The sequence below is a fragment of the Prionailurus viverrinus genome, chromosome E2 (assembly GCF_022837055.1).
Source record: "Prionailurus viverrinus isolate Anna chromosome E2, UM_Priviv_1.0, whole genome shotgun sequence".
Taxonomy (NCBI): Eukaryota; Metazoa; Chordata; class Mammalia; order Carnivora; family Felidae; genus Prionailurus; species Prionailurus viverrinus.
Window position 1 is genome coordinate 44,301,146 of NC_062575.1, and position 137,617 is coordinate 44,438,762.

General features: G+C 54.0%; 6 protein-coding genes and 1 pseudogene across 22 annotated transcripts in view; 4 read left to right on the forward strand and 3 right to left on the reverse strand.

Annotated features, from left to right (window-relative positions):
- ZNF792 (zinc finger protein 792) overlaps window positions 1-3,351 on the reverse strand; it is an 8,393-nt gene extending 5,042 nt beyond the window's left edge. For 2 of the 3 annotated variants that reach the window (XM_047836793.1, XM_047836792.1), the window contains exon 1: window positions 3,081-3,351. In XM_047836793.1, coding sequence (XP_047692749.1) covers window positions 3,081-3,116 — 36 coding nt within the window. In that variant the 5' untranslated portion in view covers window positions 3,117-3,351. Of the gene's footprint in view, window positions 1-2,822 lie in introns of all 3 variants that reach the window. The other variant, XM_047836794.1, reaches the window with a different exon arrangement.
- A 16,352-nt stretch (window positions 3,352-19,703) lies between these two features.
- On the reverse strand, window positions 19,704-20,649 carry LOC125153595 (tRNA N(3)-methylcytidine methyltransferase METTL2A-like; annotated as a pseudogene).
- Window positions 20,650-44,376: 23,727 nt separating this feature from the next.
- Window positions 44,377-70,371, forward strand: GRAMD1A (GRAM domain containing 1A). 6 transcript variants are annotated; one of them, XM_047836757.1, is made up of 20 exons: window positions 44,377-44,724; window positions 45,547-45,862; window positions 55,785-55,995; window positions 56,084-56,104; window positions 56,578-56,662; window positions 56,801-56,904; window positions 56,982-57,077; window positions 57,825-57,905; window positions 61,336-61,448; window positions 61,619-61,769; window positions 62,320-62,518; window positions 63,391-63,534; window positions 65,148-65,266; window positions 65,348-65,490; window positions 66,193-66,296; window positions 66,382-66,555; window positions 66,653-66,740; window positions 67,895-68,002; window positions 68,086-68,206; window positions 69,914-70,371. In XM_047836757.1, exons 2-20 carry the CDS (start codon window positions 45,597-45,599, stop codon window positions 70,004-70,006), a joined length of 2,421 nt encoding a protein of 806 aa, XP_047692713.1. In that variant the 5' UTR covers window positions 44,377-44,724; window positions 45,547-45,596; the 3' UTR covers window positions 70,007-70,371. The 6 variants fall into 6 exon arrangements, with proteins under 6 accessions (XP_047692713.1, XP_047692718.1, XP_047692715.1 ...); XM_047836759.1 differs by lacking the exons at window positions 44,377-44,724; window positions 45,547-45,862 and adding exons at window positions 49,130-49,296; window positions 55,530-55,631; XM_047836762.1 differs by lacking the exons at window positions 44,377-44,724; window positions 45,547-45,862 and adding an exon at window positions 48,498-48,618.
- Window positions 70,372-73,253: 2,882 nt separating this feature from the next.
- On the forward strand, window positions 73,254-82,209 carry SCN1B (sodium voltage-gated channel beta subunit 1). 3 transcript variants are annotated; one of them, XM_047836958.1, is made up of 6 exons: window positions 73,254-73,651; window positions 75,370-75,536; window positions 76,325-76,565; window positions 80,931-81,072; window positions 81,410-81,481; window positions 81,569-82,209. In XM_047836958.1, exons 1-5 carry the CDS (start codon window positions 73,612-73,614, stop codon window positions 81,474-81,476), a joined length of 657 nt encoding a protein of 218 aa, XP_047692914.1. In that variant the 5' UTR covers window positions 73,254-73,611; the 3' UTR covers window positions 81,477-81,481; window positions 81,569-82,209. The 3 variants fall into 3 exon arrangements, with proteins under 3 accessions (XP_047692914.1, XP_047692913.1, XP_047692912.1); XM_047836957.1 differs by lacking the exon at window positions 73,254-73,651 and having other exon boundaries at window positions 73,917-75,536; window positions 81,410-81,486; XM_047836956.1 differs by lacking the exon at window positions 73,254-73,651 and having other exon boundaries at window positions 73,920-75,536.
- A 1,020-nt stretch (window positions 82,210-83,229) lies between these two features.
- Window positions 83,230-101,131, forward strand: HPN (hepsin). 2 transcript variants are annotated; one of them, XM_047836882.1, is made up of 13 exons: window positions 83,521-83,716; window positions 84,254-84,323; window positions 90,284-90,385; window positions 90,475-90,516; window positions 95,588-95,717; window positions 95,791-95,913; window positions 96,026-96,066; window positions 96,324-96,489; window positions 96,579-96,769; window positions 99,788-99,883; window positions 100,077-100,219; window positions 100,402-100,566; window positions 100,785-101,131. In XM_047836882.1, the coding sequence occupies exons 2-13, from the start codon at window positions 84,308-84,310 to the stop codon at window positions 100,821-100,823; spliced, it is 1,254 nt and encodes a 417-aa protein (XP_047692838.1). In that variant the 5' UTR covers window positions 83,521-83,716; window positions 84,254-84,307; the 3' UTR covers window positions 100,824-101,131. The 2 variants fall into 2 exon arrangements, with proteins under 2 accessions (XP_047692837.1, XP_047692838.1); XM_047836881.1 differs by having other exon boundaries at window positions 83,230-83,716; window positions 100,402-101,131.
- Window positions 101,132-130,088: 28,957 nt separating this feature from the next.
- FXYD3 (FXYD domain containing ion transport regulator 3) lies at window positions 130,089-136,456 on the forward strand. 6 transcript variants are annotated; one of them, XM_047836975.1, is made up of 8 exons: window positions 130,090-130,192; window positions 133,020-133,076; window positions 134,663-134,698; window positions 134,813-134,914; window positions 135,563-135,637; window positions 135,719-135,755; window positions 136,065-136,102; window positions 136,211-136,456. In XM_047836975.1, the coding sequence occupies exons 2-8, from the start codon at window positions 133,037-133,039 to the stop codon at window positions 136,249-136,251; spliced, it is 369 nt and encodes a 122-aa protein (XP_047692931.1). In that variant the 5' UTR covers window positions 130,090-130,192; window positions 133,020-133,036; the 3' UTR covers window positions 136,252-136,456. The 6 variants fall into 6 exon arrangements, with proteins under 6 accessions (XP_047692932.1, XP_047692931.1, XP_047692933.1 ...); XM_047836977.1 differs by having other exon boundaries at window positions 130,092-130,192; window positions 136,232-136,456; XM_047836978.1 differs by having other exon boundaries at window positions 130,092-130,192; window positions 134,813-134,836.
- An 848-nt stretch (window positions 136,457-137,304) lies between these two features.
- The window catches only part of LGI4 (leucine rich repeat LGI family member 4), a 7,199-nt gene continuing 6,886 nt past the window's right edge, over window positions 137,305-137,617 (reverse strand). For both annotated transcript variants that reach the window (XM_047836867.1, XM_047836866.1), the window contains one exon: window positions 137,305-137,617. This exon is cut by the window's right edge and continues 645 nt beyond it. The gene's annotated coding sequence lies outside the window, so the exon portion shown is untranslated.

A 137,617-nucleotide genomic window follows, 5' to 3' on the forward strand; every position in this document is an offset into this window, starting at 1 on the left:
TTCCACGGATGTCAGCTCTTTTCTCATGCCTCACCTGACCCGCGTCAGCCCCCCCACAGGCGGGTGAGCAGCGGGACACCAGCTAAGCTCTGGGCCTGAAGTGCAGGGCCCCACCCTCTTCTGTGGGCCCCCTCCCATGCCACCAACTTCAGGCTTTCCACATACAAACACGGACTCAGTCTTCTCCCTTAATCCCCAGTACCAGGCCCCTGGGGCCAACGGCTCACACTCACTCCTTTTTTTTTCTTTTAATCTTTTTTTAATGTCCATTTATTTTTGAGAGAGAGAGAGAGAGAGAGAGAGAGAGAGAGAGAGAGACGGTGTGAGCGGGGAAGGGGCAGAGAGAGAGGGAGACACAGAATCCAGAATCCAAAGCAGGCTCCAGGCTCTGAGCTGTCAGCACAGAGCCCGACGTGGGGCTCGAACCCACAAACTGTGAGATCATGACCTGAGCCGAAGTCAGACGCTTAACTGACTGAGCCCCCCAGGTGCCCCTCACACTTACTCCCATACACATATCACATCCTGGACTGCACCTTGTATCCCTATTGTCACTGTACCCTCCCCCATCCAAGCCCACATCATAGCCACCTCCAAGGACCCTCACATGTCACTCTGCACATGGCATCCAGAAATTCTCAGCAAATACAACCCAGACCCTTGGGTGGCTCCCACTGCCAAGGGCAACACAGACCATTGATTTGAAGGTCTCCCCACCCGGCCCTTTTCTGGCTTCAATCTAAGCCATGCAAAACCACACAGACATCAGATACCCTTGGGCCTCCTCCACTTCGGTGTGGCACATCCTGTCCCTTCATCAGTCACACTCTGTGACTCTGGTTCTCACCCACTCAGGGTCTAGTGGCTCTCCCAGCTGACCCCACTTGCCCCTGAGCTAATTCCCCAGCCCAACTGAAAACCTCGAGGCCCCATCAAGGGTCACTACAAAGGCCTGCTGGGAACGCAAAGGGGTGAATAAGCACAGCCCAGGGCTCAGTGTAACAACAGCTCCATTGCTACTGAGCCTCCCCATCCCACCCAAATCCACACCACCTGCCAGACTCCTCCCTCCTTACACAGCCCACCAGCTGTCCCCCACCACCACCATGAGCGCTACTCTTCATGTTTGTCTTTTTAAAAAAATATTTATTTTGGGGAGAGCGCAAGTGGGGGAGGGGCAGAGAGAGGGGGACAGAGGACCCCAAGCAGACTCTGTGCCGACAGGCTGACAGAAGCGAACCCCTGTGGGGCTTGAACTCACGAATCACAAGAGCATGACCTGAGCTGAAGCTGGATGCTCAACTGACTGAGCCACCCAGGTGCCCCCATGTCTGTCTTTATAATGCCAAACAAGCCAATCATAGTCCCCTGTTCTCAGTTCTCAGGCCCCACCTTCCTCTTTCCCTCTAGTGTCACTGCCACCATGACCTGAAAGTTCACCCTCCTGAACTGGACACACAACCACACCCTCGTCCACATACCAGATGCCACATTTTAGATATTTTAACTGTGGAAATAAAGAGCAACCAAATAAGAAAAGCAAAGGTATTTAACCAATTTTTTTTTTTAACGTTTATTTATTTTTGGGACAGAGAGAGACAGAGCATGAACGGGGGGAGGGGCAGAGAGAGAGGAAGACACTGAATCGGAAACAGGCTCCAGGCTCCGAGCCATCAGCCCAGAGCCCGACGCGGGGCTCGAACTCACGGACCGCGAGATCGTGACCTGAGCTGAAGTCGGACGCTTAACCGACTGCGCCACCCAGGCGCCCCAAGCAAAGGTATTTATACTGAGCTTGCTATAGCAAGGGAGAGCGCTACCATCACTTACGTTTGGCCACCTCGAAGGCAGGCAGAGGCGTGGGAAAGCTTTATAGAGGAAACGGGAAGGCTTCAGATGTGCCCTGACTGGGGGCTGTGGGCACGGGGAAGCGGCAGGCAGGCTAACTAGAAATGGGTCGTCCTATGTGATGGGTTAGGGGTGCATATTTGGCTTTCTCTCCTTGGTCCCAAGGTGGAAGCGGGGACAAAAATTACCGAAGCTGTCAGTTATTAATCAAGCCCTGGTCATTTGGGGGCAGTTGTTACAGAAGCTATTGTTCCTGGATTGTCACTAGAGATAGCAATCTGGCTTCCTGAACTCTAATTTAAGCAGGCTGCTTCCTGGGTTGTTTATTGTAGATAAAGAGGTTGGTTTCCTGGGCAGGTCCCTGCAGGTTGTGGGTCAGAATTCTATTTTTATGTATGGTCTAGCCTTTGTCCTCTTGTGTATTCGGTCTCTCATAACCTTAACTATACCTCACCAAAACACCAAAATTGGTTGTCTACCTGCCCACTCAACTCCATTCAGGCGTCTCTAGAACATCAGAGCTCAAAAGGGCCAAAGCCTCACTTCTACTTTTATATTGAATATTCCTTCTACACCCAATCTCCCCATCTCCGTTGATGGCAATCCATCCTTCCAGCTGCTGAAGCCAAAAACCACCCCTTTTCCTTCTCACCTTCCACATCAGAAAATCTGGTCAGCCTGACTTAAAAGGCGGATCTAGAACCCAATCATTTCTACCTCCAGCCACCTGCACTACTCATCCGAACTACTGCAATAGCGGACTCCTTGGTCTTCCTGCCTCCACCCTTACCCCAAGTCAATTTTCCACTCTGCATCCACAGGGAGCCTGTCAAGACCCGAGTCAGGTGTTTCCTCTTTTACTCTAACCCATCTATGGCTCCCAACACAGTCAGAATAGAGATCAAGCTCCTCAGCCCGCCATTCCGGGGCTCACTGTCTCCCAACTGCTCTCCGAACACTCAGGTCAATCTCACCTCCAGGCATTTGTGCACGCCGATTCCCGTGCCTAGAAAACCCTTCCTCGCGTCCTAAGATTTCAGAAATGGGAAGCGCTCTGTATAATCGCCGGCCTGGATTCAGCACCCCGGACCGGGCGTGGCTCCCCTCCAGCGCTCCCAGACTCAAAACCCGGAGAGAGGTGGGAGACGACAGAAGACAGACAAGGCCCACCTCCGCGGTCCAGGTGCGGGGTACGCGAACGTAGGGGTCGCGGCATACACCTGGGCACTCACCTGCGCCGGGTCCCTGAGCGCCGCAGCCGCCGCCATCGGGACCCGGTCTCGCAGAGCAGCCGCCAGAGACGAGTGGGCCCCCAGTGCCCCCCTCCCTCGCCTGGCCCCAGGTGCGGCGGGCCCTCGGGCTCCCGGCTAGTGCAGGCGCGCGGGACGCGGGGCACAGCCGGACCGGGCGGACCCGCGTCTCTGGGGCGCGGCACGGAGCAGGGTCCCGGCCCCCGGCTCCGGAAAAGCCACGAGTGACGCCGGCGCGCACACCCGGCCCGGGCTAGGACTGGCTGGCCTGGAACGCAGGAAGTTCCGGCCCGAAGCGGCGCCGAGCTCAAGGGCTGTCATTGGCCCGGCGCCAGGCGCGGACTCCTGGTTCAGCCTCCAAGGACCTGCGTTTCTCGTCCCGCCCACGCTCGGCCCCGCCGGAGGGCTGAGCGAGGGGGCGGCCCCGGGGCGGTGCTGGGGGCGGTGCGAGGAGGTGGAGCTGGGGCGGTGAGAAGGGGCGGAGCTGGGGCGGTGTTGGGGGCGGTGCGAGGAGGCAGAGCTGGGGCGGTGCTGGGGGCGGTGCGAGGAGGTGGCTCTGGGGCGGTGCTGGAGGGCTCAGCGAGGAGGCGGATCTGGGGCGGTGCTGGGGGCGGTGCGAGGAGGTGGAGCTGGGGTGGTGCTGGGGGCGGTGCGAGGGGGCGGAGCTGGGGCGGTGCTGGGAGCGATGAGAGGTGGTGGCACTGGGGAGAGCGCGCGGGTGGGTGATGCTAGGGGGGCGGTGTTGAAGGCGGAGCGAGGAGGGAGTGCTGGGCGGTGGTTCTGCGGACGGTGCTGGGGGCCGCTGCTTGGGAGGGGCGAGGGGGCGGTGCTCGGGGTGTGGTGAGAGGGGGCGGCAATTGGGGAGAGGGCGGCATTGTGGGCGGTGAAGCGAGGGGTGGAGTGCTGGGGGGGATTCTTGGGGGCGGTGCTTGGGAGTGGCGCGGGGGGCACTGCGAGGGGGTGGTGCTTAGGGGCGGTGCGGGGTGGTGGTATGGAACTGGAGGGCGGAGCGCAGGGGCGGTGCTGGGGTGGCACTTGGGGGCGTCTGGGGGGGGGGTAGTGCGAGGGGGTGACTCTGGGTGGGGGTTATCGGTGCGAGGGGGCGGTGCCGGGTGGAGGGGGGGGATGTTGGCACGCGCTCCGTTACCTGCTTCTCGCTGGTTCCTGCTGGTTCTCTGTGACAGCGGAGCGCGAGCTTTTCCTCTTAACGAGGCTGTCTCCAGACTTCTCTTAATGGAACCAAGTCCCAGTCGCCCCCAGGTGTGTATCACGGGATACCCATTTCTGCGTGCGGGGACAGAGGCTGGTCCTGCAATTCTCAGACCTTTCCGGGGGCCCAGGTTCACACTGACAATTGAAGGTAACACCTGATCCGCGGGGTCTGTGTACTAACATGGAATGTAGCTCTAATTCAGTGCTTCTCAGACCTGCATTAGCATCATCTGGGAATTTGTTAAAAATCCTCGTTTGGGGGGCAACAGCCCAAACCTAGGTACTCAGAAATTTTGCGGGTGGGGCCCAGCGTTCTGCATGTGAACAAGCCGTCCAGGGGACTCCAATTTGAGAAAAAGGAGTCTTGGTAAGTAACAGGGCCCAGGGTGTGCTTACTGCTGGATACTTAAGAGTCGTTATGGGGGTGTGTGGATGGTTGAGTAGGTTAAGCGTCTGACTCCTGGTTTTGGCTCAGATCATGTCTCCCTCTCTCTGCCCTTTTCCCAGTCGCTCTCTCTCTCTCTCAAAATAATAATGTTTTTAAAAAGATTCATCATCATCATTGTTATCACAAGTCACAAACCCTGCTGTGAGAGGGCAAATCAGAGACCGTTCTCTGCACGGTAACTTATTTGTCAAAATAATGAGTCTCATTCAGCAAGTAGCAGCAGAGGTAATGATGATAATGCTTACATGAGCGCACACTTTTTACCATTTGGTTATTTTTTTGTATTCTTTGAAATACATTATGCAGGAGAGTTTCATCAACTACAGGCAGGCCTACTGCACAAGGGACAGATTCTTACAGGCCACATGACTCAACATTTGAGAACAGCAGGGTTAGATGCCCTCAGGCCTAAGTGGGCAATGGAACTCACATGGTTTCACGTTTGTTACATAAGATGAGATACCATTACTCATCTCTGGTTCTCAGGCATTAAAGAAAAAGTTATTCAAGACACTTGTTGAGAATGATAAGGCGGACTTTCTTCACGGGCCCTATCGTGTTAAGTATAGGGACCACTGCAGTAGGAGTTTGTAGTGAGAAAGAGTTTGAGAACAAGAGTTTCCTTGTTCTCCAGAGAGAACAAGGAAAAGTAGGAATTTATAGGCGCAGGTGGGAGGGAGGGGATGGGAAATTACTAAGAGGATACATCAGGGGATAAGAGGGGTTCCAACTGAACCGACTTAACAAGATTCTTGCTGAAGGCAGGTCAGGATGATCAGACCTGGGGGGTGTTGGGGAATGAGGGACTGGATCAGATATCACCCGAGATCCGATATGGAGGGTAGTTCTGGTCAAACTGACTTTAGGGTTCTTGCTACAATTAGACAATGCGGAGAGAAACATGGAAGTCTGAAAGCCAGGGCCTAGTTGAGAAGAGAATTCGGAAGTGTCTAAGTAGAGGTTGGTCAAAGAGAATATCACTGTCACAGGAACCAAAACTTGCCCCTCTCCTGACTGTCGTATTCAGAGCAGCCAGATCCAGGTACAAATATATGATCGCAAGACATCCCAGCTTGATGTCCGTTGGCTGGAGGCCCTTGTCCTCATCAAGACAGAATCAGCCCACCACCGCCTGGGCCTGTAGCCCACCAGGCAGCACTAAATCCTGGAGAGGCGAAAACGGAGGTCCAAGGAGGCCATACCAGGAAGGGGCACAAAATGAAGACATAAGGAAGACGCAATTTCACGGTTACATCTGTCCATTTTTCATTGCCCCAAACTAATTTGCAACGGTCCAAATTAAATGTCAGGGAAGCTGGGTGTACAGAAAGAGAAAAAGAGATCGGTGAGCAAATATAACTGGCTTCAAAAACAATCCATCAGTTTGGTAACCAAATACTCATTCTGTATTTCTCCTACGCATGAACACTTGCTGCCCCTCTTTTCTCTGACAACCCAAAACCCCATCCCATCACCACCTCAATCTCAATCTTAGTATTTACACTCCGAACCTAACCTCATACCAGGAGACTACAGCAAAATAGGTTACTTATCACTTCTCACTCCCTCTAGATGGCTGTGGTTCAGGGACACGGTGAAAGGATCTTTTCAAACTGCTGAAGAAATTACCACCAACCTAGATTTCTATACATAGCAAAAGTGTCTCTCAAGAAAAAAGATATCTTAAAAAAGATTACTTCAAGCCAAAAAAGAAAAGGTTAATGGGAAATTAACCCACATAAAACTCAATGCTAATGATTATAATTAAGAACAAGGAGAAGTGATTCCAGGTGAAATCTTCAGGGTGAAAGGAATGAGGATCTGAGAGAGGGGTGTGTTTGTGGGCTCATGCAACTGTTCATTCTCTGTGTAAAACAGAAATACTATCTCCTGTGGGGTTAGAATGATGGCATTGCCATGCATACCATAAAAATCATAGTAATCGAAATGGGACAAAGTGATGGATATTCCGAGTTCCTTATATTGTCTAGAAGGAAGGTAAAGGTATTTATAACTCTGCACTAATGGATGAAAATAAGTATTTGTAATTTTTTGCTTAAATAAAATAAGTAAAATCAAAGAAAATACTTTCCAAAGCAGAAAAATTTGGGGGTTGTAAATGAGTAGACAGTACTTTTAAAGTAGTGGGTAAAGGGGCGCCTGGGTGGCTCAGTTGGTTAAGCGGCCGACTTCGGCTCAGGTCACGATCTTGCACTCTGTGGGTTCGAGCCCCGCGTCGGGCTCTGTGCTGACAGCTCAGAGCCTGGAGCCTGTTTCAGATTCTGTGTCTCCTTCTCTCTGACCCTCCCCCGTTCATGCTCTGTCTCTCCCTGTCTCAAAAATAAATAAACGTTAAAAAAAATAAAAAAAAAAATAAAGTAGTGGGTAAAGAAGAAGGGAGGCAAAGAAAAGCAGAGAACCCAAATGCATCAACTTTTACACTAAGTTGCTATCGAATAAATATTCAGATTGGCAATCAGAGATTTTTTTCTTTTTCTTTTTTTTTTTTCTTAACGTTTATTTATTATTGAGAGACAGAAAGCGACAAAGCATGAGCATGGGAGGGGCAGAGAGAGGAGGAGACCTAGAATCCGAAGCAGGCTCCAGGCTCTGAGCTGTCAGCACAGAGCCCGATGCAAGGCTCGAACCCACAAACTGCGAGATCATAACCTGAGCCAAAGTTGGACGCTCAACTGACTGAGCCACCCAGGCGCCCCAGCAGTCAGAGATTTGTAATGGCTCAATATGTCCCTGAAGGATTCGTCTTAATTATTTTTTTTTTATTTGAGTGTAGCTGACACACACTAGTTTCGGGCGTATAGTGTAGTGATTATACAAGTTTATGCATTGTGCTCACCACAAGGAAGCTACCATCTGTCCCCCATACAATGTGACCACAATATCGACTGTACTTCCCATGCTACAACCCTCATTCCTGTGACCTAATCATTCTATAACTGGAAACCTTTTATCATGTTGCCCATCTCCCTTCCCTATAGCAACCATCAGTTTGTTCTCTGTATTTATAGATCTGATTCTGCTTTTTGTTTATCCATTTGGGATTTTTTTTTTTTTTTAGATTCCACGTATGAATGAAATCGTATGGTATTTGTCTTTCTCAACGTGACTTCTTTCACTTGGCTTAGTACCTTCTAGGTCCATTCGTGTTGTCACAAATGGCACACACTCATCCTTTTTTATGGCTGCATAATATTCCGTCCACATCTTCCTTATCCATTCATCTATCGGTGGACTTCTAGGTTGCTTCCATATGTTGGCTATTGTATATAATGCTGCAATAAACATAGGGGTGCCTATATCTTTTTCAAATTAGTGTTTTCTTTTTCTTTGGGTAAATACCCAGTTAGTGGAATTATTGCATCATACGGTATTTCTGTTTTTGAGGAGCCCGCGTACTGTTTCCACAGTGGCCATGTCAATTTCCACGCCTACCAACAGTGCCCAAGTGTTCCTTGTTCTCCACGTCCTTGCCAACACTTTGTTATTTCCTGTCTTTTTTAATTTAATTTTTTTTTTTTTTTACATTTTATTTATTTTTGAGACAGAGAGAGACAGAGCACACATGGGGGAGGGACAGAGAGAGAGGGAGACACAGAATCCAGAGCAGGCTCCAGGCTCTGAGCTGTCAGCACAGAGCCCGATGTGGGGCTCAAACCCATGAACCATGACATCATGACCTGAGCCCAAGTCAGTTGCTTAACCGACTGAGCCACCCAGGTGCCCCTGTCTTTTTTTATTTTAGACTGTCAAACAGGCATAAGGTAAAGGATTAAATTTTGAAAATTAATAGACAGTATATTTAGAGCAGTTTTAGGTACAGCAAAATTGAACAGAATGTATAGTGTTCCCATATACCTCTTCCCGCACATGTGCACTTAGGTTCTCCTCCCTCAACATCTGCAGAGTGTTGTGCATTTGTTATAATCTATGAACTAACATTGACGCATCGTTATCAAACAAAATTAATCTTCAGTTTACATTTGAGTTCACTGTGTTGTACTTTTGAGACAGGGAAACTGAAAGGACCCTGTTAAAAAACTCCTTTTCCTGCTTCTATTCTTGTGAGGACCACCCGCCACCCCCAGCTTATATATGCCTATTGTATGTCCTCCTTGTAGAGCACAAGGAGTTAATGATTTCTTTGGAGTCTTCTAGCAAATAGCTAACATCTAAAGGGGTGACCAGGTGGGGTTTCATGTAGGTTTCCATGTAGGGTTTCCATGTAGGTTTCATGTAGGGTGTTTGCGGGGTCTCAGCTTGCCTCATGCTCCCTCATCAATATCCTAAAGGTTAAAGGTTCAGTCTCACAAGACTGTCCCCACTTCAGATGCCAATTCCAAGTCCAGATTGTTACCTGTGCCACTGACTGATTGACTATAAATCAGAGGTTCCCACAATCTCCTCCTTGGATTTGATCATTTGTTAGAATGCTCACAAAGCTCAGGGAAACATTGACTTACACTTACCAGTGAGTACTTATTATAAAGGATGTAAGTAAGTACTTATTATAAAGGATATTATAAAGGATACTGACGAACAGCCAGATGAAGAGGTACGTAGGGCCAGGTTTGGTAGAGTCCCACGTGCAGGAGTTTCTGTCCCCATGAAACTGGGGTGCACTACCCTCTGGACATGTGGATGAACTCACCAACCTGGAAGCTCATCAAATCTTGTTGTTCAAGAGTTTTTATAGAATTTAATCTGTGATACTCCGCCTCCCCCCTTTCTTCCCAGAGATCAATGGCTGGAGCTGAAAGTTTCGACCTTAAATCACTTGATCTGTCTGGTGATCAGCCCCAACCCGAGGTTGTCTAGGGATCCCTTCTAAGTCAGCTTACTAGCATAAACTCGGGTGTACTCAAAAGGGGCTCCTTATAAATAACAGAGACACTCTTATCACTCAGGGAATTCCGTGGGTTCTAGGAGTTTTTTCAGTGACCAGAGACAAAGACCAAATATATTTCCTATTACAGCACAGTACCTTTGATATTATGTGGGGAAAATGACACTTTACCTCTATGATCTTCTTACCCAAGTCCTATAACCGCAGTCTAATTATGAGAAAATCATGAGAGAAATTCCCATGGAGGCACGTCCTACAGTACACCTGACCAGTACTACTCAGAACTGCCAAGTTCATCAAAAACAAGGAACGTCTGACAAACTATCACGGGCAAGCAGAGCCTGCAACGGCAGGACAAATGAATGCAGCATCCTGGATGGGAGTCTGATACATGAAAAGGGCATTAGGTTAAGAGCTTGGGAAGTCTGGATAAACTATGGGCTTCATCTAATAATAATGTATCAACATCGATTCATTCATTGTAACAAACGTATCATATAATGTAAGATGTTATGTGCATATGGGAGAGGTATATAGAAGCCTTCTGTACTTACCTGCTCATTTTTTCCCCTGTAAATCTAAAACTATTCTTCAAAAACATAAAGTCTATTATTAAGTTTAAAAACTCTGGGATATTTAGAGCTTACAGGTGTGATTGTGGACAGAGGATATGCCAAGAAACGTGTGGGATCGAGAATCAGAGCTACAGCGCTCTTGGGTGCAGGTAGGAAAACCGAGACTTGCATATATGAACCCTTCGGACGAAGTTCAAGGTTAATCTTTTGATAGTGAGGTTTCCAGAGAGCCAAATCCCCAACTTTTATATGTGGACTAGTTTAGATGGGAAGACTGGAGGAAAAACAGTGTTAACCTGTTGATAAGGCATGGGCATAGTCAGTCAGTCCATTGCAATATTTGGGAAGGTCTGAAATGACCAGACCAGAGTCTTCTGTAGCCCATGCCATGTGTGGAATTCTCACAGATGCTCCAGTAAGTGTCTCATAGAAGAAGAGTTGACGTGGGTGGAGATTCGAAAGTCATCAAAGCCGAAGATAAAACCTCGGATCGTGGAAGGCCAAGTTTCTCTGAGAGTTTTGCAATTTTAGATTTAATAATCCATTCATGCGCTCAGTCAAGACAGGGCAAAAGCAACATCCCAGAGAGAGAAAAATTGTTCCAGCAGCAATGTAGCAACAGTGGTTAAGCAGTAGCCCTCTTACACGGGGAAGCTTTGATCCGCGTAGGCAGAGGAGATTTAACATTCTGTCTGCTGTGGAATGGGGGCAGGTTTCTGAGCTGTTGGCTTTAGCAAGTTCCCCCTTTGCGTGTGGATCTTATCGCCCATATGAGTTTCTGTTTTAAATACGTCCACTTCTTTTGGCGCCGATAAATCCTCGAAGTGATCAGCCACGCATTTCCCGTTTTGAGTTGCTGTGCCACGTGCAGTCATAAATACCGATCAAGTATCGCTAACCTTAAAAGTAAAACTGTTGACTATTTTGCCAGAAAAATGGGCTTGTTCAGGAATAGCAGAGAACTGCAACTCAAGACATGCAAGCTACAGCAAAACCATAGGCGACCCTGTTGGCGGGCAGGGAGAAAATCTTCCTTCCGCCTGCTGGCGTAGTAAAAACAGGCTTCTTCCTGTGGGAAAATGCAAGGAAGGTCTCTTGTGGGGTCTGCAAAGGGCTGTGAGGAGTGGTACAGCGTGAGCGCTCCCCCTTCCGGCCTTATTTATTTATTCATTTATAGGGAACCTTGCTTTTTAGAAATATTTATTTATTTTGAAAGAGAGAGAGAGAGTGTGCATGCTCAAGTGGGGGAGGGGCAGAGGGAGACTCCCAAGGAGGCTCCACAGCGTCAGTGCTCAGAGCCCCGTGTGGGGCTCAGACTCACGAACTGTGAGATCATGACCTGAGCTGAAATCAAGAGTTGGATGCTTAGCCGACTGAGCCACCCAGGGCCCCCTTTTTTTAAATTGAAGTTTTTTTTTTATTTCTTTGTATCCCAGGTGGGACTCCAACCTATGACCCCAAGATTGAGGGTTGCATGTTCTTCCAACTGAGCCAACCAGGTACCCCCTCCCAATTCTATTTTAGTTTAGTTTATTTAAGTTTATTAATTTTTGAGAGAGAGAGAGAGAGACATAGCAGTGGAGGGGCAGAGAGAGAGAGAGAGAGAGAGAGAGGTGAGAGAGAGAATCCCAAGCAGGCTGCATGCTGACGGCATGGAGCCCAAGTCAGGACTCAAACCCATAAACCTTGAGATCTTGACCTGGGCTGAAATCACGAGTGAGCTGCTCAACTGACTGAGCCACCCAGGGACCTCCCAACTCCATTTAAAACGACATTCCCTTTTTTCAGTTCCATAGTTCCAACTCAAAAGGTATCTGCTATCTGTGCAGATACTAATTCTCCTATCTATCCTTAACGAACGTGCAGCCCCGCGTGAGAACCATAAGTTCCGCCAACTGGAATGAATTCTGTTATCTGGGATGATTGGGTGTGAGGCTGACACTCATATTCATGGGGTTCTGGAAACCTACAGATTCAGGCAGATCCTGCCTGAAATGTTCCTTGTGAAGTGAGGAGCTAGTATCCATCAACAGAGAAGGTGAGGTCTGGGTCTGTTAGGGGAAGCTCTGAAAGGCGGGAGTGCAGAAGGGTTAAGTTCAGGTGGCTGCCTTGCAGTCACGTGGGTCCCCTCCAGTCAGGAAAGGAAGAAGACCAGCAACGCTAAGATTTCGAACAACAGGGGTGGTAATGTGAGAAGAAGCGAGCTAAAGGATCTCAAGAGAGGCAAGATGAGAGGTGAAAAAAAAAATGCAGTGTTTCAGTTAGGAGAAGGATTTGGGCACACATGGGGTACATACCTAACACAAGATCCATTGTCGCCTGAACCAACTTTGCTCTTGCCATGACTGCTCTACAACAAGAAATGGCTTCAGCCACGCAGTCCAGCGCCAGACTAAAATACCCAATGGGCCTCTGCTTGAAGAAGCACCTAAAGCATGTCCTTCTCTCTCATGAATGGATGACTAGTGAGAAGGGCAAAGGATGCTTTGGGAGCCTCAAGGTGGAAGCACAGGAAAGGGAAGTTTTGAAGGATTTGAATACATCGCGGAAAGTGAGTCCCATTGTAGAAGGTGAGGCATAGTTTCCTAAATTATGCCATATAAAGGGGACGCTACGTTAGAAAAACTTGGAATCCACTTCCTACAACATCCAGGTAATCCTAGAAAGCCCCAGAGCTGTCTTTTGGTTTCAGGCTGAAGGTAATGAAGGATGGTCTTGCTAGTTCTGAGGACAAGGGTTTTCCCTCAGGGTTAGATACCATGTTCTAAATATTGCGCCTGGACCGCAAAGTTGTATTTTGCCCCTGGAAACCTTATGCTCCTCGTAAATGTGAAACTGAATAAGGAAAATGTCCGTTATCTTTTTTTATAAGTCTCATTTAAAGTGGAGTTGGAAGGCCAGAAGGGGGAGCTCTCACGCTGTACCATTCCTCACAGCCCTTTGCAGAGCAAACAGAGACAGACCTGCGTTCCCAAAGAGAAGCAGCCTGCTTTACAATCCCAGCAGAGGAAGAAAGATTTTCTCCCAGCCCAGCAACAGCCTAGCCAATGAGAGACTGTCACACACAACTCAACCAATGAAAAGCCACTACACTTCCGACTCCCGGTTTACTCCAATGGACTTTTTGTTTACAGCAGCTCCTCCCAAGTCCCCCACCCCCCCCTTTTCTCTATGAAAGAGCCAACTTCTCCTTTGTGCTTTGGACTTGTTTGTGGTTTTGCTGTAGCTTGCGTGGCTTGAATTGTAATTCTCTGCTGCTCCCGAATAAATCAGTTTTTCTGGCAAAATAATTAACAGTTTTATTTTTAAGGTTAACACAAGCCGGAGCTTCGAATAAGTATCAAGCGTCTGTGAGTTACTGAACCTAGTAAAACAAAGAAGCTCATCCGGATATTGACTGAGGCTTGAATTATAGAAGAAGCCTACATTCTTTGGATTTACACTTAATATTCAGGCAAAAATAAGCGGGGACTTTGGAACATCCCTGGAGCACGACGATCCAGGTATGCTGTTGGTTTTCCCATGCGAGGTGAAGAGGTATTTGGGAGTTAGATAAAGGGGTCTGCTGAAGAAAGCAGAGCGTATCAACAATGGCGAAATGAATAGTGTCCGAGGGTATAGGAGCAAAGATAGTGTTGCGATTTGGGAAAAAACAATATGCATTTTACAATTTTATTTATGGCTCACAGTTCTTGGACAAACTGGTAACCCCTTCCGTTAGGTGTCTTTATGGGTAGGATAGATGTGCTGCAGGGGCTCCATGTGGAGATCAGAAGCCCTTTGTCAAGTAATATATGAGTAATAGGTCCGAGACCATAAATTACCTCATTTTTAAGGTATCGTATTGAGTTAATTTAGAGAGAGACATAGCGAGGTCTGCATCCACCTTTAAAGGCTCTACCTCTCAGCGGCGTCCTACACCTGCCATTCCTTTAGGCGAAAGTGAGTCAGGAATGTGAATGAGCGAAAGTGAGTCAGGAAGGTGAATGAGCGTGTCCCTGCATGCAGCCCTTATCAAGGGCTTGGGGAGCTCTGAGGGGTCAAGAAAACCTTGGTAATCTATCAAAGCTGTCAGAGGGCACAGTGCCTGAGGTTGGAGTCTGGAACTTCAAAGGTGAGTCCCTTGGATGAACGTTAAATATTAACATTACAATGAGAAATCAAGTCTCTGCCTCGTAGCTTAAAAGAGGTTGGGGGGCTTAAGAGAAAAGCTTTGTTGGGCATCATGGGGTCCAAGAGACAAAGAAAGGATATTTTTGTTTGTTTATTTGTTTATTTTTTTAAGGGATGGATCATGTGACTGATTATCTAATCATGTGAGGGATTATCTAACCTCACTACAGAGGTGAGTTGTGCACCCTGAGGAATTATAGTAGGGCCATCTGAGGTGTTGAGGGTGGAGTATGTGACCCCACCAGAAAGGTAGGTGGCAGTGTGCCCATTGACTGAGGTGATCATCTCACCCGTGTATTCAAGGGTGTCTGGGGAAAGACAGGAACAGATTCCTTAAAGGGAAGTCATTGGGAGTAACAGTTACAGAGGGGAGGTGAACTCTGAGAGGTTACATGGCCTCAGGTAAGGTACAAAGAGACTGTTGAATGACCTGATGAGGGTTGTACTAAAAAGGCCATTTTTCTTTTCTTTTAAAAAATTTTTAATGTTTATTTTGGAGAGAGGGAGAGAGAGAGCGTGAGCAGGGTAGGACACAGAATGTGAAGCAGGCTCCAGGCTCTGAGCTGTCAGCACAGAGCCCGATGTGGGGCTCAAATCCATAAACCGCGAGATCATGACCTGAGCTGAAGTTGGACGCTTAATCAACGGAGCCACCCAGGTGCCCCTAAAATGGCCATTTTTCAATTTCATACTAGGAGAAACTAGCAGACCACTTTTAAAAAAACGTTTATTTATTTTTGAGAGAGAGGGAGAGAGACAGAAAGAAACAGAATCCCAAGCAGGCCCCATGCTATCAGTGCAGGGCCCGACGTGGGGCTTGAACTCATGAACCATAAGATCATGCCCTGAGCCAAAATCAAGAGTTGGACACTTAACCAACTGAGCCACACAGGCGCCCCAGAGGACCATTTTCTAGAGGGGATTTGGGATCCTGAGGATTCAAGGTCCCCTGGAGATAAACCAATTTGGGGAGACCCCAAGAACTCCAGAGCGATGATTGTAGTTCCAAATTATCCTTAGTGAAATTCTACCTTTTTCTGGGATGTCGGACTGCATTAGTGCTATCGAGGCAGAGCGTGTAATCAAGAACAGAGGAGGAAAGGGGGGGATCCAAGGGAACGAGAATTTCCCATGGGATTAGACATGTATTCAAATAAACAAAAGAGGTTTCCCCCAAGAGCTGGGAAGATTCTCACCCGTCCCCAAACTTGCAAGATTCCTGTTCAACGGGCAGATCGGATGCCCACTCAAGAGCCCAAGGAAAAAGTTTTCATTCAAAGAGAATCAAAGTAACTCCTTGCTTGTGCTACAACGGCACATGTCTGGAGCACTGGATTAGGGGTTGTGATTGGCAGTGTGGAGCCAGATCTCCCCAATGTGGAAAGGACACAAGGGGTACGAGAGGCTGACATGAACACCTGGGTGACCCGAGAGGGACCCGAGCCAGCACTCCCTCCGAGTCATGGCACCAGAACACTGTCAAAAAAAAAAAAAAAAAAAAAAAAATCCAAACTTGCCTAGAGAAAGACTATCCAGAAGTCTGGACAGACCATCAGATCTGTAAGCACCTGAGGAGGCTGTGGGGAAATGGCATTTCTTTTACAGGGAGGCACAGACGAGGCTGGAAAGAGCCAGGTGTGGGGTAGGGAGGTAAGCAAGTGGTGTCGTCAAGCCCCCGAACAGGAACAGGAAATGTCTTTCTCTGCCGTCACCCGATCCTCGATCCTTGGGAGGTGCCGTTGAGGTTGTCCTGCTTTCTAATGCTTGCTTCAGCTCAAGGGTGGGCTGAAGTTCAAGGGCCTGTGGAGAGGAGAGAAGCCTGACCAGTTTGGTCAGAACGAGTTAGCAGGGATTTTGTCCAGATTGGTCATTTGCATTTACGAAAATTGTAGATAGACGGAATCGTACGGTAGGCACGCTGGCTTCTCAGTATAATTGAGATTTGCACCGCCTCGGTGACCCTCTGAACTACCTTCAACTTTTCATATTTTGTCCAGCCTTCCGAGTGTTCTTCTGTGGAAAGGTTGATCTGAAGTGACCCAGTCAACCACCGTGGGAAGTGCAAGTCGACTTGGTTGTTTTGATGGCATTCTATTCATTCTACTTTTAAAATATTTATGGGAACTCTCTGGGACCTATGGTGAAGGCGCCTTCCTCCAGGAGTCATGTGTTTGTTTAGTATTTGAGTTCAGCAGATCCTTTCTGTTTTTTTGTTTTTTTTAAGTTTTACTTATTGATTTTTTTAGTAGTCTCTACGCCCAGCGTGGGGCTCGAACTCATGACCCCTGAGATCAAGAGTCGCACACTCTTCCTACTGAGCCAGCCAGGAGTCAGCAGATGCTTTCAAGCTGAGAATTTGGATCATTGTTCAATCTAGAAAATAGGTTTTTGGAAAAACTTTCCTCTCCTACATACGTTCTTCTTTGTTCCTGGATCTTTAAATTTTTTAATATATTTTATTTTTTTAAGTTTATTTATTTATTTTGAGAGAGACAGAGAGAGACGGCGTGACTGGGGGAGGGGGTGAGAGAGGGAGAGAGAATCCCAAACAGGCTCCTCACTGTGAGCGCAGAGCCTGATGTGGGGCTCGAACCCGAGAACCGTGAGATCATGACCTGAGCGGAAGTCAAGAGTTGGACGCTCAACCGAGTGAGCCCCCCGGGTGCCCCCTTTGTTCCTGGATCTTTAATTAGATGGAATCTCTGCCTGTCTTCCAAAAGTCATCCCTCTCCCCAACCAGAAAATAAATAAATGGATGTTCTTTGGATTTTCTTCTAATACTTGAATGCTTTATTTCTTTGAATTACACATTCATATATAATGCAAGTCCATTCTTTTTAAATTACCATAGCTTCCTAATTTATATGCTAGGAACAGTAAGCACCTCTTCATTACTTTATTATTATTGTTGTTATTATTTTAATTCCAGTGTAGTTCACATATAGTGTTATCTTAGTTTCAGGTGTCCAATATAGTGATTCAACAATTCTGGGCATTCCTTAGCGCTCATCAAGATAAGTGCTCTCCTGGGGCGCCTGGGTGGCCCAGTCGGTTGGGCGTCCCACTTCGGCTCAGGTCATGATCTCGAGGTCCGTGAGTTCAAGCCCCGCGTCGGGCTCTGTGCTGACAGCTCAGAGCCTGGAGCCTGTTTCAGATTCTGTGTGTCTCCCTCTCTCTCTGCCCCTCCCCCGTTCATGCTCTGTCTCTCCCTGTCTCAAAAATAAATAAACGTTAAAAAAAAGATAAGTGCTCTCCTTAATCCCCATCACCTGTTTCACGCATCCCCCCCCCCACCCGCCTTCCCTTTGGGAATCATCAGTTTGTTCTCTATAGTAGAGAGTCTGTTTCTTGGTTTGTCTCTTTTTCATCTTTGTTCATTTGTTTTGTTCCTCAAAATCCATGTACGAGGAGTGGTCCTGGATGTCTCAGTCAGGTAAGCGTCCGACTCTCGGTTTCAGCTCAGGTTATGTCCTCACGGCTCATGGGATTAAGCCCTACATAGGGCTCTGCACTGACAGCCTGGAGCCTGCTTGGGATTCTCTCTCTCTCCCTCTCTCTCTGCCCCTCACCTGATTGCCCTCTCTCTCTCTCTCTCTCTCTCTCAAAATAAATAAACATTAAAAACGATTCCACATATGAATGAAATCATATGGTATTTCTTTCTCTAACTGACTTACTTTGCTTAACATTATACTCTCTAGATCCATCATGTTGTTGCAAATGGCAAGATTTCATTCTTGTATATAAGTACCACATCTTCAGGGTGCCTGGGTGGCTCAGTCGGTTAAGAGTCTGACTTGATTTTGACTGAGGTCGTGATCTCACAGTCGTGAGATCAAGCCCTGAGCCGAGCTCTGTGCTGTTAGCGGAGCCTGCTTAAGATTCTCTCTCCTTCTTCTGCCCCTCCCCTGTTTGTACATGCTCTCTTTCTTTCTCTAAAAAAATTTTTTTTTTTAAATACCACATTTTTTTAGTTGAAAATCCAAAACGTAAGAAGAATTGAAAATTCTTTATTTGGGGGGCACCTGGGTGGCTCAGTCAGTTATGCGTCTGACTTTTGGTTTCAGCTAGGTCATGATCTCACAGTTCGTGGGTTTGAGCCCCGCATCGGGCTCAGTGCTGGCAGTGTGGAGCCTGTTTGGGATGCTCTCTCTCTCCTTCTTTCTCTGCCCCTCCCCTGCACACACACACACACACACACACACACACACACACACACTCTGTCTCAAAATAAATAAACTTAAAAAAAAAAAGAAAGAAAATTCTTTATTTGGTAAAATTAAGAATATATTGTATAACTCATGGACCACCAAGAGGGAAACATGTGAAAGTGGTAACTGAAAAAAAAAAACGACATGAAGTAATACTGATGATGCTCACATTCAGTTGTGCCGTCATGTGGCTAAAATAAAGGTCTTCTGGTTCCTTTTGTGTCAAACACTTAAGGGCACACTAAAAAAAAATAAGGCAATTTTGCTAAAAGGGAAGATCCTTTAAATTCTTTAGGGAGGGGTTACCTAGAGGGGGAAGAGTGCTTAAAATTCTATAGCACTAAGGTTAAGTGGAGGCCATGACCAAATAAATGTGTAACCAAGACATGTTTTATGCTCTTTAAAGCAGTACTTTTGAGTCGGGAAAGTATCCAGAGAAAGATGATTCTTCCTGATGTGCTTTCTCGCTGAACAACACCTTTATTCACCTTTGTATGTATCAACTGTCTAGCGCAAGTACTCGAACTCTGAAATATCTCAATGCAACTCACAAATGACACTTTATCATGCATAATACCTTCACCTGGAAATAAATTCTTCATGCCTTGCGCATTCATGATTCCCAGGAACATTTCAGTTATGGTAAATTACAGGATGGCAAGAAAAGTTCTTGGAGATCTTGAAGTAAGAAAAAACTTGAGGTGGGGCGCCTGGGTGGCTTAGTCGATTAAGCGTCCAACTTCGGCTCAGGTCGTGATCTCGTGGTTCGTGAATCTGAGCCTCGCGTCAGGCTCTGTGCTGACAGCTCGGAGCCTGGAGCCTGCTTCGGATTCTGTGTCTCCTTCTCTCTCTCTACACCTCCCCCACTCATGCTCTGTCTCTCTCTCTCTGTCTCTCTCTCTCTCAAAAATAAATAAAACATTTTAAAAAGTTAAAAAAAAAAAAACTTGAGGAAAGGATATGTTTTAAAGGGCTTCACAAATATGAAGCACAATAAAAGGCAATTTTTCCTAGATCCAAGGCTCAAGTCTGAATCCTTAAACTTCCCACCATCAACACACCATTTGTGAGTGTTCTTTTCGGAAAGCTCCAGTGAGCTCCCGTGTCAGGAACAGGTGCCTCTCAGCCAGCGCTGGACAGAAGAGGCTTGTGATGCTTGCACCGAATCCAAACTCAGTACATTGTTGGCTCTTTCGGTCGGGTCGCTTATAATCGGCAATCCACCATGTTCTGGACCTTCTCCGGTCCAGCAGTAGTGAAAAGTGTATCCAGTTCACCTGGTGTGAAGAACTAAACTCTAGTACCATTGCCTGTCACATGGAAATTTCAGACAGACACTGATCGTTTCTTTTTAATGTTTATTTATTTATTTGCTTATTTTTAATGTTTACTTTTGAGAGAGAGAGACAGAGTGTGAGCAAGGGGAGGGACAGAGAGAGGGAGACAAAGAAGCCGAAGCAGGCTCCAGGCTCTGAGCTGTCAGCACAGAGCCCGACGCGGGGCTTGAACTCACGAGCTGTGAGATCGTGACCTGAGCCGAAGACAGCCGCTTAACCGACCGAGCCACCCAGGTGCCCCGACGCTGACCTTTTTTAAACCCAAGCTAAGCCGTGTCATAGCGGCCATAATCTCGAAGAGGCATCATCCCTCTGGGCTCCAGAAGCCTGCTCAGCCTGTTGAGAGCCTCCTGCATCTTGTCCTGAGGGTGACAATCTCAAGACTAGCCGTGGGCACTGGGTAACTCTGATCTTCATCACATGGATTGTGAACAAAGGGAAAACACCAGCAAGGATCCTGTGCTAAATTTGTCTGAGCCAGTTCTACAGCCGTGGAAGAAAAATCACAGCAGTAAACAGAGTCCTGGATCCCGGTCAGTCTGTAAAATCAGAAAGACTGTGTCTCTCACGCCACAACCGACCTCGAGTGTTCGGGAGCTGGCTGAGGAGCCAGAGAACTCATCAGCACAGATCTGCAGGTGATTGAGTTTCTGAGTTACATTTTCTTCCACGGGAGCCGCCTGTGTTTTATGTCCAAGACTATCTGAATTGTTCCTCTATTTTAAAACCATTCTCGGGGCACCTGGGTGCCTCAGTTAGTTGGGGGACCAACTTCGGCTCAGGTCATGATCTCACGGTTCGGGAGTTCGAGCCCTGCGCCGGAGCCTGCTTTGGATTCTGTGTCTCCCTCTCTCTCGGCCCCTCCCTCCCTCATTCTCTGTCTCAAAAGTAAACGTTAAAAAAAAAATTTTTTTTTTAAATATCGAGGTGTCTGAACTCAGGCACCAGTTGGATTCCTGGCTCAGCTGGTTGTTGGCTTATCTCAGCCTCTGCAAGCCTCTCCCACAAACAGCCTACAGGTGAGCTTTAAGAAGAACATGTATATAAAGCCATCAAGTGACTAGTAATCCAGTTGTCTGTTTTAGGCGAGGAGTGTTTCTGATGTTGGTCCTTCCAAAATCCGGATCCGTCCTTTACAAGTGTTCTCGACCACAACTCCCTCAAATGACAGCCGCATCAGTTCTGACTCTGCACGTATGACAGCTGCCCCAGACTTGAAAACCCCAAGTGACATACAAGCATCGTGTGGCTTCTCGCTGTCCTCTCCAGAAGCTCAGCCAAGCCATCCCACCATCACCAGGACTGATCTTCTGGGTTCCAGCCACCGAGGATTAAATGGAGCCACCAAGCTATTCACCCATATTCTGTATCTTACTCTTCCCTCCAATACAACTCAGCCACAGCACATGCATATCCCCTGAGTCAACTAGCTGTTTTCTTATAACCTCGGAGACGCCTTTCCCTTAACGTGACACCATGCAACGCTGGGGATTCGATTTGTATTGCAATTCAGCCATCCAAAGGATTAGACTGTGGGTTTAGTTTCCAGAAATCTCAACTCGGGAGCTAAGGGAGATAAGGATTTCTCTTAGGATGGTCATTAATGGCTTTCTATCCCTTACCTTGACTTTGAGCTGAGAATTTAAAGCCCTGAGCTCATTTTCTTTCTGCACTTAAAAGCAACCAACCGGGGGCACCTGGGTGGCTCAGTCGGTTAAACATCTCTTTTTTTTAATTGTTTTTTTTTAATGTTTATTTTTGAGAGAGAGAGAGAAAGAGAGAGAGCACGAGTCGGGGAGGGGCAGAGAGAGAGGGAGACACAGAATCCAAAGCAGGCTCCGGGCTCTGAGCCGTCAGCACAGAGCCTGACGCGAGGCTCCAACCCATGAATCTTGAGATCATGACCTGAGCTGAAGTTGGACGCCTAACCCACTGAACCACCCAGGCGCCCCAAGCATCGGACTCTTGATTTCGAAGGTGATACTCCCAGCTGGGAATACCTGAGGCACTCGCCAGACCCATATCGCAGACGTTCCCCCCAGCAGGGCCCGTGTTGTGACTGGACTGGATCTCGTGGCTCCTGTTACGACTGCAGGATGTGCGTCAGTGAAAACCATCGGGGAACTTTGACGAACAAGGCTAATTACTCCCAAGTCCTGGCATGCCGGGGCCACCGAGTGAGGTCACAGGCAGACAGAACGCAGACCTGGGGCTCTGCCTTCATTAGTGTCTGGGAGGGGGGGTTCCTGGGGGCTCATGAGGTCACTCTATATTGACTAATTTGAAGCCTAAGAGTGGGATTCAGGGCATGGGAGACCAAAGGCAGGGCCACTCAAGGCGTGTCCGTTTTCATGGTCATCCAGGGTTTTCTGAGAGGAAAACTTCGTGGGCGTGGGGGTGCCTACTGCCTTATCTGGTTGTGCTGATCTGGAGCAGACGGCTTTTGAAATGGATGCCTTGCCAATCAATGCTTAATTCAGGCATTACACCCCGACACTTCCTTCCACCACGACAGGCGGTCGTTGTTGTCACCATTTTGCTACTGTTGCACGCCGCAGACAACCGGCGTCTCCTTTACCGTCAGAAACGGGGTCATGAATCCGGTTGAGTCCGGCCAGAGAACCCGGTCCAGATTCCTATCCTTGAGTTTCTGTTCCCTGGAACCGCTCACAGCACCATCGCTGTCTACACGTCTGCATTCAGCCAGGGAAGCAGAACTTCTCCGGGGATTCTGGGGTAAGGGATTGCTTGTGAGAACTGGACCTTCCGTGATCTCACGGTTCACGAGATCGAGCCCCACGTTGGGCTCTGTGCTAATGGTGTGGAGCCTGCTTGGGATGCTCTCTCTTTCCCTCTCTCTCTGCCCCCCCCCCCCCCCCCGGTCTCTCTCAAAATAAATAAATAAACATTAAAAAAAAAGAAAAAGAAAAGTAGACCTTATACAACTGCTTCACTTTCACCAACCAAATCTCATAAAAGTGCTTTCCTGGCCAAGGGTAACCCAGAAGCATGCAGGGTAAGGGCTTCTGAGGAAGATGGCTTGAGTGTAATCGGAGCGACATGGTAGAACCCACAACGATATCCAGGCAGTGGATTTTATTTTTTTATTTTTATTTTTTTTTTAACGTTTATTTATTTTTGACAGAGAGAGAGAGTGAGCATGAGCGGGGGAGGGGCAGAGAGAGAGGGAGACACAGAATCGGAAGCAGGCTCCAGGCTCTGAGCCGTCAGCCCAGAGCCCGACGCAGGGCTCGAACTCACGAACCGTGAGATCGTGACCTGAGTCGAAGTCGGACGTTCAACCGACTGAGCCACCCAGGTGCCCCAATTTTATTTATTTTTGAGAGAGAGAGAGAGAGAGTATGTGTGTGTGCAGGGGAGGGGCAGAGAGAGGGGGAGACACAGAATCCAAAGCAGGCTCCAGGCTCTGAGCTGTCAGCACAGAGCCTGAAGCGGGGCTTGTGACCTGAGCTGAAGTCAGATGCTTAACCCACTGAGCCACCCAGGTGCCCCACCCACAATGTATTTTAAAGGATGTTACAGAACTTGATCTTCCCACTCACCTTCAGAATTACGTCCATTTTATAGTCCGAGAGACTAAGTGATAAATTAAGAGAGTTGCCCGATGGTGCTTAGTTCATAGGTGGAATTGGTCTGAGGTCTAGCTCGCCTGCTTCCAAACACTATGTTCTTTTCTGGGCAGTGAGCACTCCTGGCCTCCCTTCCTTATCAGTATAGATGAGTCTCTGAGGACTTTGTCTTAACTCTCTCTTTTACAATTTCAATCTCATCCCTCCCTCCCATCATTTCATAAATATGTCTTGATATTACCTCCCTCTGTACTTACTTTTTCATTCTCTCTCCCATAAAATGTCTACTAACTTATAAGATTCCCCCTTTTCTACAGACCCCCTCACCCCTCTTTTCACACACCTTGCTGATCCCCCAACATCGTTCCCAAACCTTCTGTCTCCTACAGAACCTCTTCCATGGAAACGTGTAACTTTTGTTACAGAAAAGCCTCAAGATTTGAGTTCTAACTCTGGATTCCACTTTCACGCGGGCCATGACTCTTCCCTCCAAGCTTCAGGCTCCTCGTGTTTCGGGTGTGGGTCGACTGGGATCCTATTGGTGAGACCACTTTGCAAATTCTAAAGCACTAGAGAAATGCCGTTAATTGTTATCATCTCTTATGTGATTCTCAAATTAAAAAGTCGATGCCAAGTGATCCACCAAATAAAAAATATTGCTCGAGTTTATTGGCGGGAGCAACAGATTCCTTGAGTGCGATCACCCAGAGCAGACCCAGAGGAAGTTACGCCTACAAAGGATAATGGGCGGACAGCAGGCTGGGTAGAAAGTGGGCGAGAGGAAACACCAGGGAATAATTCTCCCTGGCTGCCCAGTTTAGGCTCCCTGTGTGGGATGGCTTCTGTCCAGGCTTGGGTCCAGCCCTGGGGGTGCATGGATTGTCCAGAGTGAGTCAAGGCCAAATTTTAATCCATTATTGGCAAACACCGAAGAATAAGGGGTTTGGGGGTCTCGTAGGTCTGATTCGAATCCCCATAAAAACTGTGAAATGGCCAGGTCCCCCAATTTCTCTGTGCTCCGGATTGCTAACGACAACATGGGGTGACGGGAAGGTGGAGGGTAACTTACAGCATTCGTGAAAACGTATACTTAAATCTAAAAGTTTTGACTCATGATGGGTGCTCAGTGAATGTATCTGTGGTGAGAAGTATTTCATTATATTAGCTCCTTCAGCATAAGGAACACCTCTTATTCATCGACGTAACCCCAGATCTTGGCTCAAGGACAAGACACCATATGGCCCCAAGAAAAATCTTCTGAGTGAATAAATGAATGGATGCTATAGTAATTAAAGAAGTCACGAGGCTAACTGTGATACTGGAAGGAGACAAAAGTGCAAATGTAATCTGGGTTTGGGTGTGCAGTTGGTGAGCTGCGGTGTCCTGGCTTCTCCAAACCACAAGTTGTTGTGGAAAACATTACATGTGTGTAGGAGGCCATTGGCATTTCTCTCAAGGGAGGCTGAGTGAGTCTTCTTATGTTTAAGGGACCTTAGATTTCCCTTTTTCTTTTCTATGAACTACCTCTTCATATTCTTTGCCCATTTTTAAACTAGATGGTTGCTTTTTTTTCTTATTGATTTTTAGAAGCTCTTTATATATATGTAACCCTTTGTTATGGGAAAAACAAGCATTTTTAGCATTTTTTAAATGTCTGTTTATTTTGAGAGACATAGGGTAGGTGCACGTGTGAGTGGGGGAGGGGCAGAGAGAGAGGGAGAGAGAATCCCAAGCAGGCTCTGTGCAGTCAGTGCAGAACCCAATGTGGGGCTGGATCTCACGAACCTTGAGATCATGACCTGAGCAGAAATCAAGAGTTGGACACTTAACTGACTGAACCACCCAGGAACCCCTATTTTTAGCACTTGTGTTTTATTTATGGCACTTTTAAATGTGGGAGTGTTTTTCTTTATTTTTATTACAAACATTTTTTTAATGTTTATTCATTTTTGAGAGAGAGAGAGAGCGTGAGCGGGGGAGGAGCAGAGAGAGAGAGGGAGACACAGAATCCGAAGCAGGCTCCAGGTTCTGAGCTGTCAGCACAGAGACCGACACGGGGCTTGAACTCACAAACCATGAGATCATGATCTGAGCCGAAGTTGAACCAACTCAGTTGAACCAACCGACTGAGCCACCCAGGCACCGCTTTTTTTTTTTTTTTAATTTTTTTTTTCAACGTTTATTTATTTTTGGGACAGAGCGAGACAGAGCATGAACGGGGGAGGGGCAGAGAGAGAGGGAGACACAGAATCGGAAACAGGCTCCAGGCTCTGAGCCATCAGCCCAGAGCCCGACGCGGGGCTCGAACTCCCGGACCGCGAGATCGTGACCTGGCTGAAGTCGGACGCTTAACCGACTGCGCCACCCAGGCGCCCCAGGCACCGCTTTTTAAAAAATGTTTTAGTGTTTATTTCTGAGAGAGAGAGTGCATGCACGCAAGTGGGGGAGGGGCAGAGAGAGAGGGGAACAGAGGATCCCAAGCGGGCTCTGGGCTGACAGCTTCAGTGCAGACAGCAGTGAGCCTGATGTAGGGCTCGAACTCACAAACCCAGAGATCGTGACCTGAGCCAAAGCCCGATGCTAAACCGACCGAGCCACCCAGGCGTCTCTAATTTTATGACATCATACATAAAAAGACCACGCCAAAGCTGAGATTAATTTTTAAAAATACTTTTCCATGCTTACGTCTGCATTTCGTGGTTTCCATGCCTTATGTTTAGGCAAACTCTGCGTCATTTGGAATGGACCCTGATTTGAGATGATGGTTCTCTGTGTCTTATCTTCCTCGGTGGCACCACTTTCTAAGACGGTGCCTGACACCTAATAGATATTCAATGAATATTTATTTATTTTTTTATTTTTATTTTTCATGTCTCTCTTTCTTAATGTTTAATGTGTTAAATGTTTTTTTATTTTTTGAGAGACAGAGCACGAGTGGGGGAGGGGCAGAGAGAGAAGGAGACGCAGAATCCGGAGCCGGCTCCAGGCTCTGAGCTGCCGGCACAGAGCCCCACGCGGGGCTCGAACCCACGAACAATGAGATCATGACCTGAGCCAAAGTCTGACGCTTGACCGACTGAGCCACCCAGGCGCCCCGACTCAAGGAATATTTATTGAGCGGATGAGCAAATTAACACTCAGGTCTGCCAATCCACCCTCTCCAGAAACCATTATTTTCTGCTGCCTGTGGTGCTTTGTGGCATCTCAGAGACCTTCCACACTGTGTACTCCAACATGGCGGCCTGCGTCATCAAAGTGTGCAAGCCAGGTACTGAGAGAGGCTGCTGGTAAGACAGAAGTCACAATCTCTTGTAACCTAATCACGGAACCGATGTCCCTTCATACTCGCATATTCCATGGGTCAGAAGCAAGTTCCTTCATATTCGCATATTCCATGGGTCAGAAGCAAGTCGTGAAGTCAGGCCCGCATTCGAAAGAAGAAAATTACACAAGGGCACGCCTCGCATTTCTCTTATTTCTCACAGGAGAACTCAGAGCATTTCCTCGCAGAGCAACGTGCATGCACATTTGGAGACTTGTCTGCAGTCTCTCCTCAGGCTCCGATTGTGGCTGTCCACACTACTGCTGTCTCCATGGTGGTTACTTAACCAGCCTGGCTGAATTCCTTTTTGTAATGTGGGGCGGGAGTTAAAATATGCCTGGTTCCAGACACGGAACACCTCTTCTTCTAGGCCTGGCACTGAAAACCATTGAAGATGTGAACCCAAAAGTCCTGGGAAAAGGCTGGTGTTCGAGAACCAGAACAGGTCTTTTTTTTCTCCGTGTGCAGTGTTTGGTTCCTGTTTATAGAACGCAAATTTAAAATGTGATGGGTGGGGGCACCTGGGTGGCTCAGTCGGTTGCGTGTCGGCCTGCGGCTCAGGTCACGATCTCGCGGCCCCGTGCGTTCGAGCCCCGCGTCGGGCTCTGCGCTGACAGCACAGAGCCTGGAGCCTGCTTCGGGTTCTGTGCCTCCCTCTCTCTCTGCCCCTCCCCCACTTTCTCTCGTTCTCAAAAATAGTAAACATTAAGGAAAAAAAAAAAAGAAAACTTTAGAAAAATAAATAAACTGCAACGTGTGAAGACAGAAGGAAATATCAGGGGGACAAAGGCCACCTTTGTGGGGAAAACAGCTTATGTTGTTACATGATATGAGGGGGTGGATGTGGGGGCAGGGAGGGGAGGCAGAGAGGCCAGGCGGAAACACCCAAGTGGCCCCAACTTCCACTGTTCTGCCTTAAAATATTCTTTTTCCAACAAAACTCAGCCCAGAAATCAACTTCCTCTCCTCCTGCCCTCCGGCTGCTCCAATCAATCAGCACGGGGCAAGACTTCTCAGGTTCCAACGCTAAAGAGCATAAACAGCTTCGGATCTGAGGATCCCGGGCCAGAACTGCCAGAGGAGAGGCAGGAGCTCAAATGAAAGAAAGCCCTTGACTTGGAGGAAATGATTCTTCCTGTCACAGGAAGAGCCAGTACATCCTGAGGAAGCCACATATTTGCAGAGTCTGAGCTCAGCCTGGCCCAGGGGGAGAGAACGTGAATTTGCAGTACTCAGGGATGGAACATATATCTGAGGCTCTGCCTGATTCAGACAGGATCCACCCAGGCTCCAGGGGAGAAGATTTACAGGGGTGAGGAAGACGGTCAGTGTTCTAAGACAGGCTCAGCAAACACAGGTACAGACACACAGGAAAGAAGCCACCTGGCCGGGGGGACCTGAAACACTTCCTTCGCTTCGATGCAGGTCAGCACGCTTGGGTGAAAACCCTGGTTGTGTGCGGTGAGTGTAGACACATGTTGTTAGCCTGAGAGTGATTGGGGATTCTGATAAAGAAGTGACGCTCGGCAGCCAGAGGAGGGGTGGTACGTTCGTTATCTGTCGCTGCATAACAAATTCTCCCAAGACTTAGTGGCTTAGAACAACACACATTTATTATCCCCCAGTTTCTGTGGGTCAGGAGTCCGGGCACAGTGTAGCTGGGGTCCCCTCCTCGGGGTCTCTCCTGTTGCTGCCATCGAGATGCCAGCCAGGGCTGATGTCTCATCGCCTGGCTCAGCCAGGAAGGAGCCGCTTTCTAGTTCATTCCTTTCTCACGAGCTCTTGGACCGGGGGCCTCCGTTCCTCACTGGCTGTTGGCCAGAGGCCGCCATCGGGTGCTTTTCCCCAACGTGGAAGCTGTGATGTCAAAGCGTATGAGCCAAGAAGGCAATTGAGGGAGTCGGCTAGCAAGACAGAAGTCACAACGTCTGTCATCTAGTCATGGGAACGACAGCCCATTACCCTTACCATATTCTATCCATTAGAAGCAAGTCACAAGGTCAGGCCCCACACTCAAGGAAGGGAGTTACACAAGGGCACCAATGACAGATGGGGGAGGGGCACCGCAGGCCCTCTTAGAAGTTGGCCTCCCGCAGGTGGGGAAGAATCTGCAGAAAAATACTCCTGAGAAGTATTTAAGGAGACAAACTTTTAAGTGAATTAAATGGCAAAGAAGAAACGTTACACAAAATGCCAGGCTTTCTAACACACGCGAGGGGCTGATTTCCTAGCAGTTTATAAGCACTGAACTTAATTTCTAAGGAGATGGCCTTGTAAAAATAGTAAATAACAAAAAATAGGTAACTCACCTGTAATTAATTGAAACCAGAGTTTCCCCACTGCCACCCCCCACACCTGGCCAAATTCAGAGTCTTGTCCCTGGGAGAGTCTGAGAGGGTTCCAGTTACCTCTTGCCCCATAAAAACAAGCCAAAGTTTAGTAGCTTTAAACAACGTTTATATTGCTCACAGATCTGCAATCTGGACAGGGCTCGGTGCCTGCAGCTCAGGTCTGTTGTACTCAGCATCAGCTGGGGCGGCCTGAAGGCAGGCCTGGAATCTTCTCAAGGCTCTCTCACTCACATGTCTGCAGTTGACGCTGCAGTGGATGGGGGCCTCTGGCCAGGACACTTACAGGTGGCCCTTCTATGTGGCTGCTAGGGTGTCCTCGCAGCATGGGGCCTGGGCTCCAAGGATGAGTGTCCTGAGAGAAACTGAGGCAGGGTATACCACCTTTTACGACTTAGCCTTTAAAGACACCTACTGTCACCCCCACCATGGTCTTGCGTCTGCTGGGCTCAAGGGGACAGAATGCAGATCCCACATCTTTTTTTTTTTTTTTTAAGTAAGCTTCACGTCCGGCGTGGAGCCCAACATGGGGCTTGAACTTGTGACCCTCAGATCCAGACCTGAGCTGACCTCGAGTCCAAAGCTTAACCGACTGAACCACCCAGGAGCCCTCCCCCCCTTTTTAATATAACCCACATCTTGATGGAGGAGTGTCTCCACCGTAAGAAGGTCCTATTGTGAGAAGGGCACATAGGATGGGATTCATCTTTGGAAAATACAATCCGCCACCGAGAGCAGACCAGCTGCCACCCCGTCCTTGAGCTTTCACGAGTGTCAGTGACAACAGACCTCACAGGGTGAAAGGAGGTGTGTGTGGTCATGGGAAATAAGACAGCAGGTGTAATGCTGATAAATAAGAAATACAATCCTTTCTGCCTCTTCTCCCATTGAGTGGGAGGTTGGGAACAGATCCATCAGAGACAATCGTGCAGGGCCACTGAGCCAAGCCTGTGGGCTTGAGAGTTGCACTTGGCCTATTATCGTAAAGCCTGTAAAACTCCCTGTGTTAGTTTTCTGTTGCAGCGTAACACAGTATCACAAATTCAGCAGCTTGAACGATACCCATTTATTACTTCACGGTTTCGTAGGTGAGGAGTCCAGGCAGGTTTGCATTCAGGTTATCGCAACTCTGAGATGAAGATGTCAGTGGCCAGTCTCTGGGGAAGAATCTGCAAACATTCTAGAAATTGAATCTATTGGGGAAGGCGTCTCGCATCATTCTCCGCTGGGTGACGCTAGGGAAATTTTTGACCACCAGAGGGCGCAAGAACCTTAATCCCTGTCGCCTGGGTTCCAGCTCCGGTCTTGGCCCACTTACCGGCAGCGTCAGCAATGCCCAGAAACTTGTTAGAAAAGTGGAATCTCGGGCCCCAAACCCAGAGCTGTTGAGTCAAAATCTAGGTTTTGTCAAGACCCCCAGGCAATTTGTGTGCACATGAAAGCTGGATGGGCACTGCAGCTCAGGAGTTCTCACCCTCGGCTGCATGTTTATTATTTATTTTTTCTTTCTTTCTTTTTTTTTTTTTTTCAACGTTTATTTATTTTTGGGACAGAGAGAGACAGAGCATGAACGGGGGAGGGGCAGAGAGAGAGGGAGACACAGAATCGGAAACAGGCTCCAGGCTCCGAGCCATCAGCCCAGAGCCCGACGCGGGGCTCGAACTCCCGGACCACGAGATCGTGACCTGGCTGAAGTCGGACGCTTAACCGACTGCGCCACCCAGGCGCCCCATCTCGGCTGCATGTTTAGAATCACCTCGGGAGCTTTGAAAATTCCTGGGGGCAAGGGCTCCCTTCCCCCCACAGATTCTGATTTTAACTGCCCTGAGGCCAGATTGTTAAAGGGAGCCCTGAAAATTGTAACGCGCTTCCGAGGATGAGATTCTCTGCAAGTCTGGCTCATTCCTGGCTTTAAGCACCTGGTGTAGGAACCGAGCTGGGCCAGAACCGGGGTTCACCACCTTGGGTGTAGACACAGGAGAAGGACGCAAAGCCCCATGGTCAGGGGTCTCCTGGGATGCAAGACCAAGTCGGGACAAATGTGGAAGTGTGAAACGCTGAGGAAGTGTTCTCTCATACTCAAAGTGCGTCTGAAACCCGGGTCAAACACCAATTCCTCCGTCGGAAACTCCGGTTTCTCTGCCCGGTGCTTGGTGAGAACACTTCTTGATGGGTGCCCTCTGATCATGGTGCTGCCTCCTGGCGGCCGCCTTGAGAACAGGAAATGTTTGCTCCACCAAGCACCCTCCACAGCCCTACCTTGACCTGAGCAGCCACCCCCCCCACCCCCGCCTCGCCCTCCCCGCCCCCCCCCTCACTCCGCTGATGGTGGACCCGGGGAGCTGACTTCAAGAAAGACGGTACCTGGAGGGCGGAGGAGCTCAGCAGTGTTAGGAGGGACTTTTAAAAACCTTTCTCCTCACCATTCATATGGCGTCTCCCAGTCCCAGGGCACTTTTATGCACAGCGCCTCATTTTCACTGTACTCTACCTACACCCACCCAGTTAGCTTAGACCGGGTTAACGGTGCAGATGTGGGAAACGGAGTGACCGAGGGGTGAATGGGTATGTTGAAGTTCGCAGGATGAGACAGGCCGAACTAGGGCAAGAAATCGCCTTACGAAATTTCCTCATTTGCTAAGTGCTATTTCCAGGATGTGGCAATATCCGACTTCTGACGGTCCTTTCCTCACCGTTTGGGGGCATTTCTGGGTATTTTATCATTGTTCTTCCTTCTCCGTTCCCCTCCCCCCAACGGGGGGTTTGTTTTTTTCATTCTGGAATTCTCAATCTCCTATTAAAAATGTCTATTGTCTTCTATGATTTCTTGGGGCGCCTGGGTGGCGCAGTCGGTTAAGCGTCCGACTTCAGCCAGGTCACGATCTCGCGGTCCGTGAGTTCGAGCCCCGCGTCAGGTTCTGGGCTGATGGCTCAGAGCCTGGAGCCTGTTTCTGGTTCTGTGTCTCCCTCTCTCTCTGCCCCTCCCCCGTTCATGCTCTGTCTCTCTCTGTCCCAAAAATAAATAAACGTTGAAAAAAAATTTAAAAAAAAATAAAAATAAAATAAAAATGTCCATTGTCTTCTACGATTTCTCATGCTCGATAGAAGATTTCCTGGGACGGATGGGGGGGGGGGTGGGGGGGGTGGGGAGCGAAGTCTCAATACAGACTAACAACAACGACAACGATTTCATTATCGCTTTCTTGAATGCAAAGGACTGATTTCCTGTTGTGTCTCCAGCACTTTCACAAAATATTTGTGGAATGAATGAATCACGGATGAAGTGGAGGGATTTGCCAAGTGAAATGGGAGGGAGAGAGGAAGCCGATAGAGAAAACCAATCCAGTCGGGGGCGGGCCAACCTCGGACCCCAGAGCCGTGAAGGATGGTGCAGTGTAGACACCGCGGGGAGCGAGCTGGGTTCATCCTCTCCAATCATGGGCGACGCTCTGCATCCTACGCCCTTTTCCTGTTCTGCTCTATGGTGCAGAAAAAGGAAGTTTAGGTCTGGATGGATTTCCTGCTCAAGCGAAATGCTATGAAGTTCTTTGAAGAGTACAGCGAACCTCCAGATGTGGACTCCTACCATGAGGGCCCTCCAGCTCTCCTCTGTCAAGTGCTTTACTCCTCTTGGGTAGAAACCCTTCTCCTTCCCGGGGCTCCAGGCACCCTCTCCACCCCCTGATGTTTGAGGAGGGATGGGGAACGGTGTGCTCTGCCTTCACCCCGTGTTTTTGCCCTGAGGCCCCACCCCGGGCTCCCCCCGCCACACACACACCAGCTACACTCGCCCTTCTCCCACTGCTTCCCTCCCACCATCTCCCACTTTCTTCCTTGAGTCCTCCAAGGGGCTGCAGGGCCTGTCCAGGGCGGTGCTGCGGCCCCCGAGGCATGGCTCGGGCTCAGCCCCACTCGGCCCCTGGCACTGAGACTCAGGGTCCAGCATCCACGGTGCAGGAGGCCTTCTGTTGACTCTTGCTCCGGGCCTCATGAGGGGCGAGTGATGGCAGGTGAAGAGGCTGGCACCGGCCACACCCAGGACTGGCGACGGGAGCCAAGGGAAGCGTGGGGAAGGGCATCCCAGCAGGAGAGAAAAGCTTTGTGTCTCCGTTCACAGATCACAGGGAGGAAGCTTCCGTGAGTGCGTGGATGAAAAGACAGAGTGTTCCGACTGAGGAAGTTGCAAAATGCATAACGATGTTTATTATGTTCATTATTAGTAGTTCTGTCACTTGGATTCTTAGAATTAAAGTTCTTGGGCCTAACAAAGGCGGGCTTCTTAAATTCTCATGCTGATCAGTTATACACACACATAGTAGGAAAGGTAAAATGATTCAACGTGCCTTTGTCTCCTCCACTCCATGCCTTCTCACCCTTGATTCCACTCTCCAGAATCAGCCACTCCCTTTTCGCCGGTGCCTCTGTCGAAATCTTCATGTTTACAAATAGCGAGTTCATACACAGTCTTGATTTTTTCATTGTATATATTACCCACAGATTTTTTACTGGATGACGATAAATTAGCTCTTACACACATATTTACCTATTACACACATCCTTTCCCACACACCTCTTTCCTTCCCTTCTGTCCATCCTCCCAGGGTTGTTCTTTGATGATTTTTATGAAATCAACATTCAGTGATTCTATGATTATGATTAGTAAAATGTTAGTCAGAGCTGAGCTATGTAGTGTGCTGGGATTCACAGCACAGCATCTCCAGTCAAGCTTCTCGTTTCTCTTTACAACTGGAGTTAACATTGCCTTCTCCTCCCCCCACTTAGAATAATTTAACCTCCAACATCACTGTTCTGCTCCAGTCTGGAGATGGATGCTCCTTAACAGAGTGCAGAATTCTCTCCCTAGGACTTTCCTTTGCCATCTTGCTAGGTTGATTCCCCCGTTTTCTCCCTCCTGGTTCACTTCTTTGTTTCTGGTGGAAATATCTTCTAGAAGCTTCTTGAGAAAGAGAGCTTGGGGGCGCCTGGGTGGTGCAGTCGGTTAAGCGTCCGACTTCAGCCAGGTCACGATCTTGCGGTCCGTGAGTTCGAGCCCCGCGTCAGGCTCTGGGCTGATGGCTCAGAGCCTGGAGCCTGTTTCCGATTCTTTGTCTCCCTCTCTCTCTGCCCTACCCCCGTTCATGCTCTGTCTCTCTCTGTCCCAAAAATAAATAAACATTGGGAAAAAAATTAAAAAAAAAAAGAAAGAGCTTGGGAGGCAATTTTTTGAGACATTATGTGTCTGAGAATTTCTAATCCTGTTTCCCGTTGATTGATAGTTAGAGGTCCTTCCCCCTATCATGCTTTAACTGTGATTTTTTTTTTTTTTTCTTTCTGGAAACTTTTAGAACTGATGTTCTGAAGTATCATTATTGTATTTTAATAATTGTGCTCCATACTCTGTAGGCCCCTTCCAATGTTCAGTTGTGGGATTTTTTCTTGTAATATTTCTTTAATACTTTCTTCACTATTGTGTTTTCTGCTTTTTTTTTTTTTGGAATTTCTGGATTTATCCTCTAATTTTCTTATCTTTTCTCTTACTATCCATTTTGTCTTGTATTCTCCTTTCTAGGAGCTTTTCTTTGGGTTCAACACTTTTACTGTATATGCCATTTATCAGTTAAAGGAAGTGCTTTTCTTTTTTTATAAATTTTTTTTTCAACGTTTATTTATTTTTGGGACAGAGAGAGACAGAGCATGAACGGGCGAGGGGCAGAGAGAGAGGGAGACACAGAATCGGAAACAGGCTCCAGGCTCTGAGCCATCAGCCCAGAGCCTGACGCGGGGCTCGAACTCACGGACCGCGAGATCGTGACCTGGCTGAAGTCGGACGCTTAACCAACTGCGCCACCCAGGCGCCCCAAGGAAGTGCTTTTCTATTTCAAGCTTGCTAGGAGTTTTTTTTTTTAAGTTTATTTATTTTGAGAGAGACAGAGACAGTGTGAGTAGGGGAGGGGCAGAGAAAGAGAAAGAGAAAGAGAGAGAGAGAGAGAGAGAGAGAGAATCCCAAGCAGTCTCTGCATCATCAGCACAGAACCCGATATGGGGCTAGAACTCACGAAACCGTGAGATCATGACCTGAGCCGAAAGCGAGAACCGGACGCTTAACCGACTGAGCCACCCAGGCGTCCCCAGCTTGCTAGGGGTTTTTAATTATGAATCGATGTTGAATTTTTTGCAATATGTTTTTTTTGCATCTTTTGATCTCTTAATATGTTAAATTACATTTATTGATTTTCTTTGTTAAATCATCCTTACATTCCTGGCATGAACCCAACTGCAGGATTCTGTTGAGCATTTCCTGCTCAAGCGAAATGCTATGAAGTTCTTTGAAGAGTACAGCGAACCTCCAGATGTGGACTCCTACCATGAGGGCCCTCCAGCTCTCCTCTGTCAAGTGCTTTACTCCTCTTGGGTAGAAACCCTTCTCCTTCCCCGGGGCTCCAGGCACCCTCTCCACCCCCTGATGTTTGAGAAGGGATGGGGAACGGTGTGCTCTGCCTTCACCCCGTGTTTTTGCCCTGAGGCCCCACCCCGGGCTCCCCCCGCCACACACACACCAGCTACACTCGCCCTTCTCCCACTGCTTCCCTCCCACCATCTCCCACTTTCTTCTTGAGTCCTCCAAGGGGGGGACAGAGGGAGACACAGAAACCGAAGCAGGCTCCAGGCTGTGAGCCGTCAGCACAGAGCCCGATGTGGGGCTTGAACTCACAAACCATGAGATCATGACTTGAACTAACATCAGACCCTCAACCAACTGAGCCACCCAGGTGCCCCATTTTTTTTTTTATCTTTTTCAAGAACCAACTTGTGACTTCCAATCTTCTCTATTTTATTTTCTGCTCTTACCTTTATTGTTTCCTTCCTCATGTATTCTTAGGATTTATTCCCCTCTCCCATCTTCCTAATTTGATTGCTCACTTCATTAAATAGCGTTTAAGGCTGTAGTTTTCCTTGTTTTTCAAGTTTTTATACATGGCATTTTCATTATTGTTAGTTCTGTATATTTTCTAATTTCTCTTATGGTTTCTTGTTTGACTTGTGAATTATTGAGAAGTGTCTTTAATTTCCAAACAGGTGAGTTTCCTAGTAATATTTTAGTTATTAATTTCTGACAATTTTATTCTGATCAGAGAATGAATTTGTTTGCCATTAAAAACTTTAACAGTGCATTAGCACTTTTTTTTTTAATGTCAGACTGTGATGAAATTTTGTAAATATTCCATGTGTGCTTTAAAGAATGTATATCCTATGGAAACCAATTTGACAATAAATTTCATATATTGAAAAAAAAAATAAAGAATGTATATCCTAGGGGCGCCTGGGTGGCTCAGTGGGTTATGCATCCGACTTTGGCTCTGGTCATGACCTCGCAGTTCGTGAGTTTCAAGCCCCTACGTCGGGCTCTGTGCTGATAGCTTGGAGCCTGGAGCCTGCTTGGGATTCTGTGTCTCCCTCTCTCTCTGCCCCTCCCCTGCTCATGCTCTGTCTGTCTCTCTCTCAGAAAATAAATAGACATTAAAAAAAAAGAATGTATATTCTTGTCGAATCACTATGTTGTACACCCGAAACTAATTTAATGTGTGTCAAAAATACTTCAAGTTTTAAAAATGTTTATTCTTTCCTTACTGAATACAATTTATTCGTGCACCCAAGCTTAGAACTGTTATATTTTCCTGGTGAGTCGAACTTTTATACTGTTAGGTTGTAGCTGTCTTTACCTTTAAAAGTGTTTTTTGCTTTACATCTTTGTTGTCTGATGTATTACAGCTACACTACCTTTCCTCCAGTTAGTATTTTCCTGATAAATCTTTGTGTGTCCCTTTACTTTCAACCTTTCTTTATCCTTATTTGTCAGTTATTTGTCTTGCAAAGAGCATGTAACTACGTGTTTTTCTTGGTCTAATCGGGCAATGTTCGTGCTTTGACAGGAGTAGTCTTTTAACTTGGATTATAATAATTGATATGCTTGTTAGATTTCAGCCATAGTATTGTGTACACTTTCTCTTTATTCCACTTTTTCCGTGCTTCTTTCACGTTTTGGATCGAAGGTTTTTCTTTTCCATTTTCTTCCTTCTACTAGTTTAGATGGTAGACATTCTCTCTTATTTTAGATGCATGCTTACTGTTTCAAAGTTTCTTATCAGTACCTTTATTCCCCTTGAACAACACAAGGACACCGGGAGAGGCAAGGAGGGATCCTGCCCTGGAGCCTCCGGAATCCCTCGACTTCAGGCTACCAAACTTCAGAACTCTGAGACCATGAATTTCTGTGGTTAGAAGCCCCCAAGTTCATGGGAAGTTGTTCTGGCGGCTCCAGGAAACTCATACAGGTGTCGTTTAAAATTCAGCTTTATTGACACCTATTGACGCTTGTGATGTGTGCAACATTCCAACTGAAATTTTTAAAAATGTTTTGCGTGCAGACTTTCCCAAGCCAGACCGATTTTTTTCTCCCATTTCTGAGAACAGGTAGTGTTTTGCTCAGTGTTCGAAAGAGCTGAGAGTGGCCCTGACAGGCTTGTGGAGTGGATCTGTGAACCTCCTCGGTCTCAGCGGGGCCACTCTGAGAGCCATCCCCACAGTGGCCTGTGCCTCCCTTGTGCAGCCAGTTCCCTCTTCCTATCCTTCCTTTCCGCAGGCTTCCGGGGGCAAAGCCAGTTGTTTCCCATTTAACTAGCTATACTTGGGGCACCTGGGTGGCTCAGTCGGTTACGCATCCAACTTCGGCTCAGGTCATGATCTCCCAGTTCGTGGATTTGAGCCCTGCATCTGACTCTGTGCTGACAGCTCAGAGCCTGGAACCTGCTTCACATTCTGTGTCTCCCTCTCTCTCTCTGCCCCTCCCCTGCTTGCGGTCTCTCTCTCTCTCAAAAATAAATAAACATTAAAAAAATTTAAATTAGCTATACCTAACTTTTAAAAACTATTTTTATTTTTAAATCTTTATTTATTATCTTTTTTTGTTAGAGAGAGAAAGAGAGAGAGACAGAACATGTGAGTGGGGGAGAGGGCCAGAGGGGGAGAGAGAGAGAGAGACTGACCCTTAAGCAGGCTCCATGCTCAGCACAGAGCCCGAAGTGGTGGCTCGATCCCCTGACCCTGGGATCATGACCTGAGCCAAAATGAAGAGTCAGACACTCTACTGACTGAGCTACCCAGGTGCCCCTAAAAAACATTTTTAAATAAAACCAAAAAAGGTTTTATGCATAATTTTATATTTACATATTATACATAATTCCAATACATAAAACAGAAAAAAATAAAAACGAACCATACCAAAGCTGCCATGTTTGGAGGGCTCTCGGCCTCACAGGCCTGACTGTGGAGCGGAATGAAATCTTTCTAGTTCCTCCCTCGGCCTCTGCAAGGGAATGTCAGTTTCTCATTTTAAAAGTTTGCCTAATAAATGATGTGGAAAAACACCCTGAGCTAAACCAAACCGACATGGGGACATGACCAGCGTTCTAGAATTCTTGCATTCCTCCCCGCCCTATTTCCCCCAGCACCTGCTTTCCAGCATCTTGGTAGTGTGGTTGTCGAAATCCTGAACCACAGATGCTCTTTCAAACACCGCCCCCCCCACCCCCGAACATATAATAGCAACTAAAACACTGATTGGGCATTCGCTGTGTGCTCGAGTCCAGCCTAAGCATTTTACTTGCATTATCTCATCAGACTCTCTCAGAACCCCTTGAGGTGGGCATCAGCATTTCCCACACTTCCCAGAGGAAGGCTGGAAACTAACTACAGGGATTGTGTCTCTGTCCGTAGCTTAATCCCCATTTTCCAGGAGAGCAGCCAACAGTGTGTACATCAGCGGGCGGGGGGCAGCCTGGAAATCATTGCAGTTTATCAAAAGACTTCCCATCATCCCTGCTGAAAGGAAGCCCCCAATCTGGATGTTTCCTTGAAGAGTTCCCAGTCCAGGTGAGACAGAGATGGAAGGGCCACCGGGCATAACAGATCCCTCCCGAAGCAGGTATTTTCTACAGAAAATGTTGCATTTGGTCCCGACAAGTCCTTGCGGAAATGAATCCAAATGGTCAGAAAAATGTGATTTTTCAGGCTTTGAGAAGGAGAGCAGGCCACTTTTTCTTAGACCGTGTTTTGGGACCTTCCTTTTGTTTTTTTTTTTGGGTGGGAGTAAAATATACAAAATCAGAAGGCAAAATGGAAAACTAGGTGCTGGGAAGGAAGCTGGGAGAAGGAAGAAACCCTTGGGAGTTTCTGGATGACAAAAATCCACCTTCATCATTCGTTCCTAGTCTTGTCAAGGTGCCCATCCTCGGACAACTCGAGGTACACCAAGCTTTCTCCTCAGAGAGCCCCAAGTTTCAGGGCAGGAAATGGTCTTGGCCTGGGTGTCTTTGCCTGAGAGGAGCAGCAGGACACTTCCATCCAAGATGCTGGAAAGACAAAGCAGAAGTTCATGAGACACAGAGGCCCCAACAGCACTGACTGGGAGGTCAAGGCAGAGGGCGGCGGGCAGGGAACTGTCCAACTTGCCCCCCCCCCCCCCCCCACAGTGGCGGGTCACCACCTGGTGCACATCTGTGTTGTAGAAATGGAACTCAGTCTGGCCCAAAGGGAGAAGTCTCAGGATGCCAACAAGGCATTGAAGGGGAGGACATCAGAGAATTTGGGACTTTCCAGGGTGGAGAGTGTGGGAAGGAATTTGCTAAAATCAGACACACTAGGGAAGAAACCTTACGTATACAGAGAGTGTGGGAGAGATTTGGTAAGAAGTCAAATTTTACCAGGCCCATGTGGGCACAGTCAGAGAGGAAACCAGAAGTCACAGTTCACTGGAAACAGATAGATACAGTCAGGAAATCTTGAAGTGTCTGGGGAGTGCAAACATCACATTATTGCTTATTATTCGTCAGAGATACATAAGCCCACACTCTCTGGAGCACCCACGTAGAAAATGGAACAGTGAGCATAGATTCTATCTGTACACGAAATCTCCATGTGGAAAAATACTACAGAAACAGCACAGAGTCTGGACTCCTCAGCCCAGACTCCTCGTTCCAGTTGGGAAGAGACTCCAGTGGGCAGTGCTCCCCTGGATGAGGGGAAGGCGGAAATAATGGACAAGAAGCAGGTGGTTTTCAGCCACAGAGCTTCTAGGATGGAGAACACATGGGGTGTTCTTCTGTAGCCTTGCTCTGTTTGAGATTTCATTTCCACACACCAGCCCTGCCCATGTTTCCAAGGACATTAGGTTCTAATGAGTTTCCTTCTCTCCACCAGCCATGAACTTGACTGAGAAATCTGTCTGCAAAGGCAGAGGTCAGGAAAGGTAAAAAAACACTGACCACAAGCCCAATTCCCCCCTGTAACCTCAACCCCTAAGAAAGAATCTTATGCTAACCTTGATGTTTCTCGAAGACGATAATCCTGTGCAGGGAGAGAAGGGTGGGTTCTGGAAACAGATGTGCCAGGTGAGGTGAGGCACATTTGACAGCTAGATTTCTTGGGGTGAGTGACCTCCGCCAACACGCTGGGGAACGCCCAGACCAGCGCTGATCTTTATTTGTCCAGCTGCCAACTGAACCTGTCCATCTAGGGGTTCTGTAGGCACATCTCCAACAAGTTTTCCATAGGACTCTTGATGTGTTTCAGCAAACCATTTTCTTATTTCAATCTCCCACTGCGTTTTCAGTTTCACACTACAGGCTGAGCCTCACACCAGGCCCCACTCCTATACATGAACTGATAGGCAAGGATCATGCACAGCTGAGGTAAGCATCGAACATGAAAAGCCAAGAGACTCTTAAAGAAGAGCAAGGTGGGAGGATATCGAGACTACTTATAAAACTGTACATATAATTAGGATAATTAGGCATATATAATTAAGAAAGTGTGAGTTTTGCACAAGGATAGACAAATAGACCAAGGAAGCTCTGAAACACCCAGAGATGGCTGGATGAATGGATGAGAGGATGGATGGATGAATGGATGGACGGACAGGTGAGTAGATGAATGGGTGGATGGATAAATGGATGGATGAATGGGTGGATGGATGGATGGACAGATACATGATGCCTGACAAAGAGGAATGCAATGAGACATGTAAAAGAATGTTCACAGCAGCACTATTTTTAATAGCCCAAACTGGGAAGCCCTCAACTGTCCATCAGTATAATTGATAAGCAAGTAATGGTATTTATCCACAACTTATTTCATTGATACTATATCAATACTATACAATATTAAAAATGAACACATTACAGCTATTCACAATAAGGTGAATAATTTACAAGCATACTGTTAAATAACAAAAGCAAAATACAAAAGAATTCAAAGGGTGTTATTCTATTTGTACAAAGTTCAGAAACTAAACTAGGGTTTTGGGGAATATGTGCTTAAGTGGTAAAACCAAAGAAAAGCAAAGGAAGGAATTTTCAAAGAAGTCAATGTGTGTATAATAAAGATAGTGTGGGTTTTACACAGGGATAGACAAATAGACCAAGGAAGCTCTGAAATACCCAGAGATGGATGGATGGATGGATGGATGGATGGGCGGATGGCTCAATGGGTGGGTGGATGGGTGGACAGATGGATGATGGATGGATGGATGGATGACTGGGTGGAGGGAGAGGGGTTTGGCTGGGAAGGCATTTGTGGCTTCTGGGGATGCTGGCATATTTTTTCTTGGCCTGGGTAGTGGGTCCATGTGTTCTTCCTTCATAATTATATATTAAGCCATACGTTTATATTTTATGCCCTTTCATGTGTGTATTATCTGTCACAAAAGAACTTCTGTAAACATGAAATACCAAAGGAAAAAAAATCTAACAAAAGATACGAAAGTGGGAGGAAGGAGAATTGGAGGAAAGGGCCAAAAGGCACAAAATCCCAGTTATAAGATACTGACCTCCTAGAGATGCAATGTACAACATGACGACCATAGTCAACGCCACTGTGTGACAGACAGGAAGGTTCTCAAGAGAGTAGATCCTAAGCATTCCCACCACCAGGAGAAAATTATTTTTCTTTCTTCTTTTCTTCCTGCTTTTCTTTTTATTGTATTTATATGAGAAGATGATTGTTAGCTGAACTCTACTGTGATCGTTTCACAATATATGTGTCAAACCATCATGCTGTATGTACCTCCTAAGCCATACAGTGAGGTATGTCAACTATTTCTCAATAAAACTGGGGAAAAAAAGATATGAAAGAACTTTAAAAGAACAATTATTTTGCAAAAGTACCTAAACACATGATGATTATGGCTGCATAATGTTGAGTATTGTTGACACTATGGAACTCTACACTTAGAAATGGTTAAGATGGGGGGTGCCTGGGTGGCTCAGTCAGTGGAGTGATCTTTTTACCCTGCGTCGGGCTTGGAGCCTACTTAAAAAAAAAGGTTAAGATGGTAACTTTTATGGGTATTTTGCCACAATTAAGAAAAATTCCTAAACGCCCAGAGAGTGACCTAAGTACTAGGAGAGTGACCCCATGTGGACATTTTGGAGAAGTCAGTAAAGATATCAATTGTTGGTTATAGCATAACCATGGAATTCTTACTGGTTTTTCCCCCTTGGAACTCGACAAGCTGACTCTGGGAGAAGAGGAACAAGATAGGAAGATTCGCTCACCAGACATCAAGACTTACTTTAACACTAAAGTAATAAAGTCAGTGTCTTAAAATAATAAGTAAAGTAATAAAATAAAGTAAAAAATTAAGTAACAAAGGCGGGGTAGAAGATCCACAGAAACACCCTGAGCACTCAGACACGAGCACGCACAGGGGAGGCACGCGGGTGGCCGGACGATCACTGGGATGCTGGTTTACCAGGGAGTTACGCAAGGAACACATGCGGGGAATGCCAGGACGGCGTCATTCATCAGAGCAGAAAACCAGAAACAACCTGCCGTCCATGAGCAGGTAAGATAAAGAAAGTGTGGTATATTCTGACAACGGAAGGTAGCATAGTAGCAAAAACAGGATAAGTGGGGCTACCCCTATGGCTGAATCTTAGAACTCACATTGAGCGAGGAAAGCAAGTCACAGATGACATAAGGTATGGTTCAAGAGCTCAGACGCAAGAAAAACTAAAAAAATACATTGTTTAGGGTTGTATAGCAATGAGATTAAAAAAACTATTAAAGGGGCGCCTGGGTGGCGCAGTCGGTTAAGCGTCCGACTTCAGCCAGGTCACGATCTCGCGGTCCGTGAGTTCGAGCCCCGCGTCGGGCTCTGGGCTGATGGCTCAGAGCCTGGAGCCTGTTTCCGATTCTGTGTCTCCCTCTCTCTCTGCCCCTCCCCCGTTCATGCTCTGTCTCTCTCTGTCCCCAAAATAAATAAAAAACGTTGAAAAAAAAACTTAAAAAAAAAACTATTAAAAAAAAACTATTAAAAGGGTGCCTGGGCGGCTCAGTCAATTAAGCGTCTGACTCTTGATCTCAGTTCAGGTCTTGATCATGAGGGGTCATGAGTTCAAGCCCCACACTGAGCTCTGAGCTGGGCATGAAGGCTACTCAAAAAAATAAATAATAAAATAAAATAAAATAAAATAAAAATAAATAAAATAAAGAAATAAAATAAAGAAATAAATAAATAAAATAAAAAATAAAATAAAATAAATAAAATAAAGAAATAAAATAAAGAAATAAAGAAATAAAATAAAAAATAAAATAAAATAAAATAAAAATAAATAAATAAATAAATAAGTAAAATAATTTTAAACTATTAAAAATGTGAAGGGTTGATGACCGTCCAGCAGGGGTGATGGAGAATTCTGGAAGGGAAGCCGGGTGGGCTGGGGGAGGAGCCTAAGGCAATCACCAGTGATGTGCTGGTTCTCGAATCGGGTGGGGGGGGCTAAAGGGCCCATTTACTGTTATAATTTATAACTCATGTCTATGATGCAGACACTCGTTAGTATGTGTCAATTATTATGCAATAAAAATGGAAAAGCAAGAGAAAAGCGCCTAGACCTGAGCCGTGGGGAATACTAGCTTCTCCAGACAGGGTAGCGGAGAGGGGTGTGCACAAAAGTGTGAGGGGGTGCTGTCAGCGAGGTGGGAGGAGAGGCAGAAACTGCGGCATCTCAGAGGCAAAGAGAAGCTCCCAGAAGGAAGAGGGCTGTCCCAGGTTGTGGCTTCTAAGAGCAGGGCGGGAAGATGAGGACTGGAAAGCGTCCCGGATTTGGTCACCCAGAGGTGACCCCTGGGCTTGGAGGAGCAGCTCTGGGGGAATAATGGGGGACAGGCAGGAGCTACCCTGTGGAGAGAAGGACCAGCAGAGGCCTAGGGAAGACAGCCCCTTCCTCAGTGGGGCAGTCACGAGGGCAAGACAAGGCGGCTGACTTCACCCTCCTCTGTACGGGCGCCCCCACCCCCACTCTGTCCCTTCTCCCAGGAACAGCTGGTCAGAGGGGAACACGACTCCAGCTGGACATGCTATTCTGGCCGCAAGGTTGTGACTCTTCGGTCCAGCCAGGACTCCTGGGGGGAGGGAAGGGCCTGGTCTCCTGTCCTTATCCTGGAAGTCCGAACCCCGTGGGAACAGAAGGAGGAGGAAACCAGAAGGTAAGGGTATTGGGGTGCCTGGGAAGGACCCTGGGGTCCGGGCCTGGCCTGTAAGGGTCAGGGTCTCTTCCCCAAGCCAGGGGCCACCCTCTCTGGGTCCCACAGGTCTCCCTTCCCTACTCCCTGGGCAGCTGGACACCAAGCAGCCCTTGCTGTGTTCTGCCGTGTGGACAGACACTGATTTGATCTCCGCAGACCCAGGTGGCCTGTAATGTCACATCTGCGGTGCAAGAACTGGCCTGGCTTCCTCCCAGCTGAGGAGGCCACAGCCGGCCACCCTCCCTTTGTTTGTCTTGGGAGGGGCAATTGCTGAGCAAACAGGGAAGGGAAATCCTGGATTCTGTCTCCTCAGCTTGATCAGCCGTTACCTAGGCCCGGAGACCTCTGGGGCCCGCTCAGGCCTGGCTCCTTCCTGGCCTGGTGTGTGTGGAAAGGAGCTAGGGTGACTGGTGTATAGAAAACCCAGGGCTTGGCCTTGGTGAATGTTCAGACAAAATAAACCCCAACTCAGGAGCACAAACAGAGGTTCACTGAGCACTTACTGTGTGCCAGGCCCTGGGCTGGGCACCCCACATGTCAGAGCTCTCTGATGCAGCCCAGCCACCATAGGAGGTGGGCATCAGGATCTCCAGTTTCCAGAAGAGGCAACTGAGGCTCAGGGTCAGGAAGAGAGGACAGTGACAGAGGTGGGATTCCCACCCAGACCTCTCTGACCCCTACACTGTGCTCTGAACCTCAGTTCGGCTATGGAGCAGTGCGGGGTGGTGAGAGGCAAGGCTTCAACAGGGGCCCTTCCCTTCACCTCTCTTTTTTCTCCCCCAGAGACTGTGCAGTTATCCAAGGCTCCAGAGCCGGCAGGTGGAGCCCTTCCCATGGCTGAGCTCCTGCCCCAGCTGCCTTGGCCCCCATCGGTGGAGGGTGGTGTCCAGAACTCATCAGTCCCTGCAGCCGAGTGGCAGAACCAGCAGCCACGAGATGGCAGGGCAGAGGGCCCATCCCCTGAGACCTGGAGGCTCCCGGAGGTGCCTTCCATTCACATAACACCATCCAGTGATGGAGAGTCACCCCCTTGCACCCCGACCCCCCAGCGCCTACGGCTGCCGAGGACCCCAGACCTGGAGAGTCTACCCCAGGACAGGTCAGACCCCGGTGTTGGGACAAAAGAGAGGTGCTCTCTCTCTAGGGACTCGTGCTCGAGGGTGGCTGACACCGTCCAGGTGCAGGAGCTGAAGGTCAGTTGGACTGAAGTTGTGAAATAGGTACACAAATAAAACCAGGCAACTGGGACTATGTGTTGAGACAACTGATTCTGAGCTCCCTGCTCTCAGCAGAGCACCGCCTATTAAGGGGACACCCCTTTCGACACACCCAGTGTTTCTCCTTCCTTTTTTTTTTTTCTAATTTTTAAAAATGTTTATTTCTTTTTGAGAGACAGAGAGAGAGAGAGAGAGAGAGGCAGAAAGAGAAGGAGACACAGAATCCCAAGCAGGCTTCCTGCTGACGGTGTGGAGCCGGACACGGGGCTCAAACTCACAAACTGAGATCGTGACCTGAGCCAAAATCAGGAGTCGGAAGCTTAACCAACTAAGCCACCCAGGTGCCCCTCTGGTGTTTTTCAAACTGTGGATCGTGACCATTTAAGGGCCGTGAAACCAAGGTAGTGCGTTGCGAACAGAACTTTTTCCAAACAGAAATAGGGTAGAATTTAAAATACAATGTATGAGGCATAGTGAATTAAGTGGGGTTTCCTGCAACTTTTGTGACATTACATGTATTTATATATATATTATATACATATTACAGGTACTTCTTGTACTGGAGACCAGTGTAAAAGGTATGTCTTGCTGTAGCTCATGGGAAAAAAAGAAAAAAGAAACTTAAACAAAACTTCTGTGAATAAACGCTGCCTCTGGCACAGGGAGACAGGAACTGAAAGTTCAAGGCTGCAAGGGGAAAAGAAGAAAGAACTATATTGGCTCTGAGTAGAAATATCCACTGTGGTTTCTTCTAACAATGGATGCTAGATAAGAGTTAAGGTTTATGAAATAGAGCTCTGTGTATCAGTGTGGAGAAAACTCAGAAACAATGATGATGGAGAAAACAAGTTGCAAAATGATACAGTAGGAGACTAATCGTGTGTATCTTTCAAAAGACACTGAACAATAGGCTATATTGTTGATAGATGCATCCTGATGTCAAAAAAAGGATGAGAAAGGGCACGGGAGGAACACAGCTTCAGGGAGGTGGGTACCTTGGGGGTAAGACCAGAGAACGGAGGGATGGGGAACTGGGCCTTTGGCTGTGCCTGTAACAGTTTATAAAAGAAAATAAGATCTGAAATGAAAATGGCAAAATACCCACATCTACCGTCTATGGATGGTGGGGATGATTGTTTTATTTTTTTTCCAGTTTGAAATAAATATTCCCTAATCAAAAATTTAAAAGTATTTCAAAAGAAGAAACGGGTAAAGAGAAGTCGAGGTGACCTTTGAACGATGGGGGGGTTAGGAGGCACTGGCCCACCATTCAGTCAAAAATCCAAGTGTAACTTTTGACTCCTCAAAAATTTAGCCACTAATAACCTACTGTTGGCCAGAAGGCTTCCCTATAACATAAACAATCAATTAACACGTATTTTGTACGTTACCTGTATTATATACTGTATTCTTACAATAAAGTAAGCTAGAGGAAAGAAAATGTTTCTAAGAAAATCATAAAGCAGACAAAATACAGGTGCAGTACTATACTGTAAAAATATCCATGTGTAAATGGATTCACATAATTCAAACCCATGTTGTTCAAGGATCACCTGTATAGAGAACGGCAGCAATGAAACAGAGGGGGATGGTGGAAGAAGCCCCTAAGTCCGAGAGAAGAACACAGAGGAAACAAACAGCAAGTGCAAAGGCCCGGGTAGGGGTGGGGGTGTCTGGTGAGCTAGAGGAAAAATGGGTGGTGGGAGGGAATGCAAAAAAAGGAGGAGGAGGAGGTGAAGTCAGAATGGTGACAAGGGCCACCAGGTCCTTAGATTCTGGAGAGATTCTGTGGGTGGAGTGGACAGGGATTGCTGAGAGATTGCATGTAGGTGTGAGGGAAACAGAGGGGTCAGGGAAGATGGAAGTTTTGGGCCGGCCATCCACCAAAATGGAGAAGAGGAGTGGCTTTTGGGGCGGGGGGGGGGGGGGGCGGTGCGGGGAGATGCTGCACAGGTGCGGAGAGAGATGGGAATGGAATTTTTTCAAGACTAGGAACAGAATGTCATAGGGAAGGGTGGGGAGTGCTGAGGTGCCTCCGGCCAGGAGCTGTGAGGTGGGACTCACGTTTCCGTGTCTTCCTGCAAGGAGCCCGGGACACCAACAGACTGCCCCACAGGGATGGACGCAGGTTACCGCGTCACAGCAGGGCTGTGGCCAACTCTGCAGCCTACCCGCTGCGTGACCTGGGCCAAGCCACTTCCCGTCTTTGAGGAGGGGCTTCCCCATCTGTGAAAGGGCTGCTGTCCCCCACCCCAGCGTTGCCCCATGGGAAAGCCCCTTACCACACAGTTCGTGGGATCTCCAGGACTGGGGTGACTTGCCCAAGGTCACGACACAGCTAAGAGCCAGGCAGGCTGGATTCTAACTTGGTCTGCTGACGGGGACTGGGATGGAGAGGGGTCCCCAGATGTCGAGGACCTCCTGGGCCAACACTGGGGGGCGGGGGGGGGGGCGGAAACGGATGGGAAGAGGGAGGCGGCCTACAGGCCCCACCCCGTTCCCGCCAGAGGCCGTTCTTCGGTGCTCGCAGCCCCCACCCCTCCGCTTCCCAGAAACTTCGTCCCACCTCTCTGGTTCTGCCCCGGGCGGCCGGCAGCTCCCGGCCGGGGGCAGAAGTGGAGCCGAAGACCCTTTCCGGGTACCAGAGGAGAGGGTCGCAGCCGGTGCCAAGGCACTGCCATGGCGGGGTTTCCTTTGAATCAACTGTTCCCCTTTCTATCCTTCTCTCTCCTCTGTTCGTTTCTCTGCCTCCTCCGATTCTCAGTCTCTATCTTTTCTCTTCCTCTCTCCTGTTTCGGTATCTCCGGCGTCCCAGCTGCTCCTCTCGGTTCCCCGCGTCGCCCTCCCTCCCCCGGTGCACCCCCCTCCCCTCCCCGTCCCAGCATCTCCAACTCTGGCCGCGGGCCTCCCGCTCCGGGCCTGGCGGCGCCCGCCGGGCCTCCCGGGCCTAGGCCAGCCCCCGCCGCGGGGTGCCGGCCCGCGCCCCTCCCCCCACCCCTCCCCCGCCCGGGTCCGAGGGCCCTCCCTCTGGGCCGCACCGCCCCCCTTCCCGCGCAGGCGGGGGCGGCGCGGTGACGCGACGGGGCGGGGGCGGGGGGGGGAGGGGTGAGCTGACGCTGCGGCGGCTCCCGCTGCTCCGGGGCTCCGGCCTTTGTGCGGGCCGCGGGCGGCGGGCGGCGGGCGGCGCGGTCGGGTGGGGGCGGCGGCCGCGGAAGGCGAGGCAGGTGCCCCGCGGGGACGCCCAGCTCAGCCCATCCCCGCTCGGCCGGCCGTGCCCTGCGGCCGGGCGCGCCCGCCGCGCCGCATCCATGTTTGAGTAAGGACCGGGGCGCGGCGGGCGGGCGGGCGGGAGGACCGGGCCGGCCGGCTGGCCGGCGGCTCCGCGCGCTCGGCTTGCGGGTAGCGCGGTCGGAGCCGAGGCTGGGGGTTGGGGCTCGCGGGGTCGGCGAGGTGGGGGGTGGCGGGCGACCGGGTGGGGGCGGGGAGGGGGCCGGGGCCGCCCTGGGGGCAGGGCGCTGAAGGCGGGGAGGCTCCAGGGCTCTCTCGTCACTGACGGGGCGCGACGCGCCGGGGTGGCGGGGCTTTGGTGGGGGTCCCGGGCTCATCCCGCGGGGAGCGTGACCTGCGGGGAGGGCCCCGGCCTAACTGGCCGCGGCCCGGGAGGAGAGGGGTGAGCGCAAGGCCGACCCCGGGCTTTGGGGCTGGGGTGGAGGCTGGGCGGACTCTAGCCCCCGCTGGCCCCCACACAGCCACCGAGCCCCGGGCAGGCCCGTGAGCAGCCCCTCCCGGTCTGGGCCCCCTCCCACCGCCCTTGTCTGTCGCGGGGCTCCGTGAGCCTCGGACTGTCGATGGTGGGGGCCTGGTGCCTGAAATTCTCTGGGATTGCGGGCCCAGAATTGACCTCCTACTCCCTGGGCCCGGTATGTTTTCCAGTATGAATCGTAGGTGTCTTGGAAATGTGTGTACGCGTGCCTGTATCCCTACTGTGCATCATCTTTGACTGTGTGTGTAATTTACGTCAAACTCCATCTGTGGCTCCATGTGTTACTGTAAGTTCCCTGAGGATGTCTGACAATGACTCTAGTGGGGGGGGGGGGGCTCTGCGTGTGTGCCTGTGACCTTCTGTGGTCGTAGTGTGTGAAGTATTATCACATCCCGTCGGACCTGTGCATACCTGGTTGTGACTTTGGAGTGTGTGTACATGTGTCTGGGTCTCCTAGTGTGCAGACAGCTGTGCTCCTCCCTGGTTGAGTGTGTGTGTCTGAAATTTTCCTCTCATTTCATCTGTGGCTCCAGGTGTCACTGCAAGTTGCCTGTGTGTCCAGTTGTGACTCTGTGGTGTGTGTGCGTACGTGTCTGGGACGGTGCTTACAGCTGTCACTTTCTGTCTGGGTGCCTGTAATTCATCTCTGAATGCATTAGCTCTTTGTATAAATGTAAGTTACCTGTGTGTGTCCAGATGTGACATTATGTGTCTGGGGCCTGGCATATGTGGCTGGATCCCCCTGGGGTTGGGGGGTTGTGCCTGTAATTTACCTCTGATTACATCTTTGTGTGAAGGTTCCGGAGTGTATTCATATGTGGCAGTTTTGCGTGTGCCTAGGCTTTGTGTGTCCAGCTGAGACACTCTGGGGCTTTATGTGTGTGAAGAGCAAGAGGAAGAAATCCCTTGTGGCTTTTAGTGGGCCTGGGACCCTCTTTCCTGAGACCTGGGGTGTACCCTTGACTCTCGAGCAGTAAGAACTGGCATTGTTCCCCTGTTGCAGTTGAGAAAGCACATCCCACACGTAATTTCAATACCTGGCCACTGTGCTATTAAGATGTGGCCGTGACCTCCTGGGTCCTTCATGGCTTTGTGAGTGTCTGGGTTCTCTGGCGGTGACATAGCTGGCACTTCCATCCCTTGCCACGTTAGAGCAGGCCTTCCCTTTGTCTTCCCCACCAGTTGGTGAACATCGGGAGAGTCGAGCTGAGCCTGTGACTTAAATTTACTGACGTTGTTCCTCTGCGGCTGTTCTACTTGTATGGCGCTCTCTGTAGAATGTGATTTGCTTTCACCTCTTTGAGACTTTCTCGAGGCTGTATGTGTGCATGTAATTTGTCCGGGACTTTCTATGGTTTCTGTGACCCTCTGCAGCTGCATGTATGCATCACGCACATGCATGTGTGTGTGACGTCTGGGACTTTGTGACTGTAGCGTGCTTGTCACGCTGCAGCTGCGTGTGTCAGTGCTGGCACACTGTGGTCCTGCGTGAGGGTAACACACCCTGATACCGCTGCCATGTGTGGGCTCCAGGTGTCACTGTAAGTTGCCTGTGTGTCCGGTTGTGACTCTGTGGTGTGTGTGCATACGTGTCCGGGATGGTGTGGGGTGGGGGAGACTTCTTGCACCGTGGGGAAGTACGGTTGCCCGTGATGCTGGCTGTGTGGGACCCACACCAGGTTTCCCTTTTATGCACACCTGCGTGTGCGTCTGTTCCTCTGTGACGAGAGCTCAGGGCTGTTTAGGCCCCGGAAGTCCGTATCTGCAGGGGCAAAACCCGGTTCTCTTCCGAGTCCCTGCCCCCTCCCCCCGCCAACGGTCCTTCAGCCACGACGGGCTCTTCCCTTCCCTCTGCTACAGCCTGTCTGGTTGGGCAGCCTCAGGGCTGTGCCTGCCCTCAAGCACTTCCTCTTCCTCCTACAAAGAGCCACATCTGGGGGTGAGAGACCTGCCCCGTCTGTGTGTTATTGGACCTGTTACTGACCTAGTCCTAAGGACCAGCCCCCTAGACCTGGGGCTGTGGGAAGGTAGGACAAGGGGAGAGGGTCTGCATTTTAGGGTAGAGAGGTGAGAAAATGAGACAGGGGAGGAATGTGGTCACCCCCTCCTTCAGAACCCTTGCATAGCTCACCAGTGCCCTCAGGGTGAAGCCCAAGCTCCTGACCAAGGTTCGGGGCCTGCAGGTGGGCCTGTACCCTCCTGTCCTCCTTCCCCAGCTCCGCTGGCCACCTCAGTCCTCCTCAGACCTGCCAGGCTCTGTCCTGTCCCTGAACTCCATGCTTCTGTCCCTAAAACAGCCTTCCCCTGCCAGAGCTGCCCTTTGTCCTCAGGCTCAGCTCAAGTGTGCCCCGCACTCCACCCACCCGCCCACTTAGCCCTCATTTATTTCTGTGGTCCTCAAACCTGAACATGCACCAGTCTCCTGGGCCCCACCTGGAGGTGGGTCCCGGGTCCCCGAATCTGCATTTCTCACAATTTCCTGCTCTGCCGGTGCTGCGAGCTGTGCTGCTTTATAGCACAGACCAGCGTCTGAGATCAGCGTCTTCGTTTACACGTTTTCTTGTCGGTCATCTCTGTTCCCCAACCGAATGTCAGGTCCCTGCAGGCAGGGAAGGTATCCGTTTTGCTCACTTCTGTGTCCCCAGTGCCTGGCACAGGGCACGTGCTCAGTGCATGCTTAGTGAATGGTGGAGCTTGGGGGTCAGTTTGGGCCCTGAGTCCCAGGCTGAGGTGTTTATATGGTGCCTGTCGGGGTCAGCGTTTGCATCTTGGACACAGGTGTGCTGGGGCGATGGCCGGTCCTTGTCCTCATTTTAGCCCTAGTCCCTACTGATCAGAGCGGAGTGCCTTCCACGCGCTGGGCTTCATGTGCGCTTGACCCTTGAACAACACAGAAGTTAGGGAGGGCTGATCTGCCGCGCAGTGGAAAATTGGTGTGTAACTTTTGACTCCCCCAAAACGTAGCTACTTAGTTTCCTGTTGATCTGAAGCCTTACTGATAACCTAAACCATCGATTAACACGTTATTTTGTTTACTGTCTATATTATATACTGTATTATATTATTACGATATTGTATTATTACAATAAAGTAACCTAGAAAAAATTGTATTAAGAAAATCATAAAATGGGGCGCTTGGGTGGCTCAGTCTTAACCGACTCTTGGTCTCAGCTCAGGTCTTGATCTCGGGGTTGTGAGTTCAAGCCCCACCTTGGGCTCCAGGCTGGGCGTGGAGCCTACTTAAAAAGAAAGAAAAAAAAAAAACAAAGAAAATACATGTACAAGAGTGTACTGTATCTGTTGAATGAACTTCCCATAGAAGTGACCCTGTGCAGTTCAAGCCCATGCTGTTCAAGGGTCAACTGTATATTACCTCACTTTCTCCCCCAGACAACCCTGTGAGGTGGACGCTATTATTATTCCCATTGTATTCAGGAAGGAGCTGAAGTACAGGAAGGTGCAGACACTTGCCCAAAGTCACACAGGGAGCAAGTGGCCGGGGGTCGCTGAGGGGTTGGGCAGGTCTCACACTGGCTTGAATCTGGGTTCCCTGAGGGGCGGGAGAGGGTCAGCCATTCATTCAGTCCACAGGGAGCAGATGCTTTTGGAGCACCTACTGTGCCTAGTTCTAGGCCGTAGGGATGTAGCTGGAAACAAACCCCCTTCCCCTGTGGAGCATGGAGAGAGAGATTCCAGAAGTTCAAGTGGGGGAAGGGCTGAGGAGAAAGAGGAAGAGGGAGGAGGATGGAGAGGCGGGGAGTGTGATTTCAATAGAGAGTTGAGACTTGGAGAAGCATCCACTGAGCAGACACCTGAGGAGGCTCAGGAGCCCTCCAGACATCTGGGAGGAAGGGCATTTGGGCAGAGGGAACAGCCAAGGCAGGAGCTGGGGAAGAGTGAGCAAGGGGTTGATGACAAGGTCCAGCCCTGGGCTTTTAGCTGGAGTCAGGTACAGCGGGGAGGTGGGGGGGTTCCCACCTGACTCAGGTGTTCACAGGCCCCCCTCTGGCTGCAGGTGGGGAGCAGAGCATGGGAAGGGGGTAGGGGTCAGGGAGGTCTGGGAGAAGCCAGCTCCAGTAGTCCGGGGGAACGGCAGTCACTTGGGTCACCACCTATCTCATTTATTTACTTACAATTTTCTTCCACAAATTCACAAGTGTGACATGAATGCCTACCCTGGGTCCTGGTCCAAGCAATCCTGGGGACAGAGCAGTGACCGGGACAACAGGCTGGCCACCAGGGAGCTAATGGACCTGTGGAGGAAATGGAGCTGTCACCAGGCAGTGACAGCCCAGGAGTAGTCAGGGCTGGGATGGGGGAAGCAGAGGCAGAGTGGCGGTGGTGCGGTGGTTCGGGAAAGGATGGGAGCTGCCAGGGGTCTGTGGGAATGGGGACGCACAGCAGGGAGGCTCTGTCCAGGAGGGAGGGGTGGTGAGCAAGAATCCTGGAGGATGCACTTGAATTCACTAGGCGAAGAAGGCAAAGGGCAGTCTCCACTGGGAGAACGGCTGTGCGGAGGCTTGGAGGCAAGAGAGGGAAGTCTGAGGAGCCCCGAGTGGTCCAGGGACTTGGGATGGAGTAGATAGAAGCCCCCCAAGGTAGAACCCTGCCCTGACTTAAAGCAACTGTGCAAGGGGCCCCTGGGTGGTTCAGCCGGTTAAGTGTCCGACTCTTGATTTCAGCTCAGGTCATGATCTCCTAGTTCGTGGGGTCGAGCCCCGTATTGGGCTATTGGGCTCTGCACAGACAGTGTGGAGCCTGCTTGGGATTCTCTCTCTCCCTGCCCCGCCCCCCGCCCCCCCCCCTCTCTGCCACTCCCCCCCCCCCCCCCCGCCAAATTTTTTTTTAAAGTAGCAGCCATGTTTCCTTGGACAAGTGGTTTGCTGCTTTATGCCTCAGCTTCTTCCTCTGTAAAGCAGGGATGGTGATAGTGTCACGTGCACAGGGTTGCCGGAGGAATAAGTAATGATACAGAGAGCTTGCCGGAGTCTTGGTACAGAGCCAAGTGTCCCTCTGCTGCTCCCGCTCCAGCCGGTGCACAGATCGTCCGGGTAGTCACCATTGTTTGTTGGGAGTTCACTGCGTGCTGGGTACAGTTTTGGGTGCCAGGGACACAGCGGCAACCAAGACCTCCTTAATCCACACAGTTGGAGGCAACAATAGGCAAACCGAATAAGCCAACAGCAAGAGTTGAGGTAGTGTGAGGTGAGCTTCGGTGGGGCTGGGCCCCCAGGGGAGGAGGAGCATTTGAGCCAAATAAGACAGAGTCTGTTAGGCTGGGCTGTGGAATGATGTTCTGGGCAGAGGGAACGGAAGTGCAGGGGCCTTGATGTGGGAATGCTGTCGGTGATGCTTAGGGAAAAAGGAGGCCGGGGTGGCTGGAGTCGAGGGTGTGACAGGCCACAGCAGGGCCTTGGGTGCCAAGGGGGGGGGGCTCGGCCTTTACAAGGAGGTCCCTGACCTGACTCGGGTTCACCCTCTGCAGGGGGGTGGGGATGGGGACAGGGGGCCCAGGGCGGGGCTGCTGTGGTGTCTGGGAGGGGGAGGGTGGAGGCTGGGCTAGGGTGCTGGAGCAGGGGAAATGGGCATAATAGAAATAACTGAAGTAGATCTTGGAGGTAGAGCAGGTGGGACTTGCTGATAGATGAGAAATGAAGAGTGAACAGGAAAAATTAGACGCTTAGGCTTTTTAGCTGAAGCAATAGACTGGAGAGTGGCTACTCCATAAATGTTCGTACAAATGAATTGATAAGTTAATTTTAAAAATAGACCTCCCTATATGCCAGGCTCTACTAAAAGCACTTTATACGTGTTGATTGACTTGACTGTCCAAACAAGCAGACGAGGACAAGTATTATCTCCCCTGGATCACGGATGAAGTCACCGAGGTGCAGAGTTAGGGAACTGCTCGGTCACCCTGCGAGAAGGGGAGAGAAATTTGTGGGTGGGGATCAGCGGGCTCCTGTGTGGCCTCCTAAAATAAGCCTGTGCCCGCACCTAGCCTGTTTTTCCCCCCTGATGCCCCTCTTTTCCTCCCCCAGCACCACCCCCCACTCCGGCCGGAGCACGCCGAGCAGCTCCCCGTCTCTCCGTAAGCGGCTGCAGCTCTTGCCCTCAAGCCGGCCCCCACCCGAGCCTGAACCAGGCACCATGGTGGAGAAGGGGTCAGACAGCTCCTCAGAGAAGGGTGGCGTGCCTGGGACCCCCAGCACCCAGAGCCTGGGCGGCAGGAACTTCATCCGCAATAGCAAGGTTGGTGCAAGCCCAGGTCGGGTGGGGAGAGAAGTGGAAGGGTGGGGGAGTTAGGGGCTCATTCTGACGCTGCTCCTTTCTCTTACAGAAGATGCAGAGCTGGTACAGTGTAAGTGTTGGGCAGGGGGCTTGCTGGCGGGGAGCGAGGGAGGGGGGCAGGTGCTGGGCCGGGAGCCCCAGGCTGTAGCAGTCAAGGAGTGGGTGCGGGGGCCAGCTGACCTAGGGTCACATTCTGTGCCGCTCCTTACTTCCTGTGTGACCTTGAGTGAGCTGTTTAACTTCTCCGGGCCTGTTTCCTGAGAAACTGTCCCAACCTTTCAAGGCTGGAGGGAACACTCCCTAAGAGTCCGTGGTGCTGGTGGGTACTTGCTGCAGGGCCTGGCTTATGTGGAAATCCACGAATGACAGCTCTCGTCATGGTTAGTTTTGGGTTATGGGCAGTGGAGGCCAGACGTGAGCTAGACTTGAAACCGCAGAGAGCTTGTCTGGGGATGAGGAGACTCAGGGGCTTCTGGGGGCTTTGTGGGGCAGAAGTAGGGGTGTGAACCCACATCCGGGTACTCACCTTCCAAACTCCCCCAGATGCTGAGCCCCACATACAAACAGCGGAATGAGGACTTCCGGAAACTGTTTAGCAAACTCCCTGAGGCTGAACGCCTCATTGTGGGTGAGTCCTGACGCCCAGACCCAGTGCTGGGCCGGGCCCTGGGTTCCCAGCTCTGCCCTCCCGCCTCTCCCCGCCCTCGCTGGCCAGCACAGCGTGTGTGACTCGGGTGTCTGCCGTCTCTCCCCTCGGCCGCCTCAGATTACTCCTGTGCCTTGCAGCGCGAGATCCTCCTCCAGGGCCGCCTCTACCTCTCTGAGAACTGGATCTGCTTCTACAGCAACATCTTCCGCTGGGAAACAACAGTGAGCCGACTCAGGGTCAAGGAGGGGCTCCGGGCGGGCTGGGCCCTGGCCTCTTCTGACTGGCCTTTCGTCTTCAGATTTCCATCCAGCTGAAGGAAGTGACGTGTCTGAAGAAGGAAAAGACAGCTAAGCTGATCCCCAATGCCATCCAGATCTGCACTGAGAGCGAGAAGGTGAGCCTGACCACCTGCTCGGGGGGCTGTGGTCACTGGTCTTAGCCAGCCCCTCCCGCCCCAAGCCCTGCTTATTCTGCAGCCTGAACTCTCGGATCCCTCGCTTTCTCTTTACCCCCTTGCCGTTCCACCGGCCTGGCCTGGGCTCCTATCACCACCGGCCTGGAACCCCCACACCAGCCCCTCGTCTCAGTCCTTATAGTCAGTCTGTCCTTTCACATAGCTGCTCGGACATAATATTATTAGTAAAATTTTTCCCTCGTGAGTTCCCATATCTGTCAACTCAGATGCCCCCTCTCCTTGGAAGCCTCCCCTGACACTCCATTCTGTCCTGATGATTGTTGCCTCGTGGTCCCAAGATGGCTGCCTCCCACTAATGACTCAGAAAGGGAGAAGGGAACGGTGGGAAGACTTCACAGCCGACTCCCCTTTGTGTTTTGTTGGTCAAACATGGATTGGGTGACCACCCCTACTGGCCGAAGGAGACTGGGAAGGTGCCCTGGGCTTCACCCCATCACAGCCCAACCACTTTGGGCCATACCTGTCTCTCGCCCTGGGCTGTGAGTTCCGGGGGCAGGGCCGGGGGCCGTGTCCTCAACACAGTGACTCCAGCATCGTCCACTGCCAGGCTGGGCATAGGATAGACATTCTGTGGAGTGAATGAAGGGCGGAATGAACGGATGCATCAGGATGGAGATCCAGGCCATGTCTGTCCCCCACCCCATCACACCCCTCTCTCTCCTGCAGCATTTCTTCACCTCCTTTGGGGCCCGGGACCGCTGCTTCCTGCTTATCTTCCGCCTCTGGCAGAATGCGCTGCTTGAGAAGGTGGGTCTGGACGGGACCTGGATGGGGGATGAGGGGAAATCATGGAGCCGGGAGGGCCAGAACTTGGGGAATGGGCACAGGCCTGCCGTACCTGCAGCATCTGTGGACTCCACCAGGGGGCCACCACGGGCCCTAGTGCCAGGCCTGTCCACATGTACGTGCGTCCATGGCCTTTTATTCACTGTCCACAAATCAAAACTGCTCTCAGCTGAGGGAGGTATCTTTGTATGTGTGGCTGCAAAACCTCACCTGAGCTAGCATGGTTATTTGTAGTCTGTATCAGCACTGATAGAAGTTTCTGCTAAGATGAAAGTATTCTCGGGGCGCCTGGGTGGCTCAGTTGGCTAAGCGTCCGACTTCGGCTCAGGTCATAATCTCGCGGGCTGTGGGTTCGAGCCCCGCGTCGGGCTCTGTGCTGACAGCTCAGAGCCTGGAGCCTGTTTCAGATTCTGTGTCTCCCTCTTTCTCTGACCCTCCCCTGTTCATGCTCTCTCTCTCTCTGTCTCAAAAATAAATAAATGTTAAAAAAAAAATAAATAAATAAGATGAAAGTATTCTCCATCCATGCTGTCAAAATATGGTAGCCACTGGCCACATGTGCCTATTGAACTCTTGAAAAGTGGATAGTGTAGCTGAATGTCTGCATTTTAAGTTTTAATTCATTTATACTTAAATGGCCGCATGTGCTTCTTGTATAGCTCAGGCCTCCATTTATCTCAGTGTGACTGTTCATGTGTTTCAGGACAAAAAATATCAATGTGCATGACTGAGGTACACCTTAGGTATAATTGGAATTCAATATAAAGTTATAATATCTATCCAGTATAGAATATACCAGTGATTCTCAAACTGTAGGGCTTCAGGAACCTTTCATACTCTTTTAAAATAATTGTGGACGCCAAAGAGCTTTTGTTTAGGTGGGCTATGTCTACCAATATTTACTGTATTAGAAATTGAAACTGGGGAATTCTCAGACACAAGAATACAGGAGCACATATTGCATTGGCCCCTGGAAAAAGGCAGCATCCCATGTCATGTAGCCTCTGGAAAATTCCACCGTGTACCAGTATGAGAATAAAAGTGACAAAAGCGAGTAGCATCTCATATTGCTAGTAGCACTTAACATACTTACGAAAATAATTTTGGTGTCATGGATCTCCTGGAAGGGTTTGGGGACCCCCAGAAATCCTTGGACCACACTTTGAGAACCTTTGGTATATACCGCACTGAATACTAAACATAATACAGTTATCGTTATTGATACCGTATTGCTATATACAGTATAGGCACTGTATTAGCTTTTTTAAACCCCCAAACTGCTTAATTTTGAATTACATCTTGCCCCACAGGTTTTGAGTAAGGGCTTTTAGACTTACCCCATCCCTTTTTTTTTTTAAAGTTTATTTTTGAGAGAGAGAGTGAGCACATAAGAGCGGTGTAGGGGCAGAGAGAGAGGGAGAGAGAGAATCCCAATCTGAGCTATCAGCGCAGAGCCCGATGTGGGGCTCGAATCCACGAACCGTGAGATCATGACCTGAGCCAAAATCAGGAGTCGGACGCCTCACCGACCGAGCCCCCCAGGTGCCCCTGGACTTCCCGCCTTCTGATGGTCTGCTGTGCGCCAGCCTGAGCAGACCCTCCCACAGTGCCCACCGTGGTTGCATGAGCTTACGTAGGATACAGTCGACTGCAAGTAACTGAAAACTCAACCAAACATGCTTTAAGCAAACATACTGAGTTCATAAAGTAATAATAACAGCTAATACTTATGGTGCTACTGGGTGCCAGGCGCTGATCTGAGCATTACATGACTTAATTCACCTTATCTTCACAACCACCCTACGAGGCAGCGTGGTTATTACCTGTTTCACCAGCGAAGCAATAGACCTGCTCATGGCCACAAGGGTTTTTGTGTGGCAGAGCTGGGGTTCTGACCTGTTGCGGTTAGGTTCTACATCCAGCTGACGCTCATGTAACTAGAGGTCTGGAGGCAGGCAGTCCAGGGTGGATTTGAGGGCTCCCCCATGTCATCAGGGACCCAAGCTCTTGTTTGTTCCTCCGTACTATCACCCTCTGCATATTGATGTTTTGTCCACATGCTTTTTGCCTCATGGTTGCAAGATGGCTGCTACAGCTCTAGGCATCATGCCCTCACATGAGTGTCCCAGATGTGAAGGAGAAACAGGTGGATAGAAAGGGGACTTTCCTTTATCAGGGAGGGAAAACCCCCTTTAAAGGAGGGCTCTGCACTTCTTTGGCTAGAACTGGGTGACATGACCACCCTCAGTTGCAAAGGAAAGATGGAAAACTCGATGTAAGCCAGTTATAATTTATCCCTAGGGGTGGGGAAGAGTCTCACCCCAAACACATTGGGGTTCTGCCGGCAGGGAGGGAGGGTGGATAGGTGTCGGGTAGGCTGCTCCTGCTGGCCTGCGGCACCCCAGAAGGCCAAGCCTGCTTCTCTGGCTGCACTCCTGTCCTGTCCCCTTGGGGCGGCTCCAGCCACACCTGTCCTCAGGGGCCAGGGTGCTGGAGTAGGAGCCTGGGGAGGGACAGTGCAGCGGCAGGGTCTCCAGGGAGGGTGGGGGCAGAGGAGGCTTCAAAGCTCAGGGCCTGGAGCCAGCCTGCCAGCGCTGGGATTCCAGCCCCATCCCTGAGGAGCTGAGTGACCAGCAGGTCGCTGAATCCCTTCAGATAGGGACATTCCCTACTCCAGAGCTCCAGGGCTGAGCCCAGAATCCGTGCTCAGTCGGGTCAGCTCTTGACCGGGTCAGCAGACCCGTCCAATGGTGAGCTCCAGGGTGCCAGACCGGCCCCTCCCCAGGACCCATCTCAGCCCCGCCACTTGAGCACCTCTGCGCCTCAGCGTCACTGCCTTAAACTGACGGCGTTAGCGCTTCACAGAATTGTTTTTGAAGATTCAGTGAGTGCGCGGGAGGGGGTTGGAAGAGTGCCTGGCGCCTGGTAACAACTCAGTGGATGGCCGCCCCTGCTGCTGCTGCTCTTAACTTTTTACTACCATTTCGTCGTCGGCCTTGCCGCTCTGGCCAGGAGCACTAAGGAAGATAGGGGCAGGATGGCCTGGCGGAGGGTGCGTTGGCTCTGGGGTCCGGCTGGGTTTGAATCCCTGGGTCGCCCCCAGTCAGCTGTGTGACCTCAGCGCGTGGTTTCCCCTCCCTGGGCCCCCATATTCTCCTCTGTAAGTCTGGGGATGCTAACCTGTAGACGCGGGAGTATCGTGAGGACCCAGGGGGAAAGTCCAGATGGCCCTGGCTCCTGGTGCCGGACCTTTCGGAGCCAGATTGGGTGAGGGCTGCCCCCTTGTGGACGCCGGGGGAGCGCCGCGTCGGAGGGCTGGTGGGGACTGGGCTCAGAACAAGGGTTCTGGGCCCAGGGAAACTCAGGCCAACCCCATGTCCTGCCTGCCCAGACGCTGAGTCCCCGCGAGCTCTGGCACCTGGTGCATCAGTGCTATGGCTCAGAGCTGGGCCTCACCAGCGAGGATGAGGACTATGTCTGCCCCTTGCAGCTGAACGGTCTGGGGTGAGTCAGAGGCTGGTGGCTGGCTCCTGGGGTGGGGGGAGACAGAAGGGGCTGTGTGCAGAGCTCCTGGGAGTCCTGGCTGGACTGAGGTGGGTGTACGGTCTGGGCGACCAGGAGGGTGTGGGGGGTCTCAGAGATACAGCCATCTCACACCCTCCTTTACCCCACAGGAACCCCAAGGAAGTGGGAGATGTGATCGCCCTGAGTGACATCACCCCCTCTGGGGCAGCTGACAATAGCCAGGAGCCGAGCCCGGTGGGTTCGCGCCGTGGCCGCATCACCCCCAACCTTTCCCGGGCCAGCAGCGATGCAGACCACGGGGTGAGCGGAGGATGGGGGACAGAGAGGATGCTGATGGCGAGAGAGGGGAAGGCGGGTGGTGGTGTCAGGGAGAGGGACGGACTGAGGGGGGCGGTGGGGAGGGGATGGATGGAGGGATGGGATGGACCTGAAAAGATAGCAGAGAAAACGGGGAATGAGAGCAATCAGCTCAAGGGCAGACAGACAGGGAAAAGCTAAGAGACAGAAGAAGCAAGGGATGGATGGACGGATGGACAGACAGATGGATATACAGATGGACAGATGAAGTAGGAGACAAGGCATGGACAGGATGGACCAGTGGGCAGGAGGGGCATCAGAAGGCTTATGGCCCAGGCACCCAAGATGGGCCTGGTCGGGACTGAGGGGGGCCCTTACCCGGGCAGCCCCAGGGCCCCTTGTGACATGCTCAGCTGGAAGCTTTACGTGCCCACGTGACCCTCCAGCGTTGGTTTCCCTACAGCGCTGAGTCCTTACGGCCAATGCAGGTACACGGGGGCCCTCGGGCTGGAATGGCGGTGGGACAAAGCTGGATTAAGCCCTTTCTCTGCAGGCAGAGGAGGACAAGGAGGAGCAGACGGACAGCCAGCCCGACGCCTCCTCCAGCCAGACAGTGACGCCGGTGGCTGAACCCCCGAGCGCAGAGCCTACCCCGCCTGATGGGCCCACCTCCCTGGGCCCCTTGGACCTGCTGCCCAGTGAGGAACTGTTGACAGACACGAGTAACTCCTCCTCGTCCACAGGGGAGGAAGGTGAGACAGGTGGCCCGAGTCCTTCTCTTCGGTTATGTGTGATAAACCTTACACAGGCTGGCGTTAGCAAGGGATTTGCTGGCTCGTGGGACTGAAATCCAGGGGGTGGGCAGGCAGGTAAGGCATACAGATGGCGGTGTTAGAAATCTGTGTGTCTTTAGCGGTGCTTTGAAGGCAGCAGAGCAGAGCAGATAAGAACACAGACTCTGAAGCCAGATTGCCGAGGTCCAATTTCTGGCTACACAGCTTCCTAGCTGTGTAACTTGGGCGAATTGTTTAATCTCTTTCAAGACTTATTTTACTTACCTGAAAAGTGGGGTTGGCAATAATCATACCTACTTCATAGGGTTGGTGTTAAGGACGCTAAAATGAGTTAACATCCGCAAAGAGCTCAGGCCCGTTAGTGTTGGCTGCTGTTGTTGTTATTATTATGACTATTTCCATTTTCTCTGTGCCAGCTTCGTTCACAGGTAGCCTCTGTGTTTGTGGGGGCACAGAGAGCCCCAGCCCCGCCCCAGACAAGCCTAGTTGAGAAAAAGCACGCTTTTCCCAGGGGCTGCACCAGAAGCTCTAGGGTTGGCTCTGTTTGGTCCAACTTGGGCAACAAGCCCAGCCCGGAGCCGATCACTGTGGCTGAGAGCCCAGGCCCACCCCTGAACCAATCCTGACTGGCTGACCCTGGGGCACATGCCCACCCTAAAGCCAGCCTGTGGCTGAAAGGGGCCGAGCAGTGGGCGCTCCACTTGCGTTCAGCCCTGGAGGGTGGGTCTGTCCGTCCACCGTACGAGGCCTGGGAGTGGAAGGGGGCAGCCACCCAGAGCCGTTCCGAGGTGGGAGGAATGCGTCATCCACTGCCCTTCTCCGTCACCCAGCTGACCTGGCCGCCCTGCTTCCTGACCTTTCTGGCCGTCTGCTCATCAACTCAGTCTTCCACGTGGGTGCCGAGCGGCTCCAGCAGATGCTCTTCTCGGACTCGCCCTTCCTGCAGGGCTTCCTGCAGCAGTGCAAGTTCACAGGTCAGGGGGCTGAGGCTGCACAGGCACGGGGCGGGGGTGGGGAGGAGGAAGCAGGAGACAGCCGGTGGCTGCTGTGCAGATGTGGCGCCCTTGCGGGCTTAGAAGCAGCATCTGTGAGACCGGACTGGCTCTGCCTCTTAACTAGCTGAGTGGCCTTGCGCCGGGTTTCAAGCCTCTCTGCCTCAGTTTCTTCTTGTGTATGTTGGGGGTGTGATAATAGTACCTGTTGTATCCAGGTCTCCTACGAACTACGTGAGTTAATGCTAGAAAAGTGTCTTAGAATGGTAGTATATAGTGAGCGCTTAATAAATACAAGTTCACGATCACACCTTTAGTGCCCAGTCTGTCAGATTTGTGCAGAGGCCAGGCCAGATGAACTCGAGAATCTCGTGAGAACGAAGGTAAATAGGTACACAAATAAGTCACAGATGTGCCGAGACTGTGAGTGTCAGAGGGGTAGCTGTGATCTGAGGGGTATCCAGAAAAGCAGCTGGAAGGATGTGAAATTGAGACCAAGGCCTGAAGGAGGAACTCTTCTGGGGAAGGGGGAGCAGATGGAGGAGAAACCCAGGAGGCCAGCAAGGCATCTGCAGAGGTCCTGAGACCAGAGGCAGGCGCTGGGAGAGTCCCTTGAGGCCGGGCCTCTGTGGCCAGGTGTGGTGAGGTGGAGCCCCAGCGTCAGGTGATGTGGAAGGGTTGACTGTGGGACCAGTTGAAAGATTCAGGCCGGGGAGGGGCTAGTCAGAAGGTAGTTTTCTACCTGTTTCTTTTTCCTCTGTTTCTTTTTCCTCTGTCCATGGAAATGAACCATGTAAATCCCCTGCAGAATGAGTAAGACTGGGCCTTGAGTTGGGGCCCCACGGTCTTCAAAACTATGCTTATGTCCCGGAGAGACTGACACATCAGACTGACGAACTCCGATTCTGTCCAGAGGCCCTGGAGAGCCAGGGAGTATTCTAGGCAGGTTAGGGGCAGGGCACAAGCTTGGCTTTAAGAAGCTACCCCCTGGACCTCAGAGGTGGAGACTGAGGCCAGAAATTCCCGGGGGCTGCAGTGGGACCCTGGGTGGGCAGGGGTGGGCCGAAGCAGGAGCGATGCTCATGAGGTCAAGTGGATACCCAGGGGAGGGAGTGTCCAGGGCAGGCCCAGGCCTCCGGGGGGAGCCTGGGGGATGGTGGGGCTGCCCCTGCGATGGCACCCCGAGAGGAGGGGAGGTTGAGGGGGATGCGGAAGCCAGCGTGGGACCTGGTGGGTGTGAGGTATCTGGAGAACTTCCAAGAGAAGGTGTTCAGGAGGTCACAGGACCCTAGGTCTGAGGCTCAGGGGAGAAACCTGGACTGGTACAGAGAGGGAAGCTGAGGCTGCAAGAGTGGACAAGAAGGCCCCAGGATGGGTGAGAAGTGTAGGGAGAAGTCCCAGCTCTGAATTACCGACATCTGAAGTTTTAGGTGTCTAGAAGGAAGGTGGGGTAGACACCAAGTGGGGGGCCTGGAGGTGGGGTGGGTTTGGGGGCAAGTCCCGAGAGAACCGGAACTACCCGAAAAGGCTTTCTCCTATGGCCTGTGGGCAGAAACTGGAGAATGGTCTCCTCATCCTGTTCCTGCCTCCCCCAGATGTGACCTTGAGTCCCTGGAGCGGGGACAGCAAGTGCCACCAGCGCCGAGTGCTGACCTACACCATTCCCATCAGCAACCCGCTGGGCCCCAAGAGCGCCTCTGTGGTGGAGACACAGGTGGGCCAGGCAGAGCGGCGGGCTGGGTGGCGTGGCCGGGTGGCGTGCCCCTGACCATTTTCTCCTTCCTCGTCCCCGCAGACGCTATTCCGGCGCGGCCCGCAGGCAGGCGCATGTGTGGTGGACTCCGAGGTGCTGACGCAGGGCATCCCTTACCAGGACTACTTCTACACTGCCCACCGCTACTGCATCCTGGGCCTTGCCCGGAACAAGGCCCGACTCCGGTAAGCGGCAGCCTGGCCCCTCACTGGCCACCCTGCTGCTCCCGGGGTCCCCGCCCTTCTGTCCCCACCCCGAGCCCACAGCACGACGTGGGTTACCACCGCAGAGGAGCAGACGTTCTGAGTCCCTGAGTTCTCTGAACCCTGAATAGTGGAGGGTAGACGAGGGCAGCCCCGGGGACCTCTCCCCCATCCGTGGAAGGGGTTTGAGCCGGAGGCGAGTGACTGAGTGCACGGTGATCGGTTTAGTTGTTTGTTGGCTGTGGGTTATGTGCTCTGTGCCTGGCACTGTTCCAGGCGGTGGGGGTGCAGCAAACCAGACAATCCCTTCTCTTGGGGAGACGTGTCAGGAGCACCTGGGGGTGTCCAGCCTGAGCCAATAGCAGGATGAAGCTGCCATTGACTGCGATGGGGAAGGTGGGGAGGAATAGGTTTCGGGGGAAGATCAGGAGTGGGATGTGCTGAGCTGTCTCAGACTCCGTGTGGAGCTGGGGCACAGCGGCAGGATGGAAGAGTCGGGAAGGAGGTGCGGGGTCAGCTGCCGGCGTGGGTGGGCGCTGCTAAGGTCGGGAGACTTGTCAAGGTGTGTGTCTGTGGGTGACGACGGGCCCTCTCTGAATTGGCGGAAGGAGAGCTCCCCCTGGGGAGTGGGGCTGCGAGGTTGGAGTCAGACCCCGACCCCCTCGCCCTGTTCCCCAACCCCAGAGTGTCCTCTGAGATCCGCTACCGGAAACAGCCCTGGAGCCTTGTGAAGTCACTCATCGAGAAGAACTCGTGGAGTGGCATCGAAGATTACTTCCACCACCTGGGTAGGGGCCGGAGGTTGGCCAGGGCAGGGACGGGCTCGGAGCCTGGCGAGGGGCAGCCGTGCAGAGGCCTCTCCTGTGTCCACAGAGCGAGAGCTTGCCAAAGCCGAGAAGCTGTCCCTGGAGGAAGGCGGGAAGGATGCCCGGGGATTGCTGTCAGGCCTGCGGAGGCGGAAGCGGCCCCTGAGCTGGAGGGGTCACGGCGATGGGCCCCAGCACCCGGACCCTGACCCCTGTGCCCGGGCTGGCATGCACACCTCGGGTGTGTCCCCTCAGGCCTGGGCAGGGCAGGCGGAGGAGCGGGGCTCGGGGGGGTCATGCCGGGATGGGTCTGTCTGACTCTGTGGTGCTCTCCTCAGGCTCCCTCAGCTCGCGCTTCTCGGAACCGTCCGTGGACCAGGGTCCCGGGGCAGGCATCCCCAGCGCCCTTGTTCTCATCAGCGTCGTGTGAGTAAGGGGCCCGGGCTTTGGGGTCACCCAGGCCTGGATCTGTATTCTGGCTGTGTGACGTCGGGCAGGTGCCTGGCCTCTCTGGGCCTCTCCTGAAGCGGGAGCATGGGCACACCTCCTAGCCGGGCAAAGACGAAAGGAGAGGATGTTTGGAAGGTGCCCAGAGCTCCTTACACAGTGTGCTGCTCAGTGGGTCATGGAGAAGCGTGTCCTGCTGGAAGAGGGAAGCCCTGGGGGCTCTGGGAGGTCGGAAGGGCCTGCCCTCACCCAGGGGGCAGGGAGGGCATTCTGGGGGAGCAGGCACCCAAAGGAGGTGGAATGAGGTGCTCCAGGAGAGATACGGAAAAGGAGCATTGTCACTGACACACCTCATTCCTACTTTCTGTACCCAACCCTAACCTTGGTGACACTGGGTTCACGGTAGTGACTAACGGACCTAACACCAGGCCAGAGTGCTGGGGGACAGGGCCGGGACGGGAAAGCTGTGGGAGGCAGGGGAAGGCTTCCTGGGACAGTGGAGGATTCCTGAGCTGAGAACCCAGAGAGCCCAGGTGGGGATGCTAACGTGCACAAAGGCCTGGGGGGCGGTAGGGGACGTGGGGGGCAGGGCACTCCGAGGACCTGGAAGTGAGGTCCGAGCTCCCAGCAGACCCTGGGGAGTGACAGTCAGCTTGGTCACACACTCTGGGCCTCAGTTTCCCAGCACGGGCAGTCCAGAGCGGGGCAGCGCAGCATGCTTCGGAGGGGCGGGGGCGGCTCTCAGGGCTGGGCGGCTCTCACCTCTTTGTCTCCCCCTTGCTGCCGCCTCAGGATCTGTGTGAGGTAGGGCCCCGCATCCCGCATCCCTGGCACCCCTCGCCTCAGTCCCAGCCGCAGCCCCTTCTCCCCACTCAGTGCCCCCAGCTCTCCCAGTGAGGCAGCCTGCTGTGCAAGTTAGGGGGTGTGGGTGTCAGGCCCGGATTTGAACCCTGACTTTGCTGCTTGTGGACTGTGTGACCCTAGGCGTGTGTCTCACCCTCTCTGAACCTTCACTTTCTCCTCTGAGAAGGGGGTAATTGTGGTGCTCCTTCGAGGTGGGGTTGTGTGGGTGCTGACTTATGGGAGTGTCTGCGTGCTGGTTCTGACCTCTGACCTCTGACCCCTGCCCTCAGCCTCATCGTCCTCATCGCCCTCAATGTCCTCCTCTTTTACCGCCTCTGGTCTCTGGAAAGGACGGCCCATACCTTCGAGTCCTGGCACAGTCTGGCCCTGGCCAAGGGGTGAGTGGGTGGCCTGAGGGGGTTGGGAACTTGGGTAGGTTGGGAAAGGCGACCGCCCCACTCAAGCCCTGCATCCCCTACAGCAAATTCCCCCAGACGGCCACGGAGTGGGCGGAGATCCTAGCCCTGCAGAAGCAGTTCCACAGCGTCGAGGTGCACAAGTGGAGGCAGATCCTGAGGGCTTCCGTGGAGCTCCTAGACGAGGTGCGGCTTTGGGGCCGAAGGGCCCTGTGGTCAGATCCCACCATGTGGCAGACACATCTGGGCCTCAGTTTCTTCCTCCGTAAAATGAGGAAGCCATTCATAGTCCCCAGCTCCCGGGGTTGCTGGACAAATCGGAGAAAGAATTGGCCCTCGTCCCAGGAAAAATATCCACGGGTGTCTGACCTCAGGCATGGCTGGATCCAGCCACCCTCATTCCATCTCTTGACTCTGTTCACCCCCAGGGCTGGCTTTGTTTTGGGCATCCTCCTCTCCCACCCTTGACCAGGGTGGTACCTGCAGCTCTAGGCTGACATGTAAAGGAAAGCGTTCATTCTCACTGGCTGCTAGGGTCACAGGCCCGTCCCTGAGCCAGTCAGAGAGGCCGGGGGTAGGCGAGGCTTCATCCTTGAACCCCACGGCCGCTGTGGGGTGATTAGGGTCACGTGAAGGTGGGAAAGAGTTTCTCCAGAGGATGCTGGGGTCAGATCTCCAGAAGGGGTTGCTCCAGACACTGTCTGTAGTGCGGTGGCAGCATCTATTCAGATGTTGAGGTTCAAATTCTGGTGTGTGACCTTGTGCGAGTGACTTCACCGTTGCCAGCCTTGGCTTCCTCCTCTGCGAGCGAGACAATGATTGCTGTTCCCTCAAAGACCGTTGTGAAAATCAAGTGAGTTCACGTACGAACAACGTCAAGCTCAGAGTGAACGCTGTACACGCGTTTGCTGTCATTAGTGTGAACCCAGTGCCTGCACACAGTAGGTGCCCAATTCATGTGGTGGTGGGTCAGCATAAATGTCAGGTCCTGGATTAGTGCCTTAGGTGGGAGGGGGGTGTGTGGGAAGCTGAGAGCTGGCTGGCATTGGCTGGACGCCCAAGGGTATCAGAGCCCAAGTTGGTGGGTAATGGTGAAATCACGTGTGGTCACCGTAGACCGTGATATGGAGTCGCCTCTAGGGGCCTCGTTGCACCCTGAAGTCATACTTGCGGGGAGACGCTCGTGCTAGGAAGGGCCGTGCAGAACAGGGTGGAAAGGCATTGAGGCTGGGGTCACGTCACTCACAGAGAGGGATGGCAGGGCCTCCCCATCCCGAGTTAAAGTCCCATTATTTTCCTCCCTTAACTGCCGAGGGCACAGGGTCAACTTCATAGACTTGTTAGCAGCAGCCACAGATTGATTTGGACTGTTCCATGTGCTGCTGTGACCCACTGATTTGCTCTTCGTGGCCAGCCTATATGAGAGGGATGCTCTTGTTATTCCCCATCTTTTAGATGGGGGTGCTAAGGTCTGGGAAGTTCAGACTTGCTCAAGGTCACACAGCGGGGAACAAGAGTAGCTGATGTGCATCAGGCACTTCCTGTGTGCCAAGTGCCAGGTGTTTGCCCATCGGATCCCTGAAATAATCCTGTGAAGCAGGTTTGTGACTGACCTGTCTTTCAGCTGGGGGACGTTGGGACCGTTAAGAGGCTTGCCCGAGGCTACCCAGTAAGTAGCAGAGCTGCAACTTGAACCTGGGCCACCTGGGCCCCTTCCATCTCCAGCACCTTGGAAGTTAAACTGGGTGCAGTGTGGCTCCGCTATTGTCACAGGGTGACCTTGGCAGGGGATGTGGCCTCTCTGGACCCTGCCCAGTCCCTCAACTGCATGAAGGGGAGGAACGTCACCCCTGCCGGTACTCACCCCCTACCCTGCCCACTTCCTCCTCCCAGATGAAGTTCTCTCTGGAGAAGCTGCATCAAGGCATCACGGTCTCAGACCCGCCCTTCGACTCCCAGCCACGGCCCGACGACAGCTTCTCCTGAGGACACCCAGCCATGTGGCCGACCCCCCTAACGGACAGATGGACACAGAGCCTCGGCGGCCACTGCTGGCACGGTGTGAGCGCCGGGAGCCTCCCGCCCGCCCCTCCCAGTGGCCCAGCCAGGGGCCACACAGACATGGGGACCACAGAACCGAGATGCACTTTAGATCAGCGTGTGCGAGTCCAGCTGCCATCGCCTGCCTAGCCAGGGAGCTGGCCTGGCTTTCGGCAGGCCCCCCGCTAACTTATTTTGCCCAGCTGGGGTTGTGGGGGGTGCCTCTGGGGTGCACGATGCCCTCAGCTCTGGGTTTAATGTATTATATTTATTTGGGGCTGACAGAGCCCCAATAAAGGGTTGGAAATGGCTGTGGCTGTGCCTGTGAGGTCCCTGGGAGCGGGTGGGAGCCTCCCATTGCACTAGAAGGGCGGGGGGCAGGGGTTGGTCCATTTTCTGGGGCCTAAGTCACCGACACGATCTGGGATTCTCTAGCACCTTCCACAAGCCTTGTGTCATCAGAGTCCAGTGCCAGGCTGTGAGGACAGAGTCAGGCGCCTGGAGGCCCGAGTTCAAGTTCTACCCCTGATTTTTAGCAGTCATGTAACATGGAGCGGGGTCAAGCCCTCTGAGCTTTGGTCTCCCCTTTTGTACAACGGGCATAAGAGTGGCACCTGTCTCCCAGCGTTCTTGGAAGTGACTAGTTCTCTAACTTGAGCTGCACCAGAATCTCCTGGAGGCTTATTGAAAGAGTGCCAGAGCCCACGCGCAGAGTTTCTGAGCCTGCAGATCTGGGGTGAGCTGAGGGTCTGCACCGCCAGCGAGTTCCCAGGGATGCTGATGGTGCCCGTTCAGGGACCTTGCTTTGCGAGCCACGACTACTACAACAGTCGAGGAGTTCATAAACGTGGCCGCTTACAACAGGGCCTGGCTCAGGAAGTTTCCAATAATGTTACTCATCGTGGAAGAATTGGGGGGAGAAAAAAGTAAGTCCTGTAGGAAGCACCAAGTGTGCACCAGGCTCCATGCCAGGGTCTGGTGTTCCTTTAAGTCTCCCGGCGACTCCATATGAGACACAGACGGATAGTTACATGACTGAGGCCACTCTGCAGAAGACGAGGGCTGCAGGCCCAGTCCATGGTGTCTCCACATTTAGATGCAAGGTCCTACCCCTGCGGGACCCCACAACAGCCTGTCCAGGTTGAGGCCATCCGGACCTCTAACCTACCAATGAAGAAATGGGCTTAGAGGCAGTCTCTGGTCCAGGTAGAACCCAGGTCTGTCTCACACAGCCCTGTTCTGGTTCCATAGTGAGGGGTAAGGAGAGACCTTTGACATGTCACACACAGCCTGTAAGAAAGTTCTTGATTAAGGGCTTGAGGGAGAGGACTGGAGGAAGGGTTGGATGGAGGCAGGAGGGGCCGTAAGTGGCAAAGGGCAGAGCCAGGCTCTCCTCTAACTATGTGATCGTGGCAGGTTACCCACCCACTGTGGGCCTCAGTTTACCATACCTGTTAATTAGGAATAATGGTAATACCCATCATGTGGGGAGAATTTCAGTTCCTATTAGTAAAGTGCTTAGAATAGCACCAAGCCCATAGTAGGTGCTCAGTGAACACCGGCTTATAGGGCTGTGAGTAGATGCCCCTGCCCAGTGCCTAAGGCCTGTCCTCACTGCCTCTCTGCCTGTCACGGGCTGCCAGAGGGAGGGCTTGGAATGGCAAGAGAGTTATTTTCTGCAGAGGAATCTCACAGCCCAGGAGGTGTTGGCACAGAGGCCCAGACCACAAAGGTGTCCAGTGTCCCTGGCTTCCTGTTCCTCTGCCCTGAGCCTGCCCCACATCCTTGTTCCTCTTCCTCTGCAGGACTGGGTCAGGGGGATTCTGGAACTTCACCCCACCCAAAACCAGAGGCCGGGACCTGAGCAGCCAGCCAAAAGTCTCACTCCCACCTTGGTCCTGACAGCCCAGAGCTCCCACCCCCAACCTCTCCATTTGGCAGAACCTACTAAAAGGACAAGCCACCCACTATTGCTGGGGCAGGATTCCAGATCCTTCCACCTGAGGCTAGCTACATGACCCTAGGCAAGGGTGTGAGCCACTCTCAGCCTCCCTTTCTTCTGTAAAATGGGGATAATAGTAGGACTTACTGCCAATGTTGGGGAGGTAGAAATGGATCCAGCATACGCGAAGGGCTAGAGCTTTGGCATGTATTTATTCATTTGATGAATATTTATTGAGCACCTATAATGTGCCAGGCACAGTTCTGGTGCTGGAAATACAGTGGTGCCCAGGACAGTGTCCTCACCTGGGGGGATCTTGTATCCCAGGGTTGAAGGAACAGGGGGTGAAAGGAAGATCTAAATAAAGGAAGACAAAAATGTCAGGTAGTGACAACTGCGGTCAAGTAAGGGACAGGGGAGGCAGTTTCCTGGGAATGGACAGAAGACCTGAGGAAGGTGACATTGGAGCCAGGACCTGCTGGAGAAGAGGGAGTGAGCCTTTGGTTACCGGGGGAAGAGCAGAGGCAGAGCAGGCAGAGAGGGAAGAGCAAAGAGGGCAAAGGCCCTGAGGCAGGAATAAGTTTGCTGTGTTGGGAACAGCAACAGGGGCCTGGGGTGGGGTGGGGGGGGTACTGAGCCGCGGGAGGCGCAGGTGGGTGAATGACATCAGAGACCAAGTTACCCCCTGAAACAGGTACCCCCAAACCCCCAGAGAAGCCTCTGTGGTGTAGATCCGGCATGGCCCTCTCTCCCTCCCTCCTGCTTGGGTGGAGTCTGAAGTATTCTCGTGGCCCTAGCATGACACCCCCCCACCTCACGCCCACTTGGGTTCCTGCACAGTGACCCCTCAGATCCAGATGCCAGGGATCTGAGAGGGAGGTCACTTGGAGGTCCCAGCCAAGTCCCCCTCCATCCCAGGAGGATGACCTCCATAAATTGAAGTCGGAAGCCTTGCCCCTCAAACGCCCTCTAAGCCCTCCTGGGACTCTGTGGGTGACCTTTTCCAGACTCCGAAGCTGGGGGTCCCCAGCGTCGGGAAGGGTAGGGGACACCCAGGCCATCCGCCCATGCCCAGAAGCCGCGGTCCCTGCGCCACCGGGAGAGGCCGGTGCGGCGGGCGCCTCCCGGGCCGCTGCGGCAAAGGCTGGGCGGCCGCGCCCTCCCCCCGCGGTGATTCATCCCGCCCCCTCCCGCTCCCTCCTCCCTCCCCAGGCCGCCGCCGCCGCCGCCGCCGCCGCCGCCGCCGCTGCAGTGCGCAGGAGACCGCGGCCCGCGCCTCAGCGCGCCCGAGCCGGAGCGGGGCCGGGGTCGGTGCACCTGGCGAATGCGCCCGGCCGCGCGCGCCAGCGCAGGAGCCCGAGGAGCGGCCGCCGCCCGCGCGGCGGGGATGCCCGGACGCCGGGCCCCGGGGCTGGGCCCCCGGCGGTAACCGGAGCGGGGGGGCCGCGCCCCCCCTCCGCCCCCCCCCCCCCCTTGCCGGTCCCAGAGCCGCAGCTGCTGCGCCCGCGCGCTCCCGGGGACATTCTAACCGCCGCCCGGGCCCGCTGCCTCTTGCCCCGCTATTAATATCGGCGGCCCGGGAGGGGGGCGCAGCGCGCGCAGCGCAGCCATGGGGACACTGCTGGCCTTGGTGGTCGGCGCGGCGCTGGGTGAGTGCGCGGTGGCTTGGGCGGGGAGGGGGGGGGGGCGGCGGAGGGCACAGCCCGGGCAGCGGCCCGGCGGCGGTGTTCGCGCGCGGGACCCGGGACGGCGGGGCGAGGGCCGCCCCCGGCCCATTCCCCGGCGCGGCTAAGTCCGCTTCCGAAGTTGTGAGCGCGGAGCGCCGGGCGCGGGGCGGGGGAGGGCGGTGGAGGTGCGGGTGGGCGAGAGAGGGCGGGGGCCGGGCTGGCACAGCTCGGCGGCTGCGGGCGCCCAGCCGGGGGCGAGGAAACGCGGAGTCAGCTGCTCTCGGAGCCCCGCAGGCTGCAATGTGACACCCACAGCCGCGGGAGGGGGTGGGGGAAGGCGGCGCCCGGAGACTGGGACGGGGGAGACCGAGACACAGGGAGAGATGGGGACGAAGGAAAGGCGCGAGAGACACAGCCACTCGGAGTACTCGGGCTTGCTCCGCGGAGACTGGGGATCGGGAGTAAGGGGGGAGACGGAGACCGAGAGGGATGTAGAGGGTGCCAGAGAGAGGCCGAGAAGCGAGTTAGAAATCGGAGCGCTGGAGAGAGAAACTTGAGAGAGGCAGGGCCAGACGGAGACACAGGTAGACACAGGAAGAGACGGGGTGTAAAAGAGGCAGGGAAAGGTGGAGAGACCGACCGGAAGAGGCTGGAAAGAGGACACAAAGCGGTGGGCCCTCCAGAGAGACTCCCTAAGAGATATAAAGTAGGGGAGACAGACACAGAGGTGCGTAAGGAGTTGGAGAGAGACCGAAGAGAAGGAGGACAAGAAGTTCCCAGGATTCCTAGACGAAGACACTCAGGGGAAAAACAAACGAACAAACAGAACACCCAGAGCTAGAGCTGGAGGGGCATAGCATTCTCTGATGAGTGTTGGGCCTTGGGAAGGGGGTGGCAGGTAAGAATGTGGAGGAGGCACCCAAAGGGACTGGAATCCAGTGCGGACGCAAAGTCCCTGAGGCTGCAAAGAGCTGAGTGAGTTTTGAGAAGCTGACAGGAGGTGGGACAGGAGTCGGGAGGTGAGGAGCCTTGGGGGCAGAGGGGCCAGAGGCCGAAGCTGGGTAGGGAGTGGATGACACCAGAACTTGGGGACCTGGGGAACAGGGTTGGAGGGCAGGTCGGCCCTGCTTCCAGTGCCCACCTAGCCCCCCGAGGCCTTGCCTTCTCCTGGCCCACTGTCTGGGGCGGACTGGTTTTGCAGAGCAGTAATGGTAGAAAAGACTCTGCCACCTTGAACTTCTAACCCATCTGGAATTCCAGTCCCACCACCTAAATGCTGCAGCACCCTGGGCAAGTGGATTTCTTAAGAAGGGCTACTTGGGTGGCTACTTGGGTAGAGAGCAAAGACTCGAAGTTCCTGACCATAGTGACAGCCCTATTTTGCTAAGGGGTGGGGGGGAGCTTCCTGTGTGGCAGGCCCCCTGCTGGGGCCTTACCTAACTCACGGAATCTGCCCAGCAACGCCCAGAAGCAGAGACGATGGTTTCCCTCCCCTCACAGAGGGAAACTGAGGCCACGGATTCTGAGAGACTCACCAAGGGGACACGGCAAGTGGCAGGGCCAGGCTTAGTGTCTGGGTCTGTCCATTCATAATGTTATTGAGGGGAAACAGATGGTCTCCGAGAGCCAACAACCAGTGAGCCTGGCACTGCCTAGGGCGATGGGTGGCCCTGCGCGACCTGAGCCTGCTGTCCCCGCAGTGTCCTCAGCCTGGGGGGGCTGTGTGGAGGTGGACTCGGAGACGGAGGCCGTGTACGGGATGACCTTCAAAATCCTGTGCATCTCCTGCAAGCGCCGCAGCGAGACCACCGCCGAGACCTTCACCGAGTGGACCTTCCGCCAGAAGGGCACAGAGGAGTTTGTCAAGGTGTGCGGGCGCACGGCTGCGGGGGGGTGGGCATTTGTGTGGGGGTTGGTGGCGGGCAGGGGCCAGGGGCCAGGAGGGGGTAGCTTGTCTGTTTTCAATAACGTGCCGCTATCGATGGCCTGGGTTCGAACTCCGGCTCCCCCAGTGACCAGCTGGTGACCTTGGGCAAGGTGCTGAGCTTCTCTGAGCCTCAGTTCCCTCCTCTGGAAAGATGGGAGGGTGATGGTCTCTAGCTCCGAGGTGTGTGTGAGGGTCCACGTGGCTGTTGCTCCTGGGACATGGGTGGCACAGAGTGAGTGTTGTTGGAACTATTCAGTGCCAGCAAGAATGTCTCAGGCAGTCATTATGAAAGACAAGCAGAACTTTTTTGGCCTCCTTTGTGTTACACGTATTTTGAATTACAAACGAGGGGGCGCCTGCTGGAGAGCTGGGGTCTGCAGCAGCTGAGATGGGACCCCTCTGTCCCTGCCTGAGGAGTGTGCCTGGTGGCCGGGAAGAACTTTAGAGAATGAAAGCCAGGAAGGAAAGCGGAAGGGGGGGTGGGGGGTACTCCGGAGGACGCCTGAGGAATATGTGTGTGAGTGTGCGTGTGTGTGCGTGTCAGCTCCAGGGACACACTCGGCGTTGGGGGCGGGCTGGGGCCTGATCCTAGCCTCCCCTGTGCCCTCCCTGCCTGAGGTCACGGTGCCCGTGTGTGCGTCCACTGACTGTCTGAGTGTCAGGGCAAGGGACAGAATAGTCTGGGTAGGGGGCCGGGCGCAGGCAGTGACCGGCCCTGCCGCCCCCAGATCCTGCGCTATGAGAACGAGGTGCTGCAGCTGGAAGAGGACGAGCGTTTCGAGGGCCGCGTGGTGTGGAACGGCAGCCGGGGCACCAAGGACCTGCAGGACCTGTCCATCTTCATCACCAACGTCACCTACAACCACTCGGGCGACTACGAGTGCCACGTCTACCGGCTGCTCTTCTTTGAGAACTACGAGCACAACACCAGCGTCGTCAAAAAGATCCACCTTGAGGTGGTGGACAAAGGTGAGTCAGACCCTGCCTCCCCGCCTCACCCCTGTTGCCCACTGGCAGCCAGATGGCGGGACAGATGGCAGGTAGGGGACAGGCTGGCTCCACGCCTGGGCCAGGCAAACGCCCACGGCGGTGGGGGGAGCCGCACCTCCTTCCCCAGCTCTGGCTTCCATTTCCTTTCAACCCCAGGCAAGGGCCACGGCAGGCCTCTCCTCTGGACGTTCTGGGTGCCAAACTCTGCCACCTGTGCTGTGGGGCCTCCGGCAGGTGCCTTCCCCTCTCTGAGGAAGGTTGTCCTGTAGGATGCAGGACGATAATGGTATCCACCTCCCAGGGCGTTGTCTGAACTGTTCTATGGGGAGGTGTGCTGGGTGTCAGCTGCCCCCGTGCCTGGCCCGCAGCGGGGCCTCAGCAGTGGGGATGACGGTTGGAGGTTCTGAGAGCCTCAGCCCCTCCTCCCTTTGTGACCGTGAGGGAAGAGATAAGAGTGTGTCCCTTGGAGCAGAGCTCCTTAAATTCTGCTGTGTGCGTGGACCTGCTGGGAGTCTTGCTAATGTGCAGACTCCGAGCCAGCAGGCCTGGGGCGGGGGCTCAGGCCACATGTCTAACGAGCTCTCAGCAAAGCCGACGCTGCAGGTCTGGGGCCACACTGAACAGCAAGGATGCAAGGTGTTTTTGAACATTTCATCATTTTGGCTCCAGCTGCCTTGGATCCCTTCTCTGAACCATCTTCTGATGGGTGCAAACTGGAATTTTCCAGGGCACAGTGGCCCATTGGCTTAGAGTCAGGAAGATATCCCAGAACTTGAGCCACCCGAGAGCCATGGCAAGTACGCCCCGTGGGGCCCACGGCGCACGCGCATTGTCACGGGGACCGTGCATCGTCCTTCCTTTTCCCCCAGGGGGGTGCCAGCCTCAGAGCCTACGTGCAGTCCCTCATTGAACCCTCCCACCCACCCTCCTGGCTAGGGGCTCTTACTACCCCCCACTTTACAGATGGGAAACCCCGGGCTCAGGGAGGTAAGACTATGTGGCCGAGATCACAGAGCCGGGACCCGGATTTGAACCCAACCAAGCGTGTGTGACTGCCGTTTCTGTTCTTGGCATGATTCACTATACTCTGCTGTCAGCCAGAGCCTGTGGGTTTCTTTTGATAATTAGCATTTTTACGCTTGTTATCAAAGTGATCCCGCAGGATTCAACACAGGAGACGTGTCGGAGCTACTCGCTGGTGTAGGTCACGATGCTGGGTGGGTGGCCACCCACGGATGTAGAAGACGGAGCCCCGCCCGAGGGAGTGGCTGTAGCAAGAACGCCCCCAAACACTGTAGCTGAACAAAATCTGTGTCAGTCTTGTCTCCTGAATCGGCGCCGAGGCCAGGGGTCAGGAGGGAAGGGAGGCTCCATGACACCCGTTCAGGCAGCCGGGTTTCTTCCATCCTGTGGCTTGGCCCTTGCTCGGGATGCTGTCCTCACCTGCGAGGGGGAGGCGGGGGTCAGGCGCGCCCACGTCCCAGCAGAGCCTCTTTTAAACTTTATCTACCATATTCTCCTCCCCACCAGAGCCGGTGTTCTTAACAATTACCATAGGCAGAGCTATGTTGTTTTCCCAGAGTCTGTGGTTTCTTCATTATCCAACATGCTCTAGTGTTTTTTACCCACCGTATTAAAGTATTTTGTGTTACTCTATACTATACTCTTTAACATTACCAAACATACAACAATGTTTTCGTCATAATCCATCGTACAAGAGTATTTTTAACATTACCCACCATGCTGTAGTACTTTAAATTAATCATATTGTATATTTTAAAATTTTATTCGTTATGCTATAATATAGTCAGCGTTACCCAGCATACTGTAGTATTTTTAACATTACTCATCCCACCACAGTATGTCTTTCATTACCCATTATATTGCATTGTTAGTATTGTTGGCCATACCATATTTTTTCTTTTTTTCTTTTTTAATTTTTAAAAAATTTTTAAAGTTTATTTATTGAGAGAGGGAGAGAGAGCAAGTAAGGGAGGGGCAAAGAGAGAGGGAGAGAGAGGATCCCAAGCAGGCTCCACACCATCAGTGCAGAGCCCAATGCAGGGCTCGAACTCACAAACCTCGAGATCATAACCTGAGCTAAAATCAGGAGTCGGAGGCTCAACCGACTGGGCCACCCAGGCACCTACCATATTCTTTTTTTGTTATAATCCACAATCGTACTGCATTCTCAACATGACCCATCAGCCAATACCGCCTCCTGGTAATAACCCCAAGGAGGGTTTTCCAAGGAGTCATTTCCAAAGGAGGGCCCGTGGGTGCTGGTGGTGGGACCTTTGCCGAGCTGGCAGAGCTGCAGGAGACCAGAGAAGCACCCGGGAGTCCCCCACCAGGAGTGGAGCCAGCAAACAGGGACCAGAGGGCTAATTCTATTTTGGATATACCCAGCATGGGTGGAGAATGTCTTGAGGTAGAGCAGCGTCTGAGGCGAGGGAGAAACCCGGCATGCACAGATGTGGGCGGGGGCCTCAGATCTGGGGGCTTCTACTGGGGGCAGGCAGGTGAAGCTTTTAGAAGACTTGGGGGGTTTTGAAGAAATCAGAGTTCTCCCCAGGCAAGGTGCCTATTACCCTCTGCCCCAGTTCCTCATCTGTGAAGTGGGGGAACCACAGTCCTACCTCCTGGGATGTCTATACGGCTTGATGGGAACTGTACTTGATATACAGCAGCCTTTACCAAGTCTTTCTTCGGCTGTAGTAGTTCCCAGGGCAGATAAGAGCCCAGACCCTGCAGCTGCTAACGCTTGGGGTTGAATCCTGGCTCCGAGTCCAATCCTGGCTGTGCCTCCTTGCCTAGCGCCGTCCACTTGCTGAGCCTCAGTGTCCTTGTCTGGAAAATGGGTTACAGAGCCGTGCCTGTCACTGTCCTAATCTGATTGGGAGGGCAGGAGACACCAGATTACCTAAATCCCTTTGGGCACTGAGTTCCAGGAGCAGGGATGAGAACCCGATGGTGTAAGCTTTATCCAACATATATCCAACTCAGTGTGCTTCCTGAGGTCAGCTGACATGGGAAGCCAGAACTCCCTCTATCCTTGGGGTGTTTCAAAGACTCAGAGAGACGCCCAGATAAGGAACTTAGCACACAGCCTGGCTGAAAGTGTGCATTCACCCTATGAGATACACTCGTATCTTTTGAATGAATGAATGAATGAATGAACGAAAGGACCAACGAACGAATGATGTGTGGAACCCTTTCCCCAGCTCCTTCCGGCAGAGAGGCAGGGGAGAAGCACCCGGCCCGCACCCTCCCTCACTCTGGCCCAGAAAGCATCGGTGCCATCTGCACTGGTTGGAGCAGCAGAAAGTGCCCACGGACAGGGGAGGAAAGACCATGTGAGGACAGGGGGGAAATGAGGTGCCGGCCATCAGGAAGGAAAGGCCCAGGGATACGGACTGGACACCCGTGAAATCTGGCCGATGACGCCACAGTGGCCTCATCCCCCTCATAGTTTAAATTTAGGTTCAATGAAAGGAAGCTGGCAATGGCAAGAGGCAGTGCCGTGGAAAGGATAGAAGGTTTCCGGAAAATGTCAGTGAATAGCCAACATTTAGGCAGTGCTGACTGGGAGCACATCCAAGCGTGTGCTTGGATTTTAAGCGTGTGCTTAATACAGATATTAACTTGTTTTCTCTTCCCAGCCACCCTGAGAGAAGGCATGAGTCTCACCATCTCCGTTTCACAGAGGGGGAATTGAGGCCCAGAGAGGCGGAGTCATTTACCTAAGGTCACACAGCTAATAAGAGGCAGAGGCAGGATCTGAACCCTGGCAGTCTGCGCCCAGTGCCCCCACTCTTAACAGTAATAATAGTATTAATAATAGTAAGCATTTATTGAATGCTATCTATAGGTTAAGCACTGTTCTAAGGATTTTTGAAGCGGACTTATTTTTACAGCACTCCCAAGAAGGAGCTATTGTCATTATCAGCTTCTCACAGATGGAGAAACTCACACCCAGAGAGGATGAGTCACTTGCCCAAGGTTACACAGCTGGCAAGTGGCAGAGCCGGGACTTGAACCCGAGCCTTCTGGTTGCAAAGCCACGGCTCTTGGGCACCTACGGTCACCTGAATGAGACAGGTGCCCCCTCAAGCCACACAGGGAGGCAGGGTGAGGGGGACCTCGAGGCCCACCTGAGGCTGGTTATTAAGAATCACGGTAACGATGATGACTCTAGGGAAGCTGCATGGTCCTATTTGCAGACCAGGCCCAGAGAGGCCAAGCCACTTGCTCAGGCTCACACAGCAGGCTTGGGGCGCCTCAGGCTGTCATGCCTCCTGAGCCTAGCCTTGACTGCCACCTAACCCTGCCTGGCACTTGCAGCCAACAGAGACATGGCATCCATCGTGTCGGAGATCATGATGTATGTGCTCATCGTGGTGTTGACCATATGGCTCGTGGCAGAGATGGTTTATTGCTACAAGAAGATCGCCGCGGCCACGGAGGCTGCTGCACAAGAGAATGCGTGAGTGGGGTCGGTAGGGAGGGGGGTCAGGCGACCCAGACCAGGGCTTCCCCGAGAGGGATGTTTGTTGTCAGAGATGGATAAGGTCAGGTCCCAGCCCCTTCCCCTCCCAGGACCCAGGAGTCTGGACCCCCAGACTCCTCCTCCCTCAGACTCAGGACTCCGGGCCCCAGCCTGGACTTCTTGTGGATCCTGGGAGCCCAGCCTGCAGTCTTCTCCTCTCTCTAGCTCCAGAACCCTGTACACTTGGGGCAGAGACCCCAACCCGCCTCAGTTTCCTGGGGGTGGGCCAGGCTGATGATGGCGGTCGCTGTACATCTGGCCTTTGCCCCCACAGCTCCGAATACCTGGCCATCACCTCAGAAAGCAAAGAGAACTGTACGGGCGTCCAGGTGGCCGAATAGCCCTGGTAAGGTAGGTGGGTGGGCAGGGACCGCAGCGCCCGGGAGGGTGTCGCCCACTAGGTCCCTGATACCTGTCTCTCCCTCACCTTTAGGCCCTGGGCTCCACCTCAAGGAAGAGCCAGCCCTAAATGGGGAACATCTGGGCACAGCCTGCCCCCAGTGGGGGTTGGCCATTCCCGGGCCTCCACGAGCCTCAGAGTCCTGCCAACGGAGCCGCCAGGGTGGGAGGGGGCAGGGGGCTTGGCTCACACCCCCGATCCAGCCTACTTCCTCCTGCTCCATTGCCCACCCACGCCATGCATGATGGGTAAAGCAATACTGCCGCTGCCCCCACCCCTGCTTCTGCTGCCTGTTTGGGAGGGGGGGCGGTGAGGTGGGGGCAGCGGCTCCGCACCCCTCCTCCTTGCTGATTTGCACACACTGGCCGCTTCAGATGCACACTACTGGGGCCCAGCCCCTCCCTGCCCCAGCCCCCACCCGGTGGGGGGTCGTGATGGGCTGGCACGGTTTGGGGCAGGGGGTTCTGGGGCCCACCCCGACCCCCAGCAACATTTCCCCTCCTTCCTCTGGCTGGACCTGGGGTCCCCTCTCCCTGTGATGCACTCTTGCCCCCGGCCCAACCCTGCCCTCTCTCACCAGCCTTGGATCGTGGCCACTTAGAAAGGGGCCCGGTCAGCCTCGTCTCTCTTCACACAAGTAGTTTTGTTCATGAAATAAAGATTCTTGGACTTGATTCATAGTCTTTCTCGTGAGCCCCGTCACCCTCTACACCCCGCAAATCCCAACGCCTCAGTTCTCCTGGGGAGCCGCCCTCCCGGGCAGGCAGTGGGACCTCTCTGTGCATGTTCAGGGGTAAGGACGAGGAAGGAGCAGGTGGGTGGGTCTCGCCCTCCCCGGGGACAGCCACTTAGTACTTGACTAGTTGGGGTTGGGGGGTCACTAGCTCAGTGGGGACCGTGAGTGGTATGGGAGGGTGGGGGAGGGCAGAGGGGAGCCATGGGTAGGGCAGGGGGCAGCAGGGCAGGGAAGGTGCTCTGGAGAGAAGAGAGGGAATGCAGCCGTCTCTTCCCAGCAGTGTGGGTCTCTGCTGTGATGGGAGCTGGGGAGAGGGAGAGGGAGATGAGGGGCCGGGCAGCAGCGGGGCCCCGCCAGCACGACCCCCTGTGAGAGGCTGTGGCTCTGAGTGGAGCCGGTGTGTGGGGCGAGCAGCTGTGGTCTGTGTTTGGGTGCATGGCTGTCCACAAGCAGGTGTCTGATGGTGACCCTTGTGTGTCTGGGTGTTTATCTGGCCCTGGGGTCTGACGTGGATCGCTCTTGGCTGCTGGCGGGACAGTGTGTATCTATCTGCCTGTGGACACTTCCGGCCACTTGGCCTGGGCCTCAGCACTCAGTGCTGCCTTTTCCGGGCCAAGCCCCCCATCCCCCCAGTGTAGGACTTCCAGGCTCCAGAGGTCACTGCTGCAGGCAGCAGGGAAGCTGCCAAAGCAAACCAGCCCCCGTGACTTGTAGGAAGGCAGCTGGGGGGAGGGGGCCGGGGCCAGGGCTGGGGCAGGGACCCAGACTGCCTTGTTCAGGAGCTGCACATGGGGGGCAGGAAATGGCAGGGGCAGTGGCAGGCTTGGGGCTGGGCAGGAGGTGCTAGAGGAAGCAGGGGAGGACAGGGAGGGAGTTAAGCCTGAGCTGGGGCAAGGGCGGGGCGGGGGGGGGGGGGCGGGTAGGGAGGGGGCTGGGCCAGAGGCAGGGGCAGAGGCAGGGGCAGGGTGGGCTTGGGGCAGCCGGGGCCCTCTGTCTGGTTGCCTCCAGTTCAAAGGCCCATCCTTCAATCCTTGCGGGCACCCCCTCAGCCCCACCCCCCATCCCCGGCCTGCTCTGTCTGCCCAACCCCCCCCCCCCCTTCCATGTCCCCTCAGACTGGCACACCTGGGCCCCCTCCAGGCCGGAAGGAGGCGATGCGGGGGCAGGCCGGCCAGGTCCAGCCCCTGCAAACCCTGCCCCACCAGCCAGGTGGCCTCCAGCGTTGCCGATCCCTGCGCCCTGCCCCTCCCCGCCCCTTCCCCCGCCTCCGGCCCAGCCCCCCTCCTCCTCAGGTGAGGCAGCCAGGCCTAGCAGGCCCCACGCCGCTGCCTCTGCCTCCGGGCCACCGCTGCTGCTGCGGGGCCACCATGCTCCTGCCCAGGCCTGGAGACTGACCCGACAAGGGCACTATCTCTCAGCTCCGCCCCCACCTGCCGGACCCCAGGGTAAGGACCGGGGCCCTCAGTTCCAGGCCGGGACACGGGTCCCCTCATCCTCACCCTACCTAGCGCCCACCTCCCAGTAGAGGGGCTCCCAGACGTCTCTCCAAGGACCTTGGAGCCCCAGCCCCAGGGATGGGGCCCCAGTCTCCGCCTCCCTCAGACCCGGGAGTCTGGGCTCCTACGCCCCTCCTCCCACATACCCAGCAGTTCAGAGCCCCCAAATGCCTTTTTCCCCAGGACCCAGGAGTTCAGGTCCCCAGCTCTCATCTACTCCCTCTGCCCCAGGAATTCAGACCTTCAGCCCACTCCTCACCAAGGCCCAGGCACGGGGGGCCCCCAACCCTGCAAAGCAGGCGTCCCCTGGCTGCTGGTCAGACACTGACCCCATCCTTGAACCCGGCCCGATCTGCGTCCGTGATCACGGCGTGCTCTGGCCAGGGCCCAGTCCCTCCAGCCTCCCTGGATGGGCGCCTGGGACTGGGGGCACCGGGGCTGGGCTCGGCTCCCCCAGGCCCTGCCTCTCGGTTCATCTCCCCACAGGTCCCTCCCCGGCCCAGGAAGTCAGCCGGGGAATCATTAACAAGAGGCCGTGACATGGCGGAGAAAGAGGGTGAGTCCCCTTTTCCTTGAGTCCCAACCTTGGCTCTGCCTCGCGCCCCTCCCTCTGTGCTCTGTTCCCAGCCCTCCACCCCCTCAGAGCCCCCTTGCTCTGGCACCCCTCCTGGGCCCACCCCCAGCCCCTTAGGAAGTCTCTTCCACCTGATTAACTATTAACCAAATTTTCTGTGGGGCTGTGCCACCACCCGCCTTCCCGCTACCCCATATGACCTGCCTGGCTCCATGCCTCAGTTTCCCCTCACACCCCAGTGATCTCTCAGCGAACCCTGGACCGTCTTCTCCTTGGGGCTAAGGTGGGAAGACCAGCTATCATGGTTAAGGACACAGACTCTGGAGCTAAACACACAGGCCTGTACTTGAACCTGCCACTTTTTTGCTGTGTGGTCTTGTACAACTGACATCCTTTCTCTGGGCTTCATTTTACCCCTGGGTCAAGCATGGATCCTAATACTACCAACCTACCTACCTGCCTATGTACGGGGGTTGTTGGGAGCTCGGAGCACACACAAGGCACCACTGTGGGGCTTAGCATGTGAGACACATGCCATGAACTGGAGCGGTTATGACAGAGGTCGGCCGACTTGGCGTCCCCGGGACCCGAGACCCCCACCGATTCCAGACATTCCTCCCACCTCCCCGCACTGTGGGCAAAAGAGCAGAGAGAGGACTTTGGACTCGGCCAGGATGGATGGAGAGGGGAGAGGTCGCAGAGAAAGCACTCCAGGAACGATGGGGGAAAACACGTGCCCGAGTGGCTGGCACTGAAGGGCTCTTGGCAGGCCCCGGTGGGGGCTCCAAACAGCCCGCCTCTTCCTCAACCTCTTCCACGCTTGGGGGCCAGCTGGAGGGGCCCGATCAGGGGATGGCCTTTCCTGCCTGCCTCTCCAGTGGGGGCCGGCTCTCTCTCTCCCTCCTGCAACCAGGCTAGCAGGGTTTGGTCCCAGGTGGTGGCACTTTCTGGCTGGGATGCCCCGGATTTATCCTCTCTGGTCCTCCAGCTTTCATCTGTAGCATGGAGATGATACGAAGGCACGCCTCACAGGGTAGCATGAGGGTCTGAATGGCACGCTTGGCAGGAAGGGCTGGCTGTGTTGGCTGAAATGATCAGTGTGGACACTGCCCTTGTGGGGTCTCAGCACAGTTGGCAGATCAAGCCCCAAGCTGCACGGCTGTGGCCCAGAGCGAGCCCAGGCTCGCAGTGGCTCAGGAGGGGGCACTTGTCCTGGCTGAGCAGGTGGGTGACAGAGCCTGGAACCTCAGGGATGGCATCTCTCCTGGGGTCCCCGGGCCCGGGGCCCATGTGTGAATGAACCGGGGAGAAAAGCAGGTCATGCCCAGAGGGGTGGCCGGAGATGGTCTGGCTACAGAGAGAAGCAAGGCAGAGTGGGGCTCCAGTGCACCCCCGGGCAGCTCAAGCTGGTCCCGTCGCGGGGTCCTGCTGGCGGGGCTGGAGCCGGTGCTCAAACCTGGATACAGATGCTTAGAGGTTCTGGTGCTGCGCCGACTTGCTGGGTGACCCAGGGTAGGTGGCTGCACCTCTCTGGGCCTCCTTTCCTCATCTGTACACTGGGGACGAGGATAATGATACCGTCCTTATTAACACCTGGTGCAAGGATGTAAGGGAAGTTTAGGACGGGGCTAGGACAGGGCTGAGAGCCATCCCTGCCTTGTGGCTGCTACATCTGTGTTACTTTGAAGTGCGCCCGAGGCAGGCTTCTTGGTGCTCCCTGGGGACTCAGAATTGGAGGAGGCGATACCTGGGCTGACACTCAGGATGAGTAGGGAATAGGTGGGGTGTGCCAGCCAGAGGGAAGAGCGGCTAAAGGCAGGGGCTGACAAGGCGCTGGGTGTGCAGTGGCACATGGGTAATTCGGCTATTTCTGGAGGTAATAGCGGAAGTGGAGCTGGGACAGCAGTGAGGTGAGCAAGCTGGAGCCACGTCTCTTAGGACTATTTCTGCTGAAGGGCTGGCTGATGCCTTGGCAGTGCTGGGTCTCTCCGCAAGATGGCGCTGGTGGTTAGTCTTCGTTTCTCTTATACTGACTTGTGTTTTACAAGTTCTGGGGCTTTGACTGCTCTTTGGAAACTATTGGGTGTCTGATAAAGAAAGCCCCGTAAGACTCTCTGGGAATTTGGGGAAACATGTTCAATCCCCGAATCTCTAACAGCTGCACCACAGGGCTGAAGGTCTAAGACTCTGTCCTGGGGACACTGGGGAGCCATGGACGGTTCTAGGTAAAGAAGGGACAGGATGGATTTTGTGTTTAGGAAGATCTTCGGGCTTCTGTGTGGAGGCTGGACCAGAAGGGAGGCTGAGCCCAGGTGGGGCTGGGAGCAGGGAAGGAGAGGGTGGACAGGAGATGCTCAGGAGGCCTGCAGGCTGTGAGCTGGCAAGCTGTGTGTGTGGCAGGGGGAAGCATTCTGCAGATGAGGGACAGTCCTGAGGATGAGAGCCTCTGACGGAACCTGGGGGTTGGGAGGACATCGAGGCCAGTGTCAGGCCAGGAGGGTCCTGTGGGCGGGGACATCTACGAGGCTGCAGGACAGAAAAGGGAAACTGAGGCTGTGGAGGTGTGTGAGACAGATATGGGAGCAGGGGGCCTCAGTGGGGGGAGGCCATGTGCCACCCTATGGACCCCAGGTTTCAGGGAGTAAGAAGAGGGTCAGGGGATGGGGAAGGCCCCATCGGAAAAATGGAAGGAAAATCGGGCACGTGCCGTATCCCGGAGGCCAAAGGAGGGCCCTCCATTCAGAAAGTGGGAGCTGGGTAGGGTGAGGGCTGAGCTACGAGCCTGAGTTTCAAGCCAAGGAACCAAAGATGTCACTTGTGAGGGTTTGCAGCCAAATGGTGGGGGCAGACGACATGAGGTAGGGCAGCCTTAGTGCCCTTGGGGGACAGAGAGCAGTGCCTGCGGCAGAGGCTGGGCAGGCTGCCTCCCAGGCCCGGAGGCTCCCCTGCTTCCCGGGAATCAGGGCAAGGAGGCTGCCTCACGCCCACAGTGAGGACACTTCCTGCCTCCGCAAAGACGAGCTGTGAGGAGGCCTCTCACACAGGCGGACCCAGAGTGAAGATGCCTCCTGTCCCACCAGGGGCACCTGTTTTAGGGTTACTCGAAGTCCCCAGATCCAGAAGGCGTGGAAGGAGGTTCTTCCCACCCCAAGAGACACGGGGTGGCAGCGCTTGGCACCCCGGCAGGCACACCAGAGCCTCCGGGCCGGGCCCAAAGCCCTGACAGGCACCTGAAAACAAAGGGACCAGGACCAGCCTCATGGCTGCAGGGAGTCAAGACCTCCCACCGGAACCAGGAAGATGGTTGGGGGCAGAGTCGCCGGTGGGCGGGCGTGGGCGGGAGGCCAGGGTTGGCCTGGCCCACTGTGGCCTCTTTGGAGGGAGGGAGTATTTGTTTTCTCATGCCTTGACGGGAACTGCTGGCTTCTCAAGTTCTTAAGACACCCAGACGCCGGCCGTCCCAGGAGGATCCTGGACCAGGCCTTGCTCCGTTCTGGGTGCTGGTCTGGCCCTGTGCCCACCAGCTGTACTACCACGACATGGAGGGGAGAGCTGGGAGCTCCTGCTGCCCTGGGGACGGCCTGCAGGTGCCAGGGACAGCTGGGCACACACCAGGCCCTGCCAAAGGCTTTTAGCAGCCCTGCATCTTCGGCCCTCCCGCAATCCCTAGCAAAAGGGGTTGGCTCTTAATCCCCAGGGCCTCTGTCGCACTGGGAATGAAACCCCCCTTCTCCTCAGGCTACTGGCCTCCCTAGTTGGTCCCAGCCTCGGTGCCTGCCTTCCCCCAAGCTCATGCCATTCTGGCCACATCAGTGGCCTCTCTCAAAGAGATCATATGCTTATTTTTGCCTCAAGGATTTTGCCTGTGCTGTTCCCTCAGCCCACAGTGCTCTTCCTTGAGATCTTTACATGGCTGGTGTCACCCTTCAGGTCTCTGCTCAAAAGTCCCCTCTTGGGGAGACCTTCCCTCGGCACCCTCCAGAGGCCACCTGCTGCCCTGACCTGCATTATTTCCTTCATAGACTTCGCCACAGTCTGGAAATGATCGAGTTTGCTTACTTGTTTATGTTTTCCCCTCAACCTTACACGTATGAGAATGTGAGCCCCACGAGAGCGAGCGTCTCACCTGTTTTGTTTTGGGATGTGTCTCCTGAGCCTAGAATGGGGCCAGGTACAGTGGCTGCTCCAACAGGACAATGAATGAATAGAGCTCCATTTACCAATGAGAAAAGTGAGGCCCAGAGAGGTGAAGGGTATTGCCCAGGACCACACAGCTCTAATGATGTAAAAGCATTTATTGAGAACTTGTTCTGTGCCGGGCATTATAGCACGGGGAGAGGTGGCATGGCTTAGTGGTTCTACACTTGGGCCCCAGCACCAAACGGGCCCGGGGTTCAGGACTCAGCACTGCCTCTTGCTGGCTGAGTCACCCTGAGCATGTGACTCCACTTCTCTGAGCCTTAGTGCTTCCTGCGTGAAGAATGGGAACCATAATTGAAATGAGGCCTGAGTAAGTGAATGCATTTAGAGCAGTGCTTGAGAAAATAAGCCTGTGATTAGAGTTTGGCTATTATTTAAGAGAACTTGAAAGTATTATTTTTAGGTGAGTGCTGGGAGGATGCCCATTAAATAGATGAGAAAGCTGAGGCTCAAAGAGGTGATGCCACCTGTCCAAGGTCCCAGGGAGGGAGGGGTAAGGCCGACATTTAAAATGTTTTTTAATGTTTGTTTGTTTGTTTATTTATTTATTTATTTATTTATTTATGTATTTATAGCATGGATTCTTTAACTCTTTTTTTTTTTAACGTTTATTTTATTTTTAATTTTTTTTTTTAATTTTTTTTTTTTCTCAACGTTTATTTATTTTTGGGACAGAGAGAGACAGAGCATGAACGGGGGAGGGGCAGAGAGAGAGGGAAACACAGAATCGGAAACAGGCTCCAGGCTCTGAGCCATCAGCCCAGAGCCCGACGCGGGGCTCGAACTCCCGGACCGCGAGATCGTGACCTGGCTGAAGTCGGACGCTTAACCGACTGCGCCACCCAGGCGCCCCCGTTTATTTATTTTTGAGACAGAGAGAGAGCATGAACAGGGGAGGGTCAGAGAAAGAGGGAGACACAGAATCTGAAACGGGCTCCAGGCTCTGAGCAGTCAGCACAGAGCCCGACGCAGGGCTTGAACCCACAGACCGCAAGATCATGACCTGAGCTGAAGTCGGCCGCTTAACCGACTGAGCCACCCAGGCGCCCCAATGTTTATTTATTTTTGAGAGAGAGACAGAGACAGACGGAGACAGAGCATGAGCGGGGGAGGGGCAGAGAGAGGGAGACCCAGAATCGGAAGCAGACTCCAGATTCCGAGCTGTCAGCACGGAGTAAGACCAATATTTCAAAGTGGGGCTTGTGAATTTTCAAACTTAGGTTCTTACCCTCCAGGGGCACATTTGACCTTGGAGCTGGGTCCTGCGGGAGAGGTCTGGCTTTGGGAGAATACCCAAGGACGGAGGGACCGGAACAGACTGGTGGTGAGGAAATGCCAAACAGGAGGGAAGTGAGCTGCCAAGGGGGCAAAGGTCAAGGGTCACAAGAACCTCTGAGAGAGTTATCAGAAGTGAGAGTTTCGAGAAAAGGGTGCAACGCGATGAAGGAGATAGCAAAGTGCGGAAGTGCCTGTCATGTGTCACCGACACCGGGGAGGAGAGATCATTACGTGGCAGGAGTGCGGCTGTCCCGGCCACGCCCCTTCCCAGCGGGAAGCCTTGTGGAGCTGGACACCTGGTTGTCCACGCTGTAGGGGAGGGACGGCCCTGAGAAACTGGGCCCAGGGCATGGCAGGCTCAGGCGTGCTAAGTTAGCCCTGGGGGCTAAGAGCTGGCTCCGTGCCCAGACCCTGCCGTGACGAGGACAGGCCTAGCGGTGGCTCTAGCACGGTGTCTGTTGCAGGTGGCCGGACTGTGCCATGCTGTTCCGGACCCAAGGTGGCAGCTCTCGCTGCGGGGACACTGCTGCTCCTGACGGCCATCGGGGCAGCATCCTGGGCCATTGGTGAGAGTGGCCCCTGGGCCTCTACCCTCCCCTGCCCCCTGCAGCCCCCCCCCGCCGCCTGCCTGCCCTCACCTCTACCTTCTCTGCAGTGACCTTTCTACTCAAGAGTGATCAGGAGCCGCTGTATCCGGGTGAGTAAAGCAGGCTGGGACCCTTTGGGAAGCCCTGGAGGACACATGTACCTGGTGGGAGCTCCAGAAAAAAGGTCCTGAGTGACTGCGGGAGCCTGTGCAGAGAAGTTAGCGTGATGTTGTGCCATGTGGAGGGCCTGCTCTGGACCAGGCACTGTTCTAAGCACTTTACTTGTCTGGTGTCTCTTAGACTCTAAGTGCATTACCCGCTTGGTGCATCGTGAAATTAAATTAGGGAGTTGAAAACCACATTTTAAAAAATAGGTTAGATTAGAAAATACCACAGTGTACCTCTCTCCGTAAGAAAAAGTTTTGTTAATCTTCTGTTTTGGTTTTACGAGAGTGGTACTGTTTATCAGTCCGTTTTACAGATGGGGAAACTGAGGCTCGGAGCAACGCAATGATTCGCCCCAGAAAGCACAGGTTCAGGGCTACGCTGTGATGCAAAATGTGTTCCTTACTGCGAGGCAAGGTCAAAACCTGTCTGAGGGGTGGCGTATGAATTCGGCGACCCATTCTAGTTCTTCTGGGGGGTGGCTGCTGTTATGACCCCCATTTACAGATGTGGAAAACGAGACCAGAGAGGGCACACAGCTGGTAGATGATGAGGCCAGGAATAGCTGTTAGACTTGCCTGCTAGAGCTGTGTCTGCAGGCAGCTGAGAATGAACGGCCACACTAATAATAGATACAGACACTAAATGTGGAATGAATGGATGAATTTTCCCAGATGCCAGCCCCAGGCTGCCGTTCTGTGGCCCAGAGCAGCAGGAAGAAAGGGGAACTTAAGTGTCGGCATGTATTTTTCACTCCCGTGAGCCTCATCAATTCCATAAAGGGCTCTGCTCACGTCAAGAGAAGAAATGAAAATCCAGACAAGGGAAGCCTACGTCCATGTTGGTCATCATCTCAGCACTTGGCATTTACAGGTGCCGGGCGCAGGCCCCTGGGCCCTGTGCTGTCAATTCGTTAACCCTCCCCTAAAGCTCATTTTAATGTGGGGAGGCCGAGGCACAGAAAGGCCCAGTGATTTACTGCAGGTCTCAGAGCTAGTAAGCGGCGGGGTCTGGGATCTGAACCCAGGTAGCCTAGATCTGCTTTTGTGCAGAACAACTACACTCTGTTGTTTCTCGAGAAATAGCCAAGCAACTCGCCATAGTGACGGCTAACATCTGCCAGGCCCTGGCTGTAAATTTTGCCCCATACCCTGTGAATTTGGAACTGTTATCATCCCCATTTTCCAGATGGGGGAAACTGAGGCCCAGTGAAGTGAAGACCACACACCGAATAAGCGGCAGGACAGAGGGATCGTGCCCCTGCTGAAAACCCCTCCATAGCTCCCCACTGCCGCTGGGCTAAAATCTCAACGCGTTGCGGCTCCAAGGCTCCTAGGGTCCATCCCCCTCTTCCGCCCGCACCTCACGCTGGCGTCTGGCACTCGCCAGGGTCCACTCTCATGCCCTTGAAGAACCCTCCCGGTCCCACAGTCTTTGCTTCTCACCTCTTTCCAGCTCACACCTAGAAGCAGTTTCAAGGTTCCGCACCGTCACTCTGAGCTCTGGGGCCTCCTGCCGGTCCTGCCCCGCCTGAGTCCCAATAGCCTCATCTGTAAGCGGCGAGGGACGCGGGGGAGAACGAGAGATGCAGGTCCTTGCGGTGCTTGGTTCTCAGCCACTTGGCAAATACTGCTTTTGTGTCTCACCTTCAGGCTTTAACGTTCCTGAGCAAGGCCTTCCTGCACCCCAGACCTCATGCTCCCCCCGACCCCACCGCCGTCCGTGTTGCCGCGGTAGAACTCTCCTCACGCTGATAATTATGTACTTCTGGTGCATTTTAGGAGGGCAGGGGCACGTTGTTTGCTGTCCTAGACGGTGTCCTGCATCTAAGTCGGTGCTCCGGGAGTCTTTGCTTAAATGAAACCACACAAGTTGCCAATGAACTACCTTGTTCTTGGCCTTCAGCTGGAAAGTAACTAGGCCGTGATTCAGACCGAGCTCCGGCCAACGTCAGCACTACTGCTCAAGTTATACTTGGGTTTTCCAAAACTGCTGGGAAATTACAAAACAAACAAACAAACAAAAACAGACGCAAAACTATATCCCCACCTCATTTTTCTGGGATTTTCACACCTCTAACTATATCACACAATTTAGTAAGCCAGCCAGGTGACCCGGAACACATTTTTTTTTTTTTTCAAATAATTCAAACAAGAATAAAGAGTTGAAAAGTGAGAAACGGTGGCACAGAACGTGGCTTCAAAAATAATTGGAGGGGGCATTTGATATTCCCTCCCCGCATCTCCCCCAACCCATATCCATAAAGTGATCATTTCTTCCCTAAGACCTCACCCTATCTGGAACACTTGGAAACTTTTCACCCCCAGCTGACGGTTTGAACCCCAGGTCTTGGTCTTGGGATGCGGGGTGGTGGGCGCCATCCAGCAGAGGCACCAGGCATCGCCTGCCCCCACCTCAGAGCAGGAGGCCATAATTAAGGCAGGACAGCCAGGAGGCTCTTAGTGCTAGCTGGGGGAAGTGTGCCCAGGGTGGGGCCGGTGAAAGTCCAGGTGAGACCCTCAGAAGCAGCAGTGAGTATGTAGGCTGGCAGGCCTGGGTTCAAATTCTTTGCTGGTTCTTAGTGGTAGGTTCCTGGGCAAGTATGTCCTCTCTGAGGCTCAGTTTCCCGATCTGCAAGATGGGCATAGAAGGGGTCTCTATGCCCTAGGATGGTTGTGAGATTCAAAAGCCACCCCCCCACCAGATATGACATAGCATAACATGGTCCAACCCACTGACGTCCCCCCGCTGTCACTGTTTGGCCCTCAGAAGGGGAAGTGGCTGGACAGGCCCCCTAGGGCAACATTCACAGCTTGGGGTTTGGAGTGGCGAAGCCTGGGTGCGAACCCTCTCTGCTTCTCACCCGGTGATGTTGGACAAGTCACCCCGTTTCTCCGAGCTTGAGCTCCTCCTCTGACCAAAATGGGGATCTCTGTGGCTTCAGGATGGTGTGGCAAGGCTCTGCTGTTGGTGGTCAGGGAGAGCACGAGGCATAGTGCTGGGCACCTAGCAGGGTCTCAGCACGACCTTGTCCAGATCCGTGGGGCTATGGGAACACCACTAGGCTTGGTTACGGCCTCGCCGGCTTCCTCCTGAGAGGTTGGCAAACTGAGTTTGCCCCAGATTTGGTTTCTTAGAATGTGCTCTGGCGCAGCAGCAATGCAGGAAGCTCGGGAGAAAAGGACCCAGGAGGTCACAGCTGGTCCTTCCCCAGACCTGCTCCCCCGGCCCCCTTCCCCATCCTGGTCAATGGCAGCTCCATCCTTCTATGGCTCAGGCCAAACACCGTGGAGTTGTCCTTGACCCCTGTCCTTCCTTCACAGCCACGTCCAGTCTGCCAGCAAACCCTGTCTCTGCGACCCAGAGTCTAAACCCTTCGCCTCCACCGTCCCTGCCCTGGCCCAGCTTCCATCCACCCCCTCCTGGACACCACAGCAGCCCCTCCCCAGGTCCCCTGCTGCTCTGCTCCCGGCCCCGCAGGCAGAGGGAGCCTGTGAACCCCCGAGTCGGGTCAGGGCCTCCCGGCTCAGAGCCTCCCCTGGCTGCCCCTCTCTTCGGGGAGAAGCAAAGTCCTGGTGTTGACCCAGCCTGCCTCCCAGCTCCTCTGCCTCTCGCTCACTCTGCTCCGGCCTCCTTGCTGGTCCTCCCCCACCGCACCCCCCACCAGCCTTGGGTTCTCTGTACTCGCAGGTCCTGTGGCCTAGTTCTCTGTTCCCTCACCTACCTTCACAACTCTCTCCCCTCCTTCAGATCTACATTCACACTCCACCTCCTTAACGAAGCTCTCTCTGTGCCCGCCTATGGAAAATGGCAGCTTCACCCCGCACGCCAGTACGCCCCTGCCTCTGTCAGCCTTGATTTGTCTCCCCGGCTCCTTTTGTGACTCATTTGTCCCTTTCCTTCCCCGTCTCACCTACTGGCCTTTGAGTTCCACAGAGCAGGGGTTTTGTCTGATTCGCTTACTGCTTTGGCAATTTGTCCACTGCCCAAAACAGAGCCTGGCCGTGCTGAGGGGTAAATGTAAATAAATACGCCTGAGGCCTGTGACCTGGCTTAGCTGTGAAAAGGGGTCCTCTGGCCATGTGGGGAGCAGCCTGGGAGGGGCTCAGAGGGCCTTCAGTTCTCAACACAACCGGCCCCAGACATGGGCTCTCTCCAGCCTTACTGGGTCTCCACCCCACCTCTTCTCACAGCCTGTGATGAGGTGTTTGGTTGAGTGACTTTTTTTCTGCTGTCTGTCTTTCCCACTCCTGGACTTGGGCTTGGTGAGGGCACAACCCAGGGCTGCCTAGGTCATCTTTGTGCCCCCAGCATCACCCCACACAGGACTGGGTACGGAGTATACGTCTAGTTAAAACTTATCTGGTGAATGAATGAATGAATGAATGAATACTACTTGGAGAAGTGCCATATGCATTTTAGTATATTCAAGGCTTGGACAAGTCGTGCAGAAAAGATAGCTTTTCTTTCTCTTTCTTTCTTTCTTTCTTTCTTTCTTTCTTTCTTTCAAAAAAACTATAGGGTCTCTAGATACTTGGGCAATCTGATGTGTCAAGGGTCTTCAGGCTGCAGAAGACAAAAGGAAAAAAGAAACAAACTGGTTAAACAGAAAGGGAAATGATGAACTTACTTCTCTAACAGTTCTGGGGGTCTGGCAAGCCTGGCTTCATCAAGGGGCAGATCTTGGCTTTCCTCCACATTGGCTGAGTTTTCCCCTCCTGGGGGTAAAGATGGCCCCGGGAGATCCAGCCACACACGCCCATCCTCTCTGGAGCTCGGTGGAAACCGCTTCCCTCTTCCCAAATGGCCAAGCAAAGGGTCAGACTAGCGGTGCATGTGCAGCTGGCTCAGGCAGCCCGGCAGCCACAGGAAAGTCCCCGGGTTCCCAGCCCATAGGTGCGCCCCAGCTCCTATTGGCTCCGCAGAGACCCTGGCCTGGAGCCCCGCAGGGTCGGGCGGGCAAGCGGGTGGGCACAGCGGGGAGGTGACCCAGGCGGCCGTCCTGTCGCCCTGCAGTGCAGGTCAGCCCTGCCGACGCCCGGCTCATGGTGTTCGACGACACGGAGGGCACGTGGCGGCTGCTGTGCTCCTCGCGCTCCAACGCCGGGGTGGCGGGCCTGGGCTGCGAGGACATGGGCTTCCTCAGGTAGCGGGCGGCCCTCGGGGGGTGGGCGGGCGGCGCGGGGCGGGAGGAGCAGGCCTGACCCCTGCCTGCCCAGGGCCCTGGGCCACTCGGAGCTGGACGTGCGGACGGCGGGCGCCAACGGCACGTCGGGCTTCTTCTGCGTGGACGAGGGGAGGCTGCCGCTGGCCCGGAGGCTGCTCGAGGTCATCTCCGTGTGGTGAGGAGGGCAGCGGGCAGGGGCGCCCACCCGCCCGCGGTCGGTGCCCTTTCTTCCGTCTTAATTGGCCTCTCTTTTTATTTCTGCCTCTGCCCCTGTCTTTCTCTCACAGTGACTGTCCCAGGGGCCGTTTCCTGGCTACTGTCTGCCAAGGTGAGACCCTGAAACTCAGAACCCTCTCCCTTAGGCCGTCCCCCCAAACCCAGAGCAGGGCCATGTCCCATCAGGCACCGCCCCCCACCCCCCACCCCCCACACTGGCCATATCCAACCCTACAAGGATAGAGCTGTGTCCTCTCAGACTCCCTCAGGATGGCAGGACCTTGTCTCCATAGATCCCCAAGGATGGGGCTGTGTCCTGAGGTTCCAGGCCCTCCCGGGGCCCTCGTGACGACTCCGCCTCTCCCACAGATTGTGGCCGTCGGAAGCTGCCTGTGGATCGCATCGTGGGAGGCCGAGACACCAGCCTGGGCAGATGGCCGTGGCAAGTCAGTCTTCGCTACGATGGAGCTCACCTCTGTGGAGGGTCCCTGCTCTCTGGAGACTGGGTGCTGACAGCTGCCCACTGCTTCCCTGAGTGAGCGTCCCGTAGCGCTGAGGGGGAGAGGCGACGTGGGACGGGCCGTGCCCAAGCAGCTGCCATCCTCCTCTCCTGTCCCCTGGCAGGCGGAACCGGGTCCTGTCCCGATGGCGGGTGTTTGCCGGAGCTGTGGCCCAGGCCTCCCCCCATGGCCTGCAGCTGGGGGTGCAGGCGGTGGTGTACCACGGGGGCTACCTCCCCTTTCGAGACCCCAACAGCGAGGAAAACAGCAATGACATCGCCCTGGTCCACCTGTCCAGCCCCCTGCCCCTCACGGGTAAGTCTGGAGATGAGCCTTGGCCTTGGGGACTCCAGAGGCTGGGAGGAGAGAGGACGGAGCCATAGGAATCCGTGGGGGTAAGGGAAACGATCTTGACGGGCACGCGTCAAACAGGGACGACTGGTGCAGCCACTTTGAAAAACCACCCGGCAATTCCTCGAAAAGTCAAACGTGGAGTTAGCATTGGGCCCAGCAAATTCCACCCCAGGGTACGCGCCCAGTAGAAGCGGAAACACGTGTCCGCACAGAATCTCACACACAGATGTTCAAGGCAGCTCGGTTGACGACAAGCAAAAGATGACAACCTACACGTCTGACAAACGGATGAACAGAACGTGGTCCATCCACACACGGAAGGAGTGGCAGGCTACCGACACAAGACACACTCAGATGAGCCTTGAAAACACTGTGCTAAACCAAAGTCAGACACAAAAGGCCGCTCTGTGATCCCGTTAAAATGAAATTCCAGAATGGGCAGGTGTGGGGACAGAGAAAGATCGGTGGTTACCAGGGGGTAGTGGAGGTATGAGGTAGGGGCGGGGCTGGGGTGGGGAGATTGGGAGGGGATGAGTCAAGAATACAGGATCTCTTTTGTTCTAAAATGGATCGCCAGGCACCCAACTCTATGTGAACCCACTAAAAAGCTATTGACTCGTACACTCGAAGAGGGCGACCTGCATGGTGTGTGCATTACGTCTCAAAAGAGCTGTCACCAACAAATATAGTTAAGATGAAATGAAGAGGGGCGCCCGGGTGGTTCAGTCGGTTGAGCGTCTGACTTCGGCTCAGGTCATGATCTCGTGGTTCGTGAGTTCCAGCCCCGCATCGGGCTCTTGGGCTGAGAGCTCAGAGCCTGCAGCCTGCTTCGGATTCTGTGTCTCCCTCTCTCTCTGCCCCTCCCCTGCTCACGGTCTGTCTCTCCCTCTCTCTCAAAAATAAACATTAAAAAAAATTAAAATGAAAAAGATGAAATGAAGAAGGCTTTTAAAATACACAGACGAATCAGAGAGGGACTCAGAAGTTAGCCCCTCTGCAGTTCTCTGGGGCATCTCCTTGCTGTCAGGGGGCAAGACTCCCCTTGGGGGCCAGGACGCTTCTCCAGGGCCCACCTCTGGATTGAGAGCAGACCTTGGGCTTCCGCTTTCAGCAGGCCACAGTGTGGTGACACTAATCATAAAAACAATGGCCACGAAGTCGTAGTAATGACGACGATGAGCCTCCGTCAGGCAACGGTACAATGATAATGAAATAGTACAATTAGCCCCCACGGCAGCCTGGGGAGGGTGGGTCCTCCTCTGATCCTTCGTTCCCACATGGGGAAAGATTCCGACACAGAGAAGGGAACTCTGCTCCAAAGTCCCGCAGCTGGAAAATGGCAAAGATCTGAGCCAAGCCCGCCTGGCGTGGGAATCTGTGCGTGTAACCCCCAGGCTGTGCTGCTGGGACTGTTTTGTGGTTTCTATTATACTTATTTTTATGCCTATTTTCTTTTGAATGGTCCGTGTTATTGGTTTTCCCATCGAAGGGGATGATGCACATTTTGCTTTTTTCTTTTATATTTATTTGAGAGAGAGAGAGAGAGAGAGAGAGAGAGAGAGAGAGAGACAGCATGCACCAGTGGAGGAGAGAGAGGGAGAGAGATCCAAATTGGGCTCCACGCTGACAGCACAGAGCATGTGGGACTTGAACCCACGAACCATGAGATCGTGACCTGAGCCACCCGGGTGCCCCAGATACACTTTTTTTTTTAAAAACAAAGCCTTGTCTTTGGGGGTTACAAATACTGAAGTAAAGAAGTGTCCGTGGAAGCACAGGAGGAGGGGGTGGGAGTGGCTTCGGTTCGAGACACGAGGCTGAGGGGGTAACAGCATAGGATTTGGGATCAGATTCCGGGGCTTGCCGTCTATGTGATCTTGAGTGTGTGGCTTCACCTCTGTCTGTGCCTCAGTTTCCCTGATCCATTAAATGACCGCCTAGGGTTTTTGAGACGATTAAAAGGGGAATGTGAGTAAAGAGCTTTGAGTGATGGCAGCACACAGTGAGCACCCAGTTCGTGTGAGCAGTCACCGCTTTTGTCGTTTATTACTGTGACTCATTCATGTGAGCATTTCCTATGTGTCAGGTGGGCTGCTCAGTGCTTCGCCAGTTTCTCACCACACCCTCTGGGGGAAAAGATTATTCTGTCCATTTTATAGCGTAGAGCTCCGAGGCTCAGGCCCATGAAGTCACCAGCAGGGAGCAGACAAACCCTCTGTGCGTGTTGTGCACGGCACAAGGACATCGCATCTCAGGGGCACCATTGTCACTGTTGTGGGCGTAGACCTGTGTATCTACTGTGATGATTTTCTGGCAGTTGGAAGTCAAGTATGTAAAGATAAGGATGCCTTTTCCTACTTCTCACAAAGGCACCCTCTCGGCAGGGGCTGGCCTTGTGGGCCGTGGTTAAGAACACCGGCTCCCGAATGAGGCCGACCTGGGTTCCAGTTCTAGCTCTGTCACTGAGTCATTATGAGACTCTGGACAAGTGACTGGGCTTCATGTCCCTCCTCTGGAAATGGGCTAACGGTGCCCCTCCCCTCCCCCCGGGCTGATGGAGTTTGGAGGATACAGGAAAGCGCCTCATACACGGTTAACTCAGTTGATGGCAACTCTTCCCGTGGTTATTTTAAAAGAACCGAGGAGGGGCGCCTGGGTGGCGCAGTCGGTTAAGTGTCCGACTTCAGCTCAGGTCACGATCTCGCGGTCCGTGAGTTCGAGCCCCGCGTCGGGCTCTGGGCTGATGGCTCAGAGCCTGGAGCCTGCTTCTGATTCTGTGTCTCCCTCTCTCTCTGCCCCTCCCCTGTTCATGCTCTGTCTCTCTCTGTCTCAAAAATAAATAAACGTTAAAAAAAAAAATTAAAAAAAAAAAAAAGAACCGAGGAAAGGGTGTACCGGGGCGCTTGAGGCTGCCGGACAGGGGTTTGGTACAAGGTGGGCCAGGCTGGCAGAGGCTGGACCGCGTGGTCTCTCTCACAGAATACATCCAGCCCGTGTGCCTCCCGGCTGCCGGCCAGGCCCTGGTGGATGGCAAGATCTGTACCGTAACCGGCTGGGGCAACACACAGTACTACGGTGAGTCCCGTCCTCTGTCTGCGGAGCCGCCGTCAGGGAGACTGAGCTGGGCTGGGGAAAAGCAGTCCGGCTGGTCGAATGCTTCTGGGCCCCGGGGCACAGGGACGCTGAGGAGCCCGGGCGGGGGGCACCAGGAGGGAAGGGGGCCGCGCACGCTCCCCAGCCTTGGCCAGCCTTGCCCGCACACCCCCAGGCCAACAGGCTGGGGTACTCCAGGAGGCCCGAGTCCCCATAATCAGCAACGATGTCTGCAACGGCCCCGATTTCTACGCGAACCAGATCAAGCCCAAGATGTTCTGTGCCGGTTACCCTGAGGGTGGTATCGACGCCTGCCAGGTGAGGGACTGTGTGGGGTAGCCCCTAGCCCCTGCCACTCCGGGGATGGAGACCCAGGGCAGGGGGCGGTCGGGCTCTCTATCTCAGGCCCAGGGGGCTCTGTGGCCACAGCCGCTGGCCATTCAAGAGGGCCTCCTGGATGCCCTCTCGGCCTCCAGCCAGGCCTCCCCTTCCCCCACCAGGGTGACAGCGGTGGCCCCTTCGTGTGTGAGGATAGCATCTCTCGGACGCCACGTTGGCGGCTGTGTGGCATCGTGAGCTGGGGCACCGGCTGTGCCCTGGCCCAGAAGCCAGGTGTCTACACCAAAGTCAGTGACTTCCGGGAGTGGATCTTCCAGGCCATAAAGGTGAACGTTGGGCCCAGATGGGAGCCAGAGGGCGGGAGTGTTTGGGACTCTAATGGGGAAAAGGGAGAAGGCGGGGTTTTCTGGAAACCTATGCTCAGGCCTAGAAGAGGGCGGCCTAAGGAACAGATGGATTTCAGAGGGCTTCTGGGGAGGGGAGGTGAGCTGTGGGACTGGGGAAACCTCTCAGTCCTCAGAAGCCCCCAGTTGTCTTTCCCTAGACTCACTCCGAAGCCAGCGGCATGGTGACCCAGCTCTGACCTGCGGCTTCTCCTTGATGTGCACGCCTCCAGGGCCCAAGTTCGCCTAGGTGGCTCCAGCCCCACCTGGTGGGGTTCACCCTGGGCCTGGAATGGGACATTTTTCTTCTTGGGCTGAGCCCACAGGTCCAAGGATACCCTCCCTCCAGGCTCCTCTCTTCCACAGTGGCGGGCCCACTCAGCCCTGGGACCACCCGAGCCTCACCCTCCTGACCCCCATGTAAATATTGTTCTGCCATCTGGGGACCCCCATCTAGGTGCCCCTGATGACAGGATGCTCTTTAAATAATAAAGATGGTTTTGATTAACGTGGCCTCTTGAGTTTGCAAATGCCAACAGCAATGAGGACATTTGTGGGGGAGGGAAGAGAGAAGTTAGGGACTGGCACAAATCAGGCAGGGAGCATTATCCTCCGGTCCCCACTGGCTTAAGAGAAAAAAAAAATAATTGGTTCACTTAACTGAAACTGCCCTGGAGCAATCGGCTTCAGGTACTGTTGGATCCAGCTGCTCATATACTTATTTATCGGGACTGTGCCTCATTTCTTCTCTCACATCTACTTTTCTCCATGCCAGCTTTATTTCCAAGAAGACTCCACTACAACCAGAGACAGAGATGTCCCCCCCCCTCAACCCAAACACAAGGCTTATCTTCACGGACCACTTAGCAGCCCCAGTGGAAAGGGAATTCTTAACCAGTAGCTACAGCAAGGTCCAGGCCTGGCTCTCTCTGGACAGATTCGGGTCATATCCTCATCCCTCATCAAATCACTGTGCACGTAGTGCATGGAGTCAGGAAGGTTGACCCTCAAGAACTATATGACTTGAGTATAGGGGGTTCCCCACTGGAAAATGGGGCGCTTTTTCTAAAAACATGATGTGGATACCCAGTGGGGGAAAAAAGACATTCATCATAGGCCAACACAGGAAACTGGGTCCCTGTAGCACGGAGACAGGAGTGCCAGGCCCTGTGAGCAGAACCTGAGACAACCACCCCTTCCTTGGTCTGGGCTGGAGGTCAGGTCCCAGCTTCCCCCTGTTCCCTAGAGCATCTGCAGATCTCTTGGAGGCCTGCTGGCCACCAGGGGGTGCTGCTGCCCCTAAACTGGGAGAAATCAAGTGTTTTCTGCCCTGGTCTCATCCATGTGTTGCTGACAACCAGCTGGTCTGCAGGAAAATGCTCACGGGTGCCTGCTTCCCATGACTTTCGGTGATAAAAATTATAATGTGTTGTCCATCCGAGCAATTTCCTAAAACATAAATAGACACAGGAAAGTGCCTTTGGATAACTGAGCGTTTGGAAAATGCTTCGAGCCTCACTCCCTGGATACCAAACCCTTAGTGTGGTTGATCCTCACCATCACTTTGCTTTGTCCTTTGGGAACACCTCAGCCCTGCCCGACCCCCTCCTCCCGTCTCATCCGCAAGCTCCAGGCAGGTTTTCCAAATGTCCGCATGTGAACGGACCATCCTACCCATCCCATCTGGGACTCGACTTGCACATCGTGAACATAAATTTTCTTCTGCAATTAGCTGAAAAATGACCCGTACGTGTGTTTTATGAAGCTCAGGGCTTCTGAGAGAACACGGCCCACCGTAGGGGTCCTGAGCAGGTGGAGCCAAGTCCTGGAGGAGCTTACCCTGGCAGGAGGGGCTGGGCAGAGCAGACATGACCTTGCTCCGCAAGGGACTGAAGAGGGCACGGCCTGCCCTGGGGCTCTGAGGGGACATAGCCCTGCTCTCGCGGATCTAGTGGACGTCTGGGCATTAAAAGCCGATAGCAGGTGTACTGGAAACATGCCAGCCATGGGGCGGCGCTGGCTTCTGCGACCATTATTGCGCCCACTCAATAGCCATTTACCAGTTTCCTTTGTTTGCTGAGGGTCGCTGAGCCTCAGTTTCTCCTCTTGTCCCCACCCACCTCGCCCCCTCCCCAAGGAGCCACGCAGATATGAGAAAAATAATGACAACACAGGACTGTTTTGATGTTCTGCTGAGGTCTTGGTCTTCAGAAAAGTCGAAGATCAACACTCTTATTTCCGTGTCATTGGCACGCATCTCCGAGCCAGAACTATTCGGCCCACCGGGTGCAACCCTATCCGGGACACAAGCAGGGGTTTGCGCTCATAGACTTTTTATCTGAATATTCGCTTTCAAATGTAGAAAAGCCTTCTGGATGACTTGGGGTGGAAAGCCCCGCGTGTGGTTTGTAAGCTGGCTTCCTCCCCGTCCAGCGGAAGGAGGAACGTACAGTCTTCCACAACAGCTCTCTTACAAGGAAAATGCCACCCTGATTAACAATGATTGCGATGATCGGAAATAATCACTGTGAACGTTCAAGGCGTGGTGGGAGTAGGGAGCGGATTTTAGTTTCTGCAGAAGAAGTAATACTATTTAAATGCGTCAGCTATTAAGTGAGCAGCTGTTCCCGTCCTCTTGCTGCATAACAAAACACCCCAACCATCGCGGGGGGGGGGGGGGGGGGGTTGTTAAATAGCAACCATCTCGTCATGCTAATGGAGTCCGTGGTTCAGAAGGTCTAACGGGAACAGCAGGGACAGCTTGTTTCTGCTCCGTGACGTCCAGACCCTCAGCTGGAAGATCTATGGGAAAGGAGTCGGTGGACAGAAACTGGACTAGGAGAGCTGCTTTATTCCCATGTCTGGTGCCGGGGCTGGAACAGCTCAGAGGTTAGGCTCAGCTATCAGCTCGCTGGCCTCTGAGCATGGCCGCCCCAGGACACTTGGACTTCCCAGGTGTCTCGGGCTCCGCAGTGAGCCTTTCCACGAACACTGCCTCTTACACCTCAGCCTCCCCTCTGCTCGACTCAGTTGGTCGAAGCCATCACAAACCTATCCAGACTCAGAAGAGCAGAGAGAGGGGCGCCTGGGTGGCGCAGTCGGTTAAGCGTCCGACTTCAGCCAGGTCACGATCTCGCGGTCCGTGAGTTTGAGCCCCGCGTCAGGCTCTGGGCTGATGGCTCGGAGCCTGGAGCCTGCTTCTGATTCTGTGTCTCCCTCTGCCTCTGCACCCCCCCCCCCCCGTTCATGCTCTGTCTCTCTCTGTCCCAAAAATAAATAAACGTTGAAAATAAAAAAATCTAAAAAAAAAAAAAAAAAAAAAAAAAAAAGAAGAGCAGAGAGAGACCGACCCCAACTCTCAGTCCGTTGATAGAATTCGGGACCCGCATTCTAGAACCGCCACAGAAACTTATTGACCGGAGGAGCATGTTGGCAGCTGACAAAGTGGGGAAATTATCCCTCCCTGAAGTGTTCAACCTGAAAGATTTGCCTGTTGTGATTGTGGAAAATAAGGCCGTGACAGCAAGAAATGTTTAATACATATTCAGATTTGCTTTTACATCTCAAAAGTTTGTCCTAGGATGGGGGTATTCAGCTTTGGGCATACCTTGATTTGATTTGATTTATTTATTTAAAACTTTTTTTTTAAATGTTTGTTTATTTTTGAGAGAGAGAGCATGAGTGGGGGAGGTGCAGAGAGAGAGAGAGAGACAAAGGATCTGAAGTGGGTTCCATGCTGACAGCACAGAGCCCGATGCAGGGCTCGAACTCACAAACTGTGAGATCATGACCTGAGCCGGATGAAGTCGGATGCTCAACCGACTAAGCCACCCAGGTGCCCTGGCCATATCTTGATTTTCATGCTCAGCCAGTCAGCATTTGCCCAGAATGTCTATTTGGTGCACTTGTACATAATAATAATTTTTTATAATAATAAGTGTTTGTATGAATACTTTTTAGCACTTATGTCTGGGTGCTTCCAAGGGTTTTATGTATGTTCTCTCATTATTTCCTCAAAGTCAGACACTTGAGTGTGGATTTCTTAATTTGTATTATTCCTTCCTTCCTTCCTTCCTTCCTTCGACTAGTATTTATTGAGCACGTATTACGTGCCAAGCAAGCGCGGTTCTAAGCACTGAGGACACAACTGGAGACCAGACAAAACCCTGCTCTTCTGGGGGTGTCTTGGGGGAGGCAGGCCAGCAACAAATACCACTGGTCCCACTTGTATTATTATTTTATTTAGATCATGGCTTTCTGCTTCTTCTTTTTGTCTTTCCCTTTTTCCAACTTAGCCTTGACTTCAGTGGCGATACTTCTAAAACTGTAGGCTTCGTGTGGCAGTGGCATATGTTTTTCAACATAAATACGAAATATTAGATTGAAAAATACGAGTAAAATAATAACCAATGCTTCCTCACTTTCTCCTCTGCACTCCCAGAATTCCTGCGTGGACTGCAGCCCAGGAGCCACCCGTTGGGAAATGCTGGCTGAATCCTCGTACAAGCCAGGAGGCAGGGGCTGTGGGGTTTGACCTTCTACTAGGTGGTGCATTTGAGGGGGCAAAGCTGGGAATGTGACCAGAAGTGGCCCCACTCCCAGCACCCCCCCCCGCCAGTGACCAGGCCTAGACACTGCTCCCAGGGGGTCCCCTGGGCCCCATGCTGGGGTGTTCTGGGGACGTAGATGGGAGGCCTTAACCGAGATTCCTCAGAGGGGGGAAGGTGAGGGGTCCACTCATATCAGGGCCTGTATAAGTACCCCTCTGTCCCACCTGGTTTGACTAGGTGAAGGCTGGCTTGGATTTGGGGCGTTACAGCAGTCCCAGGGACCCCCCCCCACTTTGACAATGGGGTCCCCACTGCCTAACTCAGAACCTCCCCTGCCAGGCAGCCCCCACCGGTCTCCAAGGTGCACAGCACGAGCCCCCTTTGCTGGTTCCTCATTCACCCCTCCAGGTGCACCTCTCCTTCGGCCGGTATGTCCCCCAGCCATGCTCCCGAATGCTCAACTAAGATTTTCTAGCACAGAATCCCCCATCATTCTCTGCAGACGCCCCCTGTGGGCCCCGTGTCGGGCCTGCAGCCGCTCCATCTCCCCAGGTGCACGTCTTGACCACTCTGTCCGCACCTGCTGGCTCCGGTCCCGGGAGGCTGCGAGACGGTCTGTAACCCACTGCCGGCGGGGTCCAGGGAAGGAGAGGCCCCTGCATCGTCAGCTCCCCAGGCAGCAGAGCTCCAGTTCTCTGCGGATCGGATCGCTTGACTCATCCTGAGGCCTGCTAATGGAGTGGGGAGCCCCTCCTGCACCCTGGGGCCTGGGGCAACCCTGCTCCCGGGGAGGGCCTGGAAACCATCTTGTCTGCTCTCCTTGCCCCACCCCCACCTACAGGCCTGGCCCAGCCCCGGCCAGACCCGATGAGGACCAGGATCCCTGGGAGCTTCCTAGGCCTGCTGGGTCCATGAAACATGGATAGCAGAACTGACAGTCCCCCCAGCCCCACCTCGGCCCCCTCCCGGGCCCCCACCTCAGCCCTGGGGATAGATAAGCCATTGCAGCCACCCAGTACACGAGGCCACCATGGGGATGCTCTGGCTGCTGCTGGTGGGCAGGGGGCAGTGAGGGCTCTGGAGGTAGGTCAGCTGTGGCAGGTGGACCCCAGCTTTTGGCCGAACCCCCTTCCCCTCAGTCGCGCAGAGCCAGGTGACCTGGAGCGAGGCAATCAGAGGTGAGGCGGGACATGCTCCCAATCTGGTGAGCCCCGCCCTTGGGGACTGAGGGCACATGATCCTTCCCTGGGAGTTCTGAGAGGTCACGACGTCCCCAGCCTTGCCCCTGCACCGCTATGGGCTGAAGCATGGAGATGAGGCCCTCCCTGCAGAGGACAGATGATGGCTTCTCTGAGGTATGCACGGGATGGCCAGTGTGAGTGCCCTGACCCCTGACCACAGGTCCCTGACTGATCCTGTCTATATCTGCTCCTTTCCTCTGTCCTTCTGGGCCCTAGGCCCTGTCCCTCCAATCCCTGACCTGAAGACAATCCCCAGCCCAACTCTTCCTTTCCCGCCTCCCCCAGGTCTGCCTCGAAGGGCTGGTGTCCTCTGGGGAGGCTGTGGCCCTGTTCCCACCTGAGACATTTCCCTGGAAGTTGGGCCAGGCCTTTGTGGCCCCGTCCTGGGCAGATGGGTCCACGTCGAGTCAGGGCTGTGTATGTTGCAGAATCACAGGCAGAGGTACTATAGCGGGCCCCCAAGATCTGGCCTACGCCTTCCCCGACGTGTCTCCCAGCCCAGGAGCCCTGCTCGTGGCCACCTGGGACCCGATTCCCTTTTCTGGGGATGGATGGAGGTGAGGATGGGGGAGGGGAGAAGGGCCCAGGCTGGGGCTCTCTGGCCCCACCCCCAGGGGAAAGAGTCTGATTTCTGGCAAGTAGGACAGAGACAGAGGGTGAGAGCAAGAGATAAAAACGAGAGGGACATGGAGAGAGATGGAGAGAGAGAGGAGAAGCAGAGACACAGTGAGACAGAGAAAATGGGTGGCAGAGAGATGGAAAGACACAGACCGGGAGAGGGATAGAGAAGGAAGGAGAGAGAGAGCAAGAGCAGGGAGACAGAGAGTGAGAAAAGGTGAAAGGTAGATGGTTGGGGGAAGGGAGGGTTGAGGCAAGAAGAGAGAGAGAGAAATAGAGAAGGAGGGCTGGCGAGAGGGAGGCCCACGTGGACAGGGGACTGGGACAGCGGGGAGCGGGGAAGAAGCCAGCTCCGTGGGGCAGATGGAGCCCAGCTGAGGAGCGGGGCTGTAGGCCGCACTCCCCCCTGCAGGTGAACACCTTCCAGGTGGTGCTCCATGGCCAGCGGTGCCTCCGGGGCGCTATTTCTCTACAAGGACATCCAGTAGGCCGTGGGTGTGGCCAGCGGTGGGAGCCCCACGAAGGCCCGGGGCGGGGGGGTTGGGCACGGCTGCCCACGTGGGTGGGGAACCAACAGCGGCTGCCCAGGGTCCTCAGGGGGAGGAAATGGCCTGGCTGACCCTGTCCTGAATCCCATACCATGTGGGCTTCGACAGTGGCCAGCAGAGGGACTGTTTCACCATCCCAGGATCCGGGACCCCCGACATCCCGTCGGTGGCAGACAGCAGCAATGTGGCCTCCCCGGGTACTGGGCCTGCCGCCCCGACACCTCTGTGGTCCCCGATGGCTGTGCCTACAGTGGTGAGGTGGTGGGGGCTCTTATCCCAGACCTGCCTGCTCCCGGGTCCAAGCCCACGGGCACCAGGAGCCCGAGGCCGCAGCCCTCTCCTCTTCCAGGACCAGGGGTCCACACCCCCCACCCATTCCATTCTCCGATCCAGGAGTCAGGGTGCCCCTGTCCTGTCCTCTCTCAGGACCTGGAGTCCAGGCCCCAGCCCCACTCTCTCCACAGTCCAGTTCCTGCTTCTCTGTGCCTCTTTCTGGAACAGTAATGCCTGTAGCCACCGGTGCCACCGTGGGCGGGAAGGCCGGGTGCACTGCCGGCTGAAGCGGGCAGGTCGGCAAAGCGCATCTGCACAGCCCTTCCTTGCCGGCCCCTCCCGCCACCTGGGTGCCCTCCCCCCCCCCCCCCCCCCCACCGGGCCATCTACACACACTGCTGAGAAGCGGCCGAGCTCCCGCCCTGTCAGGCTGTCCTGGCCCTGCTTTCCTGGCGTCCACGTCCACGTGGAAGTGGGGTGGGTGGTCCACGGCCGGGACGTGGTGGTGAGACCCCGAGGCCCAACAGGACACGGGCTGGTGAATGAGTGAGGCTGGGGGCTGGGCAAGGAGTGGAGCAAGGAGGGGCACCCAGGGAGCCACGGGCACAGTGGGAAAATAGGCATCACAGGGACTGACTGTCAAAGAGCCTGGCAGGCAGGCAGCGAGCCGCAGGGTGACAGGCAGGCCGAGAGGGAGAGGGATGAGAAGACAGACTGTCAGGCAGACGGATGGGCAGGTGGACCAAGAGAGTGTCAGGCTGACGCAAAAACGGAAAGCCGGAATGATACTGGGCCGAAGGAAGCAGTGGTGAGACGGAAGTCGGGAAGACAGACGGACAGGTGGACGAACGGTGGGCGGATGGCGAATCGCACGGCGGACTCTCCCGAGGCAGACAGAGGGTCACGGGAGACGTGGAGCCTCCCAGGGTTGGGTCCTCACCACAGGCCTCTCGTGGCCCCTCCCGAGGGGCAGCCCCCCAAGGCCTCAGCTTCACCCCTACTCACCTCCACTTGCCTTGTTGCACAAGCCAGTCTCTGGCTGCCCCTGAGTCTAGCCACTGGCCGACCTCACTGGCCATCCAGCCCACGGACCCACTGACCCTACTGCTGCTTCCCCGCGCCCTTCCTTCTCCAGTTCCAGGCTGTCTGTGACTCCGGCCGGCCGGCACCCTCCCCTCCCTCCCGCTCATCAGGCAAACCCCACTTCAGAAGGCTCCCCTGTCCTCTTGGAGTCGCCCCTGGGCCGGCTTCACATCTGCGATCGTGAACTTGAGGGGCCACCTGCCCAGCTCCCGGCTACCCTCACTTGCCTCTCCTGGATGAGCACTCACCTCCTTTCCCGAACCCCACTCTCAGCTGCGCTGCCACAGTCTCGCCTCCTGTTTCGCTGGGAAACACAGTGGGAACCCTCTGGGGCCCCCTCTGAGTCCCAGCAGCTGTGGTGACGGTGGCCTTGGTCCCTGACTAAGCTCCATCCCTGCGACTGTTCCCGGGTCTCACCCAGAGATCCTTCTGTTCTCTCGCCTCTGCGTCGATGGTTCTCGAAGTGGAGTCCCCAGACCGCAGCATGAGCAACACCTGGGGACTTGTTGACATGGGAGCTCTTGGGTCCCACCCCGGGCCACCACTCCGTGGGGCCCAGCAGTCTGTTTCAGCCAGACTTTGGGGACTCTGATGCACACCGGTCTGAGTCCACCCACAGTTGGCCCCTTTCTGCTGGATCCTTCTCACCTTGTTCCAACAGGCTGCGATTTGTCCCGCCTGCCTAGGGGCACCTAGGTGACTCAGTCGGTTGAGCCTCTGACCTCAACTCAGGTCGTTATCTCACAGTTTGTGGGTTCGAGCCCCGCGTCAGGCTCTGTGCTGACGGTGTGGAGCCTGCTTGGGATTCTCTCTCCCTTTCTCTTTGCCCCTACCTCTCCCCACTCCAAAATAAATAAACGTTAAAAATTTTCTTTACGTTTGTTAAAAAAAAACCCAAACAAACCTGCCTTGATCCCTCAGCCCCTTCAGCGATTGCCCCCTGCCTTCGAAACCCTTTAGAGCAAAACCCCCCACAGGGTTACCTGTGCTCAGTGCCTCCGATCCCTCCCCTTCCATTCTGTGAAGCTTCTCTGCTCGGGCTTCTGTCCGCCTTCAAGCTCACACCAGCCAGACCGGTCCTGATGAGGCCCCCCCCCCCCCCCCGTCCCCCCAGCGACCCATCCTCAGCCCACATCCTGCTTGGCCATCCGTGGCTTGAGACACCCCAACCCTTCCCTCCTCCCTGAAGCACTTTCTCCCTGCGTCCAGGACCCCAAGCTCCTGGTTCTCCTCCCACCTTCCGGAAGTCGCCACCCGGACACCCACTGAGTGCCTGCCCGGGACTCAGCCCAGCCTCCTCCTTGCCCACCTGCACCTACTCCCCAGAGCGACGCTTTCACATGGTCTGCTGTTAACGCCCACGCCTCCCCCCAGAAGTGAACCTGCTGAAGTCCCCTGACCCCGGGCTGTGTCCTGTCCCACAGCTGGAAGGGTGTCTGCTTCCTCCGCCCCCTCTGTCCCTGAGGCTGGGCCTGCTGTCCACGCACGGTAGTCAGTCACCCACCTGGCCACGGGTGCCGGCCTTGAACTGTGGATCCAGGATGTGCACCTGGAACTTGTGGGGCCCGAAGCTGAGGTCGCTGTCGCGGGGGGTGGGGGGGGTTCGTGTGGGCCCAAGGCCTTGACACCCCCTGGAAACACCCCAGCTGGAGCCTGGGCTGTTCCAGGCCAGCTGACAGGAGGTGGGACGCTGCAGCTCCGAATGGTCCAGACGCCCAGCCCAAAGGAAGGCTACGTATGCAGTCCCCAGGGCCTGTGGCAGCTCTCAGAGCTGACGGGCCCCTTTGCAGCCTGTGCCTCGACCACTGTGGGCCCATTCGTGGACAGCTGTGTGGAGAAGCAGTGTGCAGCCAACGGGAGCCTGGCTGTCAGGCTCTGGCTGCCTTTGCCTGGGCCTGTCAAACTATTTTTTTTTTTTTAACGTTTATTTACTTTTGAGACAGAGAGAGACAGAGCATGAATGGGGGAGGGTCAGAGAGAGAGGGAGACACAGAATCCGAAATAGGCTCCAGGCTCTGAGCTGTCAGCACAGAACCCGACGCGGGGCTCGAACTCACGAACCATGAGATTGTGACCTGAGCCGAAGTCGGACACTTAACCGACTGAGCCACCCAGGCGCCCCTGGGCCTGTCAAACTACTGACATCCCTGGGGGTGCCTGGTGTTGTCCTGGCTTTGGTGGTGAGCTGGAGGGAGATAGTGAAGAAGAGGGTGGGCGCTGTGTCTAGAACTACTGTGTACAGTTGCACAGGCTGTGCACTGCACAGAAACACCTGTTCTTGCTTTGGGGTCTGAGAGGACACAACCCTACCCTGTGTGCATGTGCGTGTGTGTGTGTGGGTGTACATGTTGGGGTGGTTCTGAGGAAAACACAGTACTGGGACTCTGAGGGGTCTTGACCCTGACCTGAGTCAGAGTGAGGGGTGAGGAGAATGCTGTGAATCCAACGCTTGATGCTGATTTCTCTCTATCTCTCCTTACTGCAGAACAATCCTGCCCTGAAAACGGCCTCTGGCAGACACATGCCGGTGTCTGTGAGGCAAGCTGCCCCTGTAAGGAGGTGCCTCTGGCCTGCCACAGCCTGTGTCATGGGGGCTGCATGTATGACACCAGCTACCTGTTCTGTGCAGGTACCGGGCTCTCTGTGGCTGTCCCCAGCAAGGCCACGTCTTGCCCGTAGGGGCTCAAGAGCTGAGCCCCCTCTGCTGCGAGCTGTGTGAGTACAAGGAAAGGGGACCACGTCACTGTCGCCCCCGAGCTGGCAGAGATGGAGCTCCATGCCCCTTGCACGCTGGGGCCTGGCACCGTGGAGTGCCAAGAGGGTGTCAGGGGACCGCCACCACCGCACCTTTGATGGCGCAAACCTCACAACCCGGGGGGTCCTGCTGCTATGTGCTGGGCCGCACCTGTTGAGTGGGCGGGGCACCGGTGTTTACGGGGCGGGAGGACAGTGAGCACCTAAGCCCCACGGCTGGTATGACGGGGACACCGTAGATCAGGTGGGGTAAAGGTGACGATGGAGGCTCAGAGTCCGGGAAGGTACAGGTGAGCTCGGGCAGAGGCTGGCACCTGGCGTATAGTAGGTACTCGAAGTTGAACAAATAAATACTACTACATTGACTCAACAAATATTGACGGAGGTTTGCCTTGTGCTGGGTGCTGGAGAGACAGCAGGCAACAGAATTTGATCTTGGGGCAGTGAATCGGTGTCCTTGTGACTTGCGTCCCTCCAGAGCTGGCCTGCCCTCCCAACAGCCACGACGAGGTCTGTGGCTTCTCACATGTCCCAGCTCCTACGCCAAGCCTGCCCTGGCCGACAGCTGCCTGACTCTGCGCCAGCGTGACACGAGCTTCAGGCTCGATGTCACTGAGTGTGTGTCCCCTGTCCAGTGTGGCTGCTCCATGGGAGACAGGGACAGGCACCACGTGGCCGGGGAGGCCGTCTGGGCTGGGGAGCACTGGGAGCGATTCTGCCACTGCCCAACCACACCATGGGCTCCCCCTCCTCCTGTGGGTCCGGGCAGAAGTGTGGGACCCTGAGGGGCATCTTCACGGGCCACCTGCTCCCCTCTGGCATCTGGGCACTCACACATCACCATCTTCGACGGTGGGACTGTTGAGTTCCCAGGCACCCATGTATCCATCTGCTGAGTCCTGTGGCTCCTCTGGCTCATTGCCCTTTTTCAGAGTAGAACCAGGGTTGGGGGGGGGGGGCGGGCAGGAGCAGGTCCAGAGCCCCATCATGGTCATCTGAAAGGTGTCTATCCAGGTTAACGAGAACGGGGTCCACCTCCAGAGGGACAGCCCAGGCCTGGCTGGGGACATGTGGGTTCTAGGAATCCCAGGCCCTTGGGAAAAAATTTTCCCTCCAATGTTTCCTCATTTTTACCTCTATTCTGACGATACTTACTCTTCTGTCTATATCCACCAGAACACATTCAGTTTAAAATAACAGAAACAGGGCCACTTGGGTGGCTTAGTCGGTTAAGTGTCTGACTTGGAATCAGGTCATGATCTCACAGTTTGTGAGTTTGAGCCCCGTGTCGGGCTCTGTGCTGCCGGCTCGGAGCCTGGATCCTGCTTCCGATTCTGTCTCCCTCTCTCTCTGCCCCTCCCCTGCTCATGCTCTGTCTCTCTCTCTCAGAAATAGACATTAAAAGAATTAAAATAAGTAAAATAAAATAATAGAAACACACCTCAAATCAGCTTAAGAACGAAAAAGGAATTTGTTGGTTTATATAACTGAAAAAAAAAAAGTCTCTGGCTTCAGGCACAGCTGGATTCAAGTGCTCAAACAATGTGTCCAGAATCTGTGCCCATTTCTGGGCCCTACTCTCCTCTGCGGTGGCTTCATTTTCAGCGCATGCGGCCCCACGAAGAGGGTGGCCAGTTTAGCAAGTGCTGGTGGACAGAGGACCGCTTTCTGAAGCCCCAGGGCTTGTCCCTCATTGGCCCGGCTTGAGTCATGTGACCATCTCCGGCCCAGTCACGTGGACTAGCTGACTGCTGGGCCTGGGTCAGGTGCTGGAAGCTAGGGGGTGTGGGGGCGAACTTCCCCACTGCGTGGATTGGCCGGGTGGTTCCCCGAGGAAACCCAGAGAAAGGGCAAAGAAGGCTGAGCAGGATCAGATGAGAGATGGTCACCATTACACTTTTGTCTTTGCCCCCCTCACTGAAGAATATTTCACATGTATTTGAACATTTGAACACCTACCATGTGCCAAGCGGTACTGGGCCCAAACGAACTTGGCCCTGTTGTCCTGAACCTTCCTTTCCTCTGTCCGCCCCTCAGGCTAACAGCGAGACGGTGAGCCTTCCCGTGGGCTTGAATGGAGGCAGCCTTGTGTACAGGAACGACCTCTGCCCCGTGCTGCAGTCCTACTGTGGCCAGTGGCTCAGCCCCGATGTCACCCACAGCCTCTCCCTTCCCCTCCCCCTGCCACAGCCCCATGCGGGTCACCCCTGTGGGCTCTGCGGGAGCTTCAACCGTGACCCCAGTGCTGACACCGGGGCCCAGGTTGCCAAGCAAGGCTTATGGGGATGACTGTGGGCTGCCTGTCCAGCGCGAGGGGACCGGGGGCAGACGGCGTCAGCGGGGAGGAGGTACTGGCTCCCGCACCCCGGACCCGTGAGTGTCCATCTGTGTCAGGGATCTGTGTGTCACGGAGGGCGGTGGCCGCACCCTCTGCTTGGCCCCGCAGACGCATGCCGGGCTCACCACTGGGCTCTGGAAGAATCCTTCCCTCTGTGGTGAGTCACGGTTGAGCCGGGTGGGCACTCATCTGCGAGCCCGTTGTTAGCAGACAGAAACGCTTCTGTACTCCTGACTGCCCCCACCTCCTGCCGTGTTCCGAAGCCTGGCGTCGCAGGGGCTTCCAGATCCTCTTTCCAGGCTCCAGCTGGATGCATGCTGATGGGTTTGGAGCTGGCATTCTACTGACTGGCATACGTTTTAATCCCACCTCTGGGCGGACTCCATGACTCCTTGTGTTCTTCCCTGCCTCCCTGTCAAGGGGACTGGCTGTCCTTTCCCACCCTTGGAGAGCCTGACCTGAGATGCCCAGAGATGCCAAGATCCTACTCCCAACAGCTCTCCCGATGGGCTGTGCTTTGTGCGGAGGGAAGCAGATATCACAGTTTGCTGCTGCCTGGGCCGGTCACGGGTGCCAGGCCTGCCTTGTGGTTGCCTCTGAGCATCACCTTCCCTTCCTGACCATCCTCATGCTGAGCCAGCTCCTCAATCTCTGCTTTTTCGGGTCCAGCTGCCAGGCCCACACTTCTGCCTGCTCCAGGGCTCCACCGTGCCCAGTCAGGTCTGGCCGCCTGGGCAGGAGATGCTCATGTGGCCTCTCTCTCTCCAGGTGGGAGACCTTGGCTGGCTGGAATGGTACCCCCACTGCTGCAGCAGGGACAGAGCAGAGTGTTTTCACGACAGCCCAGCTTGCTGCCCTGTTGGGGATGTCTGCGGGCTGTGGGGTGACCGGTGGGGCTGGCAGAGCCCTCTAGGCACCTGTATGGTCACCGGAGACCCTCATTACTTCACCTTCTGTGGGGCTGCGGTCCACTTCCGAAGCACCTGCACCTACCACCTGGCCCACCCCAGTGGGCCACGTCCCTTCCCCGGGCCCTTCCTTCAGTGCGGATGCTTCCAACAACAACTACTGTTGTCAGTGTGTGTCCTTCTTCTTTACACTGTGGAGGCGGAGCTCAGCAGCCCGGGACCGAAGATGCACGTGGCCCCGAAGGGCTGCAAGTCCAGCTGAGAGGGCAGAAGGCAAGCCCACTCAGCTCTGTCCAGGCCGCTCCCTCATCTTGCCCTCATCCAGTCAAGCCCATGCTGCATCCACCCATCCATCCACCTTTCCACCCATTCACTGATCCTTCCAACTCTCTACCTCTTCATCCCTCCATGCCTCAGTTGACCCACCCCTTCATCAATCCATCCCTTCATTGAAATTCCCCTGCATCAAACCATCTCCAATGATGTAGCGTGCCATTGATCCATCCAGCTTTCCATTCTTCCATTCACTCCTCCATTTATCTATCCATTCATTCAGCTCTACATCCATCCATCCATCCATCCATCCATCCACGTATCTATCTATCCAACCATCCATCCACCTGCCCATCCATCCATCCATCCATCCATCTTTCAACAAGACTTTACTGAACATTGACTTTGTGTCAGATCCTGTTCTAAGCTCTGAGGACACAGCAGAGAACAAAGCAGACAGGTCCCCTCAGATTATAAAGTGGAAGGCAAACACGAAAAAGCAAATACATATCAGATGGTAATAAGTCCTAGAAAAATAAAACACGAAAGGAACATTGGGAGTGCGTGTATGTATGGGGTGGGCGTTATGATTTTAAATAGGGTGAGGTTCCCTGTGGCTTCATATGGGGAACAGACTGTTGGAGGCAGGTGGGAGCAGGTAGACAGAGAGGCAGCTGATGCACAGTCCAGGTGGGAAGTGGCCGTGGTTGGAATCGGGGAGAGGGTAGTAGGAGGTGGGGAGGAGTGGTAGGATTCTGGAAATATTTAGAAAGAATCAGACGTGGGGTGACAGAGAGTGGGTTCCAGGAGGACTTGAGTGCTGGCCTCTGCAGGCCGAAGGGTAGAGCTGCCCCTGCCTGTGATGGAGGAAGTGAGGGGACGGGGCTTGAGGAGCTCAGACTTGGACATGTGCACTTGGAGATGTCCCTTAGTGCCTTCTCTGTCCCCCTGTGACTATTGTGGGGGTTACAAAGGGATGTGTGCCTGGCACTGGGCAGGGGAGGGCGTGGCAGGAGGAGACGGACCTCGTGCGCTGGTGGAGGACCTGGGGGTAGGACACCCAGTGCTCTGAGGCCTGAATGTGGTGGGAGGCAGACCAGATGCTACTGTGGGTGGGCACCCAGCTACAGGTTTGGTTCAAAGGCCGCAACATACTGTTCGTGTGGGTGGGGCCCAAATACCACGGCTGCCTCCGTGGCCTCTGGGGCAATTTCCACAGAGGCCGCAGTGATGACAAGTCACTCTCTAGTGGAGCACCTGTCCCCAGAAATACCAATGTCCGCAACGCCTGGCAGACCCAGGACAGAGAGCCTAGGTGAGTGGCCACGCTGGGCCAGGGAGGCCTGGGTTGGGGGAAATTCTGGGCTGGGGCCAACAGCAGGCAAGCCGGCAGTCCCTCAAGGACAGACAGGCTGAAAGGCCACTAGTAACAAGCACGTGGTGCTCCTTGGTACCAGGAACCGCTATTACACCCATTTACAGAGGGGGGAAACTGAGGCACAGAAGGACTGAGTGTTTGCCCAACTTCCCACGGTAGGAAATGGGGACTGGAACCCAGGCAGCCTGGCTCCAGAGTCCTGGATCTTAAATACTCCACTCTACCAACTCCCGAAAAGGAGGCAGGAAATACCCAAAACCTTAGTCCTGAGATGTTCGACGAGGCAGCCACTAGCCTGGACGGTTATTTAAATTCAAGTGTAAATTAGCTTAACTTAAACATCTTGCTCCTCAGTCACACTAGCCGTATTTCAAGCGCTCAGCAGGCCCGGGGGGCTGGTGACTCCTTTATCGGGTGGCACAGATTTGGAAATTCGTCCCAGCGGAAGAGCTGGGATTTAGAGGCAACAAGGCTGATTCCAGAACCCGTGTCCCAACAGCTTCTTTGTGGGGAGCAATGGTGTGAAAATTACTTGTTACTGCGGGTTGGGTTTTTTCGAGTTTATAAAACTGCACGAGGAGATGGAAGGGTCTGGAAAGGAGAGGCTGGAGGAGGCCGGAGGAGGGGGCTGGTGGGGTCGGCCAGGTGGGGGAGGCAGGACACGTGGGTTGGGGGGGCCCGGCTGAGTCCCCGTGGTCCCCTCAGCCGCCGGCGGGACACTGGGGACCCCGAGCCCTGCAGGACAGGCCCCAGAGAGCAGCTCGGCGGGGTTTTGGGGAACTGCCCCGGGCCCTTCTGCAAACATCACAGGCACGATGAGCCCATGGCCTAAATGCAGGCTGCATCTTCGACCTCCACCGGTGGGGCCTGGGCAACCGCACGCCGGGTGCCGTGCTGGAGGCCCCTGTCCAGCTCTGCGCCCTGCGTGGCATCCGCCTGCCTGAGTGGTGAGCCGGCCTGAGGGGGGCCGTCAGTGCCCCTTCCCCTTCTGCGAAGGGCCTCACGCCTTGGGCAGCTAGGACGCCACCTTCCTCAGCCGATTGGAACCCCTCATCCCCAGGGAGACCCTGAGCCCTGCTCCCGGGGATGGGGACCCAAACCTCAAACCAGAATCCGGGTCCCTCACAGGCCTCTTGTGAACATCTCCTGCACTTGATCCTGAGTTGTCTAATTGTTCATCACATGCTACTATTAAAAAAAAAAAATTTCAATGTTTACTTTTGAGTTGGGGAGTGGCAGACACAGAGGGAGACAGAATCCAAGGGGACTCCAGGCCCTGAGCTGTCAGCACAGAGCCGGACGCGGGGCTGGAACCCACGAACCGTGAGATCGTGACCTGAGCCAAAATCAGGAGTCAGACGTTTAAGGGACTGAGCCACCCAGGTGCCCCTGACATGCCAGAATTTTTAAGTTGCCTGCGGACATGATGTTAACAAGCCATGTGGAGAGAAAGCATTAACCAGGAACAGTGGCAGTTTGGGAAACACCCTGTGGTCCATCCCTGCCTTCCTCCCTGACCTGCGACCATCCCAGGTTTTTCTCCCTCTGGTTTGGGCTGGTGGCCTCCGATCCATGTGTCCCCTCTCCCGGGTGTGGCACGTCCGACCAACAGTGACTACGACTTCTGCGGGCCACCCTGCCCGGCCACCTGTGCCTGCCTTAACTCCTCAGGGCCCTGCACCCCCTGGCGCACAGCTGGCTGCTTCTGCGACAAGGGTTCTCCCTGGTGGCGGGCATGTGAGTGTCGCACACCGGCCGTGGCCGCCACCTGCAGGGGCGCTACATCTCGGGCACCCGGGTGCCATCCACGGCCACCCGTGAGCAGAAGTGTCGGTGCCACAGGCCTGGACACCTGTTCGGGTGCCACCCTCATGCCTGTGGGCCCTGAGAGTCGTGCCACGGCCTGCCAGAGCAGCGCGCTAGGGGACACTGTGGCTCTCTGGAGACCCCCACCTTCACACCTTCAATGGGACCCGGCACCACTTCCAAGGGCCTGGCCGGGAGGTGTTGGCCAGAACATGCTGGCCGCACCCTTGGCCGTCTGGATGGAGGTCAGGCAGCAGGAGCCCTGGGGTGCTACGTGGGCCCACAGGTGGACGTGGACATGGAAGAAAGGCAGCTGTCACTGCCAGTGGGGCAGTTTGGGGTGATCCAGGTAGGCGTGACCTAACTCTAGTCTGGTCTCGGAGAGCCCTGATGACTAATGAGCGTAAATAACAACAGGCTGATGAAATGGTGGCCCAGGGGTATTCACTTTGGAGAAGGAGACACTAGGGCTTTGCCGCCCTTCGAACTGGGCAGAGGGTCCCTGCCCCAGCCTTGCACTCCAGGGTCCCGCCTGCTCTGGCTGTGCCACTCCCCACAGGCTGCAGAGCCCAAGGACCTCTGGGAAGTGCCCTTGGATCCTGCACCCCCTCCTGACCCCTTTCCAGAATCTGCTCTGGGAGCCACAACGCCAGGGCTCTCAGTGACCTCATCCCACGTCCATCTTCAGGGGGTGGACTGTGCAGGCAAGGTACACACAAGCCGCACTGCAGGAGGGGGGGGCGGCCAAGGTGGGCCGAGGCTACAGGGTTGTATCATTATGCAAGACCTCCCTCCTGCAGCGTGGGCCACAGCCGGGGCTGGGAAGACGGGAAGTGGGCCTGGGCAGCCTCTCCTGGGCACCACGTCCTGTCCAGAAACTCTGTGGAATCAAGAATTCTAAAGCCACACCTTGCCTCCGGGGAATTAGGAAGGTCTCTGTGTTGAGGGTAGAACATAGTTCATTTAACAGTTTGGCAGCTGGGAGACATGAGATGTGGGCCTCCATTCACACTCTTGCTCCAGACCCCACGAGTGGGGCCAATGGTCACCGGGCCCACACAAAGAGTGTTAGCCGATGCTCTAACAGGCAATGTGGGGAAGCAATAAAGCGTGTGGTGCTGGGCCTGGAGGCCTGCGTTCCAGCCCCACTGTGCCCTTTGTTAACTATTGACCTTGGCCTAGTGGCTTGGTTTCCCCATCTATGAAATGTGAGTACCGTGTGGCATATTCTCTGCTCACCCAGAGCACTTCTGTGACCAGATGTGTGCGTTTCCCACACCAAGCAATTCTCCAATTCTCTGTGGGCAGCAGCCGAGTGTCCTATAATTCAGTTCGGCTCTGACACATCTACCCGGAGATGGCATCAGACCCCACAGGTTAAGGGCTGACCCGCCGGACTGCCCCCCCCCCCCAACTTCAGATGCCCGTCGCAAACCTGCTACCGGGGGTCACTATGTTTCCTGTCCGCCTTCCTCTGGACAGCATAGGAGTTCTCCAAGCGCAGGGACTTTGTTTATTTTGGTGAAAAAACTAGACACAACCCCCTGAGAGCACCCTGAGGATGTCAGAGGCGATGCATGCAGTTTGTTCTGGAGAAAAATAAGGCCCGGAAGGAGGCCAAAGAGGCCCGTGGAGGCAGGGAGGTAGGGAAGCACTGGGACAGAGACCTGAAGGAGGTGAGAGGGGGAGTCGTGTAGACACAGGAGGGAAGGGTGTCCAGGAAGAGGGAACAGTCAGTGTGAAGGTTGGAATGGGGCCTGGTGTGTGGCTGGAGCAGAGCGAGTGAGGGGCTGAGTGGGCGGAGATGAGGACAGAGAGGTGACACGGGCCACAGGGAGGACTTTGGATTTTATCTGAGGAGACCAAGGAGCCATGGAAGGGCTTGAGCAAGGGAGGGACAGGATGTGATCTGTGATGTTAGAAGATTCGTTGGAGGTCATGAGGAGGGTGGGTCACAGGGGGCAGAAGCCCCCACCCCGAGGGGCTGGTGTCTGGGCAAGGCCGCCTGACACACCTCGGCGTCTGTTCTGTCTTCCAGGTGAGCAGGTCCCAGGCCAGCCTGCCCCTGCCTCTGTCTGGGGTCATACTCTGGGCCTTCTCCACATCCTCGGCCGCCGTGGTCCACGTGACCGGTGGCCTCTCCGTGGCCTTTCACAAACCCCGTGTCCTCGGGGGGACAGTGCCGGAGATCTACACTAGCACCGTCTGTGGCTTCAGTGGGGACCGTCACATGGGTATCTTGGATGATTTTGGTGACTTCAAGGGCATATGCTTCTCTGATGACCACAGCTCAACCATAGGCCTGGCCCCCTGTGCCCACCGGACAAGGCAACCCAACACCGGCCCTCCTGCGGACCACTGGGCACCCACAAAGTGCCCTACGGGGCCTGCAATGAGGACACGGAGCCTCTGGTCCACATGGAGAACTGTGTCCGTGACCTCTGTGCCACAGGGGGCTTGCAAGCGACTTTGTGTGCCGTGCTAGGGAGCTGCGCCCAGGAATGCTTCCCTGTGCCTCCCTGAAGACCCCTGGTGGCCTGCGGTGAGTGGTATCGTCACGGGGATCTTTCTGAGCCTGATCTCACTGGCTGGCCCAATACCACCTCCAGGATGTCTTCCTAGGTCAGTGCCACCCAAGTGGAGTCACTGCATGCCCTCTGGGTCACTGTGCCCCTTAGGACCGTCCCCCCTCAAAATGCTCCAGTCATAATGACGGCTGACGTTGACACTATCGGGTCAGCCAGGATGGTCTAGGTCACGCTGCAGTAACAAACCGACCTGACATCTCCACGGCCCAACACGGCCAAAGATTATTCTCTCTCCTACAGATTCCACAGTGTTCAGGGCACCGTTCAAGTTCATTTCCATCCTGTGATGCCACCCCAGTCTTCAGTCCTTCACCGTGGAAGTCACATTCACAGCTCGTAGCACTTTGGCCACAGCTAGTCATGGTCCCACCTACCTGTAAGGGGGCTGGGACGGGGAAGCACGTGGGCATTTGGTGGCTCTAAGTGACTCTGCCATATGCGTTAGCTCATTCAATCCCCGTAACCACCTGCCAAGGGAAGTGCTATTAGGACTTGTTTGATGGGTGAGAAAACTGACGTACCAGAACGTTAGGGGACTCGTGTAGGGTCACTTGGAGGGTCAGTAGGATGTGCGTTGCATTGATTCCTGCTGCCTTTAGGATGAAGCACAAGCCCTTGGCTGAGCACTTGAGGGCTCATGTAGACTGGCGCCCGCTCCTGATCCCTGTCAGCTGCTCCTCACCTACACTCTGGGATCCTGAAGTGTGTGTAATTCCCACCCTCTCCAGCCAACTTCCTGCTGCTTGTCGCTCCTTCAAGTCCCAGAAACCCACACGCCCGTGGGGCCAGGCATGCAAATGGCTGACATGGGCTGGGGGAGGCTGGGGTGTGTCCTGCCTGGGGGGGGGGGGGGGTTGGCATTGCTTTCCAGATAATTCTTGCCAAGTGGGATCGTGGGCTCAGTGGAGCCCAACAGCTTATTCCAAATCACTCAGCAGTTGCGTGACTTTGGGCAAGTCGCTTAACGTCTCTGGACCTCAGTTTCCTTACCTGCAAACGGGGTGATGAAAGTCTATCTCATGAGGTTGTTGTGAGGGATAAACAAGGTGGTGCCTGAAAAACAAGCTTCTGGTAACTGCTCAGTTATAGGTAGTTCTTTTTATTGATGAATGATAATAACCTGGCACCGTTTCTTGCTAACTCCGTTTTCTTCAGTGAATTCAGGAAGAAAATACTAAGGATTAGAAGAGATAATACCTAGAAGGAGCATAGAGCAGGGCCTGGCATACAGTGAGTGCTCAGGAAATGTTATATAAGACAATCCTCATCAGGGTCATTGCCGTTATCATCACCATCAACAGCATCACCTCCTGATGATACCTCCACATTCCCCACTCTGCCCTGATGATCCGTCCTTGGCCTCCTCAACCTGCCCTCTGCTCCCTTAGTCATCTTCTGGTTGGAAACATTCCAGAACAGTAACGCTTGGCTAATTATTAGCCCCCATCTGTGTTCTTCCAGATCTGGCCTGCCATCCCACCATCCATCATGAGCTCTGCGGTTCCTCACGTGTCCCAGCTCTTGCACTCGGCCTGCCCTGCCCGACAGCTACCTGACGCCATGCCGGGAGGGCTGCTAGTGTGATACGGGCTTCGTGCTCAAGCAGCACTGACTGCGTGCCCCCCCGTCCAGGGCGGCCATTCCATGGGGGGCAGGTACCACCCGGCCAGGGAGGACTTCTGGGCCGGGGAGCGTTGTGAGCAATTCTGCCACTGCCCACCCACACCGTGTGCTCCTCCCCTTCCTCCTGCAGGCCTGGGCAGAAGCGTGGGACCCCGAGAGGTGCCTTCGGGCGCCACCCACTCTTCCCTGGCACCTGCCAGGCATGTGGGCACTCTCACACTGCCACCTTCGATATGAGGACTGGTGAGCTCCCAGACACTTGTGCTTCTGTCTTTGCTAAGTCCTGTGGCTCCTCTGGCTCATTGCCCTTTTTCAAGGTGGAACTTGAGAAGAACAGGTCCTTCTCCAGATGTCTATGCAGGTGCAGGGGCTGAGATTTGTCCACAAGAGAAATACTTGACCTGGCCAAGGTAAGCACTTAATGGCTTCTAGAGACACTTGGACCGATTAAAGCTAAGAGGAATGCTTGGCTCAAACTAAGTAAAAATCATGTGACATGTCCCAGTGGAAGCACAGTGATTCTGGGCCCACGGAGTGTCCCTGTGTACTAGTTTGACTGTCGTTAATCACAAATAGCAGGAAACGTGGCTAAAATGAACTCAAACAAGTCAGATTTTTAGATTCACGACTGAAAATTCCAGAGGGAGATCGGGCGTGATTTGATCAGGGCGCAGATTGTTTTCTCAGCATTTCTCCTAGTTTGTGGGTCCTCTACGGTGCTAGCATTGTCCTCAGGTTGGCTTTTCTTGTGGTGGCAAATGACCACAATTTCCAGGCCTCCGGTGTGCATTTCTCACTAACCAAAGCAAAACCCAAATCTCTTTATCCCTCAATTACTAAACAAAAATCTGTGCTTCACTTTGATTGGACCCCACTGAAGCAATCCTTGTGGCCCAAAGACTGCCTTAGCCTGTCTGGTCCTATCTCAGGAGCTGTAGGTGGGAGAGACCCCCCCACCCCCCCAGCCCTCACAGCTGCTCATTGCTGGGAGAAGGGCTAAATGCGAGCCCAATCCCAGGGGGCCCACGTCCTCAAACCAGTATTTCTTGTTGCAAGGGTCTCCAAAAAATGTAAATGCCCTGGAAGATCTCCCCTCAGAGACCTGAAAATTTTATCTGGAACCCACAGGGGTGGATGTGCTTTCCGCGCCTGAGGGCCCCTGCCGACAAGAGTTCCATTGTTGGCTGTTGGAAAACACACAGCCCTGCCCCTTCCACCCCACCCCCTTCCAGGAAGGGAACCGGCTTTCAGAATTAGTCACGCTGCCAGCATCCCACACAACAACCCCATTGAATCCAAAGGGCAGTCCTGCAGGGTGAGTGCTATTCTTATCCTAATTTACAGAGAGGGAAACTGAGGCCCAGAGAGGGAGACTCGCTTGCCTGATGTCACATGGTGAGAAAGGGGTGCAGCTAGGATGTGAACTGAGGCTTTCTGGCCCGAAGTTCCTTCCCTCTCCACGTGTGGGCCTACTGTGTGCCTCCACAGTGTGACCTACTTATGATTCATCTGTTATGAGGCCTGGGATACAGTGACTCCCAAGAATGGTTCTCGTTCAGTCACTCAACAAATATTTCTCAGGCACCTACTATGCGCCAGGCCCTGTGCTTCTGGGGACACAGAGGGAATGGAACAGTTAGGGTCCCTCTTTCCTGGTCTGACATTCCAGAGGGGAAAGAGTCAATAAATATAACCAGTAAGTGTGTAATTATACTCTGTGTCAGGAGGTGATAGGTGCTCATGCTTCGGTGGGGGGGTGGGGAGAGAGAGAATAGGGTGGAGCAAGCAGTTTCCAGGTGGCAGTCGTAGTTTTAACTCTGGCGACCAAGGAAAGCCTCATCAAGAATGTGATGTTTGAGCAAAGCCCTGAAGAAAGGAGATGGAGGAGGGACCCAAGCGCACATCGGCAGGAACAGTGAATCTGCTGGAGGGAACCCAGGATGCCAATGTCTGGAGGCTGGGAAGGTGCCCGGTGTGCTGGAGGACCAGCGGGGAGGCCAGTGTGGCTGGAGCCCAGTGAGCAAGGGAGGGAGGGGTTGAGGGGGAGAGAAGATGGTGAGGTCAGAGATGCCAGGGGACCAGACAGGGGAGTGACGTATGGGTCATGGTGAGGACTTTGTGCTTTCGCCAGGAGAGAGGTGCGGCCAGGGGAGGGCTCTGAGCCTGGAGGGCCCTGACCTGACTGAGAGGTTCGCAGGCTCCCTCTGGCTGTGGGCGAGGAGCAGACTGAGGGCAGGCAAGAGAGCAGGGGACCCAGGGCGGAGCTGCTGTGGTGTCCAGAACGGGGAGGATGGAGGCCGGGCCTGGGCAGGGACAGTGGGGGAGAAATGGTTGGTTCCGGAAATATTCTTTGTGGTCGAATTCTCTTTTCTAACCTGCCCTATTGTCTTTTTGCCACCCCCCCCCCCCATGTGTTGCCCCATCCCGCAACACACACATACACACGGGTGTGGAACCAGACGACCTGGCCTGGAATCCCGACTTTGTCCCTTAATTAACTGTGTCCCTTGAGGCTGAGTGACAGCCCCTCGTTGCCACACTTGCCTCCCACTGGGAGAGTAATGCCTGCCTTGCAGTCCCGCAACAGAGTCTGGAACTTCCTCTGAAAACAGAGGGAGAGAGTTAGCAACAGTTGGTAAATGACACGGGGACATGCAGGGGTGCGGAGGTGGTCCTTGCCGGGTGCGGCAGCACCTCTGTAGACACCGAGGTGCGGGGGCGGGGGGAGGGGATGGGAATACTGAGATGTCAGGGGCCCCTGTGGCCAGCTGCCGGGTCAGCGCCTTCCCGTGGCCACTGGTGCCAGCCATCCGAGCTCCGGGAACCGCAGACTCATTTCCCTGCCTCTGCGGCCAGGCGGGCCCTCGGGGACCCCAGCGGGCGGGGCTGGGCAGCCGGGACGGGGTAAGGCACCCACAGCTAGGGAGGAACAGAGCCGGGCACTCAGGGGACGGGGACGAGGCAAACCATCCAAGCTATGGAAAGGGAAGACATTGCAGGAGGACACAAATAGCACACATGCTTTTATCTACGAAGAAACAAATGTTTATACATAACATCCACTATATACTATGTGCTATATGCACGAAGACACAGCCTCTCAGTCCGATTCAGTTCTGTTCCTTTAGGGGCGCCTGGGCGGATCAGGTGGTTAAGCCGACTTCAGCTCGGGTCATGATCTCCCGGTTTGGGAGTTTAAGCCCCCTGTCGGGCTCTGTGCTGACAGCTCGGAGCCTGGAGCCTGCTTCGGGTTCTGCGTCTCCCTCTCTCTCTGTGTCCCTCCCCGCCTCGTTCTCTCTTTCTCTCTTTCAAAAAACAAGCAAATAAACGTTAACGAAAATTTTCGTGTCTAAGTTTACAATTTTTATCCATTTTCCCCAACTTTTATTTTGAATGTTTGTAACGACAGGAGTGTTATGGGGAGAGTACGACAAACCCAGATACCCTTCGTGGAGATCCAAGTCTTAATAAATATTTTGCCTCATCTGCTTTCACTCCGTATGTCGGTACCCTAGTTGTTTTTGTTTTCTGCGTCTCCTGAATCTCAGACCTCTTCTCCCGTTCTCCGGCCCCCCCTGGAGCAGGCCGGCTCGTGAAAGACTCCTCAACGCCTTTCCAGGGGGAAGTCACAAAGCACGACCAAGCTTGTCTTTGCTTTTGCCTTTTCTTCTCACCCTGGGCAGATTCGGGATGACAGTTCAGGGGTCCTTCCTGCATGAACCACGCCCGATCCGTCCTGGGCTGCCTTTGTCCAGGGTCTGTGCTGTAATGGTGGCCCCGAAGGCGGAAGCAGGTCTGAGATGGGAGGTGGGTCTCCCTCTCCTACATACTTTCCCGTGAAGCCTCAAACCAGGGGGATATGGGGCCTGGGTCACCCCGGAGAGATGGACCGGCCCCTGCAGCCCCGGCTGCCAAGTGGGAATGAGGGCCCAGTTAGGCCATGTCTTCCACGAGAAGCTGGAAATGCAGCTTATTGTGTTGGAAACATCCGGATCTTTAAATGTCGGCAACTGTTAGTTTTTGCAACACTTTGGGAACCAAAGGAAACATGTACACCCGTTGGGCTTGGGCCCTCCTGAACATCAGAAGCAAATGGCAAAACCAAAATTAATAAAGCTGCTTACCACCCCGTGGCTTTGATTTTTTACTTTCATTCGGCATTCCTGAAAACCTTGTGATGTTCAGAAGCTATGTATAGGCTTGATTTTTCTCATGTTGCAAGAATTCCTAGGGTACTGAGAAATCACAGCCAATCACAGCTTCAGTAGACTCTGTAGGGCCAAGTGATGTCAAAAGCAAAATGAGGGGGAAATGTTTCGGATGACTTTTTTATTTCTATAAAAATAAAAAAAAATAAATATTGGGGCGCCTGGGTGGCGCAGTCGGTTAAGCGTCCGACTTCAGCCAGGTCACGATCTCGCGGTCCATGAGTTCGAGCCCCGAGTCAGGCTCTGGGCTGATGGCTCAGAGCCTGGAGCCTGCTTCCGATTCCGTGTCTCCCTCTCTCTCTGCCCCTCCCCCGTTCATGCTCGGTCTCTCTCTGTCCCAAAAATAAATAAACGTTGAAACAAAAAATTAAAAAAAAAAATAACACATATTTACTTATAAAAGATTATATAAACATACATTTATATGTATGTATTACATACATACATGAGAGAGAGAGAGAGAGACTTTAGATATGATTGAAGTCAAGTTGGCCTAGAAGACACCCCAAAAGAGATCCAACCCCCAATAGGATGCAAGGAGCTGCACCCACTACTGACCCCCCCACCCCCGCGAGTGTCATTGTGTGCACCTTCACGCATCCACATGGGGGTCTCAAGTCAGAAGCCCCAGCTTCAGGCCAACACACGCATGGATATGACACGTTCTGGTCCAACCCTAGGGGGAAGGTATGGTCGGCCTGGGTTGGGTAAAACCCCATAAACGTCTGTATATCTGCATGCAAGGCCACCATGATGAAAGATTCAGGAAATAAAGCTGACAGAAGTTGATTCTCCAGGCAGAACCCAGTCCTTAGACGTGATGTGTTTTGTTGGACTTCTGTAATTTTTTAAACCTGCATAATTTTTTATTTATTTTATTTATTTATTTTTAACGTTTATTTATTTTTGAGACAGAGAGAGACAGAGCATGAACGGGGGAGGGTCAGAGAGAGGGAGACACAGAATCTGAAACAGGCTCCAGGCTCTGAGCCGTCAGCACAGAGCCCGACGCGGGGCTCGAACTCACGGCCGGCGAGATCATGACCCGAGCTGAAGTCGGCTGCTCAACCGACTGAACCACCCAGGCGCCCCTTAAACCTGCATCATTTTTAAAAAATCTGACCCAACTTTTTTTAGCAAGTAATCTCTACACCCAGCGTCGGGCTCGAACCCACTACCCTAAGATCAAGAATCACTTGTTCTACCCACTGAGCCAGCTAGGTGCCCCCAAACCAACTTTTAATATTGGGAATTCTGTATAAAGATTCAGGTTTCTGACACTAATGGAACATATAGCAGCAATTGGCTGGGACTGCGTAGACACTATCCTTTAATATTTTTAATTAGACTTTTTTTGAAGTAGGGTATTTTTCAAATATAAAATTCCAAAGGTAGGAGAGGGAGTCTCCCTCCGCTCCACCCCCTAGCCTCTCACCCCTCCTCCCCAGGAGCAACCACGGGTGTCAGCCTCCAAAGATACCTCATTCATGAACAAGGGTAGGCATTCTTCCCTCCTTCACAAATGGTAGCAAATTCTATACATCCTGCTGTTTTTCCCTCAGCGAGGGGTCTGGGAGACACTTCCGTCTCTCTCCATGCGGCTGCCTTTTAAACAGGAGTTGTCCCATTTGCCGGGTGGCCAGCGTGCCTTACGGTCTCCTGCCTGTCCTGCTTCACTCGTTCACGATTCTTGCCGGGTCCCTTTGGCAACAGAGTACAGACTGGCGCAGGGAAGGACACCTCAGCTACCACGAAGCCCTCGCCCCTTCTCGCCTTCGGATGCCTGCAGTTCTTGGACTTCCCAGCAGAGGGAGACACCACTCAACTCCCAAGACCATCAAAGGGGTCTTCCCGGGGACGCCGTAATTTGAAATGTCTGAGCAAGAGATGCTATCTTCCCCTAGACAAAGGCCCCCTTAGCTGGACCGGGATCCTCCCCGGCAGGCCCCCCCTTAACACTGTTTCTGTCTCCCCCCTGAACTTCCCACTTGAACGGAGATCCACCCTGAGTGCCTCCTCCACTCCCTGAAGGGACTGGTCCCTTCTTAACGGGAGTCGGGGGGAGGCCGTGTCCTAGTCTAGGGCCTGGGGTTGAAAAATGGCCTGAGGGAGCCACATAAAGAAAGCATGTGTCTGGGCGTGCCTTCCTTGCCTCTCCGTGCCTCCCTGTTAGGAAGTGGGGGGCCCTTTCTCCCTGGCCTGGGCAGACAACCCCCAGCAGAGCCTTGACCTCGGAAGCCCCCTTTCCCCGTCCTGTGCTCCACACTCTCCCTGGCCTGGCTCCCGCAGCCCTCCTCTCCACCTCCGAGATGGTGTTGGGGGTCGCCCGGAGTCCAGCTGGTGGCCAGTGCAGGGCCACCCTTTCCTGGCCCTGCCCCTCCCCGTGACCCCAATCCTCCGCCAGCCACTCAAAGGCGCCTTGTTCTCCATCCAGCCCCCGGACAAAAGTCCCTCTGTCTAAAAAGGCAGAGAATTGGGGGGAGGGGGCACCCCAACGAAGACCGTGTGGGGGCCCACACAGACCCCAGCCAGAAGGAATGCCACGAGGAGGAGGGGCAGGAGAGGGAGGAGGGAGCGGAAGGAAGCCTTGCACAGTGCAATGGCCTTATCCGGAGTGGGAGGCAGCCTCCACCCCAACACCCACTGCGTAGACCCGGGCATCTGACTCCCTGCGCCCTTGGGAAGGTCTGAGCTAGGAAGGTCTGCTTGGTGCTCAGAAACCAGTTCCCAGGCTCTCTCGGGCATGATGGACGTGACGGGGAAGAGGCCATGGTCTAAAGCCCAACAGCCCCCACCCCGCCCCCACCCCCACCTCATGACCTTGGTCACATCGGCATCTTCTGCTGGCCCTCGAGTTGTCAAAAGCGAGAAGTGGTCTGGAAGGGGACTCTAGCTATCCTGCGATTGCCCGCAAGCACAGCACACAATCTTAAGTAAAAGAAATTAGATTAGGACCCCAGTGCAGGGCCTTCCCCCACCATGCTGCAGGACGGAAGCTCTGCCTTTAAAGACCCCAACCTTCTTCCTGCCAGGTGCTTTTCACAGGGGCAAGAGATTAAAGAAAACCCCTCCCCTGATGTGAGGGGCAGAATTCCAGCCCATCCTATTCTCTCTTTGCCGCACCTGAGGCTGCCGTGAACTTGGGGACCGCAGGGAGCTCCCCGGCATTAGTGGTAGGGGAGAAGGGTGTGGGAGCTGTCTCTTTAAGAGCAGGAATGGGGTGAGAGAGCCCCTGAGCTTTAGGGAGTCCAACTTGTTCTCTACCTGCCCAGGTTTGCTTAGGGCGGGGCAGCTGCGGATAAAGGCAGGACTCAGGCTTAGCAGCCCCATTCTCTCCCTTCTCTCCTGGAACTTTCCAAGCAGCCTGGGGAGCCACACAGGTGAGCGGCTGGGGTCCCCTCCTTCCAACAGCCTCTTGGCTCTGCGCCCAAACTATCCCTCCCCGCCCCTCCCTCCACTTACCACTGTTAAAGACTCTAGAACCTCCCTTCAAGAATCTTTTCTGGGGGGCAAGGGGGCAGCAGATTAGAGAAAGCCCCTTCTGTTAACGTGATCCCCCCCCCACCCACCCCCATCATTCTCCCTTCCGGGGGCTGGGTGAGCCAGCTGGGATGAGGGTTAAGGCCCACACGTGGGATCGGAGTGACTGGGTAGATCGGGGGTGTCCGAGTTGACCAGAAGCATCTGGATTAGGGGTATCTGGGTGGATAGGGTTGCAGAGGGGTGCCGGGGAGGACTGGAGTATCCAGGTGGGTCAGGGAGGATTGAGGGTATCAGAATGGATGGACTCGGATGTCTGGGGATTGGGGATGTGTGGATCCTGAAGGCCTCCTGGAAGAGGAGGTGGTGGCTTCCTGGGGAAGCTGTAAAATGGGGAGTTGGTAGGAAATTTCGGGGAGGTGAGGGAGTCGTCAGGCTCGAAGGGCTTGGCCACCATCACGGAGGAACAGAGGGGATAGCACAAGGCGGCCGGTGGAAACGGCTCTGGACCCCGTGTTGGGCCTGCAGGGCGGGAAAGCAGCAGAGAGGGGTGGGGAGAGCCTCCACCTGCAGGCCGTCCTCCTCTCCGACACCAACCAGTTTGGGAGCGGCTCACAAGCCTCTTCCAACAACAGTCTGGGCAGGTGCCCAGACACCAGCTCCCAGCGGCCTGCACCGTGGGAGGGCCAGGCCGGAAATGTCGCCCAGGGGCTGGGGCGCCGCTAGGATCCCTCATCCATCCCCCCTGTGCCAGGGATGCTGAGAGGTGCCCGAGACGGGGAGAAACAGAGCCCTCGCGGCCAGGGGGACGTGGTGAATTCCATGGACAGAGGCTTCAGAGCGGGGACTCTGGGTCCTGGGGGACGGCATGCAGCATTAAGCTGAGTTAGCAGGGGTTACGGGGTTGTGACAGCAACGGGGGGTAACCACAGTGCCAACTTCATCAAGCCGCGAAGATTATGTAAGTGAATAAATGCAAAGAACGGAAACAGTGCCTGGCATGGGGTAAACAATTAAGCATTAGCTCTTTTTTTTTTTTTTCAAGCTTGTTTATTTATTTGGGGGGGAAGGGGCAGAGAGAGAGAGAAAATCCTGAGCAGGCTCTGTGTTGTCAGCCCAGAGCCCCATGCGGGGCTTGAACTCACCAACCGCAAGATCATGACGTGAGCCGGAATCAAGAGTCGGACGCCCAACCGGCTGAGCCACCCAGGCCCCCAGCCAGCACTAGCTGTTGTTACTAGTATTAGCACCATCTCGGGGTGATGAAGCCTCGCCAGGTAGCTTGGCGAGGACCCACGGGCCGTCCTGCCCACACACCCACTCCAGCTCTTCTCCCCAAACGTGTGGGGCCCTAAATGCCATAGCAATGCTTCCCCAAGCCACAGACCCCCTTCCTGCAAGAAATGGGTGCTCAGACTAAAACCATGAGTCCACCCTGAAGGACGAACGGCTGGGAGGATTCCCAGGACCTGAGTGCACAGGACCAGGGAGGAGTCCGGGCAAGAAACAGAAAGGAACACGGAGTGGGGTTTCCATGGCATGGAGAGACGGGCTCGCTCTCTTCAACTGTGGACGGGAGTCGCGGGGACACAGCAGGGAAGGTCAAAAGGCTTTTCGCCAGGCTTAGCGAGGGCATGTGTTTTGCGATCGGTGAAATGGAGGATAGAAGAGATCACCTCCGGGGTTTCCGGCGGTGGGGGGGGGGGGGGGGGGGTGGCGGTGAAATGGGTGAACACACAGCAAGGTCACGGGCAGTGCGCAGCACAGGGTGGGTCAGAGGACGTGCTAGCTCTTGCTATCAACGTTTTGACAGTGGGTGCTTGTGGCAGTGGGGCAGGGGCAGGGAGGGAGCCGGGTGACGCACGGGGGCTTATCTCGGGCACTGAGGATGCGGGGAGGGTGGGCTGATGCCAGACCAGGAAGGGGATGGGGGGGGGTTCTTCTTGCTGGGCAGGCTTACCTGGGGAGGGAGGAAATAAGGCTGCCAGGAGGAGCCTGACAGAGCCTGGGGGCCGGGGCAGGGGCAGAAACGAGGTGGGGGGCAGAAGATGGGCCTGGGGCTGCAGCCAGATGACTCTGCTCTGTGCCCCACGCCCGCCCCAGCCTCCGGTTCTCCCTTGCCCACGCCTCGCCCCAAGTCGCCTGAGGAGCCGGCCGGGCCCCGGCCCTGGCCCAGCCCGAGGTCTGCAGAGTCTGGGCAGGGCAGGCAGGCTCCGAGCTGTCCTGTGGCAGACACACCCGGGAACCGGGCCTCTTGCCACCTGGCTCCCAAAGTCCCCGTTTCCCAAAACACCCCGAGGCCCTGAGAGTCCTGAGTGACGAGCAGCCTCTGCAGAGCCGGGCTGCTTTAAGTCCCGCTCCCCGCCGGGCTGACCCTACGCACCCATTGCCAGCTTTCAGTTTCTCAGTTTCCCCATCCGTAAGATGGGGATAACGGCAGGCAGCACCTCCCTCATTTGGTCGCCAGGGCAATTCGCTTCAAGCCCCAAGTTTGTGTCCAGTGAGTTGTTACTGTGGTCCCTCGCCAGGTCCGCGTCGTCACCCACCCCCCGCTGCACTTACCTCCCAGCCAGTGAGTGGGTTTTAATGCCAGCCTTCCTGCCCCGGGGCGAGCTGCGTACCCCCGGTGGGGGCAGAGTAGGAGAGGATTGGGAGCCAGAGGCACCTGTCCGGCAGCCCGCAGCCCTGCTCAAGTTGGACCCTCCCCATCCGCCCCCACCCCTCCAGGCCAGCTGGACGCGGACATGCGAGAGGTGACCCTAAGCCTGCTCATCCTCCTGACAGGTGAGTACCCATCCCCGGGACTGCCTTTTCCCCAAACCCCTCTGTTGAGTGGTGGCCAAGTTCCACGTGTGTCCCTCTCATGCTTTCCGCCTCCCTTGTGGGGTAGGGACTACCAGGACAGCATCTCCTTGAGGGTAAGAAGCGCCACACTGGTGACTTCAAGGGACACACAAAGACAGGACCTCTTAAAGCAGAGGCTCACACAGCTACAAAGTCACCCTCTCGAGGGAGGAGAAGGCTCAGCCCTGTGTACTGTGTCTTTAACACCTCCCTAACACTAGTACAAGAGATGACTGGGAGCTTCGTGTATGCGGCAGTTACGGAAATCCTTTGTGCCTCAGTTTCCCCAGTGTAAAAATGGAGACAATAATTGTATGCACTTAATAGTCATTTCACAAGTTAGTACTTGAAAAGCAGTTAGATGGGGCACCTGGGTGGCTCAGTCGGTTGAGCGTCCGACTTCGGCTCAGGTCATGATCTCGCGGTCTGTGAGTTCGAGCCCCGCATCGGGCTCTGTGCTGGCAGCTCAGAGCCTGGAGCCTGCTTCGGATTCTGTGTCTTCCTGTCTCTCTGCCCCTCCCCTGCTCATGCTCTGTCTCTCTCTCTGTCAAAAATAAATACACATTAAAAAAAAAAAGTTTTTTAAAAAAAGAAAAAAAGAAAAGCAGTTAGAACAGGGCCCAGTGCAGAGTAAGCACATTGCGTTTGTGCTTTAAATATAATTAAAAATTGTTAATCTCCTTTTCACAAAGAAAGAACAGAGCTTAGGCCCAGAGCTCAGGTGGCCCACTGCTTCTAGCCCGAATGTAATCCTAGTCCTTTGCTTTTCTGGTATTTTTTTATCCCTCACATCGGGCAAGATTGGCATTCCATCCAGGGTAGTAATAGAAAGCTGCACTTTTGAGTAAAGTGCGTTAAGTTTATAATTAGTGATTTGCTTTAAAAGGAAGTGGCGAGCAAACACCAGAATGGGTGGGGTGTGGATGAGGCTGTGAGAATGACCGGGAACCAATGCCATCTGTCATCTTGATAAGTTGATAAGAATGTTGCTCCACGGGGCACTGGGCGGCTCAGCCAGCTAAGCGTTCGACTTCAGCTCAGGTTAGGATCTCGCAGTTCATGAGTTCGAGCCCTGCATTGGGCTCGCTGCTCTCAGCACAGAGCCAGCTTCTGATCTTCTGTCTCCCTCTCTCTGTCCCTCCCTGTTCATCTCTCTCTCTCTCTCTCTCAAAAATAAACATAAAAAAATTAAAAAAAAAAAAGAATGTTGTTCCATTTCTGCAGGAGGCGTGGATTAGCAGGTGTCTGGAAACACCAGGCCAAAGAGTGGCCTAAAGCCGCCCAGATTAAAACCTATTTTAGGAGGCAAAGTGCCGGCAGGGCTCACAGGCTTGGGGCTCGGGGGCGAGTCCACACCTCCGAGGTGAGAGGTGCAGGGGCAGCCAGTGGGGGCCGGACGCCTGTGCCCGCAGGAGGGGAACTGTCTGCCAGGGGACCCTATCTCGAGGCCCCTGAGGCTCTGTGGCTCTGCCCGGCAGTTTACTGAGGCTGGCACCGCCATCCCCTGTCCTTCCCGCTTCTCCCAGCAGGCCTGCCTGCCCTGGACGCCAACGACCCAGAAGGTGAGTCAGACTGGACCCTTCCATCAGGCTCACCCCCAAATTCCGCCCCCCCCCCCCGCACCCCTGCATCTTGGCTGTTGTCCTGGATTCACGTTCTTTTTTCTTTTCTTGCAGATAAAAACAGTCCTTTCTACTATGGTGAGAGCTTGCACCCCTGTCTCCGGAGCCTCCCCACCCTCACCTACTATTTTGTGCCAAGGGGCCCACCTAGGTTGGGTGAGGGTCTGATGTGGGCGAAACAAGGGTGAGGATAGGAAGGGGCGAGGAGTGGGGCACTGAACAGTCAACACCATAGAATAAAGGAATAAAGGAATGAGCGAGGCCAATCTGGTCCCTGCGAAGGTTCTCTTCCAGCAGGACAGACACACAGGAAGCCAGGACAGTTCACAGGAAGCCGTTGTTAGGGTTCAAGTCAACGGCAGGGGGAAGGGTTGTCTTGCAAAAACTGCCTGAAGGAGGCGAGCTATGCGGTGGCCTCCCCGCCGCCGTCTCTCAGGCACGGCAGACACACTCCAGACCTCCAGACCTTTGTACCTTCCGATCCCTTCGCCACGGCCCCCTGCCTCACCTCCCCGGGTCTCTGCTCGGGGAAGCCTTCCCTGACCACGCTGGGCCTCTGACTTTTTGTCCCCTGGCCCTGCTTATTTGTCTTCAGAAAGCTTATCTTCACCTGACCTTCCATTGAATCTCTTATCGCTTGTTTGTGTGTAAAGGGGAATGTGAGCACAGGAGGGCTGGGGGGCTGTCTGTTCACTCCGTATCCCCGGCTCCCTGCCCGCCATAGGTGCCCAATACCTACTTGTTGGATAGATGGGGGTTTGATGGGGGGGCAGGCACTGACGACCCCCTCCGGGTTTCTCCTAGACTGGCACAGACTCCGGATCGGTGGACTCATCTGTGCTGGGGTTCTGTGCACCATCGGCATCATCGTCCTCATGAGTGAGTGGGGACGCTGGTGGCCGGCTGGCAGGGCAGGGCAGGGCTGTGGGCTCTCTCCCAACCATCCCCTCTCCCCAACAGGTGGGAAATGCAAGTGCAAGTTCAGCCAGAAGCCCAGGTAAGACGGGTTTCCCGTGTGCCCGGCTCACGCTGAACAGACACCTTTCACTGGTGGAAGGAACTAAGTCTCGCAGAAAGAGGCCTCCCGGCGCTGCCCTGGAGAATTCGCGCCACTAAGATTTTTCCGGGTTTATTCTTCAGAGCTGATAATCTTCAGAGGGCCCCAAATCCTGAAAAGCTTTGGTCCCTGGAATGTGACAACCAGCATTGGAAAAATAGCCAGGAAGCTGTCAGGGCAAGCTGAGAATCTCCTAGCCTTGAGAGGACAAGGGGGTGGATACTGATTTCACGACTTTTCTTTCCCTAGTCACCATCCAGGGGACGCCCCTCCTCTCATCACTCCAGGTAAGACAGGACCCGCGTGGGGTGAGGGGAACACAGGATGCGAGGGGTGGGTGAGTGTGCACGTGTGTGCACGTGCCTTGGGGAGAAAACCCCATGTGCATTCACAAGCTGACCCGTCATCTCTCCCAGGCTCTGCCCATAACTGTTGAGGATGGATGGACCAAAAGGACATGGACGTCCCTTCTCTTCCCCCAAGTCTTGGCTCTGCATGGGAGCTTGGACTCCAGGATGGAAGTCTCCCTCCTCTCCCCAGACCGCCTTGCCAGGGTCTCATCTCACCTCTCACTGGGGGTGGGGGTGGGGTGTCTTTCTGTTCAATTTTTAACCTAAAAGTTGATCTTGTCTCCTGCCCAAGCAGCCTCAAGACTCCCTACGTTGGGATGGGCTTTCACTGGCAGCTGGCACAGAAGCTGGCCATCATCTCTCTGTTGGGAAAAACGCAAAGGCCTGGTGAATGGCATGAGGTCTGCTCTCTGCCTCCCAAGGCTGGGGGCGTCACGGGTGCAATTTAAAATTTTCTAGTAGCCAAATGGTGGACACTCTGGGGAGTGAAAGGGCGCTCTAACCAGATGGAATGCTGGGACATTGAGACCATCCCAGGAAAACAAGGATGTGGATCTTCCTATCACGATATGAGGAGTCACATAGATTATGATTAGAATAGAAAGACCCCATGACCCCCCCCCACCCACTCACCTCTGGGACCCCAGTTGATTATAGAAAACTCTTCCTAGTACCCAACTGTCCCTGTGAGTTCTCTAAATAATTCCCCATGAGACTAATAATATATAGTGGCCACATGGCGTGAGAACCTCCAAGGAGCCTCAAACTCCCTTGAGACTCCCCAATACCCAAAAAGATCTCCAAAATGTCCCCAAGGGCCACCCCATATAACGCCTAAAACCCTTCAAAACACCTAAAACTATCTCCTACGATGCCCTGAGACATGACCCAAAGAAGAGATCCACAATAAACCAGCGATTCGTCCCTTCATCATGCCCTATTTCCTTCAAACATCCCACGAGGCCCCCCATAATCATGAGCCCACACTCACGGGGCTTGCGAAAAAGCAGCAGGGGCAGCCAAAATGCACCCCGTGACCTCTCCCCTCCATAACACTGCTCCTGGGATACCACTCCTCCCGCTCTCCCCCGCATGTCACCCAAGAGACACCTTCTTCCAAAGATCCCATAATGGGTGAGGCAGGTGCACAGCGTGTTTATTGAGCTTATACACTTCCCGTCCTCTCCAGAGAAAGGGTAGCGGGGGCTCCAGCCACAACACCTACTTTCCCACCTATTTCTTGCGCAGGCGCAAGAGGGCCAACACGCTGGGCTTCCGCCTGGGCAGGAGGCATGCGCACAAAGCAGCAGAGGAAGTTAGCAGGCCCTGGCGGGGAAACCCGCCCAGCGACTGATGACGTCACGGAGGCGGGCACTAAAAGAGATTGGCCAGAATGAGTTTAGAGGGAAAAGGAAAGCTCTCTCCTCCTCAGTATTTTCAGAGGGAGCAGGA

Excerpts from the sequence above, each read along its gene's own strand:
- GRAMD1A (XM_047836757.1), top strand. The coding sequence starts at position 45,597 with ATGGCTGAGCTCCTGCCCCAGCTGCCTTGGCCCCCATCGGTGGAGGGT. Across the intron at positions 57,078-57,824 it reads TCTGCACTGAGAGCGAGAAG|CATTTCTTCACCTCCTTTGG; the intron begins GTGAGCCTGACC and ends TCTCTCCTGCAG. Across the intron at positions 66,297-66,381 it reads AGATTACTTCCACCACCTGG|AGCGAGAGCTTGCCAAAGCC; the intron begins GTAGGGGCCGGA and ends CTGTGTCCACAG.
- SCN1B (XM_047836957.1), top strand. The coding sequence starts at position 75,282 with ATGGTCTCCGAGAGCCAACAACCAGTGAGCCTGGCACTGCCTAGGGCG. Across the intron at positions 75,537-76,324 it reads GCACAGAGGAGTTTGTCAAG|ATCCTGCGCTATGAGAACGA; the intron begins GTGTGCGGGCGC and ends TGCCGCCCCCAG. Across the intron at positions 81,073-81,409 it reads GCTGCTGCACAAGAGAATGC|CTCCGAATACCTGGCCATCA; the intron begins GTGAGTGGGGTC and ends TTGCCCCCACAG.
- HPN (XM_047836881.1), top strand. Across the intron at positions 95,718-95,790 it reads GAGGACATGGGCTTCCTCAG|GGCCCTGGGCCACTCGGAGC; the intron begins GTAGCGGGCGGC and ends CTGCCTGCCCAG. Across the intron at positions 100,220-100,401 it reads GTGGTATCGACGCCTGCCAG|GGTGACAGCGGTGGCCCCTT; the intron begins GTGAGGGACTGT and ends TTCCCCCACCAG.
- FXYD3 (XM_047836976.1), top strand. The coding sequence starts at position 133,037 with ATGCGAGAGGTGACCCTAAGCCTGCTCATCCTCCTGACAG. Across the intron at positions 133,077-134,665 it reads CCTGCTCATCCTCCTGACAG|GCCTGCCTGCCCTGGACGCC; the intron begins GTGAGTACCCAT and ends TTCTCCCAGCAG. Across the intron at positions 134,699-134,812 it reads GGACGCCAACGACCCAGAAG|ATAAAAACAGTCCTTTCTAC; the intron begins GTGAGTCAGACT and ends CTTTTCTTGCAG.